The sequence below is a fragment of the Artibeus jamaicensis genome, unplaced genomic scaffold (genome assembly GCF_021234435.1).
Source record: "Artibeus jamaicensis isolate MK-2021 breed Jamaican fruit bat unplaced genomic scaffold, CSHL_Jam_final contig_444, whole genome shotgun sequence".
Taxonomy (NCBI): Eukaryota; Metazoa; Chordata; class Mammalia; order Chiroptera; family Phyllostomidae; genus Artibeus; species Artibeus jamaicensis.
Window position 1 is genome coordinate 11,291,010 of NW_026521831.1, and position 133,164 is coordinate 11,424,173.

At 43.0% G+C, this 133,164-nt stretch overlaps 2 protein-coding genes across 16 annotated transcripts; one reads left to right on the forward strand and one right to left on the reverse strand.

The window, feature by feature from the left end:
* Positions 1-868: 868 nt before the first annotated feature.
* PTPN21 (protein tyrosine phosphatase non-receptor type 21) lies at positions 869-67,202 on the forward strand. 7 transcript variants are annotated; one of them, XM_053666010.1, is made up of 19 exons: positions 870-1,210; positions 5,146-5,529; positions 25,556-25,725; positions 30,130-30,227; positions 31,458-31,525; positions 32,291-32,361; positions 34,341-34,428; positions 34,844-34,932; positions 40,924-41,011; positions 41,710-41,789; positions 48,094-48,154; positions 48,842-48,938; positions 52,405-53,849; positions 57,909-58,046; positions 59,094-59,315; positions 61,239-61,367; positions 61,563-61,797; positions 62,211-62,371; positions 63,510-67,202. In XM_053666010.1, exons 2-19 carry the CDS (start codon positions 5,350-5,352, stop codon positions 63,636-63,638), a joined length of 3,549 nt encoding a protein of 1,182 aa, XP_053521985.1. In that variant the 5' UTR covers positions 870-1,210; positions 5,146-5,349; the 3' UTR covers positions 63,639-67,202. The 7 variants fall into 7 exon arrangements, with proteins under 7 accessions (XP_053521989.1, XP_053521985.1, XP_036986104.2 ...); XM_037130209.2 differs by having other exon boundaries at positions 48,848-48,938; XM_037130213.2 differs by having other exon boundaries at positions 48,854-48,938.
* A 7,605-nt stretch (positions 67,203-74,807) lies between these two features.
* On the reverse strand, positions 74,808-102,314 carry SPATA7 (spermatogenesis associated 7). 9 transcript variants are annotated; one of them, XM_037130357.2, is made up of 12 exons: positions 102,209-102,314; positions 98,276-98,350; positions 96,410-96,505; positions 93,506-93,553; positions 88,828-88,961; positions 83,538-83,998; positions 82,346-82,412; positions 80,432-80,547; positions 79,023-79,076; positions 77,401-77,478; positions 75,741-75,798; positions 74,808-75,504 (listed from the first exon to the last, which is right to left on the reverse strand). In XM_037130357.2, the coding sequence occupies exons 1-12, from the start codon at positions 102,225-102,227 to the stop codon at positions 74,935-74,937; spliced, it is 1,776 nt and encodes a 591-aa protein (XP_036986252.2). In that variant the 5' UTR covers positions 102,228-102,314; the 3' UTR covers positions 74,808-74,934. The 9 variants fall into 9 exon arrangements, with proteins under 9 accessions (XP_036986252.2, XP_036986251.2, XP_053522116.1 ...); XM_037130356.2 differs by having other exon boundaries at positions 88,828-88,979; XM_053666141.1 differs by lacking the exon at positions 96,410-96,505 and adding an exon at positions 92,114-92,217 and having other exon boundaries at positions 98,276-98,346; positions 102,209-102,288.
* Positions 102,315-133,164: the final 30,850 nt, after the last annotated feature.

Here is a 133,164-nt window from a genome sequence, read left to right on the forward strand (position 1 = left end):
AAGCTTTTCAGAAACCACAGTATTTTTAAAAACCACTTACAGAAGAGCTTCTCTGCACACACTCAAACTACCACATGCCAAGTAAAGATCAAACACACTGATGCGATTGTCAGGGCCCCACTTTTATTCCCTGGCTAAGGGTTGCAAGACAGACTAATAGCACCGTGTGATGATACCACGCAATAGTAACCATTGTTACTAGGGTGCAGAATTAAATGAAGCACAACATATATTTTACTCAAGCTACTAGATAGTGATAATTTTTTTCTCACTTTATAAAAAAGGAAGTACGCACAAGGTCACCAGCTAGCAGGTGTTGGCGCTGAGAGTCGAACCGAGACCTCTTGTCCACGGAGTCTGCATCCCTAATAGCTCTCACTTGGTATTGCATATGCATGCAACTTTTCTTTCTTTCTTTTTTTTTGAGACTCATGGGTTATTTGAGGCATATCAACTCTTTTTGGAGAAAGGGGACCTTCCCACCTAATACTAGGGTTTTTCCTTTATTTATTTTTTTTTTGGTGGGGTATATCCTTAGGGTAAGCGTAGGAGGAAGAAAAGAATGTTTAAATTGTGCTCAGAAATGTACGAGAGTAAATGAAACACTCCAGCAAAAACAGCATTTTACGAACCACCTAACAACACTGAATAAAACCCTTCCCCTGGAACAGAACTAATGTCCCCTTCCCCTCATTTGTATTAAAAGCCTTGCTTTATTTGGAAACTCTTAAAATAAGCGGTCATATGATTATAAAAAGAAGCGGCGCGCCCCCTCCCCGGCGGGCGGGCGCAGCTGTCCGCGCCTCGTCCGCGCCTCCCCCGCGCCCCGCCGCCCGCATTCCAACTCTCTGAGGTCACGGACCGCAGCCGCCTCCCCAGATCCGCCCGCCCGCTCGGCCGCTCCGCTGCTCGGGCCGCGCGTCCCCAGCCCGTCGGTCGCTCTTCCTGCCGCCCGACCCCCGCGCGCTTCCTTTGTGAGCCGCTCCCGGCCGCCGGGTCCCACCTCCAGGCGGTGCCCGAGCCTCGGCCGCCGCCGGTCGCGCCCGGGGGCATGGTCTCCGGGCCAGGTTTTCGGGGACAGGAAGTGTGGCCCAAGAGCCCCGTGAGCGCTGCGCGCTGCGGGCGCGGCTGCGGCGGCCGCGCGGCGGGGCCCCGGGAGGCGGGCCGCTGAGCAGGGCGCGCGGCCCGGAGGATGCGGGCGCCAGAGCAGGTGAGGGCGCGGGGCTGCGGGCTGGGGGCGGGCGCTGGGGCCGGGCGGTGGGGGTGCGTCCGCCCGCCCGGACCCCAGATCGCGGCGGCCGGCCCCGGAGGACGGGTCCCGGCTACTGGCCGGTGGCAGGAGCGCAACAAAGAGAAAAGTGTTTCATGTCCAGGTTATCTGTGACCTACCGGAGTAATTTCTAAGGGAGGGCTTGAACGTCTGTTCAGAGCTCCCCTCCGAGGGTCGCGCCTTTTAAAAGTCTTAGGCACATCTTTGCCTCGGGATATTCAGTGCGAAATTGCCCGGTAACGTAGGCGAGCAGGGGAACAGGGAAGGACTGCTTGGCGTTGGCTGGTTTTGTTTTTTGAGTGAAGAGTGTTTACTCTGGAAAAAAGAATTCTTGGGTCTGCAAATTGCGACTTGTGATTTCTGCAAATCCTGATTACAAGTTCTTGGCATGCTCGTCTTATTTCCTTTTTTTTTTTTCGCTGAGAAAGCCTTATAATAATAGCGTATGCTCTCAAACATCCAAAACACGCCGAGTGCTCCCAGTGACAGCCGCCGTACGCCTCGTAGTTGTTGACAGGGTTTTTTTTTTTTTTTTTTGAAGTGTCGGATATGACAGTAATTTTACTCTGAAGGTAGTTGTTTTGTTTCTAGGGCATTTTGTTCTCGAGTATCTACGTATAAATGTTTGGTCCTGGAGAAACATACGTTGGATTTAATGCTGTAGATGTATATATTACTTAAAAAATCGTAATCTCTTTCCCGATTATTTTAAAGCATCATTGGCAAAGTTACAGGTGGTGAAGACCTTATCAGCAAGGGGGGAAACTACAGGATTCAGAGTTAAAGTGCATTTGAGAAACTTTTGAGAGGAGGTGTGAGAAGACATTAAAATGAATTTACAAATATCTCTGGCTGTCTTTTGAAAACTTGAACAGAATTTAACATGTATTTGTTTTCTTATTACTAACAAACAGGTTTTGTAGAGAAACAAAATATCGTAGTTTTTTTCCCCCTCAAAAGCTAATTACAAATTGTTTACTTTAGTAGTTAGGAAGTTTATAACTCAAGACTCAGCTACCTTTCAAATTATTACATACCATTTTACCCGAGACAGATTTTCCAAAAAGCATCCTAAATTTCTATTCCTCTATTCAAAGATGTATAACTTTATGACGTCATTTAGTAGTAAATATTGTACATAAATGAAAGCTAAGGTGTGTACATCATTGATGATTTTGTGATTAAGCAAAACATTGTTTTAACACAGTAGGTTAAATAAATAAGCAAAAAGCAGGCTATTCTTATGGATAGATCTTGGGTGAAGGGAATGCACCTGAGACACTCACAAACCCTCAACTTTTTCAATTACACCATAACATCTACCAAAATAAAAAAGAGAACGAATCGGCTTTTCTTTACCTCTGATGCTGTAAAACATTTCAAAGCTCAGGGATAGTTGAAAGTTTTACTCAGAGTTTGCTTAATCAGAGCTTAAGTTAATAATTAAATTACATTGTGTCCTATTTACCACCTTTAAGGCATAGTTCTATCTTTATAGTGAAGAGTCCACTGTATTTGAACACCCTTAATGCAAATGCTCATCTCTCCTCTGCTTATGTGCAATATCTTGTTTATCTGCCCCGCTTAATCCTGTTTCCAGTTACCATAATTTGTGTACAGTTGAAATCCATCACCTCATTTCATGAAAGGGTATTTAGTACATAGAGGGCCCGGCAGAAGTAACGCCTCCCTGAGTGTGGTTGGTAGGGTAATATGGGTATAATTTATAGTTTTAATTTGAAGATTTCACCTAAAATGTCACGTGTGCTTGAGTGACATTCTTGTTATAGAATTACATGGTTATGATTTTGTAGTAGGTGTTATTTGTGTCAGATCCTGTGTATTGTACGTATATGGCTTTTTAAAATTTCTATAAACACTAGTTTTAAAGTATTGAGGTTCTAATTTCTTGAGGTTTTTTTTCACTTTTGCCTCAACTATCTATTTAGTTTATAAAACCCTGACATAGCGAAGAGCATTATAAACTGCAGTGGAGACCATAATATTTATTTTCTATTTCCCTCCTTAGTATGCTGTTTTTACCTATAGAAGGCACTCAGGAAATGCTTTTAACAGTGCTGTATGTAGTTCCGGTTTTCTTTTTTTCCTCTGGTCTTCCTTCTCCATTCCTTGTTTTTTAACTTTTATTTTATTTGGGCTTTCTAGGAATAGCCAGAACTCACAAACCAAAACCATACCAAAACACAAGGAACAAAAACGAACAAAAAACCAGACAGCGAAAACCGTGGTTGGGTCCGTTTTAGAGATACAGCCCCGAACGTAAATACGGCATGCTTGTAACCTCCTTAGGGGCAGCGACGGTTTAGGATTCCTCTTAGATTTCTCACGGTGCCCACAACGTTGCCTTGCACCCGGAGACGTAAACACACTTTTGAGGAATGCAACTACAAAACGTTGCAAAGGCTAGTGTAATAGCTGAGCTGTATTTTCTGGCTCTGCCAACCCCCCAACCCCGAGTGCGTGCCCGTCTGCTCTGGCGTAGACTCCCGGTCTGCAGGGCGGAAAAGCGGCCTGGGCACGAGCAGACTGCGACCCAGCCCCACCTCTTCCCGTGCTAGTGTGCGGCCGAGGGCTGGGAGCGGACCCCGCCCCTTCGCGCGGTTCCCGACCCGAGTTCAGAGTTGCCAGCCGCTGCCGAGCCTCGCGGAATGATCCTGTTCGGAGGCATCTGTGCTCAAAAGAAATCGGAGGGTCTGGTCTGTCCCGGGATTCTGCCGGCTCGTTCAGTGGGAGAAACATCCGGCTAACGTAAAAATCCCGACTTGCCGCTCAAGGCCAATTTGCTTCAGTTCAGGAGTTACCACCAAGAGGTGTGATTACAGACGCTGTGAATCGGATATGTTGGACTCGTGAGGCTCCGCACCGGGAATCTACAGGACCCCGCGCAGCTCCCAACACCACCTGTGGGGTCTCGAGCTGGGTCCTTTAAAAGTTCCCTCCGGAGCAGCGGGGCCGGACCTTCCCTAGGGCGTCCGTCCGGAAACTCAGCCGCGGGCCGAGGGTTCCGGATGCTGGGAGGCTGCGCGTTGGCCGGGCGATGCCGCCTGCTATTCCGCGAGGAGTCGGAGCCCGAGCTCTCCGCTGTGCTCTTAGCTCGGAGGGCTGGGCTCTTAGCTCTAACGAGGGCTGGCGGAACTCTGTCCGCCCCTCGTTATTGTCTCTGTACTTAGGTGAAGGTGCACCGCCTCTTTCGGCATCACACCCGGAGAGGAGATGGGGCCACGCTTTTCAGAACTTGGTAGTCGGATAGCAAACATTTGTAAGGTCGTCTGTGATTTATTATAAATACATCAATTTGATGGCGTCAGCATTTATAAGCCAGAAACGGCTCTACAAATGCTCGTTAAGCGCTTCACCTTGTTTGAACCTCACAGCTGCCATATGTTAGAGGGGATTATGCCTCTCATTTGGGTCTAGGGTTAATTTGCCTTTTGGGACTGAGGCTTGAATCTTGCACTTCTGGAGGTGTTTTGCCGTTAACTCACCTAAGGATTAAAGATCCTCATATTTGGAGTATTGGGGAGACAAAGAGTTAACTATGAACAAACAAAATCTTACCTAACACAGAAACAGGACCACTAATGCTAGCTACTCAATTTGGGGTTATAATAGTGCCAGTAACTATCGCATTTAATCCTGAAACGTCCACAGGTGGTCGTTGCCACTGTTGGAAGGAATCTGACCGAGGGTCTGCCCAGCTCTGATTAAACTTCCTCGCTGTCTCCCAGACCCTGTTCATGCCTTTTTTCCAGAAGAGAGAGAAAGGTTATTCTTTGGCTGTAGCGTTATTGATGTTTATTTTTTAAAGTCCAGAGTTGCCATGGCCTGTGTAACCAGTGTTCCTCTCTCTCCAGCACTGGCGTGGATGCTCCCTTCACCTGGCCTTTGGAGACTCAGTTGTGTTTTAATGGCGGCGGCAGCTGCTGGGTGAGCAGCCCGAGACTGTGCAGTACCCCTCGGGGCAGGAGGGGATCACCCTCCTCCTCCTCCCGCAACACCTCTGCATTGGTAGCGGTGCTTTTCCCGTGTTACCCCTCCACTCTTGAAGAGAGAAAAAGATGCCACTGCCATTTGGATTAAAACTCAAACGTACCCGGCGCTACACGGTGTCCAGCAAGAGCTGCCTGGTTGCCCGGATCCAGCTGCTCAATAACGAGTTTGTGGAGTTCACACTGTCAGTGGAGAGCACTGGTCAGGAGAGCTTGGAGGCCGTGGCCCAGAGGCTGGAGCTGCGGGAGGTAAGCTGCATAAAGGCTGCCGGCTCTTCTGGCCTGGCTTCTCTCCTTAGCTCCCAGCCACTTGAATGTATGTTGGCTCTGCGTTCTCAAAGTGTGTCCCTGGCCAGGGTATCTTGAGTTGAGCCTGCAAGCCCATATCCCATGAATAAGGAATGGACACAGAACAAGGGGTTTTTCTTTTGGGGTACCCTGTAAGATAGTGAACAGTGTCCAAGTTTTTTAAATGTTTACATGCCCCCCCCAAATGTAATTCAAAATCAAATACGATTGCATTTTGAATGATCAAGTTTCCTTTTTCTACTATTGGGTTGGCCAAAAAGTTCTTTATGTATGCTGGCTGTAGTAGCACTTAGCTGTCTTTCACTTTGTTCGATTGTATTGTGACAGCTGTCACATTAGTGTGCATTAAAAAAAAAACCCCATCAAAATTGGTGAATTTTTTCTGCAGCCATTTTAATATTGAAGATGGAAAAATATGCAACATTTTTGGCATATGCTTTATTATTTCAAGAAAGGTAAAAATGCAAGTGAAATGCAAAAATATTTGTGTAGTATATGGAGAAGGTTCTGTGACTGATTGAATGTGTCAAAAGTGGTTTGTGAAGTTTCTTGGTACTGTTGACATTTTGGCCAAATAATTCTTTGCTGTGGGGCTGTCTTATGCATTGGAAGAGGTTTAGCAGCACCCCTGGCCTCTACCCACTAGAAGCCAATAGTGGGAGATAGCCAACTTACTCAGAATATGCAAATCAATAGTTATTGGTGAAAATGAAAAAATGTGTCTTATTTTATGGGGAGTACCATACAGACTTCCTGGCCAACCCAATATAATCCCCAATGTGTCATCTTGATCTAGTACATTATATAGACTTCATTTATTCATTCAACCTTCATCGTTTTCCATAGGCCAGGCCAAGATTCTAGAGACACATTGTCTGAGTTTGAATTCTGGTTGTTTAGCATTGGGCAAGCTATGTGACCTCTCTGGGCTCCAGTTCCCTCACCGGAACCATGGGGATACCAGGGGTTCCTAGTCCTCAGAGTGGTTGTGTGATTTAATGTGCAGGTGAAGCCAAGCTCTAATAACTAGTCTGTTACAGTAATCATAGAGAGGTTTGTCCTGGAAAACCCCTCATCTAGTCAATAGGAAGTTGTAGAGTCCTCAAGTATCCACATAAATTTAAAATACTGTGTAAAGCCTGTGAGAAGTAGGGCTGTAATTAAACCTAGGACCCTTCATCCTTTGGCCACCTGGTTCTAGGGTAAGAGAAAGATGGAGAAACTGGTTATTCCACATGAATACCTGTCTTCCTAACTGATGGTTGTGGTTCATAAAAAGTCAGCAATAAACTGTGCCCCTGGTGACCATCCAAGCATTTGATGATTCAATACTGAAGACTTTAGTGCCAAGCACATAATGTATTAGGAGCTTACCGTAGTAAGAAAACTGGCCCGACCCATGCTGTGCCAGGGGAGTGGAGAGTGCAAAGACGATAGGGAGGGACAACACAGGGAACGCCTCCCAGGGCAAGTGATGTCTGAACTTGAACCTGAAGGATGGGGCAGGGTGGTCCTACAGGGGCTGGAAAAGACTGTTCCAACAAAGGAACTAACAGGACAGGGCCAAAGGCGTGAGGCAGGTGATCTGCCTGGAGTCTGAAGTGGGAGAGGAAAGGCTGAGAGCAGGGGGCGTGTAATGTTGTAATGTGTGTGTAGGGGGTTGTTAAAGAAAGGTTTGGGCTTGTCCTGAAAGTAATAGGGAAGTTAATGAAGAGCTTTTAAACAGGGCTGTGGTACAATTAGTTTTGGGGAAGAGTGAGCCCTCTGGGGAACGATTAGAAAGGAGTCGTTGTGTAGAAGGTGGGCACTCGAATTTGGGTGGGGATGGAGAGAAGTGGGTGTAATCTAGAGATACGTAATCTAGAGATACTTAGGATCTACTTCCTGAGTTGTTGGGTAAGGGCTAGCCAGAGGTCCGGGTTGAGACTGAGTTTTCCAGTAAATGCTGGGGGCTCTAACAGAGAGAGGAAACATAAAAGGAAGGGTAGTTTTGAGGGGGATAAGGAGAGGTGTGTGGTGAGTTTGGTTCTGAAAGTACTGACTTTGAGATGCCCATTGAGAGGTTCAGTAGGCAGAAGCAGGTGTGTGGGTCTGGAGCTCAGGTGAGAATCCAGGCTGGGGAGAGGAGATTTTGGAAGCATCAGCCCAGGTCAGTTAATTAGTTGAAGCCAGGAGAACATGTGAGGCTTCCCAGGACGGGGAAAGATGTGGCAGACCCCTCAGGGTTGAATAGAGGAAGGGGAGCCTTGGATGGAGCAGTCCTAGGAGAAAAAAGTAAACCAGAAAAGCTGGCCTCAGCCACCACTTCTGTTTGCTAGCATTTATTCCATCATTTTTGCTTCCTTCACCCCTTTTTCCTTTTTCCCGATTTTGGTTGGTTTTTCCTGTAATTTCTTCCTCATGTACCAGGTCTGCCTACAACCACCACAGAGTCAACATCTTGAGAAACCGTGGTTAATTTATTTTTGTACCCAGAGTGCCAGGCCTGGAATGTGCTCAGTAAATACAGGTTGAACTGAACCTACAGGCATGGCCTTCATTCTCTGTGAGCCGAGAAGTCGCTATCCCTTGTTTGATGTTATCAGACTCGGGAATAAGCAGCTTCATACAGCTGTGGGTATACGATGAATTTTAACGCGCCGGTGTAGAGTGAGTTGAGAGGGAACAGATGTCATCTCTGGAAAATGTCTTGCCCCTGAACAGGCTGTTCCACTATTTCCAACACTTAACGACAGCCATGGTTAGGAACTTAGTTTGTATAGCACGTTTTTCATTTCAGAATTTCAGAAGCTGTGTTCTGTAGCATGTAAACAGATGGCTCAAGCCCCAGGCCTAATCTTACTGAAAGACTGTTCAGAAATAATCTGAGCCAGCAACACCTGTTCTGGGTTTGTGTCCATACATCACGGATAAGATTTATACCAAGAGATATTGGTGTGTTGTCTTATAGTATTTTCCTGTCAAGCAAATTTAAGATTATCATAGTGTATAGATTTGGCAGATGAACTTTGCTACTGCTCAAATCTAAGCTGGGGGAGAAACAGCCTTTACTTTTCTTGTTTAATTGAATACCATTTCACTTTTATTACGGCAATCATAAGACTACATGATAATATCATTATAATGCTATTTCCACGGGTTTCCACTATATCGGTAGTATTTTATTTCTTAAGCTGGATGTATGGGTATATAATGTTTGTTTTTTACTCTTCATTTTTTTTTTTGGTCTGAGATAGTTTGTAACACGTTAAAAAACTAAAAACAGAAAGGTCACTATATTTAATTTAGTTGACTTAGATTGTTTAAAATTGACTTTTAAAAAGGGAAAAATTATCCTCATAGGAAAATATGCTTTTTACTATAGCAACAGCCTTTCAGAGAGCTGTTGAAATTCTCTACATATCACACATTCTGAGTTTCACAATAGTTTCAAGAGAGGCTGTGAAAAGCCTTACAGAACTTAAGCAGAATTAGAAAAATTTCTCTCTAGTCCTGAAGGTCTGCATTCTGCAGGTTTGATGGAGGTGGTGAGACCAGAGGGAGTCAGCTGGGCGCAGCCACTCCCATGGGTCAGTATTGCCTTGACCGGAACCAGCACACTCTGGAGTGAGGTGGTCAGGCTTAAAAAGCCAGTGTCGCAGGGAGTGAGACCCATGTTAGCCCAGCTCACTGACAGGGATGTGTAAAACCAGGGTGCTAGCTTAGTAATTGACCACGAGCTACGGAACCGCCCGGGGCCCCCAGAGTATGTGCTGTGATCTCCCTGCAGGCAGGCCACTTGGGAGCCAGGGCCGGGAAGTTGCTTGGTGAGCGTGAAATTGGAGAAGGGAGGGAGCCCTGAAAACCTCACCTATCTTCATAAAGGGGAGCCGTACTGCCTCCCAGACCAGACGGGTTCCTTTGGGGCTGAGCTGTTTTTCTGAGCAGTGATTAGAGGGGCAATGCCTCTGTTTGCCGCTTGAGAAGACTGTTTGACAGTGTGATCGAGAAATTGGCCAGCTGAGTCAGAAACACCCGGATCTGGCCCCCAGTGCTGCCACTGATTGATTAGTTGTCTGACTTAGGGCAAATTACTTAATTTCCCAAGTCCACTGTTTTTATCTCTGAATTGAGAACAATAACATTATCTATTTAAGTGCATGTAGGATTCAATGGCAAATGTAAAACATTTATCGGAGGACCTTGTATTTCAGAAACTCTCAATAAGTGTTCTTCATTACTGTTACTTTTGGTGACTCTTCTGTGTTGGGGTGACTGACCGACTTGGAGTGAATTCTCTTTTGTAAATGTCTGTGTCTCTTCCATTTCCTAAGAGAATACATGCTGTTTATAAAATGTTCTTATAGCACAAACAAGTATAGCAGCCATTGATATTCACACTTCTTAGCTTACTGAAGGGCTAAATGTTTAATATACCAGTGTAACTTAGCATGCGTACTCGAATCTCTGTTTCTTGCTAGCTGGAACTAATTTGTACAATGTTACAGCCTCATTGCCCTCAAAATATACAGCTTTAGTAGGTTTTTACTTCTCCATTAGCTTGTTTCTTCCCTCCTGTCCACAAATCCCTAGGATTTAAAAAAAAAGATTTTATGAAATTGTGGATTAAGGTTTATATTTTTTGTTCAGGGTATGTCTTAAGAATTCTTTTTTTTTTAATATTAAATTTTATTTAGTTACTTTTCAAGTACATTTTTTTAAATCTATTTCTCCTATCCCACCCCACCCCCCTTAAGAATTCTTTTAAAATCTTTAATAATCACACTTTTATCATGCTGCCATGCCTTTTAATCAGAGTCATTGCAATCTTTCACTTACAGGGATCCTTCCTTGGTCTTAAAAGCTTGAATTTACATGTGGTTAAAGTTCTTTCTTTTATTTTTACTTTTTAAAGTTTTAAATCTCTGTTTAGGAAACAGGGAAGTTGTAAAACCCCAAAACCTTTGCAAGACAACTTTTCTCATGTTTTTTTGCTATGATTTTTATGTGTCAGTTGTACAACTTAAATGTCAGAGGTCACTTTTCCATCAGCTGTTTCTGAGTGTTTTGTGTGTGGGGGGGGAGGAAGGGTCCTCCTTGTTGTATACATATAACTACAGTTCTGAAGTTGAGATCGATACTCACTCACTCCTAAAATTACCTCCAAAGTGTTCTGTTGAATAAGGGGAAAAGGCTAACACAATTTAGAGGTTCTTATTACGGCCTCTCACTTAAAGTGATGAGTATAGGCTTTGATATTTGGTTACTGTGTTGTGGTTTATCACAGATCTTCAGAAAATGCTTTTTAAACTGTATGTGAAGTGCATCGCATGTAGGTCAAGTTCTTCTTTAGAACGTGCGCTCCCTCGGAGTAGGGCTGACCTCTCACCACTGCCTGGAGTGGCACCTTGTACCTTACAGTACATAGCTGCTGAATAAATCTCTTCTGGGTTAGAAATGAAGGCTTTTAAAAAAAATGTACATGATAAGCATGGATAATAGTTCAGTTTCATCAGTCTTTATACACTATATGATTTTATTTCCCGGAGAAAGTTGAACATGTACAAAGTTTTGAACACAGGTTGAAAAGTACCTTTTTTCTTTAGGCTGATTTTTTCACTTTGGGGTTTCTTTTGAAACACGCAGCAAATGTTCTAGTTTTAACAACTCCCTGAGATAAGATTGCTGTATCGAAGGAGTGTTAGCTTCCTTGCTGAACTTTGAACAGAGTCTTCTCACAGTGTTTTCTGGTTGATGGGGAAATTTTTTTAGCTAAGGGATTTGTTGGAAGGGAGGAATCAAGTGTATAATGCAAGCCATTACTCTCAAGTGCAACTTTAGAAAGTGTACTTGGCCATCAGAGTGTTTTATTTTAAATTAGTGTCTCAGGTATTTCAAATATCCACTGACCTTATCTTGACTGTTACCTGAGTAGACCTCAAGAATTTCCTACGCATTTCCTTCTGTGCTAAGCTGTTTTCAATTGGGCTCTAAAAATAGCTGAAATATGTGTGATTACCTATAAACTTTTTAACCTTTTGGACTGGTAGTTATTCATTATGTATGTTATAAAACCGATAAGACAGACTTATAGATCAGTAAATATTTTTAGTTAAAGCTATTGAACCATCTGAAGTGAATTTAAATCTTAGATTGGCCTCTTCCCCAAGATAAAGAAAGCTTTCCAAAGTCCAAGGCACATCATAATTACATTAGCCAAGATTAAAATGAAGGAGAGAATCCTAGAAGCAGCAAGAGATAAGGGGACAGTCACCTACAAAGGAGTTCCCATCAGACTGTCTGTGGATTTCTCAAAACAGACCTTACAGGCAAGAAGGGGCTGGAAAGAAGTATTCCAAGTCATGAAATTCAAAGACCTACAACCAAGATTGCTCTACCCAGCAAAGCTTTCATTTAGAATGGAAGGGCGGATAAAGTGTTTCTTCAGATAAGATCGAATTCAAGGAGTTCATCATCACCAAGCCCTTATTATATGAAATGTTAAAGGGACTTACCTAAGAAAAAGAAGATAAAAAAGGTGAACAGTGAAAGGACAGCAAACTCAGTTATTAAGAACCACACCTAAAACAAAAGCAAACTAAGAGGACAGCTAGATCAGGAGCAGAACCATAGAAATGAAGATCACATGGAGGGTTAGCAACAGGGGAGTGGGAGGAGGAGAAGGGGGGAGAAGGTACAGAAAATAAGTAGCATAGATAGTAGGTAGAAAATAGATAGGGGGGAGGGCAAGAATAGTAGGGGAAATATAGAATCTAAAGAACTTGAGACACGTGGTCATAAACTAAAGGGGGGAATGATGGGGGAGGGGTGTGCAGGGTGGAGGGGAATGAAGGGGGAAATAGAACAACTGTAATGGCATAATCAATAAAAAATATATATATATTTAAGATTTTCTTTATTTATCTTTAGACGGGAAGGGAAGGAGATAGGGAGAGAAATATCAATGTATGGTTGCCTCTCGTGTGTCCCCTGCTGGGAACTGGTCTGCAACTTAGGCATGTGCCCTGACTGGGAATCGAACCACGATACTCTGGTTCGCAGGCCCGCACTCAATCCGCTGAGCTACACCAGCCACGGCTGTATATTTAAAAAAAATAATAAAATTTTTTAAAAAGTCCAAAGCTGATTATGAATGAGCAAGTATTTTCCCTGATGTTTAGATGATCTGTTCTTTTCTTGTTTGATCTAGATAATTAAGAACCAGCCACATGAATAAGTAGAGGAATTATACATACACACATGGAGATAGTATGTATTTTAGAATAAATTTACCATCATACAAGTTAATACAGAATTTGGAAACCTGTTTACTTAAAGAAAGGGAGTATTTTTCAACCTTCACCTTTATACTTTCTTTTTTTGTTTGTTCGTTCACCTCATTTCTAATAAATGTAAAGGCTAACAGCCTGAGATGTTATTCTCTCAGTATCGGATTTTTCACCTAAGCGACATTAGAGATGCCCTTGAACCTCTCTCACCAACAACCTGTCACGACATTGCAGTCCCATGACCATGTGGAATTGTGAATTTGCTCATATCGAGAGGTTTGTGAGTTGAGTTACAAAACGGAAGACATCAGGAGGGAACTGATGGTGGTTTGGGGGCCCTAAGTTCTGTCATTGTCCTTGTATGTGGTTTCCGGTTTCATTCCTTATAACACTAGAAGCTTGAACAGCTTTCTGCTGTCCTCCTTCTGGGTGAATGAACTTTGTTATGCTGGAAGCTTAACATGCCTCATCTCGTTTAATCCTCACCATGAATTAGGCATTATCTTTTCCAGTTTAAAATGAAGAAATTGAAGTCCTGAAAAACTGGGTAATTTGCCACACTAATCTGGGTGGCCACATAGCTAATAAGCAAAAGAATCAGAATTAGCATTTATGCCTGTCAGACTTCTGCTTGAACTTTGACTTTTTAAGTTAGAGAGGCCATGGACCTCTTGGAGAATCTGTTGAAAATGCAGAATTTTGCATACAATTTCAGGCGGTTCATGGATACTTCTTCCCACAATCCATCTATAAGCTCAGGCTACAGGCCTTGAGGACCTTGGATGAGTCCATCTTTCCTTCTCTTGGTTTAACAGATTCTTCCCCAATCTTTCTCCAGAGTGAAGGTGCTGATAGGATGGGATATTTGTGAGCAATTGAAGGCCTTCCTGTTTATAAGAAAATAACTTGTTTCTGAAGTATGTTCTCCACCCCCTTCTCCCACAAAGCCCCGTTTTTAATGGCTTTTATCTCCAGATCTCGGAAAAGGCCATTGGGTTATTCATTTCCTCTCTGGGACAACTTTCTGTTAAGGGGGAAAAGACCGCAACTCCCTTCAAGGGAAAGGGGGGCGGTTGTGAGTGGGGCTTCTTCATGCTCCTCTGAGGGTAGATCCGTGTCTGTCTTCCCTACCAGATGGCACCTTCAGGCCCGCCAAGCAGTCCAGTAGCAGGTATGTGACATTCTTCAATGAATGAATGGATGGCTCATGCTTCCTCTGTGCAGTAACCAAATTCCCTGGCCAGTTGTTCAGCTTTGTTCTTCATTCTTCTTGTCAGATTCACACCCTACTCAAACTTGATATAGGGCCTTGGCTTATAGCACTTTTTTAGTAGTGTGCTGGGTTCTTATTTTGAAGGGCAAAATTATACTTCAAGACTGAGTTTGTCTTTGCCAGTGACTTATGTAACACAGGCTCACTGCAAAAATTTTACAAGCTAGTAGCATGCAGGATAATGTTTTTTTTAATAAGATCAAGAAATAAGTACTCCAACCCTGGCTGATTATAGCTCAGTGGATTGAGCATGGGCCTGCAAATCAAAGGGTTGCTGGTTCAATTCTCAGTCAGGGCATATGCCTGGGTTGCAGGCCAGGTCCCCAGGAGGGGGTGTGTGAGAGGCAACCACACATTGAAGTTTCTCCCTCTCTCTTTCTCCTTCTCTTCCCCTCTCTCTAAGGGTAAATAAATAAAAACTAAAAAGAAAAAAGAAAGAAGTACTCCAAAGGATTGATAGATTAATTACACTATTGTTCCAAGCAAGGGGAGGTGAAAGGAATAAAGTCTGAATTTAGCTGGAGTGTACCTTTTACAAGTTGGCACTCAGCTTAGCCCACCGAGAGCTGATGCCCAGCCGCCAGCACCGCAGTAAACATCTCATGTTGCTAGAGCGCGTTGGTGGGGAAGGGAGGCCCAGGCTTGATGGGAAAAAGGTTCTTTGTGGGGCCCCTGTACAGCTTTCGCCACTGCTGGTGGAAGTCGCCTTTGTCAAGGCAGGAGTCAATGCTCCAGAGGGTTTTGGAGAGCTCTTTGCATCAGCAAGGGGCACCCTTGCCCAGGCCAAACGTTCTCAGATAGTCCTCTTAAACGCTTGTCCCTCACCCAGATGTCCCCTGCTGTAGTTGTTTCTTCATGTATTCTCATCGACAAACCCCAGTGGAGTCCTCCAGCAGCTGAGTTCCTGAGTGCTTAGCAACAACAGATGAGATGATGGTGTCCTCGCGTGGCTCACCTCCCTGCTGCCCAAACGGTTTTACTTAAAAAAAAACTTCACTCTTAAGAGCAACTTCAGTTTTTGTCATAAACAAGTGGGTTTGAAATCCTATCAAACTGATACAGCACAGCTGGTTTAGCAGATATTTTCCTGTTTGGCTTTCCAAGCGATTTGTTCATAAATAAATATCACTTAGATTTCTTGTTTAATAAACCATAGGATATCCAGAGTCAATTTAAATTTTCAAGGATTAGCTTAAGATGCTGATTTCATTGGAAGAAACTATGCGTGCCACACATTGTATATGAGAAGTAGCAACCTGTGGTAGGAGTAAGTTTCTGTTGAGGGTTCGTGGTACTTTCTGTAGTACCTTACCCAGATGAGGTCGCTGAAGGCTGCACAGCATTTATATTAATATTTCCAAGTAGGACACAGTAATTGTGCTATTTTGAACAAACTTGACCCGAGCTGGGTAAGAGAATACACAAGTGACTTCATGTGGGGTGGCAGCGACCTGTTCTCTTTGTGAGTATACAGCGACTTGTCTGTCTTTGCTCAGTTCTGTTACAATTATTTAGACGGCTCAGACTCTGACTTGACAAATTCTCTTTAAATGCAAGTGAATGTTCAGCAGATTGAATTCAACTGCAGTTGACAAAACAGGGTTTTGTGGGCAACAAGGTAGAGTTTTAGTGCCAGATGAGCTTTGGTTTCAAATCCCTGCACTAATCATATGATTTTGTTTCTTTCATATGTGATATGGTTACATGTGATAATAAGAACGGTAGCTATTTATTGGGTTCTGACCATATGTCAGGCACTGTGCTAGATACTTTACGTGTGTTTAATTGATTATTTATTTATTTTTAAAAAATCTGTCACCATTTATTTATTTATTTGTAGAGGGGAAGAGAAGGAGAGGAATATCAATGCATGGTTGCCTCTCGTGTGTCCCCTGCTGGGAACTGGCCTGCAACACAGGCATGTGCCCTGACTGGGAATCGAACCTCGATCCTTTGATTCGCAGGCCTGTGCTCAATCCACTGAGCTATGCCAGCCAGGGGTACATGTGTTTAATTTAATCCTGAATGTAACTGACTTCCTTCCTCCTTCCAGGAGCTCAGTGGAAAGGACCAAATGGGCAGTGTCAGACCCAAGGGAGATTGTGATACAACACACTTGTTAACTGTCAACTCTGCTTTTTGGTTTTTTTTTTTTTTACGGCAAAGTTATTTTTCTTTAGCGATTTCCATTTTCTTTTCTTTTTCTTAAGACATATTTATTTTTAGAGAGAGAGGGAGAGAGGGAGAAAGTGAGGGAGAGAAACATCAATGTGTGGTTGCTTCTTGTGCGCCCCACACTGGGGACCTGGCTTGCAACCCAGGTGTGTGCCCTGACTGGGAATCGAACCAGCGACCCCCTGGTTTGCAGGCCAGCACACAATCCACTGAGCCACACCAGCCAGGGCCATTTCCTTTTTTATTACGTCAATTTTTTTTTAGTGGAAGTAATATCCTGAGAAAAACTGGATTGAAGAAAAGTAATGGTGTTATTTTTTAAAATTTTTATTAAGTTTATTGGGGTAACATTGCTTAATATCAAGTAAATTTCCATTGTACAGCATTATAATATGACATCTGTACACTCTAGGTGCATTACCACCTGGAGTCTGGTCTCCTTCCGAGCTATTATTACTAAGTCAGCCAATTCTGAGTTACGCCACTGAGAATAAAGATATTCACTATAACATCCTCTCTCTCTCTGCCAGAGTTTGGTGTAAATTATTTAGAAAATAACCTCTATCCCCCCTATTTCGCACTTAAAGGTAATATTTAGACAAGTGTATAGTTGACTTGTCTATTTTTATTACTGGCACATATTCTGAAGTCAAATTTGTGTTTGAATGGTAAATTCTTATAAATTCTTTATTACTGTAGGACAACAGGAAGAAAACTGAAGCATGTTTAATGAAGAGCATACCTAACATGATATATTATTATGTTTATAATAGTATCTGTCACTCCCCCCCCCCCAGAACACAGACTGTGCTGCTGTGCTCCCCATGCCTGGCTGGGGCGACTGGTCAGGGACAGCCACCAGGGAGAGTTCAGGTCCTCCGGCTGCAGGTCAGCACTCAGCAGCACGCTACTTCTTCATGAGCCTTCGCCATTTCCCTAAAAAAACAAAAAAACATTCTGAGTGTTGGGATTTTCTAATAATTTATTAGAAAAGGATAAGAGAAAGAAAAGAAAAAGTTACCCAAGACAAAACCCTGTAGTGAAGGAAATATTTAGGTGTAGAATTTCCAGTACAGGAAAGGAGATGGAATACGCAATTTTATACTGTTTAAGGGAATTTGAAAAGGATGATAATAAAAGCTAATATTACTCCTGAGTGCTTTTTCTCGTCTCACCCAGTCTGATCCTCCCGTCCCGTGCGCGAGGCCCTGTTCCACTCACCTCTGTTCTACATGTGGGTAAACCGAGATGCAGAGGCGTTACGCAGCTTGCTCGTGGTTACCTGGCAGGAGCCACAACTGGAGTAGTTCTTCTGGCTCCTTGACGGGCATCTTTCTTCCCAGTAGGCAGCTCTGGGCGAGTGACAGGTGTCCTGCCATGGAGCTGGCGCCCTTGAGGTCAGCCTGGCACCTTGCAGCCTCCCAAGTTGTAGTTTTAAGTACTCTTGAGATATTTGTTATCATGTATTTTAAATACTACAATTTATTATCTTGCTTAAAATATGTTTTTAAAGTCACGTCATGCTAAAACAACATAGGCCTGAGGAGGAGCATGAATTTAGCTGGCCCGCAGTGCTGGGGGTGGCGCTGGCTGAGAGGAGGACTTTAGTTTAGTGAGCATGTGTCCTGGTGGAGTCGGGGTGCGGGGCTGATGGCGCCACCCCAGCAGCGCTCCCCTCGGAGAGGCAATACCTGGTTGCGCTGCTGTGAGATGAGGGTGGGGGCTTCTGGAGCCGCGATGTGCGTCAAACAGGAGAACACAGGAGAGCGTGTGAGCCCACTGAAGTTCTCGCTGCCTTCAGTGATGGAGTCGGGCCCTGTGACTTCATTGCTGTGCACACGGGCGTATTTCCACCTGCCACAGCAGTTTGCACCCGCAGGTGGTTCCGTGCTACCCCCTGTGAGTCACTGGCAGGTCCAAGCCACCATAAGTTATTCCATTTTTTTGTTCTTCTGCGGGTCATGGTTCTGTCATTTAAACTTTATTGTCTTTTTTTTTTTCAGTAAGACATTTATTACGATGTTCTTTGAGTACAGGGTAAATGGATATTGGATAATGAATGGTAGATAATTCCTATTATCTGTGGTAGCACATACATATTTGTGGCCTTTTCATCCTATTCTACATTTAAATATAATGAAAATATCTTGTCCTATGTATTTTTAAATAGAACTGCTTGGAATAAAATGTGACTGGCATTACGGGACGTAAACAATGAAAACCCACTGAGTGCATTTTTCTGAGTTCTGTGCCCCCCATGCCTCGGTCCTCGGCGAGGAACGGGGTTTGAAGGCAAATCCATTAGAAGCAAAAGTGTGCCCTTTGCTACATGGAACTTTACATTGTTAATAAAAATGGGAATCATAGCTTTTTTTATATTAAAAAAGGAACAATTTTACATCTTCCTGAAACATTTGTGTGCATGGAAGAAGTATTTGGTGGTAACTAGAAAACCACTTTGTAAATTTGTGGAGGGAAGAACTATTTCATGTGTGATGAAACCATGACTTGCAAGCTTTGACTGATGGAGAAAACAAGTATAGCTTTTACTAACAGAAGTCTAGGAGTTTCTTCACGTGTATCTCTTTAGTATCTTAACCATAAAAGTAAGTTACTTGATTTTATAATTCTCAGATCTTTCATGGCAATACTAATTTAAGAACAGTAAAGCAGCTGTATTTTTTTAGGGCAATGTAAAATATGTTGGGTAATATTCAGGCAATAGAAATTAAATTTGACTAGATTCTTAAAATGAATGAAGGCCCATATCCTTTTAGAGTTCCAAAATCCTCTAATTCTCTTTATGTCTTTATGGCCTCTGCAGTTACCATATCATAACGATTTCTGACTAAAATGAAACAGCTGTAATTTTAACCTGACAGAACTGAATGTCAGAAAAATAAGCAGCTATTCCTAAATATACTCATTTCAGCTCTTTTTTTCTTTTTTCATTGTGTAGTACAAGTTCTAAAAGTACTGTTCACATTACTCAATATCTATGGTAAGACAACATAGAAAGAATAAGACTTGAGTTCAAGTAAACATGGAAACTTTTTTTCTGTGAATTAATTGAAATACAGAAACTGGAGTATGGGCCAAAATAGACTGAGGTTATCTGTCTTTTCACTCTCTTGTAAATGAAAAGAGAACAATTACTATTTATCGGTTGCCCTAAAACATAGGCATCTGTGAATTAATCTAATAAGCACGTTCCAAAAGGCCCAGGGGTAGGAGACTCGAATAAAGAGAATTCTGTCGGATTCATTTGTTGGAATGGGATGTAAGGAAGGGCCCTGCAATGTAACAAACTGCTTAACTGAAGTGACTAAAGAATGGCAGGCTGGGTTCACCCTCAGTTGTGTGGGTTCTAAGCAAAACGACCTTTTATGTGGTAGCACAAAATAGAGCACATTGTCTTCGTATTGCAACTTTGTTATTGAAATGTTTATATACACGAACATTTTCATTTAAGTCTACCTTAGTCTTTAAAAACGTGACAATATCGTTTTAACTTTGTAATTGAGCGTCTTTCTGTGCAGCACTTATTCAGGTCTGGCCTCCCATATATTTTGCTTGTCTTTCTCTCCCTATCGGAATGAAAGCTACAGGAGGGCAGGAACTGTGTTTATTTTTTTTCTTCAATGCTGTGTCCCAGCCAGCGTTTGACACTTGGTAGGTGTTCAGTAAAATTCACTGAGTGAGTAGATGAATCTTTCTAAGACATCAGTCTGTTTTCTTAGAAAGTACAATATAATATATGTTTTTGAAGAACAACCTTACTGTGTTTTGGAATCATTGTATTTTCACAGCATCTTGTTGTCCAGGACAGTACATGGAAATGATATGAGCAGTCATGGATGTAGACAGTGATCTCAGTTCATGCCTTGGACTTTCTTTCTGTAAATCCCTGAGACTGGCTTGTCATTTGACTCTTTTTCCTGAAAGTGAAATGTTAAACAACAGCAACAAACTCTGGTTATTGGAGGATGTTAGTTACTTCAACTTCCGTTTAATAAAAGTTTCTGTATAATTAGAAGATGAAGATGTACTTTTGATTATTATTTTCTTAAGTCCTCATAGGTCCTAGAGTGTAGTGATACTGTGTTTCATCCCCTTGACTGTGAAGCAGATAGTATACTGTCTGACCAAGGATGTAAGAAAATGGATTATAATGAAACAGAAAAGGAAAAAATATTGCCTGCTTTGAGGCAATGTGACCGCTATACTATCTGTCGGAAGAAAGCAGTACAATGTTTCATTATTTATGGCAGACTCGGTGCAGAGGAAGCTCTGGGCTTGAGTTAGGTTAATACTTGTTAACCACCCTTGTTAGATGATCTCTGCCTGGGATAGGCTTCATCTGGTGCTGTCTCCTCTCGTCTGTTTCCTGATGAAACGTCCTCTGACTTCTGCCTGGTCTAAGAAAAGCATCGGGGTAAAATTATAGTTGCAATTTTATATGGGATTAATTTTTATCAAACTCGGTAGCTTAAAAAACCTCCAGCTAATTTCTGTGTCCTCCTGCTCTGCCTTAAAATAGTACAACTGAAAAGACTTAAAATAATTAGACAAGACATGACTTGGGACTTAGGAAAGGGTTTACATTCTGAAAGGATTTGGACCTGCTTATAATAGTTGGTATCCCTTTAGAGGACTGTGATTTGGGACACACACCCAAGCTCGGAGATTTGTAGCCACCTTTTTCTCTGAACTAAAAGCTTCATTGCTAAATCACTTTGTTCTCTGAGTAAATGTTGGTTCATTTAAAGTAAGCCAACCATATTGTGCCTGTAAAGAAGCCAGGTTTCGCAACTTGTAACTTTTGTTTTTCCTGTAGTTTACTTAGCCGGCATAGTTATCTGTACAATTTTAGGAGGGTAGTTGGTAAATTTTTAAACAGCTGTAAAGAAATCATGAAATAACTCCAGTAAAACTACTGCTATGTTTGCTCAAAACAAAACAGGAAAAAAACAGTGAATGTAAAAGTATCTGACCGTGAAGAAGTTTCACAAAAATCTCTTGAATGATAATTGCGAATTGCTCTAGACGATGCTGGAAGTTTCAGTTATTTAGAGGCTTCCGCTGGAGTTCCCAAAGGTCAAGTCAGCTTGCTTTGGTCACCAGTGAGAGTAGACGGAGCTGTGGAGAAATAGAAGCCACATGGATTCTTATTAGGAAAGGCCCTGGGAAGTTAGATGATGAGTAGAGAGAGGCATCATCTGAAAGTCAATAATTAAAGGCTGGTTCGTGGGAAATTTTTTACTACAGTTAAACCAAGCCCATAAATGATATAGGACCTGCATGACCCAGAAGATCTGGATTCAAGGAAGGGGAGACACATGATTGTGGGAAACTATCACACCAAGTAATGACTGGCAGTAGTTGAAATTTAAAGCACACAGGGGCCTGTCTATACCAAGGCTTGTTGTATATAAAAAATAGTTCCTGGTGTGTATTACCTTTAAGTAAGTGAAGACTGAAATATAGATATTAGGAAGCGGGAAATACAATGAACTCATGGCTCATCTGTTTCTAGTTCATTTCCCCCCCTTAAACTGTTTAAAAAAAACTGAATTTGACCTATTTAAGCATTTAAAAGTAAAGCTTTAAAATTTTGTACTTAATTATGAGTGTTTCTGATCCTTAAAAAAAGTCTTTTTGAGATGAAATTCACATAACAGAAAATTAACCACTTTAAACTAAACCATTCAGTGATATATACATTCACAATACCTCCTCTCTCCAGTTCCAAACCATTTTCATTGCCCTAAAAGGAAACCCTTCACCCCTCAAACAGTTATCCCACATTCCCTTCCCCCAACAATCATTAGTCTACTTCTGCTGCTCTGGATTTACCTATTCTGCATATTTTGTTTAAATGGAATCACACAATATGTGACCTTTTGTATCTGTCTTCCTTTGCCCAGGATGATGTTTTTGCAAATCATCCACATTGTAGTATGTATCTGTGCTTCTTTTTCATGGCCGAATAATATTCCATTGCACACGTATTCCAGAATTTGTTGATCCTTTCATCTACTGATGGACATTCGAGTTGTTTCTGTCTTCTGGCTGTTGCAAATAGTCCTGCTACAGGCATGTTGGAGTGCCTGTTTTCAGTTCCTTTGGGTATATGTCTAGGAGCGGAGTTGCTGGGTCATATGATGATGATATGTTTAACTTGTGAGGAGCTGCCAAACTGTTTTCCACTGTGGCTGAACCATTTTACATCTCCACTGGCGATGCGTAAGGGTTTCAGTTTCTTCACATCCTCATGCCTGTGGAGTGGTATCTCACTGTGGTTGTGAGTTCCATTTGCCTGATGACTAATGATATGAAGCATGTTTCATGTGCTTGTTGGCTATTTGTATATGTTCCTTGGATAATATCTATTCAAGTCCTTTGTCCTTGTAAAATTTGAGTTGTCTTTTTGTTGTTGTGTAAGAGTTTATTATATATTCTAGATACTAGATAGATGACTTGCAAATATTTTCTCCTATATAATTTGCCTTTTTACTCTTTTGATTTGGTCCTTGGATGTACATAGTTTTTAATTTTGATGAAGCGAAACATACCTATTTTTTCCTTTGCTGCTCAAGCTTTTGGTTGTCATATCTAAGAATCCATTTCCAAATTCAAGGTTGTGAAGATTTACCTCTGTGTTTTTTCTTCTGAAGTGTTTATAGTTCTTATATTTAGGTTGTTGATCCAGTTTGAGTTACTTAAAATGAAAAACATGTTTATTGATTTTAGAGAGAGGGCGGGGGGAGAGAGTGAGAGCGAGAACGAGAGCGAGAGAGAGAGAGAGAGAGAGAGCAATCAAAACATTGATTGGTTGCCTCCCATACGTGACTCAACTGGGGTGGGAATTGAAGCTGTAACCCAGGCAGGTGCCCCAACTGGGAGTCAGACCCCCAACTCTTTGATGAATGGGATGACACTCCAACCAACTGAGGCAGACTGTGCAGAGGCTGAGCTACTTTTTATGTATGATGTAAAGCCTAGGGCTCTAACTTCAGTTGTTCTAGAACTGTTTGTTGAAGAGGCTCTTCTTTCTCCACTGAATGGTCTTGGCACTTTTGTCTAAAGTTGGTTAACCATAGATGTATGGCCTCATTTCTGGATTCCATTCCATAACATTGGTTTATATGTCTCTCCATATACCAGTACCTTGCTGTTTTGATTACGGTAGCTTTGTAGTAAGTTTTAAAACCAGAAAGCATAAGTCCTCCAACTTTGTTCTTTTTCAATATTCCTTTGGCTCTTCAGGGACCCTTGCAATTCCCAATAGATTTGAGGATTGGCTTTTCCATTCCTTTGACATTAGCTGTTGGAATTTTGATAGGGATTGCATTAGAATCTGTTGATCACTTTGGGTAGTCTTGACATCTTAGCAATATTAAGTGTTTAATCCATGTACATGGTATGTCTTTCCATTTAATTTCTGTCAGCAATGTTTTGTATTGTACAGTGTAGAAGCCTTTTCACCTCCTTGGTTAAATTTATTTCTAGGTGTTTATACTTCTGGATGCTATTATAAATAGATGTGTTCTTAGTTTTCTTTTTGAATTCTTCATTCCTCATGTACAGAATCTATACTGATCTTTGCATGTTGATATTATACCCTGCAATTCTGATGAATTTATTAGCTTTGGTAGTTTTGTTTTGATGAGGGTATCTACAGGATTTTAACATACATGATCGTGTCTTTTGTGTATAGATATAGTTTCTTTCTTTCTTTCCAGGTGCCTTTAATTTTTTTTGTTTTAACCTGGGAGGAATTTCCAGTACATTGTTAAATCACAGTCGTGGATGCAGACATACTTGTTTTTTTTTTCCTTGATCTTAGAGGAAAGCTTTCAGTCTTTCACTGTTGAGTATGATGTTAGCTATGGGTTTTCATAAATGCTCTTGAAAAATAAAATTTTAAAAAGTACCCTCTGCACAGAAAAATGAAGTAACACTAAGAATTCATTTCCTCAGCTCCACTAGCTGCATTGCAAGTGTTCCATAGCTGCTTGTGGCCAGCGGCTGCTGTACTGGAGAGGGCAGCTACAGGGCATTTTCATCGTCATAGAAAGCTCTACTGTGTAGTGTTGTTCTAGAGTCTGTTACAGTTGTGTCCAAACTTTTGGCGTCTCTGGGCCACACTGGAAGAAGAAGACTTGTCTTAGGCTACGCATTAAATACACAAACACTAATGAGAATTGAGGAACAAAAAAGGTTTTAAGTGAATTTGTGATTTTGTGTCGGGTTGCATTAATAGCTGTCCTGGTCTGCATGTGGCCAGTTGGACACCCTTGGCTCTAGAACAAAGCAGTGATTTTTGCAATTACCTTGACTATAAATGGCTTTCAAAGGAGGTAAGTATTAGCAGTGGCCTGGAGCTATCATTTCAATTCTTGAGTGCATTAATGCCCTTTCAGGTTGACCAAGCCCAGGGTCGGTATTGATTTACCTGAACAGTTTCATTACACAGCAAGTGAGATCGAAATGTCTGGGCATTTTTTAAAAACCTCTGAGTAGTACACTTCAGTGATTTTACTGTTTTAGGTATTTGTGTGTGTGTGTGTGTGTGTGTGTGTGTGTGTTTGTGTGTGTATGAGAGAGAGAGAGAAGGAGGGAGAGGAGAATTTACCTCCACAACATTACAGTTGCTTTAATTTTATACCTAATGAACTTTTGGTGGCTAAGAGGAGTTGCAGTTTTGCTATTGCATTAGTATTACTGGAATTTACAATATTTAGATGAATTTTTTTTTTACCTATGGAAGCCAAATTTTGGAGTAGTGAAAGGCTGGGTTCACCCAACTGTCTATTCAGAGTTTTACTAGGTCGAACCCCAGGTTTGTTTATTACAACACATCCATTATAATAAATTTAGTATTTCAATAATTTGAAGCCTAAATGTTTCTTCAGTATATGGTTTTTGTTAAAAACTTCTGTCAAATTTCTTAGCACCCACTGCATTCTGATGTCTAGGCCGTGAAGGCAGTTTTTTTTGTGCAGAGTTTAGGAAATAGCCTACGAGAGCCCCTGACTTTTTGCCTCTTTTCCCTGCACATGGGTAGCATCTAGATATACACAGGTCCTGGCTCTTTTGTCCTTCATGTTTTGCCATCGTCCCTTTCTGCGAAGACAAGCAATGGGAGACCGCCGTCACTTGGTCCCAGGTTATGGATTAGAGCATTTCACATATCGAGACCCTTTTGTACACCTCTGCCTCCTTCAGTGACTTTTCCTCTTTCCAGATCACTTACTTCAGTCTCTGGTACTACAACAAGCAAAATCAGCGCCGCTGGGTAGATTTAGAAAAGCCTCTGAAGAAGCAGCTGGATAAATATGCCTTGGAACCCACGGTCTATTTCGGAGTGGTGTTTTATGTGCCTTCAGTGTCTCAGCTGCAGCAGGAGATTACCAGGTGAGAAATACCAGGAAGTAATCTAGTGAGATTTACAAAGGGAACCTAAGGTTGAAGTCAGGAGATAAGGCTGAACTTTGCCCTCCCGCCCCACACTTTTAGCCACACCATTGCACGAAGGGTCTGGTATGTGGTATGTCTGAATGCTTTATTGCATGTTGCATGTAACTATTTCTGGGTGAGAAGGAATGGTTAAGGGGAAACTGTTTTACCGTGGCTCTGAGTGCTTCTGGTGTTGATTTGTTTCTGAGCTTTTAGCACTGAAACGAGAGAGGAATTTTTAAAAAATGTTAATCACCAAATCTGTGTTCATTCTTCAAGAAAATGTGCCACAGCATTCTTCCAGCTCTATGACCCCAGTAGCTAGACTGTGTCGCCACATGGGAGGGGGAGGAGAGGCGGGAGGTTTTTAAGGTCAGAAAATTTTAGCTAATAAGTACGCTTAAAAGGGACAAAAAGGCAGAACAGGAAGATCATGTTAAGGAGTGGGATAGAGGAATAAATATTCCTTTTTTTTAAAAAAAGATAAACCAAACCAAAAAACATGGAATAAAATTTGGATTCTTGAGCCTACCTGTCAAAGGTCTCTGAAACCCGCCATTAACTTATCTTTTTAACCCTGTTTAACATTACTTTTGAGTCAAGCGGGACACTTGCAGTGCCTTCAACATGCCTCATGCCTTTATATCTTTGCGGCCTAGATATTTCTGACTTCTTTATGAACTGGAGTCCTATTCATTTTCTGAATTTTTGTTCGAAAGGCACCTCCTCCATGAAGCTTTCCAGGCTCACATGAACTTTGCCTTCTCCAGACCATCCCAGGATTTGCTTGTATGTGTGATAAGATGGCAGTGGCCACAGCCTTTCATTAAGCTATTTGTACACATACCTTATCATCGTTAAAAGGTTTTAAACCCAGGTTTTCTTTAGCTTTACCTTTTACACAATATCTAACCCGGTGCCCTGCAGATAGCGAGAACCTGGTACCACCTTAGGTTTGTGGAATGTTCTAAGTTCTGAGTTTGCCGGTGAATCACTGGAAGCATATGGAAAACCAAAGAAGCAAAAATCAGGGATAAATACACACTGACTATAAAACAGATCTGAGAGATAAATGTTAAAGAAAGAAGAGAAGCCAGGAGGGAAAAAGCAGCACCTGACCACGTTGACTCATTTATTTAAACATTTATTGAAGATATAAGGAGGTAATGACGTAGGAACTATGTTGGTTACAGTGGGAGGTAAATACACACGTGAATATGCTTTATTCCTGCCCCAGAGGAGTTGCTCATAGTCTGAAACTGGCCGTCCATGTAAGGAAACACTGATGGTCTGTGATGACAGTAAAGGCTTTCATTGAAGCACTGGATTCCTGGGGGTTGGGTATGGGGAGCGTGAACAGGGAAAGAAAAGAAGTCATCTCATTAACTGACATGAGCAGAAAGTTTCTAGTCAGAGGGAATAGCGTGTGCTAAGTAGGAGGACTGGTGTTTTCAGAGAATTTCAGATAGTACCTAGAGAAAAAAGAGGAGATTGGAAAAATAGGAGTGTTTTAGCCATAAAGTCATGGTACAGTGAGGAAAGACATTTTTGAATTTTAACAGTGGAACGATGATGTTTGCATTTTACAGAGAGCACGCATCATAGACGGTAGATTAGAGGTGGCGAGACCATAGGCAGGAGACCAGTTAGGAGTGTGCATTGCCATAACCTAGGCGTTAGTGTGGAATGTGGACTTGAACACAGGCATTAGCTGCAGGAAGGGCTGAGATGGACGGACACTGGTAGCTTCCACCAGTAGACTGCACATTGGTTTGGTGCAGCAGAACCTGATAGAGAAGTTGTACCAGGTGTATAAGTATGGCTATACATAACAAAAACCCCAAATACCTTTGACTTCTCCCATAAAAGAAGTGAGAGGTTGGCCATGTAGAGCTAATATGCTAGCTCCACAAAGTCTCCAAAGACTTGTCTTTCTCTCTTACTGTTCCACCATCCTCAGCATGTTCTTCCCATTTACTGGGTAACGTCCGAGTTCTGCAGATGTTGTAGCCATTGCACTCACATGCCACACGCACGGTTTCACTCTCTGCCACGGCGTGTTCCTTCCTGGGGCCATTCCCAGTTTCCACAGTCACACTCGCAGCATTGTCAGTGCTCAGTGGCCAACGCAGCTAAAGGCTACTCCGTGGGGCAGCGCAGATTTATACCACGTTCACCACCGCAAGGAGTTCTGTTGCACAGCGCTGCTCTGTGCCTAACAGTTGGCTCACAGGAAAAATTGGAGAACAGATGAGCATATCAGATGACCCCATGAGAATACAAGTGAGAAAACTTGAGAATGTGGAAAATTCTGCATGACAAATCACATCATTTTGTCTGTAAGTAACATGAAAATAAAGAGGAGGCACCTTTTTTAAAATTCAGAGAAATTAAAAAATAACAATCAAATGTCATCTGTGGACCTTGTTTGAATCCTGATTTTAAAAAAAGCTAAAAATACATTTTGATATGATCACGAAAATTTGTATGTGGACTGTGTACAGGTAGTATTAAGGCGTTATTAGGTCCTTTTGCTGGGTATGTTAAACGTGTGTGTGTGTATGGGTGGGTGGGTTTAAGCTTGCCTTTTGGGGACGTGTGCTGAAGTATTTATTTGGAGGGGCTGTGATGTACCTGGGATTTGCTGTAACGCCCTCCGGGTGGGGAAGAAGAGAGAATGGAGGAAACCCGTCAGGCATGAAGTTGATGATCAGTGAGGCTGCCTGGCCAGGCCATCGGGGCTCTTGGTGCTTTGTTTTCTCTGTGTATCTGCTCCAGAATTTCTGTACTGAAGCTTAAAAATATGAAAGTAAACATGCCTACACACCACCCTTCTGTTACTAATCCAAGAAAAACAGGCGAAGACTACCTCATTGCATATTATCTAAAATTTCTGTTGTGTAAAATGGGATACCACATCTATTGTATTATTTATTGTAATATTATTTGTGTAAAAATGTTATGTCAGACAGTTGACTGATAAGTTCATAAAACTTTAAACTATTTTTATTTAGTTTTTAAAAAATATTTTATTTGTTTATTTTTTAGAGAGAGGGGAAGGGAAATAGAAAGAGTGGGAGAGAAACATCAATGTGTGGTTGCTTCTCATCAATGTGTGGTCCTACTGGGGACCCGGCCTACAACCCAGGCATGTGCCCTGAGTGGGAATCGAACCAGTGACCCTTTGCTTCACAGACCCATGCTCAATCCACTGAGCTACACCAGCCAGGGCTATTTTTATTTAGTTTTAATCAGCAAGTTTATGGAATGCTGGCTTTAGAATTAACACGTGCAGGTTCTTTGTCTCTTTTATTCTTCGGTTTAAACAGTTTTGAATTCAGGTGTGTGTGTTATATTTTCTCAAGGCATTATTTCTGTAGACTGTATTGGCAGTCAGTGGATCTTCATTTCACATCATATTCCCAGCATCTAGAGCTCTGCTGGATGCATAGTAGGTCCTAGTAATCACCTGTGCAGTGAATTAGTAAATGGAAGGCAGAATAAGTCTCCTCTGTAGAGATTTACCAAGACAGAGAAGTGGTAACAGATGAAATTCTAGTGACTGGCTTAAAGTAGATGATTACTGATAGTGATGATAATATGGCTTACTGAGTGCCAGCTGTGTTCGAGTATTGTGCTGAAAGCTCTAAATTATATTCCTTGAGTATGTTCAACCTTGGGAAGATGACAGCATCCCCATTTTGCTGGTGACGGTTTAAATCCACAGATTACGACTTGCTCAAATGCATGCAGAATGCCGAGTTGGAGAGCTGGAATTCACCCCAGGCCTGCTTGACTAAGGCCTGTGCCGACAGCCAGTGCCCTGCGTATTGAAAGTGTAAAAAGAAATGTGTTTTACAAGAATATGAAGAAAAACATTTAGCAGCTATTCTTTTTTGGGATTTCATCCAGAAATATTTCAGTGTAATCCTGGTCTGAAATATCAGGAATCACCTTCTTCTGGCTCTGTTTTCCAGGGCTAGGGAACTTCCACCGGAGTAAGGGAAGTCTCCTGTTACCAAGTTCCTAGTCAGAGTTTGTGAAGTGAAGACTGGCCACTGAGTCTCTGCTTCCCCAACTAACAAGAACTGTGTGTAGGGACTGTCACAGTGGGCTTACGACACATGACCAGGTGTCTCCTACATGGTTATAGATTGGAAGTAACTGTAGTTAAGGATAAGTTGATTACATTTTGTAAGTGTAGATAAGGTCAGGAAGGTTCTTGTCATTCTTTGAAACCATCTCCGGTTAAGATTTTGTCTGACTAGTTTATGGTCTTCTACCAAATTACGGTAAAATGCATGGTCTCAATTGAAGGTAATGTTGACATTGACTTATTCAAATTGACATTTTTTTTTATAGGTATCAGTATTATCTGCAGCTGAAGAAAGATATCTTGGAAGGAAACATTCCTTGTACATTAGAACAAGCAATTCAGTTAGCAGGCTTAGCTGTTCAAGGTAAATAATGACAATTGATAATGCATTAGAGCTACCAGGTTAAAACTGTGTTACAAGGAAAAGAGCAAGGGATTCTTAAAGTAACTGACTTTCTATAGTAGTGTTAACATATTAGTGGAGTATTATTCTTTGATCCAAGGAGCTTCCTTGTGGGGAAAATGAATGTGGATTACTTCAATGAATTGAGACTTTTGGGAGGATAAGCATGTTATCATACGTCCACAGGGAAACAGACCAAAAATAGAGGACCCCGCCCCCACCCCCACCCACACAGCAGTTAACACATGATGTATTTTTCTAGTTCAAGGATCTGCCGCTAGCTAATATGTTAGGGAGAAAGCTCAGCCAGACAGTGAGGTTGGCGAGGTTATGATTACTTATACTTCAGGCATACACCATTTGTCTGGCTCCTTAAACGGCTGTCCTGGATTGTAGAGCATCATCAGTATAGTAGATACAGTTTTGCATTCCATGAACATTTTTTTGAATTGTTGAGTTCTGTCACTTTTCACATGTCCAATCTGTATGCATTTATGTGGATATATAAGCACCCAGAGTTTGGGAAGACTCCTCGTGGGGGCATTATTTCAAATGATAACTGGTATTTAATTTGGGGGATTGAAATTTAATCAGAAAGAGTATTTATAAAATTCCTTCAGCTAGTAGCCAGCATGGAGGCACTCACCATTTCTAGACAAACAAATGCCTAATACACATGGAACTACCTTCCTTCTAGGTGCTCTGAATCTTCTTACGTGTCATCTTTGGCTTGAAGACTTAGTTTTTCATGAACTTGGTAGTTGTTGAACTAGCAATTTATTTTAAAGCCACAAATTTCCAAGCAGGTACGTCCTGCAGTAACATACTCAGATCTGATTCCATTTCCTGGTGGTAATCACTACTGTGAACACTTTGGTTTCTTCCTGACATTTTTCTGTGCACAAGTAAGGTAGTTATGTTTGGTTTTTTTAATGGTAAAAATGAGATCATGTTACATATAGTTTGTGCTTTTTTCATTTTATTAACAGACATTTTCCCTAGTCAAGAGACACGTGAATCTACCTAACTTTTCAAAATGATATTTTTTAAACATATACTTTATAGCTGTAAAGCAAATTTGACTTCTGAATTATAAACACACCATCTATATATCACATATTGAATTTAGTTGTGCGTGTTTTGCTACACAAATTAAACATAATTGACGTGAATATTTGTCATTTTGCATAGCTGATTTTGGTGACTTTGATCAGTATGAATCCCAGGACTTTCTTCAGAAATTCGCCTTATTTCCTGTGGTAAGCCTCCCTTTGACATTCAGCCTTTGTGTAAACAGTTAGTTTCCATACCCTGAATAATCCCTGAAATGAAGTCCATATGGTACACCTACTGCAGTGTTAAAACCAGTTCCTTTTTATGAACAACTCAAATATAAATGCTTTTGCTGTTACGCGTTTTTTGGGTCTTGATCAACCCACGGACACTGAAGGGCCCATAGCCAGACAAATTTGTCTCATGTTTTTGGCTGTGGGTCTAAAGGGAGGGGTTCGTGTCCAGCTTCTGAGGAACCACACAGAGGCTTTGCTTTGAACCGAAGGCTTGAAACCCCACAAAATTATGTTGAAGTACATTTGGCTTCTCATCAACAGCTTACAAAGTAGATGACAAAATGACACTGCCTTCTGCTTTTTGGTCGTCGCTGCCGAGTCCAGAGACACTGGGCACTGGCACGGCTCTGCTCTGTCGTCCGCACAGCCCGCCGGGGACACACGGACGCCTTTGCTGTGCTGGGCTCGACACTGGCTGTTGGGCGTTACCATCCTGAAATGACTCCCCTGGAACTTTCTCTGGGACAAACTGAGAAGGCAGGGCAGGCGTTTGGCTCCTGAGCAGAAGCCACTTACTGCCTTAGAAAGAGCATGATTACGCACTTAAGTAAAGTGCCCTCATATTAATACCAGCCCTACTTGGGGTGACACGAGTTGGTTAGTCAGTCGCAATGATTATTCCCAAGAAATTTGGGGTGACTTGTTTACATACTCACTGCAGTTTGTTTTCTTCAGGGGTGGTTACAGGATGAAAAAGTATTGGAAGAAGCAACCCAAAAAGTGGCCCTGCTGCACCAGAAATACAGGTAATGCTACGAAAACGAGGCGTGGAAATAGTATGAAACTAATGCCTGTTTGAACTTGGCAAATCAGCATTGACGCACTTCAGTCTATAGCCACCACTGTGAGTCCCCGACGTTTTCGTGGCACTCGGTCTGGGCCAAGTGCTGGTCCACGCACTTACGCATATTAGCTCGTTTATTGCCCACGTTGTATCAGCGAGGAAGCCGAGAACGTCCAAAGCAGCCAGTCATTGAAGGGCGTCCACCCGCCACCCCGCGTGTTAAAGGTCCTTTGTAGACCCATTCAAGACTGGAGAGATGTGTTTTCTTTGCGATGCAGCGAGTGCAGGCTTCTTCCATCCTCGCACACCTTTGGAAGCTGTGTCTCTATCTTCCAGGGACACTGTCTGTGCTCCGAGCTATAGCACTTATTGCGTGACTTTCTTTGATTGTGAATCTGTATTAGTCTGTAAGAAAAACCCTCTCCTAGAGAATTCTGGGTGTTCCTCTAAACCAAATACCACACAGTTCCAAGTACTTGACGTATCATTAAATTCTTATGACCACTCTTTAAGGTAAATGTTATTATCTCCTTACAGATTGGGGAAGCCAAGCTCAAAAAGACTAAATAGCTTGCCCTAAGTTACATGTGGTAGAGGTGGGATTTGAACTCAGGTCTGTCTAATTATAACTTATTGTTCATCCCCTCCCATTAAAAATAACCTTTAGTCTCTCTCCACGCAAATCCATACACTTGCTCACAAAGGATTAATCTTCTAAAACATCACTTTCCTCTTATCTATCCCTCCACCCCCTTTCTCAGATGCTCATGAATCTTTTCTTGCTTTTCACTAGCCTGAGCTCTCTACCCCTGGGATTCAAGGCCTCCTGTCAATTGTTACATCCTGCCTTTCCAGCTTTACCTTCTGCTGTCCCAGATGAACCAAGTTTTCCCAGCACAATTAATCCCTTGGACTCCCATCACTTGTCTTTTGTTACTTTCATTCATTCATTTGTTCATCCCCTTAGAAGATAGTTTGCGATGATTGTTCTTGTGAGGTGGAGTGTTGGATGGAGTGGCACAAAGATAAATGGAACTGTCCCTTGCCATGGAGAATGTATTTCCTGTGTTGCAGTCTAAGGGGCAGGCAGGACTACCGGCTGTGGTAGTAATTATAATTCTAAGAAAAGAGTATAGGAGCAGTGGGAGAAATGTGGTGGGCCTGCGCAGAGTGGGGGCATCTGACTTAGACTCGGGGGGCTCACAGCGAGGGATAGAGAAGGAGTGAGAGATGCATAGGCAAGGTCTTGAAGGATATTAGGGATTGACCGGGTGCACAGATGAGTGACAGGTAGACCAGGGAGAGGGATTAGTGTGTGCAAAGGCCCAGAGGCATGAGGGAACATGGTGTACTCACAGAAATGCAGACTTTGGGATGGTGGCAGTGTGGGGTGCCCCTTGGGTGTGGGGGAGCAGCAGAAGACGAGGCTGGAGAGGCAGGTGTCCATGCAGTTGAGCACTTTCTTTACCCGCACCACCTTCCCACCCTCCCTTGCAATTCTGTCACCGGAGCTAAAAAGGATTTCCATCCTCCAACTCATTATTTCCTGCACTTTCATCATTTGGCATTTAGCACACGATGCTTAGTATTGCCCGATACTTTGGGGAATAAGCTGTTACTCAGTGGTGTAGAGAGAATTTTAGCTTTTACTGAAGACGTTTCAGGTGGTTGTCTTATTCCCTGCGTTCCCCTTGCCTGCCTAAGGTACAAGGGGCAGAATCTACTGTAACTAAACCTCAGTGGCCCACAGTGCTTTGCATGTAGTCAGTTTTTAGTTGATATTGATGGACTGATACAAGCAATTACAGATGCTTAGAAACTTGAAGTATGTATAGTGTTTTATGCCAAATTTGTCTGTAGTGTCTTAGAAAAGCTTCTTTTTGTTGTTTTCATTTGTTTTTAGTTTTGTGACTAACCTCACCAACATCCTTTGGGTTGCAGAGGGCTTCCAGCTCCTGATGCCGAAATGCTGTTCATGCAGGAGGTGGAAAGAATGGAAGGCTACGGGGAGGAGAGCTACCCTGCAAAGGTGAGTGGGACGTGAAGGTGAGTGGGACGCGAAGGCTGGGCCTTTCCAAAGTCAGCCTGGGCAACTCCGAGGGGGCACCGGGGAGGCCTCCAGGGGCCTGTTGAGCACAGGCCGAAGACATGAGAAAGGCTGGAAATTTAAAAGCTGAGGTCCTTGTGGCCAAGATTTTGAAGTAAAACATATTTGTGTTTTGCAGTGTGTTCTTTTGAGTGCTCTTGAAAGAGAGTTCCTTAAGGAGTCCATCTCTTCCTGTACTCACACATATTTGCAAGGGGGTTCATTTGTAACTTTGACTTTTCCCCTTCAGAATAGTCATCCTGTATGTTGTCTGAACATTTCATGGGCGCAAGTTCAGGGAACGAGGAGTGGCTGTGGTTCTCTGCATCTGCTGCCCGAGTGTTTCCTTTCCTTGTAGGACAGCCAAGGCAGTGACATAGCTGTTGGCGCATGTCTTGAAGGCATCTTCGTGAAACACAAGAATGGAAGGCCTCCTGTGATGTTTCGGTACTTTCCTTTTTTAAAAAATATGTTTTATTGATTATGCCATTACAGTTCTATTCCCCCCTTCATTCCCCTCCACTCTGCACACCCCCTCCCCCACCATTCCTCCCCTTTAGTTTATGACCACGTGTCTCAAGTTCTTTAGATTCTATATTCCCCATACTATTCTTGCCCTCTCCCCTGTCTATTTTCTACCTACCATCTATGCTACTTATTTTCTGTACCTTCTTCTCCTCCCACTCCCCTGTTGCTAACCCTCCATGTGATCTCCATTTCTATGGTTCTGCTCCTGATCTAGCTGTCCTCTTAGTTTGCTTTTGTTTTAGGTGTGGTTCTTAATACCTGCGACTTTCCTGTCCTTTCACTGTTCATCTTTTTTATCTTCTTTTTCTTAGATAAGTCCCTTTAACATTTTATATAATAAGGGCTTGGTGATGATGAACTCCTTGAATTTGATCTTATCTGAGAAGCACTTTATCTGCCCTTCCATTCTAAATGAAAGCTTTGCTGGGTAGAGCAATCTCGGATGTAGGTCTTTGGATTTCATGACTTGGAATACCTCTTTCCAGCCCCTTCTTGCCTGTAAGGTCTCTTTTGAGAAATCCACAGACAGTCTGATGGGAACTCCTTTGTAGGTGACTATCCCCTTAGCTCTTGCTGCTTCTAGGATTCTCTCCTTCATTTTAATCTTGACCAATGTAATTATGATGTGCCTTGGTGTGTTCCTTCTTGGGTCCAACTTCTTTGGGACTCTCTGAGCTTCCTGAATTTCCTGGAAGTCTATTTCCTTTGCCAGATTGGGGAAATTCTCCTTTATTATTTGTTCAAATAAGTTTTCCACTCGTGGCTGTTCCTGTTCCCCTTATGGTACCCCTATAATTCGGATGTTGGAGCGTTTAAAGATGTCCTGGAGGTTCCTGAGCCTCTCCTCATTTTTTTTGAATTCTTGTTTCTTCATCGTTTTCTGTTTAGTCATTTTTTTCCTCTTTCTGGTCCACTCCTTTGATTTGAGTCCCAGTTTCCTTTCCATTACTATTGGTTTCCTGTGCATTTCCATTCATTTCAATTAGTTTAGCCTTCATATGTCCCTCTAATTTGTGACTAAAATCAACCAGTTTTGTGAGCATCCTGATCACCATTGTTTTGAACTGTGTATCTGAGAGTTTGGCTATTTCTTCATCACTTAGATTTATTGGCTCTGGGGCTCTGAGTTGTTCTTGAGCCATGTTTTGATCTGTTCGTGCCTGTTATGTACGAGGAGGTGTTCACCAGGGCGGGGCCACCCAGGTCGCTGGTTTGTGACGCTGTACGTGGGGGCGGGGTCGCTGGTTTGTGACACTGTACGTGGGGGCGGGGTCAGAGAGGGACAACGGCGGTCTTCTCTTCCACTTGCCGCCACTGGGGCCTGCACAGTCTGTCTCACCGCTTCGCTCCTTCACCGGTTTATCTGCGCTCAAGTGTGTGACTGTGGTCAGCCCTCAGTGGGTCCTCCGCCTTGCGCCCTCAGTGGGTCCACCCGCTGCTACTCCACACCTGGGATCCAACTGCGGCTGCCGGCGCGCCTGGGTTGCGGCCCTGGTCGGTCCGGTTGATCTTTCCTGCCCGACCCCGCTCTGCTGCTGGCTCTGCCCCTCTTACAGGTTTGGCTGAAGAGTTCGTTGTCAGACTTCCATATAGTTCAATTTTCTGTGGTTTGGCTGTGTTTTTGTTGCTAAAACTTTGTTGTTTTTAAACTTGGCTGTGTGAGAAGGCGCAGTGCTTCCTCCTACGCTTCCATCTTGGCGGAAGTCCCTGTTTCGGTACTTTTCTCGCATATTCTGTACATTCCCTGGGACTCCTGATGATGGTATTTTTTAGTCCCTGTGCTGGTTATATTGTTTATAAGTCTCTCCCAAGGTCTCCCTGGAAAATGGAAATATGCCCTCCCTGGAATAAACCAGCCCTGGCCGCAGTGGTTCTCTTTGTAAGCCTCCTTCTTCAAAACCAAAAAAGCAGCCCTGCTCATCAAAGGCACATACATTATTTCTCTCCCTCTCTCCTTCCCTTCCCCTCTAAAGACAAATAAAAAAATATAAAAAAAAAAAAAAAAAAAAAAAAAAAAAACCAAAAAAGCAGAAAATGGCGCTTACAATGATGGTCCACTTAGGACATGCTTAAAAGAGCGTGCCCCTTTTCTTACTATTTGGACGTGTTCTTTGTTACGATGTGAACTTTTCATTGGAGCTCTGGTTTCTAGGGCTATTATTTCTTGTGGAAAATCTAGGGCTTTCTCTGACTCCAGTTAATGTATCATAATTCCTAAAATAATAACATCTAAGCAGATTTCAGTGATGTTTTGTAATGTTTTTTTTTTTACTGATTATAAAAAAATGACACTATTCATTTATGGAAATATTAGAAGGTATGGAGTAAGGAAAACGGAAAAGATATGTAGCGATGTGCTCATAGTGGCTGATGCTGAAAATGAAATTGCAGGTGGCTTAAATTTCATTTTCAGTATTCTGTGTTCCAGTTTATATCTTTCTTTTTAAAAGATTTTATTTATTTACTTCTAGAGAGAGGAAAGGAGGGAGAAAAAGGGAGGGAAATTCAATGCATGGTTGCTTCTCACTCGCCCCCTACTGGGGACCAGGCCTGCAACCCAGGCATGTGCCCTCGACTGGGAATCAAACCAGCAACCCTTTGGTTTGTAGGCTGGCGCTCAATCTAGTGAGCCACACCAGCCAGGGCTCCGGTTTATATCTTAAAGATAGTAAATAGGGCCATGTCTTTCAATCTTTTTATTTTTTAAAATTCATTTTTTTAATTGATTATGCCATTACATTTGCTCTATTTCCCCCCCTCCATTCCCCTCCACCCTGCATGCCCCTCCCTCACCATTTCCCCCTTTAGTTCATGAACATGTGTCTCAAATTCTTTAGATTCTGTATTTCCCCTACTAATCTTACCCTCCCCCCTATCTATTTTCTATCTACTGTCTATGCTACTTATTTTCTGTACCTTCTCCTCCCTTCTCCTCCTCCCACTCCCCTGTTGCTAACCCTCCATGAGATCTTCATTTCTATGGTTCTGCTCCTGATCTAGCTATCCTCTTAGTTTGCCTTTGTTTTAGGTGTGGTTGTTAGTAACTGTGAGTTTGCTGTCCTTTCACTGTTCATCTTTTTTATCTTCTTTTTCTTAGGTAAGTCCCTTTAACATTTCATATAATAAGGGCTTGGTGCTGATGAACTCCTTGAATTTGGTCTTATCTGAGAAGCACTATATCTGTCCTTCCATTCTAAATGAAAACTTTGCTGGGTAGAGCAATCTTGGTTGTAGGTCTTTGGTTTTCATGACTTGGAATACCTCTTTCCAGCCCCTTCTTGCCTGTAAGGTCTGTTTTGAGAAATCCACTGACAGTCTGATGGGAACTCCTTTGTAGGTGACTGTTCCCTTAGCTCTTGCTGCTTCTAGGATTCTCTCCTTCATTTTAATCTTGGCTAATGTAATGATGATGTGCCTTGGTGTGTTCCTTCTTGGGTCCAACTTCTTTGGGACTCTCTGAGCTTCCTGGATTTCCTGGAAGTCTATTTCCTTTGCCAGATTGGGGAAATTTTCCTTTATTATTTGTTCAAATAAGTTTCCACTGGTGGCTGTGCCTTTCCCCCTTCTGGTACCCCTATAGTTCAGATGTTGGAACGTTTAAAGATGTCCTGGAGGTTCCTAAGTTTTTCCTCATTTTTCTGAATTCTTATTTCTTCATTCTTTTCTGTTTGATCATTTTTTCCTTCCTTGTGGTCCACTCCCTTGATTTGAGTCCCAATTTTCTTTCCATTACTATTGGTTTCCTTTCTATTACCATTCATTTCAATTAGTTTAGCTTCCATATGTTTCTCTAATTTGTGACTAAAATCAACCAGTTCTGTAAGGATCCTGATAACCAGTGTTTTGAACTGTGCATCTGAAAGACTGGCTATTTCTTCATCGCTTAGATCTATGGGTTCTGAGGCTCTGAGTTGTCGTAGAGCCATTTTTGGTCTATTCGTGCCGTTAAGTAATCGGAGCGAAGCCTTAGTTGTTTACCAGGACGGGGCGACCCAGGTCGCTAGTTTGTGACGCTATATGTGGGGGCGGGGTCAGAGAGGGAGCAATGGCGGTCCTCTCCGCTAGCCCAGCCCATCCAGTCACACTACTCGCCCTGGGCTTGTTTATCAGATCGGAATTGTGCGAGCTTGCTGCCTCGCGCAAGCTTCCCTTCTCACTGGTTTCTCCGCACGCAGATGCGCGCGACCGACCGAGACAGCCCCCCCCCCCCCCCCCCGCCTCTTCCCTGTGCGCTCTGGTAGCCAGCCCGCGATCAGCGCCGGGCACCACCTGTTCGGGGAGTTTTTCTTGCCAACCTGCTCTGCTGCTGGTTTCGCTTCTCTTACCGGTTTAGCTGAGTATTTAGTTGTCTTTGGACTCTGTATTTTCGATTTTCCATGTGGCTTGGTTGTGATTGTTGTGAAAAATAGTTGTTCTTAGATTTGGTTGTGCACAGAGGCAAGGTGGTTCCTCCACCTACGTCTCCATCTTGGCGGAGGTCAAAAGTCATAAGCTAAAATTTAAAGTGTCATTTCATAGAAATATTTGCAGTTTTACTGAGATTCTCCCTATTAGATTCTGTCATCTCTTGATGAAAAATTAAAAGTTTACATTATATCAGTTTTGTTTTTTGGTTTCTTTGTGTTTAACATTTATTTATCCCTTTATTAAACAGATTCTTTTATTCCCCTTACTTTGCTTTAAAAATAAATCCCTCCACTTCCACCCCATTTAAGCTTCCTAAACTATCCCTACTATTTCTTCTTGGGGACTAGTTATTCCTCTCCAGATTTTTTTTCCCTAAGCAGGCATCTCTTCCTTCATTTTCTTTGCTTTACTTTATTTTGGGGTCCTGAGTTCTCATGGTGATTATGACCACAGTGAGTGAACATGGCTTGGGGAGCAGATTCCCCTTCCTAGACTGGACGGCACTGGCTCTCCCTTTGGGCCATTGCTGTCGTGGGCTCGTTAAGTGTTCCCAGTATGCTGAGTTGGGGGGTGGGGACGGGATCTGGACCCCACTGGAAGGGCCAGACCTAACAGGCCCCAAGGGCCACATGGAAACTGGAGACATCGGCTAACTCCCTTCATCTCACGGATGGGAATTTCAAAAGTTGTCTTTAATATGATACTCATAATCTTCAGATTTAACAGTTCCATATTGGATCACTACAAATTAATTTTATTTATTTTAATAAAATTTAAATAATATAATGAAGAGCAGTAAAATTTTTTCTTCCAGACCCATTTTCCCATTTATAAAATTACAGTTATATCATAAAATCAAATATTACTATATAAAGTCTAACCATCATAAAATAGTTACAAAGCTCAGGGTAGGATTTTGAATACTGGTGAACACATCCAGAATAGAATAGTTGACTCTTTGGGTTCCTAGCATTTGAACTTCATCGTCACCCTAAAGCTTGTCAGAGCACCCCTCCTCTACCTTTGGGTTTTATCTTATCCAGCCTACAAAACTTAACAGTACTTGAGTGCTTCTCTCTTTTTCCCCTCACCCTCCAACTGTGCCCCTTCTAGGGAAGTGCTGTGCCTTACTGAGTTTAGTACCCCTGAGACCTAACAGAATTTCTGGCCTTGTTATAACACAAGCCCTTTAAGGTGTTTGTTGAATGAAGAAAGGAGGCACTGGCCACCAGCTAATATAGGGATCTTTGATTCAATTAATGTGGCAAGTGAGGGTAAATACGTTTTACATTTTGACACTCTTTGGCCATATTTGGTATGTATGCATTTACTTTCTGCAGCTAGGTGTTGTCGCTTCAGCTAGAAAACACATGCCAGCTGATTCAAACAGGTTTTCTTTCTGAAATAATGAACACACAGTATCTTATGCATCAGGCTCAAGAAGGAATCTGTCTCCTGGTGCAAACGTGAGCACTCACGTTGCCATCTTCTGTCGCTCTGCAGGTGGCACGACATTGCTAACATGTCCCACAACAAGTCCTTTTTTGCGTTGGAGCTGACGAGCAAAGAGGAGACCGTCCAGTTTCAGACTGTGAGTGGACAGTAGGAATCGCATGGGTGACTTTCTGAGCCTTAACAAGTTAGCATTTGTGTGTGTATGGGGGGGGGAGTGGCATTAAAATTATAATGTTTTACAGTTTTATAAAATGTAAGATTTTATAACATTTTGCATAAGGTCGCTTTCATCATAATAGTACCTTTGGCAAAGGCGGTTGCTCAGATAATATTGTTGAATGAATGAGTCCTTGAATCAATACTGCCTGATCGTGAGGGTCTTTAAATTAAACTTAAGGGACTAAGAAGGGGGGAGGTAAGCACTAATGGCTCAATTTCCATTGACACATGAATGGCTCAATAGAAAGGTTATTCCACAGTTATTTGCTTTTGCTGTCTTGACAAAGGCAGTATTGAGTTGCCGAGTCAAATGTTTTGTTTGAAAATGTCTTTGAGTTATCTATTTGTTAAAATAAAAGTTGATATTTTCATAATTTTTAAATGTCTAAGTCATATTGAGCTTGTTTAAAGCAGGAATCACATTGTTAGAATAGATTTTCTGTCTTCATACCTAATTATAGCACTCTATGAAGACACGGTATTAGAGATGAAAGAATCACAGCGTGTTAAGTGACTTGATATAATACGTCATCCAGTTATGTCTTGTCCTCAGATTTGCTTGGTAGCCAGTTGTAAATGTGCTTTCGCTTATTTTATGCATGTTTTGTTTGCTAGGAAGACATGGAAACAGCGAAGTACGTGTGGAGACTGTGTGTCGCGAGGCACAGGTTTTACAGACTGAACCAGTGCAGCCTGTAAGTGTGACCGGCCCAGGGAACTGTGGGAAACCGCGGGAAACCGCGAGTGTGAAGTTTGGATCTCGAGCCGTACTGTGTCATCTGGAAAGGGAAATTCTATGAAAGATGCCATTTTAGTGGGATTTTTATGGTAAACTCTTTGTGTGTTGAAATGAAATTTCTCAAATTATTTTTTTCATTTTGGCTTTGGACCAACATCTAATAACTACATATATGCCTTTAAGATCTCTTTTACTTATTTACTAGGATCATTCTAATTCTCGAAAGTTAGAAAGGGAATAGCCTTTTTTTAAAATCAGCATTTTGTATAATGCTGATTAAAGAATTAAATTTCTTTAAATTCTTTAATTTAGAATTAAAGAATTTCACTTTTCAAGCCATTTGAAGCATTTATTTTCTTCTCCCTGATGTACGTTTTTCTTAGCCCCCTGGGTCCCCTCCCCAGCCCCTGCTGCATCGTTGGTCCCCTTCGGCACACAGCCATGCTGTTAATACCTCACACCTGAAAACACGTCTCCTTTATTCCCAGTGCCCTGCGGCCGCAGCGGCCACTCTCCGCTCTCCTTCCTAGCAAGTTTCTCCAACAGAGTCGTGCATAACCTGCCTTCTCTCCCACCTCCGTCCTGTTTCCGCTGCCTGTCTCAGAGGCAGTGGCCTTCACCCAGGGGCCATTTCAGGAGTTCTTTCACGTGACCCCTCAGCAGCACTCACCCGCTGACCACCCCTTCCTTCCTGCACCCAGCTGTTCCTCGGCTGTGGGGACCGCGTCCTCTCCTGAGTGTCCTCTTTCCAGGCTGTTTCTTCTTACTCACCTTTGCTGGTTGAACCCTCAGACCTCATCTCACCCACTCGGTCCCTAGGGGATTTGCCTTGCCTCAGGCGTACAAACAGCCTCCCTGTGCTGGAAGTGCGTCTGACCCTATATCTAGTCCCATCTTCTCCCTGGGCACTTGCCTTAGCTGACATCTCTGCTTGGGTACCTAAGAGGCACCTCCAGTTCGGTATGTGCCCTGACTGGGAATTGAACTGGCGACCCTTTGGTTCGCAGCCTGTGCTCAGTTCATTGAGCTACACCAGCCAGGGCTAAAACCAAACTCTTGATTTGCTCCTCTGCTTCCTGCCCCCAAGCCTGCTCTTCCCTTCTCCTTTTTGACAAATGACAGCACTGTATTCACCAGCCCCAAACCTGCCTAATTTCTGCCTGATTCCTGTCTCCCTCTTTCATCCACATCCAGTTCATCAGGAAGCTGCAGCTTCTGTGCCTTCAAAATATATCTGGTTCCATCCCTGGTCAGGACACGTACAGGAAGCAAACAATAAATGCATTAAAATGTGGAACAACAAATTGATGTTTTTTTCTCTCTCTCCTTTCCTTCTCTCTCTCTCCTTTCCTTCTCTCTCTCTAAAAATCAATTTTAAAAAATCAAAAAATTTTTTTGATTTTTTTCTCTATTTTTGGCTAGATGAGCAAAAGGTGGAGCATCACTCTCAGAGGTCCAGCTCAGGACCAGACCTGAGCCTGCTCCTCTCCCCCACCCTTCCTCAGCTACGGGGTCACTGCAGTCTCCTGTGACTCCCGAGTCTGTCTGCCCAGCCGCCCCTTGATCTCTCTCAGTTCCCAGACCCACCGGCCCGTACGGTGGCAGTGCCCCCGCAGCCCCAGGACTTGGCTGGGGTGCCCCTCCTCCTCTCTTCTGGCAGACTTGTCACCCTGTGAGATCCGGTTTAAACCACTCCGGTGCAGCCACTGCGTAGCCACCATGCATTTCGTTTGCTTAGTCCTTGGTACCACTCTCAAAGCCCTGTCTTTTCCTACCACTTTCATGATAATAATTGTGATTCAGGAAATGCTTTTCTGTGTTCCGCATTATGCTGGGAGCTTTTATCTCCTTTAATCTTTACAGTAGCTCTGTCTGGTGCAATTACTATTGCCCCTTTCTGGGTGGAGGTGTGGAGACCTAGAGGTGTGAGATGGTGCTCCCCTGCCCCGTAACCAGTCACTGGGGACAGGGCGACTAGAGCCTGTGCTGTTGGCCACATGCTAGACGTGACAGCTTGTGTCTGCTGTTCCAACCCGAATATGGTTTGTCTGTCTTGTCGGCCAGAGCCCCAGGAGGGCAGGCTCTCCTCTCATTCGTCTTTGTGCCCCGTGGTCAGCAGGGGCCTTGGGGGGAGGTGCCGTGAATGAAAGACACCTGGGTGACACAGTGACGGGATTGCAGGGGAGGAGAGCCCTTCTGCTCCTGGTTGATTTCCTTTCATTACTGATGGCCAGTTGGGGGGCAAAGTCTTAAAAGGACATTTTGTCCCTTTGGGCCAGGAAGGAAGAGGCAAGGCTGGGGAAGTGCTTGTGTTTACGGGGACCCACGTGTAAAGAAAACCTCCAGCCAGGACAAAACGTGCAGAGACTCCTGAGAGAAAAGAGAAGGAAAGGCCCGGGGGGTCCATTTGGCAGAACCATCCACTGAGGGGCACTTGGGCCCCTGTTCCCCTCTCCTCTGTACCCCCTCTTCCCGTGTTTTTATCTGCGTCCCGCTGCTGGCCTGGTGGTGGGGTTTTGGAAAACCCCAACTGACTGGGAGGAGCAGCCCTGTTTTCTGTGGGTGTGGGGACCCACGGCTCGCTGTCGGGCATGGAGTTCTGGGTGCATTTGCGGGCGGAAGCGTTCCTCCTGCGGGCTTGACGCAGTGGTGCCGCCGGGCCAGCAGCGCTGCATTTGCGGCTCCTCTGGGAGGGCCTGGCTCCACCCAGCTGTGGGACACTATTTTTATGCAGGAGTGTGTTCAGAGATTCCAGGAGTAGGCATGCAGTCAGTTGGAACACAGCCTCTTCATAAGTATAAAGCCTTTCATAAGTTTAAGAGTGTTCATAATATTGAGCCATCGTTACCTTAGTTCATTCTTTTCCTGGAAAATAACGGAGAACCAATCATTTTGGATAAAGCAGAAACATAATCCCTTTTCCAGGAGGCATCCGTACTGGTCGGTCGGTGCCACATTGTTTCAGTCTCTGTACATGCAGTGGACTGTGGAAGTCCGTTTCCATGAAGTATTTTTTCCTCTGTAATTATCTGTGACGGTTGATATCCACTTCATTCTGTGGGAAACAAATGTTGCATTGTGAGCACTCGGGCCCCAGGTGAAGTAAACGAATTCTTGGCTTTTAATATTTTGATAGGTAATGAAATGGAAAATAATTCTAATTTTTATGCTCACTTAAGGCTCTCAACCTAGACTGTTAAGTGGTCAATATTATAACAATTCTAAAGTGGCTGTAGACTCGTCCTCATGGTCCAAAAGGGCAAACTCAAGTGTGGTGGGCGTTTCATGAGACAGCGGCAGGCCTGGTGCTGGACAGCGGATGCTGGGTGTCTGGTCCATCTGGGGCCACCGGTGACTCAGGAGATGGATTCCATTTGCATAGAAAGGGAAACTTCGCTCCTTGAGTGTCCCCTTGCTGCACACTCAGAGCTGATACATATTGATGGGATGATGGATCAGGAGACACTGGAGAAGGCCCTGCCTGGGGAGCGGTGGGGGGGGTGCCCCACTTCTTCAAGGCCTGCTGCAGGGTTTGAAGACCCTGTGATAGGTCTGGGGGGAGGTAAAGTAACCGCTGTTCCATTTGAGGAAAGCCACAGAGACTAACATTTTCTAGGTATTTCCACCATCCAGCACATCTTTTTTGTTCATCAGAATCTCATTCCTCTGCACCAGCCATAAATATATAAAAAAAGAAGCTCACAAAGCAAATTCAGACAACTCTGAGAAAAACGAGCTCAACTGTAAGTGCTTAGGAATAAGCCTCACTTTCAGCCTCACTTGCTGTATCATTTGTTCAGCGAACACTGAGGGCTTCCTTGTGTGCCTGGCACCGGCACCAGCAAGGCCATGGTGCCGCTCTGGCCTCCGCTCTGGCCTCCGTGGAGCTCACAGGTCACAGGGCTGGGGCTGGGAGTCAGACGAATAATCAGCTGGCAGGAGCCTGTAGTCGGGAAGCTGACAGACCCGCCTCCTTCAAGTGCTGGTTCTGCTGCTCGTCCATGTGACCAGGCGTGATTTACTTAATCTGAGTATCAGTTTCTTCACGTGTGAAATCAGGGTAATGATCATTCTCCCTTATGGGGCTGGTGTGGGCCCCACATAAAGCACTGTTCCAACAGGTGCTATCATTTATTTGACTTGGGCCAGCAGCCTTTTCTCCTTTCGTCTTCTCCAGCCCACACGTCCCAGCAATTTTTCTCTAAGAGTTCTTCACCTGTCTCATCTTAGCAGCACCTGTCAGCATGGTGAGCTGCCCCCAAAGTCTGGAAAACACAGCCACTGTCCTCTCTTGCATACTAAGTTTAGGATAGCTGACCTCACAGTAAACACCGTTCACAAGAACATCAGCAAGAAGCAAGAGGAGGTTAGAGTATTAGAGTGGACGGTGAGGCTGACCCCATCAAATAGTTTGGCCGGAGGAAGAGGTACTGGTTTGTTGGGGTGAAGCAGAAGCAGCGTCTGCAGTGGGCGGTGTCGCCCACATCAGGGGAGCTGCCAGCCAGGAAGCCAAAACAGGGAGCGTGGGGGGAGTTGCCGCCTGTGTCCTAAGCCCCGTGTCCTTGGACTTTGTGTTAAACACACTTAAGTTTATTTTTGCTGCCGGCTGGGCAGCTCTGGGCATGTCAGAGAATTCTATCAGCATCTTCCTTTCTCCGCACGTCTGGGTTTTGAATTCATAGTACTTGAAAAGTTCAGTCCATTTCCGTGAGTCGCTGGACTAAATATAAACTTCAAAGGGCCAGTTTGCCTGAACCTAGTCCTGATGATGGAGGGAATGAGCAAAGGCCAAGTACATTTCAAGGCTACAGAATGCAATGTCTTCAAATTCTGGACGCAGATTTTAGGAATATATTAAATGCAGTTAAGGAGTGTTTAAAAAAAAAAAAAACAGACACACCCTCCTGACCTGACCTGTTTCACCAGGAAAGGGGCTCCTCCGCCTCTTACCAGCGAGTGTGATACGTCACCAAGTGATAGCAGGAACCTCTGCAGTCTAATAGAATTTGCACTTGTTTTACCGTTGAGCAACACGAATGCTGGCAGAATAGAGCATCCTTTGAGAGACATCTGTTCACCCGACGTTGAGCTAATGTGCAGGGTTTGAACATGAGACACCGGTTGTTGGAGTGCAAGGAGTGTTAGTTTATGAGACACGGGGCTGATGTTATGGAAAATGTGCGGGTTAAATGGAGTATGCGCTCACCTCATAATTACGGATTTTCTAGTACTTAGGCCTTAGAGCGCTCCAACGAAAGGTCACAAAATATTTCTGTGACCAGTAATTACATGTCACGTAAGCTCCTGAGCCAGGAATAGATGGTGAGAAATTGTTTTAAAGTGCTTTGACAAAATCGTGTAAGTCATCCACAAAGCCAAGAGTTCTCAGTATTTAGGTTCCCAGATCTTATTTTCAACAAAACTGACCACACAACAAAAAAATGCCTGCCTGTTTAAAAACGATAGAATTATAAGTGGGCTTTTTTTTCTTGGTCCTTTTTGACTTAATTTTATTCAGAGATGGACCTTGTGAATAGTTTAAACTCTCAGCTTATCTGATAAATGTCAGTTGACTCTCCTTAATATTCTCATTGCTTTTTAAAAAGTGCATTTAAAACCAATCAGAAGCTTTCTGAAAGAGAGGTAAATAAATGGGCTTACCATAGGCCCACTAGAACGATTTTCCTACCTTTTTGTTTTCCCTAACTTAGTTCCTTAGAAAAGATACAGATCCTTCAGTTATCAAAGCCATAGATGTATCCCATCATTAAGGTTTGCAGGCTTTTAATTAAGGGCAGTCCCCGTTGCTTCTGGCTTTAGGGCTCTGGTAATGGGGCGCTCCGTGCTGACCTGGCCCACAGGACAGATGCCTTTGCCCTGAATCTTGCTTCCTCTGGGTTGCGTCTGTGGGTGGCCTAGAGCTCCGCCCCCTTCCTCTCTGCTGGAGGTCATTCCAGTGGCTTCTGGATGGACCAGGGAAAATCACTCCAGTGGACCCCTCTGGTATCCAGGCAACTGACGCTCTGAGAGGAGGCTCAGACCGAGTGGTCAGAGAGATCTGGGCAGCAGGAAGGGGCAGAGGCCCCACGTGAGGACAGAGACTCTCCCTTTGCTCAAATTGGTGATCATATTACTTTGTCTTTTTGTATTAGAGCACTTGTCATTTTACCTTCTTATTCATTCATTTTGGTAGAATTAGAAGGTCGTGTGTGTGTGAGCTTATATGTAAGGTCTTCTCAAAGACATGTCTTGTTTCCCAGGCAAACTCAGACCGTCACAGTGAACCTGATCAGGAGGAGGTCTTCTTCAAGGATGTCTCTGGTAAGAAGGAAGGAAAACTACGGCGGCCATTCTTCTTTCAGCGATGTCAGTCGTCTTTCTCCGTAAAGCAGGCTCGTGGCAGTGCTGGTGTCACTTTGAACCACAAAAGTGTGTCGATATATGATTGTTTTTGACCAAAGAAATGGTGATTTTTCCATAGGTTAAGCTGAATATTTATTTATTTACATGTTTTTTTTTAAAGGTTTTATTTACTTATTTTTAGAGAGAAGGGAAGGGAGAGAGAAAGAGAGGGAGAGAAACATCAGCGTGTGGTTGCCTCTCATGCGCCCCAACTGGGGACCTGGCCTGCAACCCAGGCATGTGCCCAGGCTGGGAATCCAACCGGTGACCTTTGATTTGCAGGTCTGTGCTCAGTCCACTGAGCCACACCAACCAGGGCTACATGTAAGCTTCTTGTATTCAAATGTTTATAGAAGAATCCAGGACATTTGTGTCCGTGATGTTTTCTCGTGCTGATGTCCAAATCTGCACCCGAGGCGTGGCCTTGCCCTTCTGGGAGGCGGTGAAGATGACGGGTGCAGCTATGGGGTCTTCGTGTTTGCTTCTCATGTCTAATGTCTCTGGCTCCTTTAGAAGTTTCTTAGTGGCAAGAAAGAAGCCAGCAGAGAACCACTCCACGGGTGTTGTGCGGACCATGCGTTTTAACCCTGTCTCTGACTTTCTGTTCCTCAGCCTCAGCCTCAGCCTCAGCCCTGTGGGATGCCCGCGCCGCCCCAGCTGCATTACAACGGGCATTACTCAGAACCGTACGCCGCTTCTCAAGGTGAGGTGTGCCGTTTCTCCAGCGCCTCAGAAAATCATGACCATTCGAATACATTGTGAACATGTGGAAATCTTGACGCCAGCATAAATTTTGGCTGAAGTGACATCCAAAGTTGTCGTCGTGATTCTAGCCAGACATGCAGAACAGGCTGCCACTGTGTTCAGCTTCTTGGACGTGTGTGGAAAACATGCAGCACAGCAGTTCTCTCTCCGAGGGGCAGGTGTTCCGGGACCCCCAGTGGGTGCTGGAACTGCGGATGTACCGACCACCATGTGTACTGTGCTTTTTCTCATATGTGCATACCTCGGTAAAGTTTAGTTTATAAATTGGCACAGTAAGAGGTTAGGGTGTTTGGAGAGTAAGGAGGTCCATTCAGCTCACGTAGGGAACTGGTAGGAAACTGGAAGGGACGGGGGGGGGGGTGGACTGGACTGTGGTGTTTGTGCTGGGCCTCGTGGTAAAGATGAGAGTTTCGTGCGTGGACGTGGGCAGTGTTTGGGGTGTGCACTCGGAGACTGTGCATCTCGGGGTGTTTTGCACCTTCGCTGTCCTCTCCTCCTTGCGTCCTGCCCTTGCCTGGGTTGGTGACCCCAGCCCCTCCCACTCCTGGGAAAAGACTCTTCTCTGCCTTGTTAGTGTTGCCTTCCTACGCGTTCCTTGTCCTGGGTCTGCAGACATCCCGACATTTCCCCCTCTTCTCTCTGGGGTGATTGCTTTCCTTTCCTTTTCTACCCCCTTCTTCACTCTCAGAAGAGACACCTGTGCGTTGTGTCTGGTTTCCTGCTTACTCCGTGTGCCTTTGCCGCTCTGTTCGAGCTGCCCTCTCCCGGGTCCTCAGCACCCCACACGTCCTTCTTACCATCACATTCCAGCAACCCCTCCTTCTCGAAAGACCTCAGTGTGCTGGTTCTCCCTCCTCCGCCTGCGCCATCGGTGTTGCTCACGCCTCCAGCGTCCGTCTGTCCCTGGCTGCCTTCCCTCTCTTTGCAGGCTGCCCCGCACTTCTGGTTTCTCCAAGGGTGAGTGTCACACCTATACTTCCCCCTCTTTCCTCAGTCCGGGGTCCCAGCCCCACACTCCCATGTCTGCTAGACGACCATGCTGCTCAGGGAGCTGTGGCACGTGTGTGCCCTCAGCTGAGTGCCTGCCTTATGGTGAGCAGTCAGTAAACAGTGCCAGCTGTTACAAACCTGCGGGACATGGATCGAAACATTAAATTGGGTCTCTTCACTCTGTTGGCCTTTCCCTTTCTCCGTGTTCCTTCATCTTTACGATGGAGTCACTCTCCTGGTTGCTTGGATTACACGCTGCATGCAGTTTTTTTCTTTTCTTTTTTCCCCCTTAACATCCAGTCAGTTACAGATCTGCGGCATCCCATGGCCTCTAACTGCGATAGTATCACTTCCTTCTCCCCATCCCTCTGCTACCGATCCAGCCCAGTTTCTTTACAAACCTCTCACTTGCTGTTGTGCCTCAGGACTGAGTACCTCCCAGGTCCACTCTCCCAGATTTGTTGGACACGCAGCCGCCAAGTGATCGTCTCAGCTGCCTGCTGGTCGTTCCTTCGCCTGGTGTTCAGCTCTGCACGACATTCCCTCACTTGGCTTCCAGCTTTAACCCCACCGTCCTTGCCCTCCTCTCCAGCTGCCCAGTACGCATCCAGGTCGAGCACGGCCTCTGGGAGGGTCTCGTGTTGCCCCTGCAGCTCCGTCCCCCAGAGTGTCCATGTCCCACCGGCCTCCGTCCGGTCAGGATAGTCCAGCAGTCAGGATAGTCCAGGTTGTGCTGTGGGAACAAACAGTGCTAAACTCTCCGTGGCCTCACCGTCAAGGCGACTCCTTGCTCGGGAGGTTTCAGGTTCCCTGGCCTCCGTGCACTGGCAAGAGGCCCCTGCTTCCCACTGGAATGTGGCTGGTCAGATCGGCAGGGACAAGGGAGCCCGGAACCTGGCTGTCCGCCCTCTGTTCACGTTCCCTTGACCATGACCAGTCCCATGGCAGCTCTTGACCTCTGGCGGTGAGGGGGCACCATCCCATGTGCCCTGGGAAGTGGTCCCTGCCACCGATGAGAGCTGGGCGTGCCTGCCCCCCACCTGTCCCTCAAGGCCTCCCCAGTGCCATGGCTTCTCTTTCCGACCCCATCAGCCCAGCCCTTTCATTTGACTGGATTCCAGTTGTTTCTCCCCTTAGGTTCTTCATGTAGTGATTTACAATATGGGCTGAAATGGACCATCCATTTAGAAATGGATGGTCTGTGGGATGCACAGGGGAGCTGAAGGCTGGGTGGCCAGGTGGGCGGGGGTGGGCTAGTCCAGACAGGCTGGAGTGGGGGACCTGAGCTGTGCCAGCATTGAGAAGAGGGGGTGCTCCTGACTCCGAGATCCCGTGTGTCCGAGGTACGGTAGAGCACTGGGACCAGGAGGGTCGTGCATCAGCAGGAAGGATGTGGTGATACCTTAGAGTCTGTTCCTTCGTGGCTCTCGGCTGCCAGAATGAAGTCCCCACACTGTACTGTGCTGCGTTCACGTAGAAAATCAGTTGTTACTTAAATTGTCACGAGGCTTTTGAATCACAAAAAGAATGCTTTTCGAAGTCTGTTCTCTGAAGGGCTTGACTGCTGCTTTTCTTGAAGTGTGAGCGATCACCCTCATTCCAGTTTCAGGTGAACTGCAGCTGGGCTGGAAGAAAATGCCTCTTCCCAGCCCAGGACAAGTGTATGCTCACTCCTGATTCTGAGTGGTGGATCCCAGTCTTGCCAAAGCATGGGGGCAGGAGCAGGGGCAGGGGTGGCTGGCTTAGCATGGTTCTTCTTGGCTTCTGCCCCCTGGTGAGGCGGACAGCTGCGGGTGGCACTGCTGGACCTGGAGAAGCTCGAGTTCTGCTGGACTAGTGCCTTTTCTGTTCATCCTGGAAGAACTCATGCAAACAAATCGCAGTTCCATGTAAGGAAGTGTTCACAGGCAGTTGGTGCGTGAACTAGCTCAGCACCCGCGGGCTACGTCCCCACCAGGGAGCAAGCACAGTCGGTGGCCCTGTGCCTGCAGTGACGGCCCTGCCTCTGGCTCCCTGGAATCTCAGGGAGTCCGTTACATGTTTGGAAGTCTCGTAAAGCACGGTTTTGACTTCAGACAGATACAGGGCTTGTGATACAACCGTATTCTTCAGATGGGACGTAGATTTGGCTAATGGTTGCTGGGGGGCCGCGGGCCGAGCACCACCCTTGGAGCAGGCAGAGCCGCCCCCAGTGTGTGGATGAGGAGGCCGAGGCTCCAGGAAGTGAGTGCCCCGTGTCACTTGGTGTGCGGGGAGGGAAAGCCAGGTCATTTCAGCATGCAGTTCCACAAACGACACTGAAAATGTCATCAACGTTCAAGACCCGTCTCAATATCTGTCTGCAGTATTTAGTCCAATGTAATACATTTTAAAAAATCTCATTTTAAAATACATTCTAAACGTTTTTCCCCCAGATAACCTCTTTGTGACCAACCAGAACGGTTACTATTGTCACTCTCAGACAAGCCTGGACCGAGCCCAGATGGACCTCAGCGGCCGCATCCGGAATGGCAGCGTCTACAGCGCACACAGCACGAACTCCCTGAACAGCCCGCAGCCCTACCTGCAGCCCTCGCCCATGTCCTCGAACCCCAGCATCACCGGCAGCGACGTCATGAGACCCGACTACGTCCCGTCTCATCGACACAGCGCGCTGATCCCCCCTTCTTACCGCCCGACCCCCGATTACGAGACCGTGATGAAGCAGCTCAACCGGGGGCTGGGGCACGCGGAGAGGCAGAGCCACTCGCTGAGAAACCTCAGCATCGGCAGCTCCTACGCGTACAGCCGGCCCGACGCTCTGGTCTACAGCCAGCCCGAGATCCGGGAGCACGCCCACTTCGCCTCGCCCCCGGCGGCCCACTGCCCGTTCAGCCTGAACTACAGTTTCCACAGCCAGTCCCCCTACCCCTACCCCGCGGAGAGGCGGCCCGTGGTGGGTGCCGTGAGCGTGCCCGAGCTGACCAACGTGCAGCTCCAGGCCCAGGACTACCCGGCCCCAAACATCATGAGGACCCAGGTGTACCGCCCGCCCCCGCCCTACCCGCCCCCGAGGCCCGCCAACAGCACCCCGGACCTGTCCCGCCACCTCTACATCAGCAGCAGCAACCCCGATCTCATCACCCGGCGCGTCCACCACTCGGTGCAGACCTTCCAGGAGGACAGCCTGCCGGTGGCTCACTCCCTGCAGGAGGTCAGCGAGCCCCTCACCGCGGCCCGGCACGCGCACCTGCAGAAGAGGAACAGCATCGAGATCGCGGGGCTGACTCACAGCTTCGAGGGCATGAGGCTCAAGGAGAGGACCATGTCGGCCTCGGCCGCGGACGTGGCCCCACGGGCTAGCTCCGCAGGCTCCCAGCCAAACGTTTTCCCCGAAAGAACAAAACGGGGAGAGACGGCCGGGCAGGAAGGCCTGAGATACGGCCACAACAAGTCCCTTTCGGATGCCACCATGCTGATACACAGCAGTGAGGAGGAGGAGGAGGACTTCGAGGAGGAGCACAGAGCGCCGGCTGTGCTCTCCCCACGGGCACGGGAGCCCCGGGGCAGTTACTCCCAAGAGCCGCAGGCGGGCTACTCCTGCGCCTCCGTCACTCCGGGCGTCGGCCCTCTGCACATTCTCGAGCCCAAGTCCCAGGTCACAGAGGCCGAGAGGAGGGCGAGGGAGGGCAGCCCCGTGCGCCTGCTGGCGGAGGCCCAGCGGCCCCGGAGAGATGGGCTGCTCACCCCCTCCATGTCCGAGTCTGACCTCACCACGTCGGGGAGGTACCGGGCCAGGAGGGATTCTCTGAAGAAGAGGCCTGTGTCCGACCTCCTCTCCGGAAAGAAGACCATCGTGGAAGGACTTCCGCCGTTAGGGGTGAGTGTTCCACGTGCTGGGCTGCCGTGGCCAGCCCTGAACGGCCTTTCAACCTGCCTCTTCTCCACACCTGTTGTCCTTCATGGGTCTTGTCTTCAACTCACTACTGACGTTTCCAGCTTTTTTCTTTTAACTGTTTTAATCCCCTCCCTGCTCTCTACTGTATTATTGTCTTATTTGGAACACATTTGAGTTTGATTATCTGTGAAAGTAATAGAGATTGATTAGATTTTAGTGGTTTTTCTAGAGATAATTAGATTTTGGAAGCTGTGTGGAGTGGAGCAGAAAGAATGAATGGAATGTTTCAGCAAAGCAGCATGAGGGAGAAGGAAGCTAAGGCCCGGTGACGTGAGCCCAGATTGCTCTGTTAGCCCCTGTTAACAACCCCCGTGGCTGATGCAAGCAGCCCAGGGCTGCATATGTTCCGTTTGCTGGTTTGCTCGAGTGATGTCTGAGAGCAGCGTTCTCGGGGTGTCCCTAACGTGTCTTTATGTTAGAGTCGTGTGGCTACAGCTGCAGGTGCTGGGCCGTGGTCTCTGAGGGCTAGAGCTCTCCAGTGATCCTAGAGTTGGAAAGGTGCTACATTGTCAAGAAAGCTCAGGTCTCTTTAAAAGAAAGATGAAATGAACCGAGAATCCAAGGAAGGTTTCTTGTAGAAAACACAGCTGAGAAGTTTAATAGTCAGTATAATAAATAACCGTGAGCTAGTTAAGCATATCTTACTGATTGGAAGCAAAGTATAAAAGCACAGCGTCATCTCTAGTGGCCATTGCCAGCGTGTGGTGCCCAGCATGCCATCTGCTCTAACTCGTCCCGATGGAACAGACCTTCTGTTCTTGCGATGAGGGAGTAGACTCTGAGATATTAAGTAGCTTTCCCAAGGTCGCGCAGCTAGTGAGGGACTGGACTGGACTTTTAAACCCACGTTTATCTCTGCAACCCGTTCTCTCATTTGCTACATTTCTGCATCCAGTTGTATTGTATATGATATTTTGTTAAGTAATAATTGCTTATCTCAGCTTTGCTGTTCTCTGTCTATCTACTGAAACCTTTTAACTTTTGAGTCCCCAAGCTTTGGCCAAGCGTTGGTGGCCTTGTCACGTCAGCTTATCCACCGTGAGTCATCTTGCTGCACTCCTCGTGCCCTGCAGCCTGGCCTGCCCGACTCCAGCTGACCTCACCAGTCCGCCTCCCAGTCGCTCCCAGTGTCCTGCAGCAAGGACACCGCGTCCCTACTAGACGGCAAACTCAGACCTTAGGGCCCATCGCCAGTGTGGTTCTCAGAGGTGCTGCGGATGTCTCCATAAGTGGGAAAATAATTCACACACTGTGAATTATTACTGTGAATTATTACTTATGAAATAGCTGAGTATACATAAACTAAAACTTACAACAGTGCTATCTATTTAAATGTGTTTTTTTTAATGAACTTCAGTTTTGAGTTTTCCGTTTACTTTTAATTTTTTTTGAGGGGAGTGCATTCTTACCCACCGAGCTGAACAGTGAAGGGCAGTGTCTCGGATTGGCTGCAGGTGTGGGCTCATAATCGGTGACTGAGGGTGGGAACAGGCTGTGGGCGTGACTTCCAAAGTAACTCTGCTTTCGTGGTTAGTGTTCTTCTCTCATTACATCAGGAACCGTCCATCACTTTAGGTGACCCAGGTCTTCTCCCCAGATGATGCTTATTTGAGGATGGTCCAGTATTCAAGCCTGTTGTCTGCTATATCTGAGGACTTTGGTCAGCTTGGGTCTCTAAAAACACAAGTTTTCCTTCTCATTGACTTTTAAGACCTACGGTATTAATAAAACTAGGTGATTGGATTATGCTTCTGTTCCCCTTTTCCCTTAAGGGAGTCTCCTCACTCAGAGGATGTGCGTGGAAGCTGTGGCGGCAGGGGAAGGTGCAGGACCTGAGTGGAGAACCGGGTCAGAGCCCAGGGCCTGCCTGTCTTATTACTTGTCTGCCCTGTGGGCGGACCCTTCCTGCCGCAGAACCTCAGCTTCTCCATCCGCCACACGGAACTGTCATCTCGGCTCTGCCTGCCGTGGCGGGTTGTGTTTCGCCCTCCATCAGGATGGGCATGAAAAATGCCTTCAGAATTCTGTGGTGCAGCAGAACTGATTTTAATGAAGGTAGTTTTTATTGTCTTGACACAGTTACCATTTATTTGTATTATACATACAAATAAATAAAGAGGCCGCTATATGACCTTGGACAAGCTGTTTAGTTTTCTCTTGTCAAGGAAGGATGACCTCAGGGAGCCGTTGGAGGGACACGGTGAGACCCCAGCGCCCAGCAGGTGCTCCCGCTTAACTGACTACTGTGGCTGCATCCACACGTTCAACCTGCTGGCTTCCCGAGGACCGAAGAGCTCAGCCCTGTCCCATGATACTGTTGTTTTTTTTTTTTTTTTAAAGATTTTATTTACCTTTAGATGGGAAGGAGAGAGGGAGAGAAACATCAGTGTATGGTTGCCTCTTGCAGGGAACTGGCCTGCAACCCAGGCTGGGAACTGACCCGCGATCCTCTGGTTCGCAGACCTGCGCTCAATCCACTGAGCTACACCAGCCAGGGCTTCCATGATACTGTTTTAACTGTTCCAGCAGAGAAACTCAGTCCACACATTGATGTGAATTAAGGTTCAGTATGAAAAACAGTGAAACACATTGCAGACAAGCAGGAGCACTTCAGTGTGCCCCACCCAGCCCCGCCCCCAAGGCCTTGCTTGCTGTCCAAGAAAGTGGACTGGTTCCAGTGCTACAGGAAGGTTTTCTTTTCGTTGCACCCTTAGTTTTGTGTGGTGGTTCTCACCTAAGAGATCGCAGTGCAGGTTGTGCATTTAAAACCTCTGGTGTGTACTTTGCGGGCTGCGCAAGGGGTATCGGAGGCTGACTTTGACTCTCTGCCCCTTTATTCAAATACTGTCATGAGAGCTGACCTTACAGCCAATCAGCTTCCTCCTGCATGTCCATGCTGGGGCATTTTGAACTACCTTGTACTGGCTGGTGGGAACTGACTGTAAAGTTTTCAGGACTCTTGTGATTCAGTTGATGTTCAGTTTGAACTTGGCCGCAGTGGGAGTGTTTGCACCACGGAAGTCGGCAGACTTTACAGATCAGAGTTTCCCCCAACAGACAGCCAGTTGTAGAACAGCTCACTGTGTTTTGCACACACTGGAATCATGGGGTTTTCACCTGTGCAGCAACCTATGTGTCTGTCTCCCCACCACTCCCTCCCTCCCAGGCTGGTAGAGCTGGTTTCATTTACGAGACATAGCTGAGAAAACCATTACTTTTAAAACGGGGCTACTGTTGGTGTAAACTTACGGCTTGCAAGGGGGTGTAGGACATCTAAGGAAACAGCATTCTTGGCTTATTTGCCTTAGAGAAGAAAAGCATTTGCTTTGACAGTGAGTTTAGGACACCTGTGTTCAGGAGGTAGCTCCTGTTCATGTGCTGCCGTCTCACACCTGGTCTTCCAGCTGGTCTCACACCTGTCTTCCTGCTGTCGAGATGGAGCTTTCAGCCTTGTTTACTGTCCTGGTTTAAAAATGTGGGGGTTCTGAGAGGTGAGGTGATCGATCTAGGCCACACCGTCTGAAATGCAACATAGGACAGAACAGAGAACATTTCCTTCTTCGGAGTGGTTTAAAGGACTCATTTATATTTTTTAAAAAATCACCAAAGCGTACTGCAATCAGCTGATTGCATTTAAAACCCTTTCCTAAGGACAGCAGCTGATTTTATTGGCATGCCCTGTTTTGAAATTTGGGGGTTCTGTGTAGGAATGCTGTCTGCCTGGAGCCTCACCTTTCATTACAACAGAACCCCGAAACCAACTGCATTTCAAAACCTTCTTCTATCTGGGAGACTTATCAGGGCCTTGGCCTGGTAAGGAAGGACCTCCTCCCAATGCTTGTCCAGTGACTGTGGGTGTGGCTGGGGAGGAGTATACTTTCTCCTCAGTTTGCTTCCAGGCTTCACTCCGTTTTTGAAGGTTTCTTTTCGAAGGGGTTGTATCTGTGTATATTTCATATATACATACCCATATTTTTCTAGGGAATGAAAAAGAGCCGAGTAGATGCAAAAAAAATGGGTCCTCTCAAACTGGCCGCCCTGAACGGCCTCTCCCTGTCTCGCCTGCCTCTGCCTGATGAAGGGAAGGAAGTGTGTGCCAGAGCCACCAATGACGAGAGGGTACGTACGTGGTGGGGCTGCGTCCGCCCCCCGGGGACAGTGGGTAAAGTGCAGCAAAACTGCTTCCTAGGACCTTAGTGACTTCCCTAACGCATTCAGTGACCACAAATGAGTGTTAAGGAATTTTGTAATCTGGACTTCAAAATTGGGGCTAATTTATAGCTAATGTCGTATAATTTCAGGCTAGTATGTTCAGTGTGTGTGTGAATGTTGTTCTTTACCACCTTCCAGCCACCTGGGCAGTCTTGATTTTTTTATGGCCTTGTTAGAGCAAATCTGCAAAGGCCCACGAGCACACACAGGCAAGAAAACAGACACTGACTGTTTTCATCGTACTGAAAATTTACCTCAGTAGTAAGCGGTTGCTGAATTTTTTTAAAACTTCCTTTGTGACCAAGAGAGGCATGGATTATGCTAAGCAGAAATTAATTTGCTTACCACTGTACCCTGGAGATGGTTTCCAATATTTACTACTATTTTCAGTTTTTTATATAATTACATATTATAAAATTGAAGCATTTGTTCATAGATGTTGGAATTGATTATTCTACGCTAGGATTTACTATTTATTCTTCAGGGGAATTTTTCTTTTTCATAGGGGTCGCAAAACTGACAATGAATTTAGAGAAAATGAATTCAACAGATTGCTTACGGCCATTTTTCATCTTTAAACAGAACTTTGCATTTATTTCTCACCAGTAAGATTATTTCCTATGTGACTGTTGTGGCTTGGTGAAAATTTGACTTCGGTTTCAGCATTAGGTAGTGCTAGACTTGAACCAGAGAGCAAGATTTCAGATGTCCCATAGATGTGCAGCTGCAGCGCGTAGCTGTGCGCATGTTATACCATGTGAGGCCGCAGCGTGCGGCCGTGCACATTTAATTCCACGTGCGGTCTGCTAATGTTATGCCACGTGCGGCCACAGCGTGCGGCCGTGCGCACACTATGCCACGTGAGGCCGCAGCGTGCAGCCGTGCGCATGTCCTGCAACGTGCAGCCGCAGCGTGCGGCTGTGCGCATGTTACGCTGCGCCCTCTATCTTACAGTGTAAAATTCTGGAGCAGCGGTTGGAGCAGGGAATGGTATTCACCGAGTACGAGAGAATTCTTAAAAAACGGCTGGTGAACGGCGAGTGCTCAACGGCACGGCTCCCCGAAAACGCAGAAAGAAACCGATTCCAAGATGTGCTTCCCTATGACGACGCCAGAGTGGAGCTGGTCCCAACCAAAGAAAACAACACTGGTTACATCAACGCCTCCCATATTAAGGTGACAGGCGCGGTTAGAATAATAGACAGGAAAGTGAAGCTTTGAGTTGAGTTGCAAGGCTGTTGGAATTATACCCATGACTGTATTCTAGAAACACCCTAGTCCTGAACCTGTTTTATGCTGTTAGCTGGGAAAGCTATACATCAGGGCTGGATAGAAAGTGGTTATTGACAGAACCCGAGTCCCGCTTGCTCTCTCCACGTGGCGAACCACCGCGCCCCTCACCGTGGTGTTAGGACTTGAAGCGCTTACCTGCCCAGTTTTAGAACTTTGCCTTTGTAATCTCTGAAGATTTCTTTCTGTCGCCTCTGAGAGAATTTATAAACTAGGATTGATTTTTTTCTCATGACACCCCTACATGCGTTTTTATGTAACAGAAGTGTCTGGGGTTTTTGGTGTTTTCCCCAAAGCCTTTACTTGCAATGGTGCCATCTGTTCCCTTTGCACACTCCCTGTGATCTCCTTTAAACATTATTTTGTTCTTTGAAGGGGCAGTGCCACTTTTTTTCCTGGAAATTGTATAACGCCATTTCTGTGGGGTGACGTTGCACCATTAAAAGGGGAAGAGTGATGACGACTCACTATGCGGAGTGAGGGGAGCCCGCGCCCTGTCTTCTCCATCGCTGTGCACCGCTCCTGCAGGCGAGGGGCAGCAGCTTCCTGCGGGAGGAGAGATTTCCCTCTAGTGCGTGAATGGGGTCAATTCCATGGCAGGTGTTGTTCTCTCCGCCCCCCCCCCCCATTTTATTTAGCTTGCGAGTGGTTCTTAATGAGAGTGGTTTCACACACGAGGCCCGGCGGCCTCCTGTGGATGGCAGTGCCTCCTCGGTGGTCCTTGGAACTCTGTGCATGCGCTTTGTGACACGGCCCACTCTACTTAAAAATCGGGCATTTCTCTGGAATAACTCACTCCGTCTCTCCTGTTCAGATGAATCAGAACTGGTCGATGCTGTGTTATTGTTCTGTAGTGGCATTTCCGAATCTTCATCAGAGCTTCAGGATTGCCAGACCTCCACTCCCCCGAGTGGGGTGTCATGGTGTTTGTTTTTGAAGAAAGAAATGCGGGCATGTTCCCCTGAGGCTCGCACCAGACCCTTCCTCCCTAGTTGTTGTTCACCGTCACAGTGCCTGCCACTGAGTGGGCGCTCGGCGAGAGGCCATGGCTTCTGACCTTGGCCTTAAGTGAGAGCAGGGGGGGGACAGTGCCTGGCCCAGGGCCTCATGCTCATTGGGTGCTCAGGAAAGTCACCTCGGTCAGTAAATGAGTGCAGCTGAGAGGTCACCCGGGTCTCCCGACCACATCGGTGATTGTTTCCGACTGTTCTCCAGGGGGGTGGATCGGAAGGGGCAGCTGGTGTCATCGTGGAGGCTGGTCTCCACTCGGCAGGTTGGCGGTGAGGCCTGTGCACAGAGAAGGATCATTTTCTCCTGGACATCTGACATTTCACTTAGGTTTTAGCTCAGTCGCTAGTACCTTTTCCAGTGTGTTTAGTTCCCCACGAGGGGAGATTATGTTTGGGATTCGGTGCTGTGAGGCTGATACTGCTTTTCGGAGAGGAAGAACCGCAGCAGCAGCAGGAACTGCCGCTTCCTGAGTTTCGGTTGTGTTCAGTCTGTGTTGACGGACGCAGTTCCAGCGGCAACCCCATGGGGGGCAGTGTTTCCACTCTGATGTGGGAACCGACACGCGGAGAGGAAAGTGAATTGCTCCGGGTCACACAGACCTACTGGGAATTCACAGTGCATAAGATCACAACGATGTCGGAAACGGAAACTGTACTGACAAGGAAAAAGAGTCAGATGAAAGCCTGTCTTTATTCTGAGTGATGCAGTTCGCCTTTTAGTATTACCACAAACAAATGTGCGTGCGTGCCTGTCTCATACGTATACACATACTGATTTTTCCACCCTTTCTCACATCAGGTCTCTGTCAGTGGCATTGAATGGGACTATATCGCCACACAGGGGCCCTTACAGAACACCTGCCAGGACTTTTGGCAGATGGTGTGGGAACAGGGAATTGCCATCATAGCCATGGTGACAGCAGAAGAGGTAAGAACTCAAATCTGTCATCGGTTTTCTTTAGGCTCAGATGCGAAGTTAATATCAGTTACTCAGGATCCTGACCTTCAGGGAAAGAGGCAGGTGGGGATGGTGATTCTGGATTTGAGACGCGCCGGCTGTGAAAGGCCACGTGTTGCTGGATCTCGTGGGGGTTCTGACTGTCTGTGCGCTTGTCTGTGACAGGAGGGAGGAAGGGAGAAGAGCTTCAGGTACTGGCCACGGCTGGGTTCCAGGCACAACACTGTCACCTACGGAAGGTTTAAGATCACCACCCGGTTCCGCACCGACTCCGGCTGCTATGCCACCACAGGCTTGAAGATGAAGCACCTGCTCACGGGGCAGGAGAGGACAGTCTGGCATCTCCAGTACACAGACTGGCCGGAGCACGGCTGCCCGGGGGACCTCAAGGGCTTTTTATGTAAGTGTCTCGGGCCCCAGCGTGGCCTCTGCTGGGCCTGTCAAGTCAGCCACGGAGGGGAAGGCTTACTTTCCTGAAGTATGTCCTTTATGTTGTCTCATATAAACTTCAGGCTTGTTTTAAAATAAAGATTTCGGGTGTTTAGGGGAGGCTTAGCACAAGGTTTTTAGGTATAACTGGGTAGTGAGCACAAAGCTGTGAGTGAGTCTTTCCTCCAGTGCATTTTGTAGGTGAGAAAATGGAGGCCCAGGCGGGATGGGCAACTTCAAGGTCACACGGGCAGTCAGCGGGGGGCTTGGTTAGCCGGGACCCAGCGCCCCTTGTCTGGAGTCCTCTCCATCAGTGGGGATCATCCGAGAAGGGTCGATACGCCTAAACCCCGAGTATCGTTCTGTCTCACTGGTGCCTCGCAGCGTACCTTGAAGAGATCCAGTCTGTGCGACGCCACACCAACAGCACCAGTGAGCCCAGAAGCCCCAACCCCCCGCTGCTGGTGCACTGCAGTGCGGGCGTGGGCCGCACTGGGGTCATCATTCTGTCGGAGATCATGATCGCCTGCCTGGAGCACAATGAGGTGCTGGTTTCCTTCTCTGCTGGGGGGAGAAGGGGGCAGGGGACGTCGGGGAAGAGAAGGACCTAGTGGCCTCACAGCTCTTTTCGGATGAAATTCCTTGGGATTTTTTCCCCCACAAGTAGGATTTTTTTTTGTCACCAGTAAACTACATCTGACTTTTAAAGAGCTGCTTTGACCGGGGGCTCGCAGCCGTCAGCTCATTCACCTTTAGCGCCTGTCTGGTCCCCAGTAGCTTTTCCAGAACTGCTCCCTTCACCACGAAGCTCCATGTGTTTTCCCAGTGCGAACTTGGGCTTCTTCAGCACCTCGACTTCTCTAACGAAGACGTGATGGAGCCAGTGAAGAGACCGGAGAGCCTTTTCTGTGTCTTTTCCAGTGCTACCTGGTACCTGGTACCAGTGTGTTGACCAGTGTTTTCTAGTCATGTGTCCGCTCCTCTCGGGTCATGATTTCTGTGGTCATGTTCTGGATTTGGTGGACCTACCAATGCTGAGCATAGCTTTCTTCATAGTCCGATTGTTGTGTTTGTAGTAAAACCAACACAGAACAGGTGAAGCAGGTAACCACCAGTGTTGTGACACCTTGAGCTTCAGTATTGGTCTGTGGTTTTTTGAGCACGGAGCACATTTTATCACGGGTGAGATCCATGCCGTTTGAAATTGGTTCGGTGGTTTTTGCCCTGAACATCGTCGGAAATTAGCTTGAACCTTCCAAATCCATCTTAATTGTTCTGCAGACCAGGTAGGCTCACTTCCAGAACATGACCCGTGAGACCATCAGATGCAATTTTTGTTCCTTGAGTTCTGGTTACTGGAATTTTCCCAGTGTTTCTTCCATTGATATAGCTGGTACTTTTACATCAAACAGTTTTTCTTAGAAAGTAAGTAGAGGAACCACTTTCTTCTTGGCTCCCTTTGCTGCCTTTTGTAAGGTGCTTGTTCTTGCCCACAATCATGGGGCTGCTCAGAGAGCCAAGAGGTCCCCGTTTTTCTAAAAATACATAGAAGATGTGAAGGTGGACAGGTTAGGAGACTGTTGTCTCCTACCCAGCTAAGCAGATTTCTGCCCGGACACCCACTCCCCCGCCCCCTTCTCTCTCCGGGAGTGCACCCCCTCATCGCTGTTTCTCTCAATCCAGGTGCTAGACATCCCAAGGGTGCTGGACATGCTGAGGCAGCAGAGGATGATGCTGGTGCAGACCCTCGTCCAGTACACGTTCGTGTACAGAGTTCTCATCCAGTTTCTGAAAAGCTCCAGGCTCATATGAGCTCCCACAGCTTCCGAAGGGGACCCAACCGTGTGAAGCGTTTACAGTAGGAAGAGGGTGTAGTGCTCAACTCACACTTCCCCCTTGACACGCCCGCACAGAGCTCTGCGTGGGGAACAGGCGCAGTGTGGACGGAGTGCACTGAGGAGTGTGCGGAGTGTGGGCCACGGGGACATTCCCCCGGGAAGATGCGGGAGCAGGCGGCCTGGCGTCCAGGGCCCGGCCGGCCCCGCTCTGTCCTGCGGCGGCACTTGCACACCTCTTGGAGGCTGTGTTTTCTGGACGATTCGGTGTTTTACCGGAGCCGTGCTGGCAACTCGGGCAATCATTAACACACGTAGCTCTCTCTCTCGAAGTTTTTGCTAAGGGATTTTTATTTTATGGCTAAACTATGTGGGGTTTTCTTGTTGAGAAACTGAACTTTCCGTGAGGATAATCCACCAACATAGTGGTTCCTTTGTAACTTTGTATTTAAAACCATGTTATTATCTTTTGATATTTTTTAAAAACCTTGGGTACTTAACAATTTAGTTATCAAATCCAAACTACAAGAGTCTAAAAGTGTTATTTTGAAACATTTAGAAAGCATTTTTATATTCAGAAAATTTTTTATCCTAAAAATTCTATATATTTGTACCTTCTGTATTTTCCAAACAAGAGTTCAACTCACTAAGGTACGGAAGTAAGTCAGTTAAGGGCAAGCTGGGAATGAAGGCACATTATTTAAAAATGGGACAGAATCATCAGATTTCCTTTTTTTCAGTGTTATTCATGAACCTCAATGAGTTTGATTTTATTGGTTGAAAATGAGATGAAAAACAATTGCATAGGATGGATTTAAGCACTTAAAAAAAAAAACCAGTAAGCTGAGTTTTAATGTACGTGTTGCTTCACAGATGAAACAGTAACAGTAACAGAAGGGGAACTTTGGACGAGGTCGGGAGTAAGAGCGTGTAGGGTGGCCAGACGGAAGTGCGTGCGGGGGCGTGCAGGGTGTCAGTGCAGGGCGGCTTTGTTTTTACAGGGCTCAGTATTGTCTGTGCTCAGACTGAGATGTGGGGACAGGGCGTGGGGGGCTGAGAGTGTGGGGCTCCCTGCCCCCCAGAGGTAGGTCTCCCCAGGAAATTCCAGGCCTGTCACTGTTAGTGACCCACTGTCTCTTTGGGGCTCTTCCACCTCAACCTCTATTTCTTGACAAAAAAATCAAGTTTATATTATCATCGAATGAAACCTTGAGGAAACTTTATCATTTTTGTTGTTGCTGAAGGAAAAGAAGAATCTCACCCCTTCTCCCCAAACCACAGCCCAGACTTGTGGGGCCCCCAGAGGTTGCTCTGGCACTAGCTCCCCAACGCCTGACTTCACCCTGAGGTCAGTTTTTCAGTTTTAGCATCTCAGCCTCCCCTCCCCCATCACGTGGGGCAGAACAAGGCTGAAGGGGGGAGAGTGTCCCCTCCAGCCCAGGCAGCCCAGGCAGCCCGAGCAAAGATGGCCTTGTCGCAGTGGGAGTCGAGCAGGGAAGGGCTGGCCCAGCGGTCAGCAGGTCAGCAGGTCAGCAGGTCAGCGGAGGAGCCCTCCCGTTCTTCCTTCTGTTGAGGCTGCTTCTGCAGAACACGGAGCTGCCAGAGTGTCGGGTCCAGGGCTCTTCCTCCAATCACAACATCCCAGGGCTGTTTCCAGTTCCCGCGGACACCCCCCACGCGGTCCGTGGTGTCGGCTCTGCAACAGGCTTCCTTTGAACCTGCGGGTCTGCCTTGCCCTGAGCACCCCGAAACCAGCTGCTGAAGTGGGGAACGCAGGAAGTATTAGGGAGAAAGAGTATTGCAAGTGAGCACATCTGTCACTTAGGAACACACTGTTGTTGGAAATCTGAAATCGTTTTTAAGAGTGCTGTTTGAAGAGCAGTAGACCTCAGTGCAGATAGTCAGGGTGAGCCCCTCAGAAGGATGGCGGGAACGTCATTTCATGGTACTGGTTCCCATCTCCACACCGCATGAAGCACGGGGGTGTTTCTGGTGACTTTCCCCTTCCATCGTAGGTGTTTTGAGAATGCTTTTCTGTCAGGCTACAACAGTCAGAGGGCCCGGACAACAAGAAGCCGTTGTGAGACGAAATCTGCAGCAGCACGTGGTGCGCTCGTGTTGGGCCGCGCAGTTGGGTGATGAGAAACGCCCAGGGCTGGGTCGCAGTGCGAACGTCCACCTTGGGGTGTTGCGAGGCCGACCCAGCTTCTCAGACCTTGTACTTTTCTCACCCCTTTTAAGTCTTTAAACTTTTAATTGCCATTAGCGACTCTCAAAGTGTTTCTGAATAAAAATAAATCATGTTAGGGATTTTGAAATAATGTGATTTTCAAGAGCAAACTCTAAAACATTCAGGTTTCATAGTTTCACTCTGTTTGAATTGAGAATGTTACTTTTTGCCAAACTCATGCTTCAGCATCTTAGTGTCTTTTAGTTCCTTGATATTATTAATTTCAAATCAAAATTACCAAAACGTATGTTTTCACCAAAAGCAGGTTATAAACCAGTGCTTTCCAGTGGCAAATTTTGGCATCTCTGGCGTCTGTTCTCCTGATGAGTGGGGATCTTCTGATGAAATAGTTCAGTTGGTGCTGGTGAGCACAGAACGTTCATTTTAGCATATCATTGGAGATGCTACTTGCAATCATTATCATTACTTTTTCCTGGAACATCTACTGTGAAGCATTGAGAAAGCCCTAGAATTTAGCCTTTACAGCCTTTTGGCAGAGTTAAAAACAGAAGGTGTACCTGTGCTTCCTTAGAATCTTCCAGAAAGAGCAAGGTCTAAGGCAGAAACCCAGAGAGGAGTGTTGGGTTGCCAGACTGCGTGGTGACGGCTTGGTGCTGCCAACTTTCCTGGACGCTTTCGTTGTCAGAAGAAAACAGTCACTTCAAATGGGTTGATGCGGTAATGTTCACAACCTTAAGAAAATTTAAATATATATGTTATATATAATATAAAGCTTTATATGTATGAAAATATAGAACTGGAGGTCAGCTGCAACCGATTAAGTGGAGGTTTAATTGAGATTTGCATGAACAGCTGGAAACAAGATTTACTGTTTTCTATAGATTGTTTTTAAAATCAGACTAGAAAGCCTTTTTGTAAAGGAACTCTTTATAAATTGAAGGAATGCTTCTCATCAAGGTTTTATGTGGAACAAGCTAAAACTATCTGTTTCCAGTTTGAAGTTTGTTTTAAAAAAATTCAAATTGGAGGGGGCTCTTTTTTGAGCTGAGGAATAGATGTTTCAAAATAGTGGAATTGGTACATTAGGGTTATGCTTGGGAAAATGTCTCTCAAAAGAACATCAGTTTTTCAGATTCCTGTAGATAAGCGTTCTACTTACCCCCGTGTCTACAGTTAGAGAAAAATGAGGAAAAGTCAGAAAGTCCAGTTGCTTGAAGTTGGTGTGTGTTGGGGGAGGGTGGATGGAGAGAGAACTCGAGAAAGCACGTGAAGAGGTCATTGTGTTGTTAAATTGGCATTGTTTTCTGTACATTACTACAGGCAGTTCTGAAATAAAAACTATGCTCTCAAGGTTCAGATGTATGTGGAATTATTGAGCTATAGTAATATTTGCCTTTAAGAACAATACTGTAACTGGGTGACCACGTTTTCGGTTTGTCCTCTCGAAGCTTATTTTAACCTCGAGGGCTGAATGGGAAGCAGGGGCAGGACCCAGCCCCTGTAATCGCACTCCCGGAAGAAGATACAGCAGTTCTTCTTCCTGCCGCTCCCTGGTGGCGAGATCAGAGGAGGAATTTTCTGTGTCTGCTTAGTAGTGTCTGCAAGCAGTAGAAGGCAGACAGATCAGTGTTTCTTGAGCAACCCAAGATATTCCTATGCGAGTATCCCACTGTTTGTTACAGATACTGAGTGGCACATGAAGGACAGGGAACAGAATGGGACATGTGACGAGGTGAGCGGGATGCTCCCCAGGAAACCGGCTGCGAGGTGGGGCAGGGTGGAGGAGTCTGGACTGGCAATAGAGCCCCTGGGTTTCCTGTTCCCACTTCCCTGTTCTGTGGGTTGTCCGGGGCATGAAATGGGAAGTAGAGGGTGGTCCGGGAAGGGAGCCGAAGGTCCGCAGCACCCAGCGGAGGAAGTGGCAGTTCCGGGGTGCACATTCCCACTTACAGGGCATCTCCTGTGCACGCGTGTGTAACTCCGGGTCTGGCTGCACATCATATTTTCAAAAATGTTTAAATTACTCCAGTATAGTTGAGAAATGAAAATGCTCAGTCTTCAAAAATTAGAGTAAATCTGAACTCCAATATGTTGATGGAAAGAGTAACCACGTGCTGATCCTAAATTATACTTTTTAATGTAAGTACAAATGAATGATAAAAAAGGAATAATGGTGTTTGAACTAACTGTAGAACAGTATGGCTGACTTACTGTTCTGAGTTTTTGAAAATTACTTAATAGGTGAATTTTTTTGTTCATTATCCCTTAACTTCCATTAAATGACTTTGGGGCGTGTCATATAAAAGGACCATTTAAAATCTCTAACACCCTTTGTCTTTGACTCTCTACCATGGTGTACCCATAATGGCTGCAGTTGAACACAATCCCAGTGTAATAATAGATGTGCAGTTTTATCTGAACTGGTAGGTAGTGTTTAAACTGTGTGAAAAGACCACAACTGTATTTCCATTGTCACTATTGATACTTTAAGTGTGCATGGGTATTTTAAATTCACACTCCAAAAACTTGGATTAAAGAAAAAAAAGAGTATTCACTCTTAGGAGCAGGTCTGCACTACCGAAGAAATTCAAAGACTTCGATTATCTGGTTTCGTCCCAACACGGATCGGTCAGTCTTCAGTTTGGGGGGGTACATTGATGAAACTGGTGCAGATTTAATGCTAACTGGCTCTCCATCTCTATCTGCTCATTTATCAACTGAGAAAAAGTGAACAAATGTATGGGAAATAGAAGCACAGTCACTCATTTTTCACAGAAGTGCAAATATTGCAGGCGAGACTGCTGTCATAAATGCAGAGGGACTGCAACCTTTTTATCCTGGTTTACTAGAAATCACTTAAAATTGTCGGGCCGTGGAATGAGACAAGTCTTTGTTGATTATTCTATAGTAATAGTTATTAAAGAGTGGTAATTCAGAGTTAAGTCTCTTGAAAGGATCCAATGGTTTTGAAGTTTTACTAGAAAAATACCTGCTCCATAGTGGTTCGGTCCAAAAGAGCCTGGAAAAGGCGTGTTCTCTAGAGGTGACAAACTTATTTCCAGAACAGATGTAAATAAACACAACGTGAAAAATAGTACAAAACTCTTAAACCCACATGAGTTAAACAAAAAGGTGAAAGGAAGAAAGCAGGTGAAATACTGTAACTTGTAACAACTTGGAGATTGGTAGAGCTTTGATGGGCTTCATTGGCACAGTTTGGTTTTGTGGCATAATAGAGAAAGTAGTCACTATATGGGGATGTTTCTTAATGTTTTTGAAAATTTTCTGTTAGTATCAGAGTATCTCCATATTAGCTTTTTTCCCAGTTATATATTAAAAGTAAGCAACTTAATTTCTTGGTGTAGAATTGAGCTGTTATGTAATTATGAGTATACTCAATTTCTAACACACTGAAAATGAGGTAGAAATATTTATTAATATATTAGAACTTTTAAGGAACCTGGGTACACAGTCAAACCTTTCTCAAAAGATTGAGTATTGAGCCATTGAGATATATTTTTCCTTTTTACTGTGTTCTCCAGTAATTTTTATATCACAATGTAAACATTTTTATCATGCAAATGTTAAATATTTTCCTATAAAAACCCCTCAGTGTTTCACTCTGTTGTGTTTAATAGACGGAGAGATTCTGAATAGAATGATGCTGTTTAGTTCAGATGAAGAATTACTCTAATAAACCAGAAATTTGTTGTATATTTCTGAGTTGCCAACAGCTGAAGCAATCCAAATGCTACACATAATAAATTTAGCAGAGCATTTAGATAGCAAGTCTTTTTAAATAAAAATTCAGAGGTTAATATGATTTAATAGGCCTAACAAACCCCAAATTTGGAGCATATTTATATAAATACATTTTCTTAGAAAGTTTTCCTATAATTCAAGCAATGCACTGGGAATTCTACCTTTTTGAAATGGTACTATAAATAGTTGTCTAGTATTATCTTATAGTTTAAAAAGCATTTTTATGTGCTATTGTCTGATGATCAATAATGTAAAAATGTATAATCGGAAGAGCTTAATTCTTCTAAACTGTCACTGGTTTGTGAAAGTATGTACATTTAATGGGCAAATAAGTTTAAACGACTGAGTATAATATATGTGAAATGAACATATTAGTCTATTTTGCCATAAAAGTAAATATTGGAGCAAGATACGATTTGTGTGTGAGTACAATAGTGCAGTTAAAGCCATTTCACCTCTTTTTTTCATTCTAGATCTTACTGCAAAGAGGCATAGAATTAGTCTTTTTTCCCCACTGGGTTTTTAAAAAATAATGGGCTAATAACAGATGCTTCTGTTAGTAGTCGCCAACCTGTCATCACGCGTCCCCACAGAAGCCAGTCACTCCAGCTTCACTAGGGACTTTGTGGAACAATTAATACGTTTGAAGAGTGAAGTTCACGTACTCACTAGCCAGTCACCGGAGCTCCTCCCGCTCCCATCCCTGCACTGGAACTTGACGTTATTTGTTGAATGTCCACTTTGTTTTTTGATGGGGTCGTTTCTCAACCAGCAATAGCAGCACTGGGAACTTACTAGAAATGCAAACTTTGAGGCCCTTTGCAGATCTGGAAATTTCTAATCAGAAGCTATGGGAATGCGGCCCAGAAAGCAACCTTAACAAGTTCTCCAGGTGGTTCTGGTGAAGTGTGAGGGCCACAGCCTCAGTACTTAATAAGCAGTAGATGTTCAGTGCAGATCTTAACTTGCGACTCCTTAAACAGCCAAGCTACAATAGGCAGCAGGGGTGTCCAACCTTCTGGTGTCTCTGGGCCACACATTAAATACACAAACACTTAACGAAAACTGATGAACAAGAAAAGGGTTTTAAGCAAAGTTAGGATTTTGTGTTGGCCCACATGCATAGCCATCCTTGGCTGCGTGCGAGCTGTGTGTTGGACACCCCTGCACTAGAGTTTATTTAGGGAATTTTTATTCGGTTGATGATTTGTGCGGTTGTGGTAGAGGCTAGATGATGGACCCCCGGAGAAGCCCGTGTCCCTGAAGTTGTGAATGTCATCTTACGTGGCAGAAGGGACTTGGCAGGTGTGACTATGGTTCTTGACATGGGGTGCTTGTCCTGGTGTGTGCAGGTGAGCCCAAAGGCATCACGAGGATCTTCGTAAGAGGGAGGCAGGGGACCACAGTGAGGTGTGATGACGGATGCTACGCAGCTGGCCTGGAAGGCGGAGGGAGGGGCCGCAGCGAGGGAATGCAGTCGGCCCCTTGGCCTCTCCGTGCTGGACAAGGTGAGGAACGTTTTCTCGCCCGGAGCCTCCAAGAAGAATGCAGCCCTGGCAACGTTTTGATTTTTAGGATTTCTGACTTGTGAAACGGTAAGATAACAAACATTTGTTTTCAAGTCACTGTGTTTGTGGTAACTTGTTACAGCAGCCATAGAAAGCAATACAACAGTATATATTTTCTCTCAGAAAATCTGGACGGTAAACCCACCTGCTTCTAACATTGTGGAAGAACCAGGTGAATATGAAATGTGAATCAGTTTAGCAGGTTGCTTCCCAGGATGATACAGTAGCAGCTCGAGGGAAAATGAGAGGGTGTTTCTGCTGCTGGATGTCAGTTATTTCAGTTTCACTTTCTGAAGACCTGGAGAATTAACTAAAACAAATCTTTGCCTCATCTAGTCCAAACTCTTAAACAGGCCCAGGGAAAAGTAATTCATTGGTGACCATACAGCTAATTAACTCACTTGGCAAGTTATCATCTTGCCCCCTAACAGTTGCTCTGATCTTTTCTGATTGGCTTCACTGGGGGGAAAAAGTGAGTTTTTACGTAAGGCTTCTCAGGAACTTTGTCATTTGCTACATTTTCCCTAGCACTTGGAGAATTTGTCTTTTCTGAGTGTAAACAGAAGAGGCAGCTTCCGTCCTGTTTTCCCCACAACTTTGTCTGTAGCTAAGCCTCCCCTCCCCCTCAAACGAGAACAGACACGTTCATTCTCAAGCAGACAAGGACCTGGGGGCCCGAGAAGGAAGTTCTTCCTCCTGAGATGCCCATAGTCTAGGCAGGAGACAAACTGGGCCTGTGAACAATGCTGTCATTCCTTCGTAGATGAAACACCCCAGATCCCAGAGAGGGTGGGACAGCAGGGAGAGTCACTCGAGGTTTCAGTGTTACTATGTGCAGTGTGGGATGGCAGTGGGGACCCAAGAGGGCAGCGGGCAGAGAACAGGGTGTTGGGGGCGGGGTGAGAAAGGTGACGGGATTGGGAAGTAGATTGGTGGTCCCAATACAAGGGGATGTAAAGCACTGCATAGGGAGTACGGTCAATAATATTGTATATAACTGTACGGTGCCAGATGGGTACCGGAAATACCAGGGGCAATGCTTTGTAAAGTATATGATTGTCTAATCATTATGCTGTACCCCTTAAACTAATACAAAAACAATACTGAATGTAAACTGTAATTAAAAAATAAAACACTATTTAAGGAAAGGGAGCAGCAGAGGGGAAATGATACTCCGAGCAGACCAGGCACATGCAGGCAGAAAGGGAGGACCTCTGCCGGTCTAGGCGCCAGCGATGAGATGTGAGAGACACGTGGGGTGCCTGGGAGAGTGACTGAAAAGACGCAAAAGGGCCCGTACTTTACCTTTTCAGCAAGAGGAAACTGAAAGTGTGTTTATGTTTAAAGAAGGGGTTGGCACGGTCTGCTTTAAAATAATGGTAGCGGCTGGCATTCAGTTCTCATGCAGCCGAGCATTAGTTGCTGCAGCCTGTGTGGAAGGCCCTGTAATTACCCCCACTCAGCAAACTGGGAAGCACAGAGGCTCTGCAACCCAGCTTGGCGTCGCGGCTGGTAAGAATCAGACCCAGGCCAACTGGCCCAAAAGGCAGCGCTGAGGATGGGCTGCAGGAGAAGGCAGCAGGAGGGGGGGGGGCGGGGGGGGGAGCTAGTTAGGATGATGCTTGGAGTCGAAGCCAGTGTTTCTCAAACTTACCATTCGCTGTCTGCCTTTACACAACTTTGCCACATCCAAGAACCACTTTTGACACTTCTTTCAACTGACTCATCTTTTTTTTTTTTTTTTTTTTTAAAGATTTTATTTATTTATCTTTAGAGGGGAAGGGAAGGAGAGAGGGAGAGAAACATCAATGTATGGTTGCCTTTCGTGCATCCCCTGCTGGGAATTGGCCTGCAGGGAACCTGCCTGCAACCCTGGCATGTGCCCTGACTGGGAATCGAACCGTGATTGTCTGGTTCGCAGGCCCGCGCTCAATCCACTGAGCTACGCCAGCCAGGGCCCTGACTCATCTTTTTAAACTTAATCCTAAGGGGAGACCTGAGGATGACAACAAAAATACCCTAACAGGTACAGAAGTTGGGAAAGGTCATGACCCTGGAGACAGGGCTGCATCCTGAGCTGGGGGATGGAGAAGGCGAACCTGTCAAAGCAGGGCAGGCAGAAGTAGGTCTCGGGCTTCGCCTGGAGGGCAGGGAGGTGGGAAGAAGGTAGGTACTGGGAATGCCTTAAGCAAGATGGCAGCTCCCTCTATGGTGGGCAGCTCCCAGGGCAGTGAGTGAGGTCCTAGCCTGGACAAGGAGGTGAGGGGTTTGTCAAAGAGGGAGGCTGGGACTGAAGAAAGGAGCCCTGTGGGCTGAGGGAAGGACCAAGGCCAGGAAGCGGATGGAGGGGTGAAGGCTGCTTGATGGGGAGACCCAGGCTGGGAGCCAAGGGTAGGGTTGGAGATACTGGAGGAGGTTCCAGAGCATTGCAAGGTGGGGAAAGGAGGGGTTTCACAGAGGGTTAAGGAGAGCTCCAGGCGTGAGCCCCGAGGGGCCATTGGGGGCCGAGGAATGGCTGCTGCAGGGTGACATGGGGCACAAGACATGGGGGATGTGGGCTGGGTGCACAGCCCCTCCACGCTGTACTTTGCTGTCTGTCCCGGAGCCTGAATCCTGAGCACAGTAGTGATGATCAGCCTCCCACAAGTGACATGGCCCTGTCCTCTGTGTCACCGGCTCTAGTACCTCCGGTGGCATGCACCACCTTCTGGGAAACACTGATGTGGGCAGGGCAGCATAAAAAGCCTGCCTTAGAGAATGGGACACTTGGAAGCCATCACTAAGTTTCTAGGACATTGGGACCATTATTCCGTTTCACCTTTTTTCATTCTCCTCAGTCCCTGAGCACAAAACTGTGTATAACAGGCACTCAAATATTCAATTACAACAATTAAGTGGTTGAAAAGACATAACTAGAGACGAGGCTGCCAAGACACACACAGCATTCATGAGCTGTAAGGGGAAGGCGTCTGCCAGAACGTCCGCCCTCGGAAGAATGGCTACATTTCCAGGTAGCTGACAGGTGGCATTAGCTCGCTGGTATCTAGAAGTGCCTTGAGGTTTGAGATAGCAAAAAATGATACTGTAGACTGGACTCAATGTCTCAAGATCCATGCCGACCAAACCTCTCCTGTCTGGGTAAATTATGTTCTCCTGAAAAAAACACCTTAGAAATCGTGGCCGACAGATCCTGAGGTGACCTGTGATTCTTACCTTCTGGCAGTCACGCCCTTCTACAATATAAGAGCAGGTGACACCGGTGACTTGCTTCTCCCCAAAACAGTGTGTTGGAGGTGATGCAAAGCCATTCCTGCGACTCCGAAGAAGCAAGCAGCTGTGTTGTGAGCTGCCTGTGGAGAAGGCGAAGTGGCCGGGAATGGCGGGCAGCTTCGCGAGCTGAGAGCAAGAAGCTGAAGTTTTCAGCTCTGTTACTCCAAGGAAAGAAATTTGGCCAACAACCTGACAAGGCTTGGAAGCAGGTTCTTCCCGGTCAAGTTAAGGGAGGTGAGGGCCGACGACACCGGGGCAGTAGCCCCGGGAAGCCCGGAGCAGAGGACCCGGTAAGCTGTCCGCAGACCTGATCTACAGAAATGGTGCAATAAAAGTAATACATGTGGGTTTTTTTGGCTGCTAAATTTATGGTAATTTATTATACAGCATGGAAAATGAATACAGAAAAATACTTGTATGTAAAAGGAAAAAAGAGGAAAAGGAACATTGAATTACTGGGCATTTGGGAGATTTATTAACGATCACACATCCAAAGGGTGGTCCTTGGTGCCCATTTCCATGATTTTGAGAGCTGGCCGCCCCGTGTCGTCCTCACTGTTGCTGCTGACGCTGCAGAGCTGGTCGGCCGGGGCGAGTGCTGTGCTCAGGCAACACAGTTCACTTGAAGGCACAGCCTTTTCAGTGTCACTGTCACCCTCGATGACAGTCACTGAGGTTTCCTGGTCTGTTAAGCTATCTGAAATACTTGGATTCTTCTCATCCCAAATTGAGGGTCCCAGATCTGTTTCATCGCCCACCTGCTGAACGATAACCCCTTCCGAATACTTGGATTTGTGGACAGGTAGGAAGAACTCGTTGGACGAGAACACCTCCTTCTCCTCCCTGGGCGAGGACAGCAGCATGTCCAGAGCTTTCCGGTATTCCTGACGTTCCTGCTGGATCGAGGCGTCCTGTTCGTTTTGTTCTGCACGCGCATCCTTTTCCAAACCAAGTAAAGCCAGCGTGTGAGCGTCCTCCAGCTTTCCCGAGTTTTCCTCCGATGTGCAGCCTAAATTCACCTTTAGGACATGCAGCAGGTGGCACATTTTCTCCTAGGATTACGAGAGAAGACAGTAACTGTATTCAATTTAGCTACATGGACTGACTTTTGTCTGTGGTGCTGCTGCCCTCAGCGGGACCCACACTTCTCTCCACCCCACCCTACATGGTGCACAGAGGACCAGGGGGGAGAGCACGGGCTTTTGATGCATTCTTTGAGGGGATGGGGAACCTTCGAAATTCCTTCTCTCTTAGAATTGTTCTAATGAAGTTCTTGGGAAAGACAAACCTCCTCCAAATGGTGTTTATTTTGTCTCACATGTCGGTCAAACAGTCGTTCTAAAGACCTACAAATGGTAAATAAAAATGTTAATGTTTCAACCAGAAAATCAACTAAATGCAAAATATCCATGCAATAATTGAACTACTACAGGCTGGAAAATTTTTTTACATGACTCTTTCTTTCCAAAGTTGAAGACCAATTCTTTCCTGTTCTGTCAGGTTCTCCAATATGGAAGCTAGTGCGGCGTCCACCATGTGTTTAAGTTAACGTGACGGATGCCAGTGTTTCCGAAAGACTGACTGCTACTTATATGTCTGTGATGAGCCTCCCTTCCTTCTCTTACAATCTGCCCCCAAACCAAACTCTAAAGACAACTCTTTTATAAAGAGTTATTTTGCAATGCTTCCTAAAGTATACTTGAAAAATAGTCCACTGGTGGTAAATCCAGATAATAACCTAAAAATGATCACTTCTTAAGCACCACTAAGTGTTAGGCACATAATAATAATAATAATTGTACCTCTAATCATGACCAATATGGGAGAGAAAGGTACTGTAAAAACATTTTAAAGATGAGAAAACTGTACCTCTATGAAAATGATTTCCTCTCCCCTAAGGTCAGAAGCCATTAAGAGAAGTTAACCCAAATGTTTCTGGCTCCGAGTTTCTTCTTTCAGCTACACCACACTTGTCTTCTGTCACATGAATGTATCAATAGGTTTCTTAAAAAACATCCTATTTCCTTTGTTGCCATTTGTTATTACAATAAAGTTATGAGCCAACTTTATAGTTAGTGGTTCTGAATAATGTAACACTTTTTTAAAAGCCCAAGAAATCCATACCTACATTTTACAATGACTGTTGATGTTCGGGAATATTCACTCCCAGGCAATTTCCTATGCATTCAGGGTACATAATGGCATCTTATACTGCATAACAAGAAGTCTGTCTCAGTGCCCAATGAATTTTAGAGAAATAACTGTTCCAGCTGTTTCAGGACACAGTTTCCTTTGATATCCAATACCTAATCTGGTTTTGCAAACTTCCCATTTCACTTATAGCACAGGTGGCAAACGCAAGGCCTGTGGGCCGAATCCGGTCCTCCACCTGGTTTTATCTGGCCTGGCCCCTTGTTTCTGCCCGGTGGCAGCACTGCGCTCCTTGCCCCTAGTTAAGGAGTAGTTACATGTGTACAGTCCTAAAATTACATTCGGCCCTTTGAAGGCAACCAAGAGATTGGCCCCTGGTGAAAATGAGTTTGACACCCCTAATTTATATAGCATGCAAACCTAGCTTTTACTTAGTACTCACTTTATTAGTAATGGTTGTAACCAAAATACTTGCTTTTGATTCTCACCATAGTTTCAAATAGCAAACTGGATTATGGATCTTTGCAGATAAGCAAAAATTTTATTTTCCTAGTCTATTATAAGCAAGAAATATAACAGTATTTAAATGAATAAAAGCTCTATTTTTTCTATAATTACTCCAAACTGTGAGTCTGCCTAGCCTATGAATTAAACAGTCTATACAAATTGATATCAATTATAAACACATGGTCCCCCAAGAAAGCAATATAGTTCTTTATTTCCTAATATGTGGAAATAACTTTAAAGAGTATTTAATGTACTCATCGACTGCCATATATTATTTGAAAAGATCTAACCTGTTGGAAAATAAGCCAAGGTTCAAAATCTCATTTGTTACATCTTCAATGAAACTCAGGTACAATAGTTCTTCTTCACTGGGAAGGCAAAGCAATACACAGCATAAAAATTCCTCGTCACTTACTGTGAGAATATAGGGCACAGGAATACTTAATTAGAACTCTATGATTTATTACAAATGGACATGTCTCACATTATTAAGAGGAATATTATAAAGCATGTCAACTTTCTGAAATTATGCAACGATACATATTAAAGATGAGAAAATACTCCCAGATAGAGTAAAATTTCACAGGCGTCTGAGTTCCACCCAGTAGTGAAAAATTAGCAGGAATTAGAACAAAACAGAGACCAGCCTTGGCTCTGTCTCTCTCCATCTTGCCGACCTGGTAGTGCACTCGCCAGTGCGTTCGTGCGCTCTCCCCCGGGAGCACAGGACCTTGTGGCCCGAGTGGCCACACGGCCCATGACCACGCAGGTTCCAGGGGGGGAGCCTGAAATGAACAGCAGCCAGGAACCAGCTACGCTGCCTGGTTGTGGATATGACCACTCAGCAGCCGCTGTGAGCTCCGAAGGACTATGCTTTACACCGGAGCAGTATCTCTGCTCACACTGGCTTTACCCTGGTCTTGCTGAGGAGATAGATGGGCTTTGGGACAGGGCCTGCCATTCTCCCAGACTGAAACCTCTTTCCTTTTACACCGGCCTCTCCCTCATGAGTTCGGCTTTTGTGAGTTTTGTTCTGTTGAAGTATTTTTAATTACTTGGACATACTTCCTTCTTACATTATCTTATGAGATAACTACAGTTTAGTAGCTACTACAAAAATGTCAGGATACTGTTACAAGTTTGATTTTGATGAGCTGAATGAGAATTGCTAGAAAATGTGAGTAGCTTTTATTAAGTATAAATAATTATTGAATAAGTATTAGGGAGGAATTAATTAGCAAATCAGATAAGAGAAGATTAAAATGTATAAGAAGTTAAAATTTCAAACTGCTTCAGTCCTTGTATTTAAATGACAAGTTTGAGAACAATGAAAATACAGAAGTATAGGGGTTGGCGAAAATAGGTTCACCGTGGTCCGCATGGAAAATAACACAAAATTAATAAATAATAACATGACAACAAACCGTTCGCGTACTCCCAAATGTAAACCTACTTTTGCCCAATGCTATAGAGGAGTTTCCCTAAAAAAAAAAAATTCAGCTTAACTAAAACAGCAAAACCTAAAAAAACAGTATCTGCAAAGAACTGGTGAGGTTAGAAATCTCCTGGAAGGCTGTCCTGAGTAACTAAAAGCCTGAATGTCTTGAAAACTATTATTTTTACTCATAAGAATATATAAGAATTATGGGTACTAACGATTAAAAAACAAGTATTGTTAACTTAGGGACAAATTATGTCTTTATGCCGGACATAAAGACAAAGTGATGGATAATTTCAGAAAATTCTGTTACATGATTGAACCCCAAAGCTGTTTGTAAGAGAGATTAGTGTTCAATCCTAATTGTTTGATAACCATTTGTATGATTCCTAACTCTTTTTTTTTGTTTGTTTGTTTTTTGATTCCTAACTCTTGATTTGCACGAGCAACATAGAAAGCTGCGAAAGATCTTACTCAGAGTAGACTTTTCTCCTTGAAGGAGGCTGCAGAGGACACTGGACCACGGCCCTGAAAGGAGAAAAGTAAATATTCGAACAGTGGTTGCCATATGTAAGTGTTAGTAATACTATGTATTAGTAATAGAATGTTGCATATCCATGATCTAGTATAATCTTCAGAAAGACCCTGTCTGTTTGGTAGGTATCACCTTTCTTGCTTATTAATGAGTTCACCAGTGGACAGGAAGCCCAGTAAGTGTTAACACAGGGTTTTTTTTTTTTTTTTGGTTTTTTTTTTTACCTATTGTTCTAATACAAATTCATGATCCTTTAAACAACTGCACTAGGCATTTACCCAGTGTAAATAATAACACTGTAACATATAAATAGTGCTGAAAAGAGATACTTCCCTGTGAAAAAAATTTTTAAGCTGGTCATGATGAGAAATTTTGTCATTCAGTTATGTCGTCATTGGCTAACTCCAAAGCTTTTTATTAAGGTACACTCAATTATAATAGTACACTATTTCACTTCTTTTAGATGGAAACTACTAGCAAAGATAAATATCCCTTTCTGAAGGTGATTCTTTACATCATTGCAGAGTAGCACATAAATCTTAAGCTAGAAGCGCCATGAAATTCAAGACCGGAAGCCGCAAGCCCTGCCACTTTGCAGCCGTGCTCCCTGGGCGGGGCCTGAGCGGGAGCTGGGCCGGGGTGGGCCCGCCTTCCCACCCGCTCCTCCCTACCACTTCGTTCTTGCCCTCTTTTTACTCTCCAGACCTTTCTTTCGTGCTCCACCTTCATCTCATATCCAGTCTCTGACATCAGAAAGGCATTTGACACCTACCTGAAACTATCCAGGGCATTTTCTGCGTGCTATACTACAAGGCTAATCTTTTTTTAAAAAAATTTAGGCACAGTATTTCATACTCACCAGACATGATGAGTAGTTTTTAAAAACTGCCTCTACACAGCATGGGTAGACCAAGCACCGGCATATGGTGAATATTTAAATCACAAATTATGAATCTTCAAATGGTGAGTTGTTCATGTGCCATGTAAGTTTACATTTGTGCCAAATAAATTAGTTGGCATCGCTGGCAGAGGGTTCGTCTCAGGGAAGGTTCTTTTTCACACGAATCGAGATGGCAAACAACATAAGCCACTGTCCCTTCTTCCTTTATTAATAAGTTACCGACATGAATTCATTTAAACTTTTATTGAGTACCTACCTGGTAAAATTTCCTTAGCAAAGCCAACCCTGCGAGGGGAACTGTGTAACACCGGGGTGTAAGTAAACAGTGCTCCCGAGTTGCACACGCTCCCGAGTTGCACACGCTCCCGAGTTGCACACGCCCCCGTCTGCTCCATGGACCCAGGCAGACTGATGGCTGCAGGGACCGCAGCACCCCCTGCTGCTCACCTTGGGCGGGGACACTGAAGAACGCCATTTCCCAGCTGGTCCCCTGGCAGGCCGCTCCCTTTTAAAGATGAAGGACTTACATTTGCTTTGGTTCTATATGTCATACAGTTAGGTGCCTGGGGATATAATGACAAGGATAAACCTTTATTTTCCTTCAAAAATACTGTAAAAGCAGAAATTAAGCAAAACAGCAAATTGGAAAAAAGTAGAGGTTGGAGAGCAGAGGTCTCCAGTAGACAAAAGTGAGAGACACATTATGAAAGGGATGTTTCAGAATATATTTTCCATCAAATCAGAGCTTTCTTCTTAAACTTATTTAACGTCAGATAAAACAACTTCTTATATTTTAATGAGAGACATTTTAAATGACATTAAGAAATCACCACAAATAAACGTATCAAGAGAAAATAAAACAAATATGTCCATTTTAGGGAAACTTGAGAAAAATACCGTAGACATTCAAAGAGCCACTCTGTCCCCGGTGCCAACATGCCAAGCACACAGAAGCAGGGGTGGCTGTGGCAGTATGAGCAGTGACACTCACCAACACACAGCTGGTGGCTCTAATTCCTTGCTAGGGTCACATACTCCGCCAAGCACTTGCTTGCATTTTAAGATTTTCTCTTTAAATGCACATTTCTGTATAGGGCTTTACAGTTTCAAAAGTGCTGTAAAAATGAGGGTCTACTGCCCATTTAATACTCGACTAGCTTCCTCAGGTAGAGAGGCTGCTGATAATAATTACAGACTAAGGCGACACACCATTTCCATACGGGCTTACAGAAGAACATTTGGAGCAAGTTGTCATAAAGATGGATTTACTCTGCTTTAGTTTATTTAGTTACCTACAGAGCTAACTCTTTTCCTGAATCTCAAGCTAGTCAGAGCCATCACTCTTTGATACCAGATTGGGCTGGGCACTTTCCCTACATCTGTTCCTTCCATTGACCCTGCATGTTAATTAGTTTTCCTTTGATGTGGAAACTCAGCTCTCAGAGGATAAGTGACTGGTCCTTGGGCTTTCAGTGGCAGGGCCCTGTGTCAAGCAGCCATTCATTCACAGCTGACATGGAAACCTTAGATCCTCTCTCTGTTTTCAGAAGGGAAGAGGAGAGTTGAATATGCTTGTATTCTGTCCCTTAATCCTTGTTTGACATTTTAATAGACAAACTTTTCAACAAACAATAAATTTAAATTGGAAGACAAGTTCAAATACCCCCAAATAAAAATAATTGCTAATCATTCAAAATATAAACACTGAAAAAGTAAAAGCAAACATTAAAAGAATGATGTACCCATCCAGTCTTATAAAATATATCATTTTCAATAACATAATCAGTGGCAGTTCTTTAAAGATATATAGGCATAAAAATTAAAATGCTTCTACACAAATTTATTTGTATTTAGAGAAAGAGAAAGGGAGAAAGAGAGGTAGAGAAACATCAGTGTGTGAGACATACATTGATCAGCTGTCTCTCATGCTGACCAGGGTGGCCCTCAACCCAGGCATGAGCCCTGACTGGGAACTGAACTGGCAACCTTTCTGTTCACATGCCTGCACTCAGCCCACTGAGCCACACCAGCCAGGGCTACACTCCTTTTCTGGCTTCTTTAGTAACCCAAGGCTACATCTCTGAAAACAACATTTAAGGTATTTTAGTCATCCATCCATCCATCCATCAACAGCCAGTCAACAAACCACCTGGAAGAGATGCTAATACCACATGGTTTCCCAAACCGGCAGGATCCATGTGGCCATTCACAGGGGGGAACAGGCAAACCTCTTTACTGCCTATGTCATTCGCAAGGAGTGTCACCAAGAGATGACTCTTCCCAAGCCAAACAGCTACCTCTATTCCATTAAGTCAAAGCAGCTATAAATCCAATGGGGAGCAGAGACCTCATTTCTATTACCTGTTTTATGTCCACTTCTGAGTTTGTGAAGTCCTTAGTCTCAACTGTCTCAAACTCGGGTTTAAAGCTGTAACATTAAAGAGATATAGTTAATCTTTCAAAATTCAAATATTATGATAATGAGCTTTAATGTCAAGAAAAAATAAACTCAAACATAGAGATGAAATCCACCTATTCTTAGAAACTGTGTTATTTCTAATTACACAATCAGGAAATAGGTGGTTTGGATTACCGATGCCGCTTTTTCCATTTTGGGATGGCAGCTAAATTTCAGTTGCGCAGAACAGGACTAGTGAAATGGGAACTATTATCTTCAAAAGCTGTCATACGTATAATCAGAAAAGTGTATGATCTACTGGTTTCCTCATTTCTCACTCGCTTGACACGTTCCATTATAGATTCAATTCCTTAATTCTTTGATTAAATGTATGCAGACTCCCCTGATATTTCTGTACCTCTTATATTTGCCCAGAGGAAAACATACTAGTCATAACTTGTTTTTCACTTTCCAGAACAACTGAAACCTAGTGCCTAATAAATACTTGTTTATGCGACCCAGAATAACCAGTCACAAGTCAGCGTACACTCAGCACTTTACGGGCTTGCTTCTCCTGCAGCCACGCCCACTCTCACTGCAGGTTCGTTCTGCGCAGGCGCCAACCACGGAGGAAACCACCATTATGGCAGATCCTACTTCGCTTTCAGCCCTGATCCCAGGTGTCTACATTACCCCTGTGGGCTGTTCCTGCACAGGACTGGGGGTGAATGTCTGCAGGGAGGGGGCACAGGGGCGGTTGCTTCTCCCTCCTCTTTGACCCACTGTTTTGCCACTTTTATCATAAAGCAATAGACATATCACCCAAGTGTTATCTGATGACATATTTTAAGGATTCTCTGGAAGTATATTTAAAAACACAGAGAAGTTCTAGTACCATGTTTAAAATATGCTTAATTCATGGTACATGAATTAAAATATGTCACATTCATGTATATGAGGAGCTCGACAAGTTTAATAGCTATTTGGTTTTTCAACAATTATTCTGACAGTTGTAAGAGGTACATGTAAAAGGAAAAGCTACACTAACAACATTCCATTCAAAAGGCAGATAAACTACATGACATCACGTAAAGAATATTGTTCAATTTCTACAACACCCTGGAGGACTTAACATTGGCTGCTGCTGTGCCGTACCTGCTGAACTCAGTCTGGGTCTCGACGTCTATCCGCAGGTTTGAAAAACCCTTTTTCCTTTTGGCAGGTGTGTAGTATCGATACTGTGACAGGAAAGACTTTGCTTCCGTTTTCAGAGTGCGTGGAGTGAATGGCAACTGTCTGTTAGAAAAGAGATTAGAATGTTTATCCAAAATGTCCCCACTGGGTGCTTTTGAGAAACCTAACTGAAACCGGCTGGCATTTGGGAACGAGCTCCTGGGCCCCCCGCCAGCCGAGGTTCCAGAGCACGTTCTCCTGGGCGCGGAGAGGTGGTCTGCGCTGGATGGTGTCTTCTCAGCGCCGTTTGTGAGGGCTTCGTTGGATTTAGGTGCACTTAGGTTCAGTCTCTCTGAAGAAGTCACTGGTGACTTTGCAAAGGATGAGTATCCATTCACTTTTATGATCAATGCGTCATCTTCATTTTGTGGTTCTTCTGCAAGCTACGAACATTGGGTTTGATAGTCATCAGTTACATTTGCAAATTCATAAACATCCAAAATGCTTGCCTCCGGAGTCTACAAAGTTAACTTACATGTTCCTAAAGATGTTAGCCTTGTATATAAAGTTCTATTCAAGTTTTTGAAGTATTAATATATGAAAGTAGAAATAGAATTCTAAATAGAATAGCAATTATTTCTTTCTGAAGCTAAAAGATGATTAATGACATACACCTATATTTGAGATCTTGACTGGTGTCAAGTTTCCAAAACCAACTGTGAGCCCTTTCCCAACCACAGTTGTCATTAAGGCTGTCCCCTTTTGTCACTAAGGCCCTCCTGCTGCTCTCTGTGCCAGCAGCTGCTCTGTAACTTCAAGGCTTTGAAGAAAGGAAAAGGAACTTCTCCTCACAATGTACACAGACACCCCTGATTTAAGTAACTGGTATTTTAAGTACCATTAAGAAATACTTATTCCATAAAAAGTTCACATACGTTTCCTCAAGTTCAACTCGTGAGAGGGAAAGTCTTTGAAAGGGAAGGTGTTTGCTCCATTTTGGGGAGTGCATTAACCTTGGAAGAACCATTTCTATATGGTATGTATCAAGTCTGAAAACACATATTTTATTCTTTTACAGATTAGATGCCCCAAAAGCCTTGTCTATGATTCCAGACCTTTATGGGCAACTGTGTATCCTTTACAGAACTGAGGCCCTTTATTCAGCAGAGGGAAGTTACAAAAACTGAGGTGAAAATGGGGAGGATGTGTCCAGTTCTGTGTGTCCTATTAGCTCATGGGGTGAAAAACAAATGGAGGGAGGGAGGGAGGAGCCAGGTGCTTCCCTGTACAAGGTGCTGTTCTTACCAGGGAGCAGAGTAAGGGAGGAATGATGAGAACTCCTGCCACTGTAACTATTGAGCACAGAATGGTAACTCTGCACAAGGTACTGTTCTAATTGCTTTACATGTACAACTCATTTAATACATCAACTTCCGGTGGTGGTACAGTTATTACTTCTACTTTATAAAAGAAATTCAGGCACAGGGTCTCCCACATTTGAACCCAGGCTGAGCCTATGCTCTTCACCACTAATTACATCATACTATTTTTTAAAAGATTTTATTTATTTACTTTTAGAGAGAGAGGAAGGAGGAGAGAGAGGGAGAGAAACATCAATGAGTGGTTGCCTCTCAAACGCCTCCTGCTGGGGCACCTGGCCCTGACTGGGAATTGAACTCGTGACCCTTTGGTTTGCAGCCTGGCGCTCCATCCACTGGGCCACACCAGCCAGGGCCATATTATCTTTTTTATTTATTTTTAATGATTTTATTTATTTTTAGAGAGTGGGGAAGGAAAGGAGAAAGAGAGGGAGAGGAATATCAATGTGTGGTTGCCTCTCAAATGCTCCCTCCTGGGGACTAGGCCCACAACCCAGGCACGTGCCCTGACTGGGAACCGAACCAGCAACCTTTTGGTTCTCAGGGCTGTGCCTAATCCACTGAGCTACACCAGCCAGGGCCATATTATCTATTTTAAAGAAGTCATTTGAAAATCCTATATTTTTAGATGTTTCACACCACCAGGAGTTTTAAACTGATTTTAACCCCTTTCCCGGCAGTGAATGAGTCAGATAACCTAAGCACTGATTTGTCTAAGCAAGGAGACTGCAGGACACTGGGTGTGGTGACTACTGCCGCAGAGAGCACATTCCCTTTCCGGTGCTTTCTAACCCTACTCCAAATCCAAGGCAGAACTACTCAGTAAGCAAGTAACTATTTTGGCATTAAAGTCTGAGTCATGAGGGTATTGTTTAATTAATGACTCTAATATGTTAGTTTTAAAAAGTACTCCCAATCTACACTCATTACTGCAGCTCACTTACCAGAAGAGACTGGCTCCCTGGGAAGAAATTTCTGACCATGACATGAAAGCCCTTTAGGGCTATTAAACAATAATCACAGGAATTGTTTACACTTAGAGGTCGAGTGAAAACCAAGATCAGAGCAGGCAGAAATGCATAAGGTATCACAGTGCCTGTAAGAGAACTCTGATCAGCAACGGTTATTGAATGAACAAAATGAAACACTAAAGGGAGCCTCTAAAGGCAAACGTACATTCCCATTCGTCTGGCACGGGCTGTGAAAACTGCCGCTGAGCTGCCAGAAGGCGTGAAACTTTCCTGCACTTTTGTGTCTTGCAGTCCCTACCGCGTATCCTACTTTTCCTTCCTTGGAATCCACCAGAACACAGTATGAAATCAACTGTGTCAAGCTGCCTTTTTGAAGTTATATAATTTCCTTTAGCCATAAATATCAGAAAGCTGGGATACATATGATTTTCACAGAAAAATGTATAACACATTGGTAAATTCACGAAAATCTGAATAGCACTGTCAAGTTCTAAAATCAGAAAAGGGTTAATCAGTTGTATGTCAGTGGAACAAGAAATTTTGGTGGTAGGTAATCTGACCACTTTCATGTCCTCATCCTCACAGTTCAATGCAATTTGCACTGAAAGCAAGTTAGAGGCCCTGCCTGCATTCAGGAGAGGATTGTTACAGATGTCAGTCGAACAGACAGTACAAGATCAGAAGGCAGAAATAAAAACATACTAAATGCTCAAGTTAAGAGACAATAATTATCAGAGTGAATAACCTGACCCACCTAAAACTTTAGGTCCTACCTTAAACATTAGAATTAAAAAATGGAAAAAGAGCCCTGGCTAGTGTGGCTCAGTGGAATGAGTGCTGGTCTGCAAACCAAAGGGTATCCAGTTCAATTCTCAGTCAGGGAACATGCCGGCTGCAGGCCAGGTCTCCGGTCAGGACACATTCCTGGGGAGTATGCAAGAGGCAACCACACATTGATGTTTCTCTCCCTCTCTTTCTCTCCCGCTTCCCCTCTGTCTAAAAATAAATAAAAACCTTAATTAAAAAATGAAAAAATATATATACCAAAGGAATGATAACTGGAAGAAAGATGGTTTAATTACATCAATATCAGAAAAATTATACAAGTAGCATTAAGGTAAAGAAGTTCAAAGCACAGTGATAAAAGGTTTGATTCACCAAGAAAATATGTCATCTCTAAATCTGTATGTAAATAGATTCAAAATATATAAAGCAAAAATTGGTAGTATTACATTTTGGAAGAAAAGCTAAGCATTCAATTATGTGGAAGGTTTCTGTTAATAAATAATAAATTAATCAGACAAAAATCAGTAGGATTTGAACATCTCAATGATACAAAGTTTAATCTAATGAATGTACTATATATTAAATACTGGGCAAAACAACTATAGAATATAATTTACTTTTACACACACAATGACATAGTGAATTAAAAAAAAAACTGTCCACCTACTGGGCCATAAAACAAGTCAACAAGAAGTGGTTGCCACACAGACATTCCCTGATCATACAGTAGACTGGAAAACCGTAACAAAAAGAAAACTAGGAGAAATTAGAGATTAAGAAATACCTCTAAATGATTCCAAGGTTAAAGAATAAATTATAATTGAAATTATATAATATTTTGAATTGAGCTATAATAAAAATGCCACAAAGGAAAACATATGGGGTGCAGGTAAAGTAGAACTTGGAGGAAAAATTATAGCCTTGAAAACGGTTACACTATAAAAGTGAGGTTAAAAATAAGTCAAAATAAACTAAAAAAAAAAAGCTAAAGAAGACAATAATGATAACTGTGGACATTAACAAAACAGTAGACAAATATAATAGAGATGATTAATGAAGTAAAAAGTGTGCCCTTTAAAAAGATAAAATTGACAAATCTTTGGCGAAAATACCCAAGAATGAAGACAGAAATTTAAAATAGCATTAGGAATAAAAAGGGGCAACAACACATATTCAAGAGGGAGTAGAGAATACTATGATTAAGTCTATGCCCAAACTTTGAACATTTAGATGATAAAGACAGTGTCATATGTGTATTGATTATATATATAATAAGTAACAAAAATAGTTACATAAGGATTTCAAAAATTGAGTCAGTAGTCAAAAATTTTCTCTCAAAGAAAACTCTAGGCCTTAATAATAATTTTAATGTTGGGTTCCACCAAATTCAAGGAATCATTATTCCAAACTTATAGAAATTATAGCTTAGAAAAAGAGGAAACAGTGCCCAATTTATTTTGTGTGCTCGCATATCCTGACACAGTAGAAAAAAAAATGACAGGTTAACATCAATAATAAATACAGATGGTAGAACCCTAAGCAAAGTGTCAGCAACTATGCCCAGTGATGTATAAAAAAGGTAATGACAGAGTTGTGTTCACAGCAAGGATGCAAAGGTAAATATTAGAAACTCGGTTGTAATTCACTACATTAACAGATTAGAAAGAGAAATCATACCCTTATTTCAAAAAATGCAAAAAAACCATTTGATAAAATTAACATGAATATTATATTCAAGGGAAAGGAAAGATATCCTCTTAGCAAACTAGCAATAGGAGAGAACTTACTTGATCAGATGTTAAAGGATCTCACTGAAGACCCACAGCAAGGGGTCAGCAAACTACAGCTTACAGGCTAAATCTGGCCTACTGTCTTTTGTTAATAAAAGTTTTACTGAAACACAGCTAGGCCAATTCATTTTTCTATTATCCATTTATCCATGGCTGCTTTCCAATGGCAAACAGTTGTGACAGAGACTTTGTGGCTTGAGATGCCAAAAAGAGTTACTATCTGGTTCTTTACAGGAAAAGTTTATCGAGGCTCTGACCTATAGGAAATGAGTTACCAAAGTCGGGTGATACCACTGATAAGGGAGCTGAGAAATATCTGCTTTCAAAGGTAAAAATACCACCTTACCTTTTGTAGAGTGTTAAATAATGCCTTGGAATTATTTTTAGAATGGGTCTGCCCTGTAGTTTTAGTTAATTTCAACTCCCTTTCACATTGTGCTAATTCCTTTTTGAGTTTCTCTCTTCGTTGTTGGTCTGCATCTGATGGGGAAAACAAATCTTTTGAAATGTAGAATAAAAGAGAAAAATTAATTTTTTGGTCTTGGAAGACAAATGGAGCACACCTTTTTTTCCTTTACTAAAACTGTTTACACTACCAATATGTAAGTAAAAACCCACGTACTTTTCTGCATAAAGCAAAGCTAAAATACTGAGTTTATAAAAACTTTAGATTGATTACCTAGAGAGCACAACAAGAAGTGACACATGGGCCAAACCTAAGAGGTTGAGAAGCAACTCCTAGCAGATGAAGAGAGAGACACGGAGGTTAGAGCTGTCGGCCCGTGTTGTCTGCGACTCTGTGGTCACCAACTGCAGAGTCTGAATTCGGGCTTTAGACTTTCACCAGACGAAATATTATTGTCAACACCATCATATGCTATGATAAAACAATTTTAAGTTTTATATGACTTTAAAAATGATATTAAATTAAAAATGTTTCCTTTTTGTTAAGTTTTTTAAAAATGTATTGATTTGAGAGAGAAAGACACGCCAGCCGATTTGTTATTCCACTTATTTATGCATTCAGTGGTTGATTTTTGTATGTGTCCTGGCTGGGGATCAAACCTGCAACTGAGGTGTGTGGGGACGATGCTTTAATCACCTGAGTTACCAGGCCAGGGGCTCAAAACATTTTCAATCAGGACATCTGATTTCTGTTTTTCTTAACTGCTACTCCTTTGAAAATACAAATGAAGAAAGTGTTTTCACACTTTAGTTTGCTTTAAATTCAGCTGCTGAGTCAATATTAAAGATTCAGTGTACAGAATGAAAATGGTGAGATAAAAGACAAGTCATTTCAGAGTTAAATAAAAGTAGAATGACTTGTATTTTCCTATAAAATTAAAACTTTAACATATATTTTTTTAAAAGGAACTATCTCAACTTAAATTTCAAGTTTCAAATCACCCCAATTTGAATCAGAATTTATAATAATTTTTACAGGCTGAAAAAACAAACTAAAGTAATTTATATGGATATCTAAAGTCTGCATTATAATTATTAAAACACTTAGAAACATACTAAAATAAAAGTATTTATCTATCATTTTCAGCTTTTTCTATCCAGAAATACTTGCTTCAGGAATGTGTTAACTAAATTGTAGCAGATGATGTTTGTGGAGGGAATGAATAGAACTTTCTCAGTTCTCTTATCTTACCAGTAAGTAAAACAAGAGAGAAAAAATATGATAAAATAAAAGTTCTCAGATATTGAATACCTGCATGTCACTAAATATGTCCAACCAATGCATTTGTGTAAAGCCTCCTCATACCAACACCACACAAAAACAGCTCCAAATGGATTGCAGACCTAAATGTAAGGCTTACACTGTAAAACTCTTAGAGAAAACATAGGGGTAAATCTTCAAGACTCTGGGTTAGGCAAAGATTTCTTAAATACCATATCAAAAGCATTTTAAAAAAAGGTGAATTAGACTTAATCAAAATGAAAAAAGACACATACTGAAGAAAGTAAAAAGTGAAGTCACAGATAGGGGAAAATATTAACAAACCACACATCTAATAAAGGACTTGTATACAAAATATATAAATAATATACAATTCAATGAGACAAATAACCCAATTAAAATAAGAGCAAAAGATTTGAATATTCTCCCAAAGGTATACAAATGAACAATGAACATATGAAAAAAATGCTCTCCATCATGAATTACAAGGGAAATGCAAATCAGAACCACAGTGAGATGCCACTTTATACCCACTAGAATGGCTATAACCAAATGGGAGCTATAACTCAGCATCAAGTGCTAGCAAGGACATGGAATCATTGAAATCCTAACATGTTGGAGGTGGGAATGTCAAATGGCACAGCCACCTTGAAAACAGTCTGGCAGTTTCTTAAAAAGTTAAACATAGCCCTGGTCCGGTGGCCACATTGGTTGAAGCGTCACCCATACACCAAAAGGTTGCGGGTTTGATTCCCAGTCGGGGCAGGTATAAGAGGCAATGACTGATCTTTGTCTTTCACATCTCTCCCTTCCTCTCCTTCTAAAATCAGTAAAACATGTCCTTGAGTGAGGATTAAGAAAAAAGTTAAATATAATTTTACCTTCTGACCTAGCAATTGCATTCTTAGGTATATACCTAATACCCAAGAGAAATGCAAACATTATCTCCATAAAAGACTTGTATCTGAATTTTCCTATGACCAGTGTTCATAATAACCAAAAATCAGAAACAATGCAAGTGTTGAGCAACTGATGAACATAACTTTTACAAAATGTGGTATTATCCTTATATTTAGTAATTAAAAGGGGATAAAATACTGACAGATAGGCTAGGACATAAATAAGTGTGATATTGTTTTGTTCACCTGTTTAGTTCAATCCCTTAGAACAGTGTCTAGCACATAGTAGGCCCAATAAATGTTTGGTGAATTAATCAATGAATAAACTAGTTACCTAAGTATTATACAAAATGCCTGAATAAATTGGTAGATTTGGATTTTAAATCCAAGAGTTTGGTTAAGAGGATTAATACATGCAGGCTTTTTACTACACAACCTAAAGGAGAAGAAATAATCTTATTTCTAAATAGTAAGAAATAAGTTAATTTCCTGTTGTTCAGGTAACTTCAGTATGAAAATTTAGAAAAAGCTTTCCATTTAGCAGTAATCCTAGTTGAAGGAGATTATCTGATCTAATGACAATTGGGTGAAATCATACGAATTCCAATGACTCAGATTTTTTAAGTATGTAAATATTGAACCAGTTTTGTGTGCAATAAAAAGTTACTAATATGATAGAGAAGAAAAACCTGTAAGGCACAAAAATAAAAATCTGGAAGGGTCCCTAGAGATTACGTAATTACCTTTCATTTTACAAAAGAGGACATAAGAGTAAAATGACTTGCCCCCCTAACTTGTGTGCTGGGCTCAAATGGACTTTAAAAATACACATTCAAGTCCCAACTCTAAGGCTTGTCGCAAACATAAAAGGAACACAAGCAGAGAACTCCCAGTGCCAGGCACGTGGCTGAGAGACACCGTGCTCTGAATGGCAGCTCCTGGTGACTGGCTGAGCCTGAGTCCTCTCTCCCCCACTAAGCAGACAGACAAGAAGAGATGTGTCCAGCCGCACCTGCTGCCTGGGACCCCTCCTAGACTGTACTTACCTGATGGGCATTTCCCTGGCTGGGCTCTGATTCCTTCACCATTTAGCATGCACTTCCTTGGGTTGATAATTATCTTTTATTGTGGAAAGTCTTTCTCAATTAAACTATAAACAATTAAATTAAAATAGAAACTTAAGAAAACACTAAATTTAAAGTTTATAATATTATGACTTGTATAAGATAAGCAGGCTGTGATACTCACGTTCTTTGCTACTTTCAAGTTTCTTGAACTCGAACAAGGGCCTTAAGTGGTATCTTTGAGAATATTTTTAAATAGGAATTGCAAATTTCATGGAATCGATTGCAAATTGATTCTTTCCTTGGTACAGATTTCTAAAAATTGGAATATTTAGTCAAAGGGTATATATAATACGATTCCATAATATCATATGTCAATATGGCTTTTTAAATACATGTAACTTCCGGGTTTATTATTAGTTAGGCTTTTAGGATATACCTGGGCAAGCCTTTTAGTATTACCCAAATTTTTATATGTAGGAAACATGAAATCCAGAGACGTTAAAAATTTATCCAAAGTCACATGGCAATTTAGTGGCAAAGTCTGGGTTCATTTCTAAGTTCATAATCTTAGAAATGCAATACAAGCCACTTTTATTTATGGGTAATATTTATAGGTTAGAATATGCTTCTTCAAAGGGCTAATATGTTAACACCCATTAGCCCAGCCACTATAAAAAAAAACAAGTGTTGGGGAGGATGTGGAGAAATTGGACTGCTTGAACACCATTATAAATGGGAATATAAACTGAGCTACTATAGATAACACTATGGTGGTTTCTCAGAAAGTTAAAAATAAAATCACAACATGATACAGCAATCTCACTTCTTGTATATCCAGAAGAAATGAAAGCAGGGTCTCAAAGAGATATCTGTACATCCGTGTCTGCAAAAGGTTATTTAAGACAACCAAAAGGTGGAAACAACCCAAATGTCCACTGACTTATGACTATATAAAGAAAATATGGTATATACATACAATGGAATATTATTCAACTGTAAAAATGAAGGAAATTCTGACCTATGTTACGACACGGATGAACCTTGAGGATGTGACGCTAAGCACGTAAGCCAGGCAGAGGAAGAAAAGCACTGGATGGTGCCACTCACACAGACACCTATGCAGAGACACTCAGAGACAGAAATGGTGGCACTTCTGGACGGGGCGCAGGGGGCATTATGGTTAACAGGTGGCTCTGCAGTTCGGCAGGAGAGCGGGAGAACTACCGACACGGGTGGTGGTGATGGTTGTCCCACAATATGGATGTTCCTAATGCCACTGCACTGTAGACTCACAGTGGTTAAGATGGTCCATTTATGTCATGTGTAGTTCACCACAAATTTTTAAAGGGCAGTGTGTCAGAAATTACTTACATTTGATGCTGGCACTCACGCTGAGTGGAACCGAGCAGTCTACCACAGCTGAAAGAAGATGAAGAAAATCAGTTGTTTAATGATATTCTTAATATTTATAAATGACAACAAATACTGCATATGGAAATCATAAAAAGCTCCAGAACCTGCAGTTCCTTGTTTTCACTTTTATGGTACTCCTAAAGATGAAAAATATAATATGCTTGATAGAAAAGTACACTGGTTGGGATTAACAGCTCACTAGATACTACAAAAGAAAATATCAGTGAACTTAAAAACAGCAATATAATCTATTCAAAACAAAACACAGTGAAGAAAGGCTGGAAAATAAACGCATAGAGAGCATCACTGACCTAACCCACCTGTATCAGGCTCTCAACATACTTGTACTTGGAATCCCAAAACAAGCTTGGGGAGAAAAGGCAAAATTGCAGAACCCACACAATCTGATTTGAAGACTTCCTGTAATGCTATTGTAATTAAGGCCGTGTAGTATTATAATAAAGATATACATGTAAAACAATAAAACTGGAGAGTAAGTCCAGAAATAGGCCCACACATATGGAAAATTGTCTTTCAAGAAGTACTAAGGTAATTCAATAGGGAAAGAACATCTCTTCAACAAACAGTACTGGTTATATTTGGTTACTCAGAGGCAAAAAAAATTGATCATTATATCATATCATATGCAAAAATTAGCTCAAAATGAATCACAACCTTAAATTTAGGAGCTAAAGCTTATAGTGATAGAAGAAAACACATAAGAAGATCTTAGTGATCTAAGAGAAGGGTCAGGTTACTTAAAGAGGATATAAAAAGCATAAACTATTTTAAACTTGAAAAGCTGATTTTGACTTATGTCTCTAAATACTTCTCTTTAGATTTTCAAACACTTAAAATGTCCTAAAATATGAACTAAAATTTAAAACCTTTAGCCTTTCAAATGGGAAAAAGAAAAAATATATTAGTGAAAAACTGGCGAAATTCAAATAAGGTCTGTAGTTAATAGCATTATGCCGATATTAATTTCCTGGTTTTAATCATTGTTATAGGATTATATAAGATTTTTAACATTGGGGAAAGCTGGGTGAAGAGTTTTTGTGACTTTCTACTACTTTGACAACTTTTCTATAAGTCTGAAATTATTTCAAATAAAAACTTAAAAAAGAAAATGAAAAGACAAGTTACAGACCCGGAGAAAATATTTGCAAAACAGGTATCTGTTGTAGGACTTATATTTCAGAAACACTCTCACAACTTCATACTATGAAGACAAACCACCGATTTTTAAAAATGGGTGAAAGATTTAAGCAGCTATTTTACCAAACAAAATATACACATGGCAGATAAGCACAAGAAAAGTTGTTTAACATCATTAGGCACTGGGGAAATACAAAGTAAAACCCTATCAAATGCTGGTGAGGATATGGAAGCAATAGAAATTTAAAACGGTATACTCTAGAAAACAGTTCAGCAGTTTCTTATTTAATTAAAATACACTTACCATATTAGCCCACAATTCCACTCCTAGTAAATAAGTTTATCCAGGGAAATAGAAGTGTATGTTCAAAGACTGTATGTGAATGTTTATAGCAGCTTTATTCCTAATGGTCAAAAGTGAGTCAAAATAAACCAAACGTCCACCTACTGGTAAATCAATAAATTGTGGTGTATTTCTTTATATGGAATGCTACCTTAGCAATAAAAAGGAATAAACACTCTTACAGAGACACGGATTAGTCTCAAAAGTGTTAGCTAACTGAAAGAAGCCAGGCCCCAAATGACACATACTGTGTGACCCCATTTATATGACATTCTGGACAAGGTACAACTATAGTCAGACCGCAGATCAGTGGTTGCCAGGGATGGCGGTGAAGAAGCTGACAGCAAAAGCCTTGGGGGAGCTTTCAGGGTGACGGGATGCTCTGCAGCAGGGATCAGCACCGTTTTCTGCAAAGGAACTGCTCCAGGCTTTGTGCAGGTGCGGGGGGGATGCGGTCTGTGCAGCAGCGAGCCAACTCTGTGAGTGCAAAACCCACTCCAGACAGCGCGGAAAAGAAGGGACACGACTGTGTTTGTGGATGGACAGTGAAATTTGCATTTCATGTAACTTTCACGATACAAATATTCTTCTTTGGACTTTTTCCAACCGTCGAAAAATACAAGTACCATTCTTAGTTCACAAGCTGCACAAAAACAGGTGGCGGGAGGACTGGGCCCGGGAACTATAGCTGGCCAGCCTCTGCTTCACAGCACGACTGTGGCGGCAGTCATACAAATGTGCGTATTTCTAAAAATAACTATATTCTTAAAGTTAGTTTATTTTCTGTGGGTAGCTTTAGCTCAGTAAAGCTGACCAAAAAAAGAAAAAGATTAGTTAGCATCTTCTCTGTGCAACTTCTTTAATATATTTTAAAATAATAAAGTAGATTATAAACTTGATTATATTAAAATCAATATCTAACCACAAAATAACATTAGGGATAATGCTGGTAAAAAGAAACAACACAGGCACTATACAAATTTCAGTTAACAGAAATGGCATTCTTTACATACATTTGCTAGGTATATAAAGTTAGAGACAGTAGCTGGTGCCTCTACCAGGGGTGTTCAACCCTGTGGCGTCTCTGGGCCACTCTGGAAGAGGAAGAGTTGTCTTGGGCCACACATTTAATACACAAACACTAGCGAAAACCAATGAGCAAAAAAAAGATTTTAAGTAAATTTACGCTTTTGTGTTGGGTCACATGCAGCCTGCGAGCCGTGGGTTGGACAGCCCACGTGCCTATACTAAACACCAACCCAGATATATAATGTATTCATTTTTGCTATGGATTTACTCTAAGTAGAAGTGAAGTCAAGGGTTTAAACTGGGACAGAAAGTTCACATGTGCACATTTTTACCTTTGGCTGAAAGGATTTTATTATAGTGAACAGCCATGTGGTTCTTGACCGTGTGGAGAGTGCTTAGTCTGAGAGAGGAGGAGTCAGTGCAAAAAGCTAAAAATTAAAACATAGTCAATCATTATATATTTAAAATTAATATGAAATCCTCATGAGATAAACAATTTACTGGTTATTAAGTTCATTTCTATAAAATATTCTGAAGTTCAACCCCAGAGATACTGACAAACTGTGCTGCTGAATGCGTCCCAGCCTCGATCTCACACTGGTAACTGGTGAGCTATTGAACTTTCTAGGTGTTACAAGCCTGAGACTTTTGAGAAGAGATCCAGAATATAATCTATGATTATATTTATAAAACTATTCTTATCAACAGCTCTCAAGCTTCTAACTAGAAAAGCTTAGCTGCTTCCCAGACTGTAAAATAACGTTGCCACTGTTAGCACTCGAATATGTGGAGTCTGGGAACTTGAAAAAATCCCAAACTCCAAAACCCTGTGCAAAAATTCTCTTCTGAGAGGCAAACTTCTAACCTCAACAAGATCTACAAATCAGCCGACGCATGCTTTTTGAAGTATTCCATGACATTAAACATCTTGACATCATTTAAACTATTTAAAAGAAATCTTAGAAATAATCAAGCACATATATATAATTATAAAATGTAAATGCAGGCATAACTTTCTTAAACATTAGAAGTAGTTTTTGAGAAATAATACATGCATGTGGTTAAAAAAATAATCAAAAACTAAAACAGTATATAGAGATTGAATATAAGTGGCTTTATGACCCCTGCCCTCTTCCTAGAAAGAATACTGTTACTTTTTTTATTCACCCTTCCAGGGAAATTCTGTGCATAATATAAGAATACACAATAATGATAAGCTTGGTACTACTCTACTACATTTACTGAATAGGTACCATGCATGCATTGCCCTCAGCTCTCTCCATGTAAAAACTCATTTAATTATCACTATCACCATGTAATAGATAGGGCAACCGAGGCACAGAGATGTAAGGTCTTCAAGATCACACAGCTTGATAAAAGATGCAGTTTAGATGCTGACTAAGGCAGCCTCATACTTACAACCACTACATATAACTGCATATATATTCTCTAAAAAAAGTTAGCAAACTATACATAGTTCTTCATCCCGGTCTTCTATGTAAGTATCTTTTAAATCTAGTTTTAAATTTTTAGTTAAAAGCTATTTTTCAAAGTTTGATTCTGGTTCTATGTATAATAAAGAAATAAGTCAGGTAACTGAAAATGTGATCTTTCCTTCACATCTGGAGGAATGAGGACCAAAGATTTTTCACAGAAATAAAGAAAAAACAACATTAAATTGTGTGCCTAATAACCCACATTTAAAACTTTTAAACCATAATTATACAAATGTATTTTAGGTTTACATTAAAATTTTACTTTAAAGGCTTTAAAATTTGTCCTTTCACGAGACCTAGAAATCCAGTTGAATAAAGAGGCCTGTGTTGGCTGGCTCCTGACACAAAGTGCATTTTCTCTGCACAGCTGTTCCTGGTCAGGCCTTGCGCCTTTATTAACCTGCAAACGGCCATGTTGACTCGGAAGGCCTAACTCAGACCAGGGTCGTCCACCAGCAAGGAGCAGAGCTGGGCTGGAGCCGCACCAGGGAGGAGGAGGCAGCCAAGTCCACATCCAAGGCCCAGTAACAGTTTGAAATAATGGACTTCTAAATTAATCGTAAGAATTCCTGTAATATTTAATTATAATTAATAATATGAAGTTTGAGTATTGATTGAATTTTTTCATGTCATAATTTACAAATAAGGGAAACAGTCAATCTTTACCAAACAACCTTTTGCCACTTTAAGTACCTCACTTACCATTACTTTTGGTGCTCAAGTGTCCTTTAAATAGGCATGACGGACCAGATCTGGGAAGGACAGAGGGTGCTCTGACTTTTAACAAAAAAATTAATTAGTATAAATGAAACACAATTTTCACAAAGACAACAATATTAAGCACTTTCTTCCCTCACCTGAGAATATGTTTTTACTGATTTTTAGAGAGAGAAAGGAAGGGGGTGGAGAGAGAAAAAGAAACATTCATGTGAGAAACACGGATAGGTTGCCTCTTGGACACGTCTGGACCAGGGATCGAACCCTCAACTTTTTGGTGTAGGGATGGCGCTCCAACCAATTGATCCACCTGGTCAGAGCAACAGTATTGAACATTTAAAGAATAACGAATTTATCTTTAATATTAGAGTTGTTTAAAATTTTAGTCCATCATATTACTAACCAGAAATGATTTATCAGACAAAAATTCTGCAGCCATTGATAAAAAGTTTTCTCCTTTAAGCGAACAACTTACTTTCTTTTTCTAAAAATGATTTTATTTATGTATTTTTAGAGAGAAAGAAGAGAGGGAGAAAGAGAGGGAGAGAAACATGGATGTATGAGAGATACATCAATTGGTTGCCCCTTGCACACCCCCCAACTGGGGACCTGGCCCGCCACCCAGGCATGTGCCTAGACTGGGAATCATACTGGTGACCCTTTGGTTCACAGGCCAGTGCTCAATCCACTGAGCCACGCCAGCCAGGCCTGTAAACAAGTTATTTTCACAAGAGCTGTACCTTGAGATGTTAGTTTCACTGGGTAAAATGATAAATACATCAATTATGTTATTTCATATATTCTGACTTCATTCTGTACACCACTGACCTTCTGGGTATTTAAATGATTTTGAGATACAACAGAACTGAGGTGCTAAGCTAATACATGTGTATTAACTATTTCAGTTAATTATAGGCTAGTTTGTCCTAAAAATAATTTTTAGAAGGTTTTATTTAATTATTTTTAGAGAGGCAAAGGGAGGGAGAAAGAGAGGGAGAGAAACATCGATGTGTGGTTGCTTCTCCCACGCCCCCTACTGGGGACCTGGCCAACAACTCAGACGTGTGCCCTAGACTGGGAATTGAATCTGCGACTCTTTGGTTTGCAGGCCGGCACTCAATCCACTGAGCCACACCAGCCAGAGCCTAAAAATAATTCTAAGAAAATTATAATCCTCCCACAAGGTAATCAAATAAATTAGAAATTATATGATATCTTACTATGTATAAAATAAATACATATACAAATATAGAAATGTCAGAATCAGAACTTAATGTTTAAAAGATGTCTTAAGGCTCACCCTCCTCTTGCTTGGATCCTATCTAAACAGTGTCCATTTGGAAGTCCTCCTTCCAAATTTATCCTTCCTTGTCAATTCTCCCTTGGCTCTTGGGTACCATACAGAAATTTCTTATGTTTTATAGTTACTCTTTTATGATATTTTAACAGTTCTTTAAGCTTCCCTTGTTTAAATCACTTTATGGTTCCTATCTTCTCATTGGACCCAAATTGATACAAAGGGGATGAAAAAGTAGCCTCACACCAAAGGCCAGGAAAAAAATATCATCCTCTAACTAGATTAGGACTAAAATCCTATCCATGAGCTCACAGGTCTCACTAGGGGAGTGAAATTCATCAGTACATGCAAGCAGTCCAGTTCCCTAAACAATGTGACGTCATTACGATAGCCAGAAGGGACTCTAATGAGGAAAGGTGAAGGTGTTTCTTGTGGTACAATTTCCCAGGAATGAAGAAGTTTGGGAATCCGATGTTATTGATATGTGTCTCTATTGGGCCAACAGATTAAAAAAATTTTTTTTACCAAGCTTCTTTCAGTTATCTGTAAGAAAGGTTGTCTTCTCTCTCTGCATCTCCCTAAGTTACTGATAATAGAGTAAATGCAGTTTGCCATTCTCCCTTGAGAAGCTGGAAAGACTATAGATTATCTTGTCTACCATTGTACAAATAACTAAGACCCAGGGAGTTAAGGCAATTTGCTGAAGACTACCTAGTAAATAGCACAGAGATTACAAAGAAGATATATTGTTTTTTTTTTTGTAGGCTGGTGCTCTTTGTATAAAACCACCATCTAGAAAGTTTGCCTTATAAAAGAATGTCTAAAAATTGTGATATCAAAAAGAAAATGACAAAAGAGAACAATAATAATTTTTTTGACTTGGGTGTGTTAATATTTTGTGCTCTGAAATCATCAAAGGTAATCTCTTAATAAAATTTAAGAAATTTAGAAAGTGCAGTCTTTTCCATTAAAGTGCAGTATTTTGGCCCTAGCTAAAGTTATTTATGCTTCCCTACCAATCATAATAATTAAGACCTAAGAGAACTGACTACCCCATGCATTTGTTGAATATTATACTTGTTCTAAAAATTCAAAATCAATAACTATGTCAGATAATATATATTATATATCCTAAAAATGAAGCTAATTAAATTGGGTAAGTTATAAAAATGTAAACCATTTTACATTTGACAGGATCCCAATTTCTAAAATAATTCAATAAACTTTGAGGACTTACTCAGTCTGTTACACTCTAAATTTTACATCTATCCTTTGCCAGGCCCCCATCTCTAGCACAAGGTGGTAAGAACACTGGTGGGAGGGTTTCAGATTCCCCATCTGAGTTGTGACCGTGGCAAGTTATTTATGATCTCTTAGTTTATTAGTCTCCAGTGTTTATTTACAGTGCAGTGAGGATAATACCTAACAGAATGTTTTTGTGGATCAAATATAAGATAATTTGGAAATAGGGCTGAATGGTAGTTTTTGTTATAAAATTTCTGAGAACCACAAAAGCATGTTGGTTTGTGATTTCAGGAACTTGGGCTGGTAAAGAGTCAGGATACGCAGTCTGCTAAGCAGTGGATAGTTTTTTCCTCTATTCAGATTAGCACTTATTTTGACTAATGATGAAAAATTAAAGGCACACTCATATTCAAAGCAAGACTTATTACATGAACATATAACAGCTTGGTTTAAAGGCACTTTTTAAAATACATGACAACACTGAATTGGGAGGAGAGGGTCTCCCTGAAGATTGCCTACTTGGGATTGAAGAAAGAGTGCCACTTTGTTCAGAGAGAGGGAAGAGGCAAATAATTTTGATTGGGCCAACGATTTGTAGAGATTTAGCTACATGGTCCCGACTGTTCCAGTGATGTGCACTCGACCCACAGGTATTCATGCGATCAAGGCCAGGGGTCCAGAGCGATTATGGATTAGTTCTTTGCTACTAAAAGTGTAGCCAGAAACACTGCATCACTTGAAAACTTATTATAAAAGCCAAATATCAGTCCCCCTTATCAGACCTGCTGAACCATAATCTGCATTTTAACATGCTTTCCATGCACTTTAAAGTTAGAGAATCCCTGATTTCCACAGAGTTTTGAGAGGTGGGAACTACTTACAGAATGGAAATTTCATGTTTACTGAGTGCTTATAATGTTCCAGCTTTATATGTATTATCTGCATTTAATCCTCAAGAGCTCTATGGCATGGGTGTTTTACTCTCACGTACAAGAGATGAGGAAACACAGGGTCACTTCTGTGGAGTGCAGCAGGGGCCCAGGGAGGTGTGACTCCAAACACCAAATTTGGCTCCTGTGCCCCGGAGCCATGGAGGTAATTAATAAAGGCTTCACGGCCTCGAGTTCAGGGGACAGGGCCTCCTGGAGTCAGGGCGACAAATTCTGAGCAAGAGGGGTGCCCACGAACCCGCAAAGGAGAGCAATCTCCATCCGGGCAACACTCAGGTCCACAATGGAGACTAAGCAGGGGACGGAGAGCGACCGGGAGCGGCGTGGACGCGCACAGCCGGGACTCGGATTCGGACACGGACCCCAGACCCCGGGCCAGAGGCCCAGGGCCAAGCCCAGCGCGAGGGGCGAGAAGGCGCCCTTTACCTCTTCGGCTGCCATTCATGCTTGGATCCTCCTGCAGCCACCCTGGAGACACGCTGCGTCCCCTTCCCCGGGCGGGGCCAGCCCCAGCAGCAGACGATTGTCAAGCTGTAGCGGGCGGAAAGCTGTGGCGGCTGGGGACCGTCGCTAGGCCGGTTGCTAAGGGCGGGTTCGAGGGTGTCGGGATTGTGACGTCATGGCGCAGGACGTGTCCTCCTGCAGCTCCGCCCCCAAAGGGGTACTGGGAATAAGGACAGCAACCCAGGATGGATGGACAGTGGTGGGGAAGTGCCACAGCGGCCGGTCTGTGGTTCTGGGATCCGGCCCGCCATCCACAGAGCCGCCACCTGGCGGGAGCTAAGCCACCAGCATCAGAAGAACTTGTCCCTGCGGGAGGGGCGGGGAGAGACGGTGGTCTCCTCTGGCATGCCCATCCCCTGGGCGCTGGGAAAAAGTCAGACGCAAATGGTGGTTGAAGTTAGGGTACTGTTTAACCAGTTCCAAATCATTAAATTTCAAAACAGTCCACGAACACTTGAATTAGTGAAAATCCTGGGGATGAAAATCATCTACATGTTTGAGTCTTAACTCTTAATCACATTAATTAGTTCGTGTTTCCTTTCTGCTTCCTGAACTTTCCCTCTCCCCGCCCGACCCCTCCCTTTTGAGTTTAGGGCACCAATCTGTTTTCCTTTATGAGGGAAGACAGTTCCAACATCAACAATGTTTCTAACTTACAATTTGTTTAATTTTGGAAATCAAATTAGGGCAGGGAGCAGGGCTCACAAAAGAGGCTCTACTGACATTTGGGGCTGGATGCTTTTTTTTTTTTTGCTTTTGCGGGGGGAGTGGGGCGGGGCGGCGGGCTGTGCATTGCAGGATGCAATCCCAGGCCTCTACCCACTAGATGCCAGTAGCAACCCACCCACATCGCCCCTGGTTGTGACAAATATGTCTCCCTAAGGTCCCAAATGTCCGCTGGGGGAAGGAGAGAGCACCCTCCTCCCCTGTTTAAGAATCTGCTGTGATGGGAAGAGTATTGGCTTTGGAACCAGATATGTGGAATTTAATTGCGAGTTTTCTACTACTTGCCCACTAGATCTTGAATTAGTTTCTAAACACCTCGGAACCTCAGGTGCCTCTTTTCAAAATGCAAAGATGCTACAACTTTGTAGTTGCAAGAATTAATATGTACAGTGCCTGGCAAATAAAGCAAGTTATTCAACAAATAACAGTTTTCTCGCTTCTAAGACTGTTGCCTCTAAAGAACTGGGGTATCCGAGGATTCCAAGCATAAGCTAGTAAGCCAGGACCCTGTGTCAAGGAAAGGGAATATGCCAGAAATTTTGGTAAAGTAAAACCTGAACTTCTGGTTCTCTGAACTCTAGGGAAGGGAGAAAATTCGGTCCAAAACTGAGGAATGTGGAAGTGTGCGTGATGCTTCTTGGGCCCCAACAGCAAAAGTCATTTAAAAGGGTATGGGTACAGAAACTCACATATTAGGGAACAAAAATTCTCTTGCCTACTGACTCACTAATACTTCATATCCTTATTTAAAAACATGAAGCCTTTTATTCTACTACTAGCATCGGAAAGAACCTCGCATATAATAGGCCTCCCTGCAAGCAACTGTTAAATTGAGTTAGAGGTAAAGCTTAAAAGACAAAGCACCCCTGGGAGAGACAACACATCGACTGGATTCACGCAAAAGCGACGTCAGCTCCTCTTCTGACCGCAGGTTTTTCTTTGAAATAGGAAATGAGTGGGAGAGGACAGTGAATGGGAAAGGGTTCTGAAGGCAACATTATCCAACTGCAATGGAAGTCATCTGCATTTCATGATTTCTAAGTATTTTGTTCCAATTCTTTCATGAAGTGCATAATGGATTTTTTTTCTCTCCAATTTCGGCAGTGAATTACTCTCCTAAGTGCAATTTAATTTGTCCTTGGCCTTCACTCCATGTGTATGAACAAAGGAGAGAAGCTCTTTTCTGGTCGCTATTCCCAAGAGGTGATCCATGGGCAGATGCATGCAGCTAGGATGGGCCTGTGGCAGAGTTAACTCTCAGGAACACTCTTCCTTTGGGAGAGTCACCACTACTACTGGCTCAATGGTCTTAAAGGGGAAGCGTTCCTGAAGACCTTTTGTTCGATATTTAAGTATGAATTTCTCATCGTTAAGAAATTATTCTAGTAGCATATTTTTATTATCGATATCTAACACTTGATATCTGTATTTTAGAAAGAAAACCTTTTACTCCCTAATAGATGCGATGCTTTTTAAAAAATCCTCACCGGAGGATACATTCATTGATTTTAGGGAGGAAGGGAGAGAGAAAAAGAGGAGAAAAACATTGATGCCAGAAAGAAACATTGATCAGCTGCTTTCCACACATGCCCCAGCCGGGGACTGAACTGGCAACATAAGTATTATGTGCTTTGACCGACATCAAACCCACAACTTTTCAGTGTACAGAATGACACTCCCACCTACGGGGCCACCGGCCTGGGCTGGAATGCTTACTTTTATAATTGGGTTTCTTTTTTTGTCTTGGTGACAGAAGGCTCAAAACTAAGATTTGTGCTCAGGTGCAATAACAATTCATAGCCAATTTTTCTATTTACCTCTTTAATTCCCTATATTAGGCAGGTGGCTTTTATTCTTTTACTCTTATTTTAATGGCTCAATTACACCTATATTTTACTAGATGAGCTCTAAGCCCTTTGGAAATGGAGATATAAATTTAAAAAACTATATTTTTATGTACCATAATACATAGCCTAACACATAAAACATATATTTTATTATATATTATTTTAAATTGTATTATCATGTATACATTTAATCTATATCATTATAGATGACCCTTAGTTTCACAATTCAGAGAATTTCTGAAAGTGATATTTGCTTAGACATGCTTAGCCCCATCAATGAAAATTATCCTATAAGTGCAATAAAAACAATGAGAGGCAAAGGCCAAGATGATCTTTTTCCATTCATTGGGTTAATTAGGAGCATACTTTGATCTTTAAAGCCTCAGAAGGACAAAAACAAAGGGCATTTAGGAAACATTTTTCAAGGAGTACCTGCCACAGCAGAGTAAAAGAAGTACAATGAAATAGTGTGTGTGCACTCCGTGTTGGCTTCAGGGTCAGGACAAAATCCCTTAGGTCTCAGCGACTGAAGGATGCTTGGAAATTCAGCCACTGACTATCTTATTCTCCCATCAAAAGACTCTAGCTGTTGATTCACTGCATAACTAAATGGTGGTGTGGGACTTCAGAGCTTTGAGGAATGTTATGAAGTAATGGATTAATTTGCTGTTTGTCACTAGAGGGGGCTTTAGGAAAGTTTAAAGCTGTATCCCTGTGAGAAAAGCTGTGAAGCCAAGGCGACAGAAACCTGAGAATCTCACTCACTCATGTACGGAGTGAGAAATACTCTGAAAAGTGACTCCCGGGCGGAGCTTCTCCAGTTATAGCTGGTGACATGCACACTGAGTTCTTTTTTGAGCATGGGAAGAAATTACTGTATTATCCAAAAGCCCTTCATGGATAAAAATTACTTTATTATTGTCAACCTATAACTTGATTTTTCTCAGCTTTATTGTTAAAGCAGGAAAGGACAGGAAATGGTCATAATTCTCTAGAAAGCATTATGTGTCTAAGAGGTAGACAATAAGTGCAGGTACACAAAAGAGAGTGAGAAAAGGATAAACTGACCCCAAACAACCATGTTGAGTTCTCTTAAGGGATAAAATTCTGATACTGAACATAGAATCTTAGAAAATGGTCATAGGAAAGAATCCACAAAAAAATGATCATCCTCAGAACTCTGACACCACACGGAGTTTGCACTGCACTTTTTAATATGCTCCATTCCACATCTTATTTTCATTTTTCTATGGTTGAAAAGAGTACAAAATTTTGACATCATAGGTAGCTTAGTTGGCTGCTTCTTGCAGATGAAAGGTTCACTCATATTGTGACCCTTTAGTGGCCCACTAGCAACTGTCATGGTCTTCCATTGCTTCCATCTCTGCCCAGCTGTGTTCTTTAAATCTTTTTGTCCAATTAAGAGAGCAAGTCTCTGCGAACAGAATTTAATCATTCAGCGGTTACTAGGTAACCTGTCCCTGCAGCTTAAGACAAGCGTTTTCTTGTTCTTTCACTGCCAGTCAGCTGCCAGAACACATCAGGGGTGATGCTCAGGCTCAAGGTTTGATCATCTCCCCGCAATGTGTTCTCTGCTTACAAGTGGCTTCACCATTGAAAATAAAGCAAAGCAACAAGCCTGGCCAAGCTGTTCGTCTGTTTTGGTAATATTTTTATTTTACTTGATAACTAGAGTTTGGAGTTTTCACAGTGAATAGATTTCTGGGAAGTTGTAATAAAGCTCTTGTAAGTTCATCCATGATTCACAAACTGCCACATTCAAATCAATTTTTGAAAACCTAACATGTTTTTTAAGCCCCCAACACCAACCATCCTTTTCTGGAGCCCCACCTAGTTTTCCTGTGGGATTGTTTCTACTCTTTGAATGCTTCTAGTTCTTTGCCCTTTAGGATGCTTGCCTGTAACAGACTCCTTAAATGTTTTAAATTGTTAGGCTGAGTGACACAAAAGTGCTATTTTATAAATCAGAGTGGTCCAATACATTACCGTTTGGTTTGACCTAATAACGTGAAGAGTTTGGAGAGCACTGCTGGAAACTTAGCTTTAAGTGTAGGCTGCATTAACTCTTTCTTTAGATTATTTGAGCAAGGAGGTTGTCGGGGGGGCTCTCCTGACTCCAGCAGACATGCTCCATCTCTGATTTGACTCAGCTCAAATAAAAGATTTACCTTACCTTCTTTGAGTCCTTGCATTTCCTTTTCTGCAAACAACTATTCCATGTTCGTGTTTTTAAACAAAATCTGAATTGCCCAACAGCGGGGAAAATCTGTTACGAAAACATTAACCGTCCACTGAAGTTTACAACCACCGTGATTCGAGACATGAATACAGGAGGCATTTCCCACGGTGAGGGCACCGTCTCGAAACTGGGTGGTGGGCTGGGCACAGAGAGACTTCCTCTGTGTCATCTCTACACAGAATGGACGCTTTCCAAGATAAACAGACACATGATGTGGGAAGAAGAGTGATACTCTGAGCCTCCTGAATTTACTTTTTAAAACGAGGCTAGCAGTAACATATTTTTCTTTGAATGTCAGAGAATGTGGGGGCTGGAAGGATGCTGGCGATCGCTAAGCCAAAGCCTTCAGCTTGCGGAAAAGACATCTGGAGCTCAGAGAAGATAAAGAGCCCGCCCACACGAGTCAGTTGTCTCTGGTTGTGCTCATCTCTCTAAGTCAGGAAATAGGCAGCGAGACAGTGATCCCGTGACATCTCCTGATGCATGTGGCTCTTTTATGTGTGTGCTGCCTAAAATAAAGGAAACGGTGTTTTCATGCGCAATGGTGAAATGTACAATGGAAAGGGTAAACGAGACTTTGCTTAAGTCCTTTGCCTTCAGAAAACCTATCTCTGAGCCATCTGAGATGAATGCGGGTATGTATATTTTAAAGTCACATATTTTTTTCTGAAAGACCAACATCTATTATTCTTCTAAAATGAACTACAACCTAGCTGAGCCCAGTTCTTCTCCCACCCGGGAAGACTGTCATTCACACTGAGTTTAGAAACATTTTACACTGGAGAGTCATTCCTCAGATGGGGCAGCTTCCCTTTTTCGGTGATGGCAGAGAAGAACAACATTAATGACTTCCTGCTAACGAAAAACTGCCACATGCTATTTCAGCCACTATTAATGAGCACCTACTACGTGTAAGACCTGTGACTATTCAGCTCACATTTCCTTCTCAGCTTTCGCAGGGCACAACTATATCTCCCCTGGTTCACCTGCAAACACTTCAGTGATTCTCGGGCTTTTACCTGCTTAAAACTGAATTACCAGAAACCAAACCTCTACAGGGATATTATAAGGTGCCAGGTAACACAGAATAGCCATGAAGTGTGTGTTAGAGTCCATTTACTTTTGAATGTCAGCTCTGCTGTTTCCCAGCTGTGTGACCTTGACCAAGGATTGCATTTCTTCATCTGTAAAATAGCATAATATTAGTGTCTACTCCATCTGATCATCATGAGAAGACTAAGAGGTGATACCAATGAATAGCTGACCTCAGTGCTTGACCGCCGTCGTTTGGATTCTCCCAGAAACAAACCCTGCGACAGGGATTCGAGTGCAAGTAGAATGCACAAGTTGGAGGGGTCTATAAGTAGGAAAGAGAAAGAAAGAAAGAAAGTAGACAACAGGAGCTCGATCTCTCCAGGGAACTCTGGGAAACAGTACAGGACACCCCAGGGTTATCCCACCCAGGGACGGGAGCTGGGGTATTTATCTACCACCTCCCATCAGTCCTTGTTTAAGGGCTGCTGGGGATGGGTAGTGAATTCCCCATGGGCGTGGAAAGGGGGCCTCAGTATTCGAGAAAGCCCTAGGCAATGAGGTGCACACTCGAATGGTTGAAGTTGGGATTCACACGCAGGTCGGTGGCAAAGGCTACGTATGAATGGGGTCTGCTTCCCTGGACGTAGTACCCATTCAACGTATTACTTCTTTGTATTTTTAAATGTTATTGTTATTAGGTGACCTTTTAGGTTCTTTTCAAGTTTAATATGCCTGGCACACAGAAGGCATTTGTTGTGAACACCCATTGTTTTTGTGGGCCCAGCATCTTCTCCCTTTTCTTCCTGTGGGAAAGGCATCCCTTGGCCCTTGGGTGAAATTGTCTTGATCTCCCCTTCTTCCCACCCGCCTTGTTCTTCTGTCCCTCCACTAGCACAGGAGTGGAGGCTGAGACTACTGCCAGAGTTGGTCCAGCCAGGTGGCTCTGGGGATTGAGTCAAAGGTGGGGGCAGGACACTTGTCGGCTTCCCACCCTATCAGCGAGGGTCCGCTAAACTGGGTATAGCAGCTCCGGGCAGCCAACAGCTCTCTCGCTTTCTGTGGAGAGCACGGGTACAACAAATGAGAAAGTGAGCGAGAGGGGGATGCTATTTGAGCCCACAAATACAGCTCTAGTTCCACTATTTGAACCGGATCTCCCAGTTACATGAGCCAATAACTTCTTCACTTTTACTTACAACATAAGGGTCCTAACTGATATATTTGTAGCATTTCATGCTCTAAGATTCTAAAATGTATGTCGCCTTCCAATATACATTCCCAAGTAGTTGGAAAAGCTGCAAGTCCGATGCCGGAGACAGCTGTGTACTGATGGTATCTGTCTATTCCAGGGTCTCCTTCCTCTCATTTGAAGTTTGGGCGTCTTGTATGTTATTGCTCAGTCACAGCAGTAAATAACTGAATTACCCTGTGAGAAAGTTTTTCCCTCTGCAGGTCTTACAATCTGAATCACACACCAGTTTGTTACTGGTATGGCTTTGGCACTCTCCTCTTTGCTAATCTCCACTTCTAACAAGCACTGAAGCTCAGGCCATAGTATTTGGGGGTATATTTTTGTCTTTTGTGCTTATTTATTGCAATTACTATTGTTTTTCCCTAGTTGTCATTGAAGTAGAGTTGTCCTTTAAAAACGTTTAATTTTAAGGGTGACAAATTGAAAGGAAAAGCATAAAATAATAACAGTAGTCATGGTTTAGCAATACGGCAAATGTCATGCAGGTGACATTTAAAAGACTGAAGTTAGGGAACCGTTTGTTTGTTGTAATGGTATTTTCTGCTTCCATAGAGAAAAAAGAGGGACTAGGTAGACAAGCACCCACTCAGATTTGACGTATGATAGAATGGAAACACTACAGAGTGGAGACATTGAATGGGAATCCTTGGGCTGCGTGGTGTTCAACTATTCGTGTGAACTTGAGTGAGATGCTTTCCTGAGTCTCAGTTTCCTACTCCTTTTTTAAAAAATGTTAAAATGCAATAAATGTTGCATCCAGTTCTTATTCTATGAAAACTGGGTATTTTTTAAAGGTAGCCTTTTCCTCATGTTCTGACAAAGGCCAGGTTTCTACTAACTTTGGAATTATTTTACGATCCATACCATTCAGCTGCTTATGAAAGATGGCAGATTTAGTGTGAGTGAGTTCACTGATATTTTATTCTTAGAAAATTACTCATGGCCTTAAATCACATTTAAACACCCTGGTTGTTGACACTATCACTTATAAAAATTGAAAAGGGTCAGAATGGAGAAGTATTCTACCTGGTACCTCCTTGACCAATTTGGAGTAAGGCATCTTAAACTAATCCTGTAAAAAGTGATTTCCTTCACCTGTTCTCATTAAACACGTTTTTACACATTTCTCATATCATAATTCAGTGTCCTCTAAGGGTCATAGTCTAAACAAGAAATCACAAAAGCAGGGCATGGGCAATGAACAGACGTCTGAGGTCAGCAGGTGCTGCTGCCAGGTGTGAGCACTGCCCAGGTACTTTGCCTTTTCAACCGCAGACGTAATCAAGTATATCCCCAGGCTGTGCATGACACCTAAGCACCAATTGGTAGCCCATGAGTTTTAGAAATTGTGGCCAAACCTGGCTGTTTATTAAAAATCTCCTGGGGAGTTTTTAAAAAAGACTGATGATTGGGCCCCTCTCCTGAAGATTCTGATTTAACTCACGTTAGGTTGGGTTGGGGCATTGCTATTTTATTCCTCATCTCCTCCGGTGATTCTCTTATGCAGCAGTATTGAAAAACACTGAGGATAGGCTGCTATGAATTTCTTACAGTACAAATAATATGGTTTAATCCATTTGTGGGTACTTAAAGATGCATATTACAAACCTGGGGAATCCACTAATATTTTAAAAAACTGATATAATGTCTATAGAGGTGATTAAATGGAATCCTAAGAAATACTCAATGGACCTGAGAGTAGGCATAAAATAAAATAAGGACAAAGAAATAATGGAACAAAGAAAACAGCAGGCAGGAAGGTAAATTTTCATGTATATTATGTAAATATATTTTATATAAAACACTAATTGAAAAATAGAGATTGTTAGATTATACAAAAAAACAAGACTCAACTGTGTGCTTCTTTGCTGATCTCAACAAACTGATTCCGAAATTTGTATGGAAAAATAAAAGAACTAGAATAGACAAAAAAATTTTGTAAAACTAGAATTGAAGTAGAAAACTCATAATACCTGATTTTACCACTTACTATAAAGCTACAGTAATCAAGACATGGTGGTATTGGTGAAAAGATAGAACATAGATCAATACAACATAAAAGAGTCCAGAAATAGACTCACAGTCAATGTGTTTTGGATAAAGTTGCAAAGGCAGTTCAATGTGGAGAGGACTGGCTTTTCAATAAATGACACTGGAACAACTGGATGTCCTTAGTAAAAAAAAAAAAATTAACCTAGACACATATCTCATACTGTGTGCAAAAGTTAATTCAAAAGTAAATTGTGTACCTAAATCCTAAATGTAAAACCAGAAACTATAAAACTGCTAGAAGAAAACATAGGAAAAAATTGACCTCATGTTAGATTTGACAAAGCGTAACACCCAAAGCAGGTGTATAAAATGTTTTTTCTTGATAAATTGGAATTTATCAAAATGAAAACACTTGGAACATTTGGTCTGCAAAAGATAGTCTTAAGAGAATGCAAAGATAAGTCATAGACTTGGAAAAATATCTTCAAATCACATATCTGATTAAGGTCTGATGTATAGAGTATACACGTCTCTCTTAAAACTAAGTAATTAGAAAACGAATAACCTGATTTTTTAAAACGGCTAAAGGATATGAATGTACACTTCACTAAACAACGTAGAAGGATGACTCCTCAATGGAGTGGGAAAAACAGTAACTTCACTGCGGAGAGACCTTGCAGACTCCGCCTCAACCAAGGGAATCGAGGCCCACCTCTCCGGGGAGGCCATGCTGACATCAGGGATCTCCTGACACGCGGTGACGTGAAGCACAATTCGCCTTTCTGGTATTCTCTACCCGAGTCTAACCTCGGGGAGCCTCGGTCTAACCTGTAGAAAATATTAGATGAACTTAAACTTGCGAGACCTTCCACGATATTCACGACAGGTATGCTTCCAAACCGGTGAAGTCCCGACACAAGAGAAACACAAGGAGGCTGTCTCGGAATGATGGAGACTGCAGGGGCGAGATCAAGAATCAGGAGCTGGAGCTCTGGGTTTGGGCCCTGGGGCAGAAGAAGAGCATTTGTGGAAAAATAGGAGAAACCCCAATAAAGCCTGTTGTGAGGTTATTTGTCCATACTAATGTTCATTTCCTAGTTTTGATAGTTATATGACAGTTGTATAAATTGTTGACACTAGGGGAACCTGGGAAAAGGGTAGATGAGAACTCTTTTCTAACTCTTTTGTAACTTTAAAATTATTCTGGGATAAAAGTTAAGAAACCTTCACCGGGTGTATCAGGCATCATTTTAGTTTAAAGATGTGGATAGTGAGGCACAGACCAGTTCATTCCCCGTAAATCTAGTGGCATATCTGGTATTTCAACTCGGCTCTGTCTGATAAAGCTTGTCTTCTTTGTTGAGGCAACTATCTTTTAAGTCATGTTTTCTCAGTTTGTCAGCTTGTTGAGGGTTAGGCAGGACCGTATCTTTTTGTGTTTCATTCCAAGGTAGAGATGAGGTTTAATATCTTTGTGTCCTAGCAGTTAGCAAAATGACTCCTTTAGGGAACGAGTCCAACAAACACTTGATTGGGATAACATTTCTCTTTTCAAGAATGCACGTTCATTGCCATCTTCACAGTGTCTTTTCCAGTCATATCAACATGCTCATGTCTAACAGCTCAGCGTGTTTCTCCCAATGCTCCAGCTCGGCTATTGGACAGCAAGCAGAGTAGGTGGTCAGAGGAAAGGGGATCAGACCAGCTGCCAGGCTGGGCCTGTTGAGAGTGAGCATTGCTCACTCTGTCCCTGGACTCTCCAAGTCAGAGTAGGCTAACTGCTGTAAAAACGCCCCCCACTGTCCCACCCACATTTCAGCGGCCTGATGGTATAGATGTTTATATTTCCTTCTCATAAATTTCAGTCAACAGAGGTATTGGGGCTGCTGAGTTGAGCTTCACACACATTTTAGGATCTGGTTCGCAGGGGCTCCACTACTCTTTGAACATGACTTCTTGGTTGTCCGGGCACCCAGCTGGCAGATGTGGGGAGAGAGCAGAGGATTACCCACGAATATTTTTACGGGCCAGGCCTGGAAGGGGCCCATATCACTTCTGCTCACATTCCATGAGCTCTGTTCTCAAGGGAGTTTGAGAAATAAAGACCAGCTATGAGCACAGGAACAAGAGGCCATGGGTTTGGTTGTGTACATGCATATTGATGCCCAAAGATGAAGTCATTTGCAGGGACAGGCTGGACCCGGTACTCTAGAAATCATCATAGCAACATCTACCAAAAATAGAACTGGTGACAGCCGATGCCTCCTCCTCAGCATTAGTCAGAGAGCGTCTCCCACTTTGCTGTTGCTCCGTGTCATCTCCGGGCTTTGCCCTCTGCATGAGCAGTCACTGACGACAAACGCAGCACAAATGGACATCAAAGTGAACAAAGCCACCCTTGTTCCAAGAAGCCTCAGCTGCCTGGACACATCTCTAATACCTCGAGGACTGCTCCCAAGTGTTTCTTGCAAGTGATCTCTTTAAACCAAATCAGGCCACACTTAACATTCATCATCTCCTGCTTTTATGGTGCCCTACAGTCTGAGCTCTGTGGCCTCTGGTCAGACCCTTTGTTGTTGTTGAATAATAACACGTTCATCTGGGGGGAAAAGACGGTAAATTAGAAAGGCGAGCATGAGTCCATTGCAGCAAATAGAATAGGCTCACTCTTCTGCCCGGGGATGGGCTATCATTATGGCCCAAATGTTCTCACCACAAGCGTTCTTTCTCGTATAGAGAGGCTAGTCTTACAGCGAGGTAGATCACAGCCTGCCATACTCAAGATTCTGGAAAAACCACAGGCATTGATCAAAACCAACATTTTCTCAGCTTAACCAAAGCACATGAATGCTAAGTCATTGTATCGACACGTGGCCCCACTTTATCCACTAGGTGAATAAACTTTACAGGGAGTTTACAATGTGAATGTACATGTCTTTCCAGCTGTTTTTTGAGGATAGTTCATCTGCAGGCACCATTGAATTGCAGCTTGTAATATTTACACAAACCAAATTGAAAAGATATTGCATAATATGTGAAATATAAAATGCACATTATACAATTTCTTTGCAAGAGTGGTATGTAGAGTCTAGATCCTTCACCATCGCACATGCTCATCAGCCCTAACTCTGGACCTGTTGACCACAAGCGATGGTCACCAACTAGAATTCAGTAACTTTTGGGGCCTGAGCTATCGCTCACACTATATTTTGATTAGTGATAGTTGAGATGTGCCATCTTAAACCAACATTGAACCATAAAAAATGCAAATTATACATGGTTAGTGATGGATAGCAACAAGGATAACTATGATAATGATCTTGGTAAAGTCTAAAGACACTCCAGAAGTGTCAAAGGGCTCGAGAGAAAACGTCAAAGGTGTAAGATAGAATAATAATTTAATTAGGTAAAAGCAGAAGTTGAAAAGAATACACGTTGCCTCACTTGTGCCCTGGAGCAGAGTATCTTTCTATCTGTGGAGCTTACTCTCCTTCCTTGGGCTCATGGCTCCGGGGAGCTACCCATTAGGTGGTGTGGTCAACCAGCCCAAGGCTGATTGCTTTCTGGCTGCCAGGTTCTACAGTGAGTAGAACCATCTTGTCAAAAATGGGACAAGCTAACTACTTGCAAACTACTCAGGCAGATAAGAAGAAGCACGAACAATTTTACTGAGCATCTACTATATGTAAAACACCATATTGAATGCTGAGAAAATGGCACCAAGTGGTGGCAGGGGTAGGTGGGTGAAGACAAGGGCCTGACCTCAGGAATCAACAGATGTGGCTTGAGTTATTTTCTGTGTGTATGGTCTCTGCTGCACCTTCTCCCCTTGCCTCAGTAGACTGTGTTTTGCTGAAGGATGGGAATCCCAATGAGACACAGCAGGGCGTGAGGAAAAAACTCAGAGCCCAGGGCAAACAACTCGTCTTCCTGGTCGGATCAGCCTGCTCTGATTCTGCTGCGCGTGATCCCTTCTGAGCCCTAGATTTCCCCCTACATAATAAGCATAAAAGCAATAATCTCGGGGGGTTGTTTTCACACACATTAGATGCTTAGGCTTAGTTTGTCTTCTTCTATAATCTTGCTTATAATAGATATTTGATAGAGAAATTAATTAAGGACGTTTTGTAGAATTGTAGGATGCTAACATTGCAAAACCATTCAAAATCATCTAGTTCCACTCTCTCATTAAATTTAATTATATTTCTTCTCTTTTCTGAATTGATGGGAAAAGAGCAGCTACCATCAAAATGTAATGACATCTTGCCTATTAGATGGAAAAAGATTTAAAAAATGAGATACTCAAATTGGTGAGGGTGTAGAGAAACTTTATTCACATGCCTAACAAGCATATGTATATAGAGATTGGCTCAACTTTCCCAGGGTGCAATCTGGCTGATAAGAACCAAAAATTTCAATATATGTATCCTTTGACTTCTCCATCTCACATCCAGGAATTTATCTGGTGGAGACAATTGACCAATTGCACAAACACTTGCATGTAAAAATACCTTCATTGTAAGGTTGTTCACGATAGCCAAGTGCTAGAAGCACCACTCAATATTTTTGAGGAGGGGATTTTAAAAATAACTTATGGCACATCTATGTAGTGGAGCGTCTGGCAAATCTGTAGTAATCAGCACGGAAAGGCCTCCACGATGAATCGAGTGGGAAAGCAGGTCACCAACCACCGTGCAGGGCACCGCGCCCTGCCCCCGCGATTCTGCGCCTGCGTCCCTGCACGGAGGGAGCAGGGAAGGCGGCCAATTTAACAGTCGCTTCTGAATAATTCGGGCTGATTTTTACTTTCCTTTTTTACTCTTCTAAAATGCTTGGATTGGCTACTTGAGCATGTATGCACTTTATAATCAGAAAAAAATCGCAAAGCTATTTGCTGTTCGAAAGAAGTCAGAAAAGTGAAAATCCCTTTGTGTTTCCCAATGTAATACTGACACGTGAGCAGTGTCACTGACAGAATCCAATCTTACCCTGATCATTTAACCCGACTGCCAAGCCGGTGGGTCACACGGTCATCGCTGGAGAAAACCACACTCTGACCGTTCTTCTCCGTCTCCCCTCCGGGAGGGTCCGGACGTACTAAGTAGCGCGGGGAGTAAGTAGATACATAAATAAATAATGAAAATTATTCCTGTCTCTCCCCAATTATAAAGCTTACACTGTCATATATCTATTTTTCCCTAAATAAAAGCAGATGGTTGACCACCCTAGAGTGTAAATCTCTCCTTAAATGACAACCAAACCAAACAGATTTCCTGCCTTGCGGTGAAAGAGTTTTTAGGACTACCGGGCAAGATGCGGGATGTGTACTGTGTAGTGGTTGCCATGGTTTTGCCCGAGGATGTGCTATTTAAGCTCATCCTTAATTTGGATCGGCATGAGCCTCAGCTTTGCAGGGTTAGAAACGGTGCGAAAGGCAGGGCTGTTTTTAGATTAAATGGGAGTCGGGCTATAGTAACAGTTAAAAATAGAGGTCCCGAACTTCAGTTAACTGTTTGGCTACCAAAGTGGATAAAGAACATAATTGCGGTAGATTCTTTTTAGAAATAAAGCTAGTATGGCAGAGAGAAAGCTGGTGCCTAATCATATAATATTTTTAAAGCAACATCCTGATATATTTTTTAAAAATCTGAAATGTGTGTGTGTGTGTGTGTGTATATATATATATATATATATATGCCAGTTTTAAGGTTTAAAATCAGATAGTTCCCATGGCAGCTTTACTCTGTTGAAAAATCCAGATTGTAAAGAACTTAACATTTTTAGCAGCTAATTTCTTTAGCATTTGCAAATAGCACTTAGGAGCAAACAGGCAGTACACTCTGTATAGTTTGTCCTTAGTTCTGTTACCTGTATTATTATATGTCGTGTGCCATGTATTGTTTAAAAAAATAAGGGCTTTAATACCGAAGGAAGGGGATCTATAAAGACCGTATAAATAAGAGCACAACAGTTTCAACTCAAGATTTCCACGCCCTCTTTTTGGAAACGGCCGAGGGTCTGTGATGAGCATCTGGTGGTCTGAAAATCCCATTCAAGTCAGAATCAGAAAACAGAAGTTCCAGTTCCAATCCCTCCCCCGGATAGCTCTGGGATGTGGAGCAAATCACCTAATGTCTTGGACTTTTATTTCCCTGATTGTCAACTCTTCAGTTTCGAGGATACTTGGGTCAGATGAGTTTGTCTACTTTAAAATTTTTAGCATTTCTTATTTTTTAAGCACTTGAATGCTTTCTTCAAACAAAACATGTGGAAGACCCTTATGAAAAAAGAAAGTGGACTTCTAAGACTTGTTAATGTCGGTTTGGGTAGGGGGAGGGTCCCGGGCGTTTCTCCCTTGGTCCTCTCATCAATCCCTGGCCTCCCTTGACAGACCCAGCAGGAAATTCCAGGGTTCCCTGGGACTCAGTTTTAGGACCGTTGGTTTAAAAAAACTTTGACGTCTCATTTAATTTTAATAGTCAGGCTATGGTTCTGAGAAATCTCAATATATAATACCACAAGGAAATTTTAGAAGCCTGGAGCTGCCATATTAGAAAATAAAATATAACAACTTCCAAAAGGTAGGAGTTATCACTGTTAACACTGGGGGTTAGAAACACTGTTGTTTTGATGTTCCTGGTCTTTGACACTAGGGGACGCTGTTGTGAGTTGTCTCCCCCCTGCCTGTTTGTTATAAGTCCTTGGACTATAATGATTTACTGCTTGATGCATCCCCCTTTGCTGTTTTGTCTGTTTACAGATGCTTGCGCATTAACTCATTGTTTCATAATTCAAAAATTTTTATATTCCTTTGAATTTTTAAAAAGATTTTATTTCCTTTTAAACAGAGGGAAAGAGAGGGAGAAACATCAATGTGTGGTTACCTGTCATGTGCCCCACACAAGGGAACCTGGCCTGCAACCCAGGCATGTACCCTGACTGGGAATTAAACCAGCGACCCTTTGGTTCATAGGCTGGTGCTCTATCCACTGAGCAACACCACCCAGGGCTCCTTTGGATTTTTTATGGCCCATGAACTCTATTTCTCTGAACAAGACTGCTGCTTATAAGGATAACTTGTTGATTCTCAATGTTAATCCATCTTGTGCCTGTATTTATTTATCTCTTTCACTTCTACTTACCGAAGATGTTGCAACACTTAGAGAAGCTGTGGTTGCATCAAAAACTTTGGGGGGTGGGGCTCATGTTGGAGGAAGCTGAATGGGATCTGAAACAAAGATTTTGATTAAAACCCGGCCGTTAGGTTATTCTGTATCTGCTAGAAACAAGCTACAAATGGGAAATAGTAATAATATGGAAAAGGACAGCAAATCTTCTCAGACTTTCTTCATTATTTCATATGAGATTTCAGGATCAGCAGTGCAGGCTTTGCCTGATTCCTGCTGTAATTTAATGTCTCTAAATAGCTACGGTCTCCATAGGAATCCATTGTCACACAGTCCGCACCTGGAAATCTTGAGTGCTTCTGGGTGCAGTCCTATATGGGTAAAACATAAAGCTGAGAAAAAGTACTATGACTTCATAATGTGATCTCCGTGAGAAAAAATAACTATGCACACATTCTAATGCTTCAAACTAGCATTTATAGTGTGCTCCCCAAACTATTAATAGAGCAATCACATCAACCACCCACAACCTGTTAAAACTGAGCAAGTTATCTCAACACTGAGAGGCAACTTCATAAAACAGCGAGGGAATCGGTAGTGGTTGGAAACGATAGGCTGGAAATGACAGGTTGATTTCTTCCTTTTTTATTTTTAACTTTTAAAGTGTAATATGTATTCGGCAAAATGCACCTAAGTGTCAGCTAGCGGAATTTTCACAAACCGTATTCACTGGTGTGGGCAGTCATACCAAGAGACAGACTGGTACCAACCCCCACTGACTTCCAGTCCCTGTCCTTCCGGGATTCCCTGGAACCTTGTCTTCTAATTTCATAGGTTAATTTAGTCTGCTCTTCCCTTTCATGTTAAGTGGAATGATACAATATGTATTCTTTTTTGGTTGGTTTCTTTCGTTTGACTCTATTTTTGTGAGACACATCCATGCTGTTTTTTGTAACTGCTGTTTGTTCGTTCTGCTGCAGAGTGTTACGCCGTGCAACTATACCATGCGTTGTCGATCCGTCCCGCTGTTGATGGACGTTTTGGTAGTTTTCAGTTTTTGACTGCTACAAACTGTACTTCTAGTGAACACTCTTGGTCATTTCTTTTGGGTATATGCTTAAGAGTGAAATTACTGTGTCATATACTACACACGTAGTATATAGATACTGGCAAGTAGTTTTCCCATTAGTAGATACTGACAAGTAGTTTTCCAAATGGTTGTACCAATGTACACTATCAATGGTAATGGACAAGAATCAAGGTCATTGTGTATATCTGTCAACACTTATTTCTTCTGGTGGGTGGATAAGTGACATCACATTATGCTTTTAATTTGCATTTCCTAGCTAATAAAGTTGAGCACCTTTTCGTATGCGTACTAGTCATCTGCATAGTTTCTTTCATGAAGTGTCTTTTTAGGAATTTTACCCACTTTTGTCTTGAATGTTTATCTTTGTCTTATTGATTTGTAGGCGTTCGTTATATATATGCTGAATATTTTCTTTACTTTCTTATGCTTAATGTGATTTGAAGTGTTCAGATCTGTGCAAGGCATGTTTTATGTTTTCAGGTACTGTTTTCTGTGCACTTTACACTACTGTCATTTCAGATCTGAAAATCTTCTAACAACACCTAGGCAGAAAAAGGGGCCGTATTATAAAATTTCAGTACTGCCTGCAATCAGCTACCATCCCATGCATCATCATTATTCAATGACATTTCACATTCACAATCTATGTTTTATTTTTAGCTTTTTCATATTGTTTGATTCAATGCTTAAAGTTGAATGGGAAGATAAGGAGAAAAACTTCAGTGGGAGGGGATCATGATTCTGCTTTGAAGTTGTAAAAATAGACCATGAAGTCTCTCCTTTTGGGAAGTATCTATCATGAAACTCATAAAAAAATGAAAAATACTGGGTTGGGCATCAGTTTTGCTGCTCACTAGTATTTCTTGGTCAAAATACACTTGAGATCATGCGGTTTTTGCCTGTCCGATCTGCTCCTTTTTGGTAATAGTGCCCTGGATCTCTCTTTTTTTTTTTTTAATCAGAATTTTTTTTTAATTTAATTATTTTTCAAGTACATTTTTTGAATGGATCAAAAAATTGTGGTACATATACACCATGGAATTCTATGCAGCAGAGAGAAAGAAGGAGCTACTATCCTTTGCAACAATATGGATGGAACTGGAAAGCATTATGCTGAGTGAAATAGGCCAGGCATTGAAGGACAAATACCATATGATCTCACCTTTGACAGGAAGCTAACCAATAAAACAAACAAGCAAACAGAACAAAAAGACACTGAAATAGAGAACAAGTGGGCAGTGGCCAGAGGGGAGAGGGAAGGGAATTTAAGGGGAAAAATGGGGAGGGATTTTGAGGAACAAGTATAAAAGACACAGGGATGAGGACTGGGGTGGGGGAAATGGGAGGGAGGTGGGGCGATGGGGCGGGGGGGCTGGGATGGGCATTCCACTGTGTATATGTACCACAATTTTTTGATCCATTCATTTACTGTCGGGCACCTAGGTTGCTTCCAACTCTTGGCTATTGTAAATCGTGCTGCTATGAACATTGTGGTGCATAGGTTCTTTGAAATTGATGTTTTAGGATTCTTGGGATATAATCCTAGCAGTGGAATTGCTGGGTCAAAAGGCAGGTCGATTTTTATTTTTCTGAGAAAATTCCATACTGTTTTCCATAATGGTTGTACCAGTCTGCAATCCCACCAACAGTGAACTAAGGTCCCTTTTTCCCCACACCCTCTCCAACATTTGTTGTTTGTTGCTTTGTTTATTATAGCCATCCTGACTGGTGTAAAGTGGTATCTCATTGTGGTTTTAATTTGCATCTCTCTGATAGCTAACGATATTGAGCATCTCTTCATGTGTCTCTGGATATTCTGTATGTCCTCTTTGGAGAAGTGTCTGTTCAAGTCCTTTTCCCATTTTTTAATTGGGTAAGATGTCTTCCTAGAGTGGAGTCGTGTAAGTTCTTTGTATATTTTGGAGATTAAACCTTTGTCTGAGGTATCATTGGCAAATATGTTTTCCCATACAGTTGGTTGTCTTTTTAGTTTAATACTGTTTTCTTTAGCCATGCAGAAGCTTTTTTGAGAGCTGCCCCGATTGCAGCTGGTCCGTATGCATTGAATTCACCATCAGCGCCAGCAGAGAGCAGGTGCCACTGATTCAGACCTGGCCAATTAAGCATGGCATTCTTAAGGATGACAATTAAGCAAGGACACAGTCATTGGTTCAAGGATGGCCATGTGACCGGCGAGAACCAATGATATGTAGCAACACTGGTACTGGCACTCCTGAGGGGGAGGAAGCCTCTTCCCTCTGGACCTGCCTTTAGGGGGATACAGTGTGGGACTCCGGGAGCACTTTGCAAACCTGAGAGGAGGTTCTGTTGTAAACAGAGCCAGCCCAGAAGAAGTGAAGCTGAGATGCAGATGAAGCTGAGAAGCTGAAAAAGAGAAGCTGAGAAGAAATGGAGTTGGAATGACATTCCGAGCCTTGTGGATCAAGCCACGACTGAAGCCAGTGATATTGGGACTTTTCACTGACGTGAGCCCATAAATCCCTTGTCTGCTTAAGATGGGTTGGATTGATTTTTCTGACACTTGAGACCGAAAGTGCCTTAGCTGATGTGAATACCTGGCCCAGTGGGGGTTTTCAACATCACACGTGATAAGTAAAGTAAAGTAATGATAGGATTTTAGGCAAAGCCTCCTCTCTGAAAGGAAAATACTGTTTCGAATAATAGTTTTAAAATTTAGGTACCAAGATTTTAAGTTTCTTAGGGTTTGTGTATGGAATTAAAAGTTTATGATAATGATAATGTGTGATTAGGGTTCATTTGGCGGGGGTAGATGGGAAGAGAGAAATGTGTGTCCCTGTCTGCGGTCATGAAAAATCACTGTACTCCCTCAGAGTGGTCCCCAGACACCTGCCCTCAGACCCGTTCTATCAGAATTCCTTGGGAAGTTTGTTATGCACACACATTTTGTGGCTCCACCCTCGAGATCCAAATCACTGAATGGGGGATGGTATCTAGAATCCGCAGTATTCAACAGGCTCCAAGATTGGGGAACCTCTGCTTTCTTACAAGGCCCCCTCCCCCAGCCCCGAGTCACTGACCCATCCTGCGTACCTTCCTCCAGGACTTCTGAACCAGGCAAGGAAAGAAACCGGGCAGGAGGGAAAACCCAGAGGAGGAAGAAAGTTGCAGACAGGCCTCTAGAGAAATAGAGCCGCTAAAAGATTGAAGATTGCTGGGGTGAAGGGGGCAGGGAAGAGGGACTTAATTCTATTTTTAAGGAACCAAATCTTTCTCTTTTTTAAATTTTTTATTAAATACTTTTGAATTTTATTGTTGTTCAAGTACAGTTTTCTGCCTTCCTCCCCTGCCACCCACCACCAAAGCTTTCTGTAGATAACACTACACTGATTGGGGAATGGGGAGGTCTGTATACATGCCTCGTCCCTACCCTGGGTGCTTTGTTATGAGAAAGAAAATGGAAAGAAGGTGGTCCCGGAGCTCTCGTCCTGTGACATTGCTGAGTCTGCATATGTGTTATTGTCTCTCTGGCTTGTATGGAGACACAAAGGACACACTGGTTCCATTTTATAGTTGGCTATGGGTACAACAGATGACCCCCACTCCAGCAATTACTGGTCTCCAAGTTAAAATGTTCTAGTTCCTTCAACTCTATTACCATACACGCTGTATATACTAAAATCTACTAAGGGATTAATTTAAGGACACAGACTGACTTTCATATAGCTTTGTATGTGAAAAGACTCCAGGCCCAGTTATTAAATGAGAAAACAAATACCCAAAAATAATTATTAAAATCTGGTACGAGGAAGAAGAGCTGACCCATCCCTCGTAGCCCCGGGAGTATTACATTGCACTTGACCACCATCAGTTCTGTTTTAGGAGGGGGGGGCACACGATTTGAATATGTTTTGTTGGAATCCACATACTACAGAGCTGTGAATCTGGAACTTCAGACTTGCACATCATGTTGTATTTAATATTGAGATATTATTTTTAAAAATTAAAATAAAGCTAGGTGGAACGGTCCAGTTTTACTGTTTCATGTTCTGCTTTAAAGTACTAGCAAAACAGATTCTTTTCAGTATCAAAATAGAAAAAAGTTTCTCTCTTAACCAGAGTCAAGCCCTTTAATTTCACAATCAACTCAAATCCCTTTTTCTGGTGGACAAATTGCTACTTAGTGACCTTCTTGACAAACCACAGTAACAAGTGTTACCACAGGAAGTTCAAACTTTATCCGTTATTTGCCGCATGCGTGTGTTTACTATGGTAATTACTGTGGTTACTCTGCATCTTTCTGCACAATGTTTACAACCTGAACATCTCAGCTGCCTTATTTGCCTTACAGTGGAAAAAGCATGGACTTGGGATCTCCCCTGGATCCTGCTACGAACCAGGTAAGATGCTTTGGCAAACTGCCAGGACACCTGGCCCTCTGTTGAACCAAAGATGCCTGTGTAGAAAGGGGTGAGTCAGTCTGAGATTCACTTATAATCAGTGGCTCCCGGGAGACACAGCCAAGGAAAGAGTACACTTGCAGCTTCTGGCCAGAACCCCCAAAATAAGAAATAAAATAATAACAAAAGTAAAATTTATGATTTCCCAATAACAGAAAAGAAAGGAAACAAAAACCCTATTTACTTGTTGTCTTTGGGGGACACTAAGGAACCAACTCCTTATGTTGAAAACTGGCACATGTGGAGAAAGAATGGGGCATTTGTCTTTCCTGCATGCACTGTACCTCACAGCAGTCAAATTATTTACGAGGGATATTTTTTCCTTTGTATAACAGTTCTAGCTAATAAATGCAAAAAGAGTAGTAGAATTAGAATATTATCATTTTGCACCCCTGCAAATAACTCTGGCTAATGATCACAGACGCGTGTAAAACAATTAGGGGGGAAGCTAACATGGAACTTTGTAATGTATGGATTAGGTTGACGACACCTAAAACCACTGATCAATCTTAGCATCACACAAAAAGAGACCCAGGTGTTAATGTGATGTGATGCCAAGCACGGACCCCACCTACGAAGTGTTCTTGCCTGAACTATTGAAGCTGAATCTGCTAAAGATCCAACTTGTGGTTTACTGGGAACAGGGTAGACACCCGCGGATGGGTTAAAATCCAGGGAACTGTCCTGTGCCAGCAAACTGACTTGGTTTCTTCGAAGAATACGTTAGAAAGAAAAGGAAAAGAAGGAGACAGGACTCATAGATTAATAGAGTTGGAGGCAGATGAGCCAAACACAGAATGCTGCTCTTGTTTGGATTCTGTTTCAAACAAACCAGCCGGAAAAAGAATACATATTTGGCATGACTGGGGGAATTCGAATAGTGATTAGACAGATCTCATATTACTAACACTTTGATAATTTTTAGATAATCTATGGCATTTTGGTTATGCTAGAAAAAGGAGTTATGATCTTTTAGAGATATACCCTCAAGTATTTTTAGATGGAATAATAATATAGTTAGGGTTTGCTTTAAGATACCCCAGTGGCAGGGATGTTTGGAAGCGCAGAGGAAACTGGATGGGCCATGTGTTGACCGCTGCTGAAGCCGGGTTAGGGAACATGGCGGCTCACCATGCTGTTCTTGCTGCCTTTGCCATGTTTGAAAATGTCCACCATTGACTGTTTTATTTTGTTTATTTATTTTTTATTAATTTTATTTAGTTATTTTTCAAGTACAGTTTTTTGTCTATTTCTCCCATCCCAGCCCACCCCACCCCGTGCTCCCCACCTCCCTCTCATTTCCACCCCCCTTAGTTCTCATCAGTCCCTGTATCCTTCCTATTTGTTCCTCCAAATCCCTCCCCTTTTTTCCCCTTAAATTCCCTCCCCTCTCCCCTCTGGTCACTGTCCCCTTGTTCTCTATTTCAGTGTCTTTGATTTTATTCTGCTTGCTTGTTTGTTTTGTTGTTTAGGTTCCTGTTAAAGGTGAGATCGTATGGTATTTGTCTTTCAACCCCTGGCCTATTTCACTCAGCATAATGCTTTCCAGTTCCATCCATGTTGTTGCAAAGGGTAGCAGCTCCTGTTTTATTTATTTTTAATGGGAAAGAGTAGCAACCTCTTTGTGATAATTAAACCACACACTTGTGCTTTGTGCAGGTTGTTTTTTGTTTCAGATCTATGTTATTATTGGTTTCTTGTGGCTGCCACGACAAATGACCACCAGCTGGGTCAGTAAACGGCAGACACACATTTGCTCACAGTCCTGGAGTCTGGAAGCCCCAAACCCAGCAGGGCTGCGCTCCCTCCAGGGGTCCTAGGGCAGAGTCGCTTCTGCCTCTTCTGGCTTCTGATGGCTGCTGCCATTGCTTGGGCTGTAGCTGCCTCACTCCTCTCTCTCGTCTCTGGGGTCACATTAACTTCTCTTCTGTCTACAGTCTCTCTCTGCCTCTCTATTGTAAGGACATTTGTCATTGCATTTAGGGCCCACCAGCTGATCTTGGCTAATCTCATCTCAAGATCCTTGATTTAAATTATTTCTGAAATACCCCTTTTCCAAACCAGGTAACAGTCACAAGTTCCTGGGATTAGGATGCGGGCATCTCATTTGGGGGGGGGCGCACCATTCAAGCCACTGCCATGACATACTTCAATAAAAAGATTTGAAAACTAATATAAAGATGTAGTTTAACCTTTCTAAATTTGATAGTAAAGGGTAACTTAGCGTTACCCCTGGTTTCAAATGTATAAGATACCCTTGCTTTCTGCTTTTCTATCTTAGCACATAGGCAAGTTCTACCATTTTTACTTCCAAAATTTAAATAAAATCTTTCTATTTCCTTCTGTCTGCACACTCAAGGCCTTCATCTCATCTACCTATTCCACAGCGGTTGTCCTTCTCATCTTCCTGGCTTTGATCTTGCTCCACTCTGTACCATTCTCCACACAGAAGCCCGAGTGGCAAAAAAACAAAAGAAAACAATATCACAAGTCTAATCGTTGCTTTTTCTCGTTTGTTTTTTCCTGAAACAGTGGCCCATTGCTTTCAGAGTGAAACCCAAACTCTATACTATGACATCAAGGCTGGGAGTAGCTCATTCCTCAGCTCTTTGCCTATGATTTGGGGCCAGGTCCTTGCTTGCCCATAACTGTCCAGCCTCACTGATTCCCTTTAGCATCTTAAACATGCACAACCAATTCCACCAAATGTAGACCTTCCCCTGTCCCCCCCCCCCAAAAGAAACCAGGCAGTCATTACCACTAGAATTCTGTTGACAATTGGGTAATTTTTTTCAATTGTTAAAATTCTCACCCGAGGACATTTTTTCATTGCTTTTAGAGAGAGAGGAAGGGAACCATCAATGTGGGGCAGAAGCACTGATTGGTTGCCTCCTGTATATGTCCAGACCAGGGAATGTACGTACCCAGACCAGGGATGGAACTCACAACCTGGGTATGTACCTTGACTGGGAACCAAACCCATGACCTTTCTGTTATGGGATGGTGCTCAGACCATCTGAGCCACTCCAACCAGGGCTGTATAAATTGTTTGTAAAATGGAAACAGTAATTCGTGTTGAATACAGATACATTTGAAAACATGTAAACAAAATGAAATACTCTCCATTGCTTCCCAACCATCCTGTCCTCTAGGAGAATGACATTTTAGTCCATGTCCCTTCAGAATGTAAGTTTAAATATCATACATACATGATCAAGATCTTGGTAACCTGCTTTTTCTACTTAACAATGAATTGAGGACCTGCTTTCATGTTATTACATGTATATAGTAGCATCCTCATTATTTCTTAGGCTTTCGACCCATATTTCCAAACTGCCCCACCACAGACTGGTGCCAGTGTGCACTTCCACCAGCAGTACATGACCATGCTCATTTCCATCCATCCCTGGGAATCTTTTTTGTCTTTGCCAATCTGAGAGATGGAAAATGGCATCCCATTGTCATTTCGATTTGCATTTCTTGGATGGTAGTGAGGTAGTACTTTTTTTTTTCCTGCATCTGATACTGCTCACCTGTAGTTCTTCATGACTGTGTATTCAAAAGTGTTAGCTCACATTTTAAGAAGAAATAGCAAACCAGCTAAGGGAGAGTCGTGCACACCACTCGGCACAGCATTGCAGCAACCCTTCCACCTCGCCCCTCTGCAGGATTCCATCCACGCCTTGAAGCTCTTTACTTTCCTGGGTCTGAGCACACAGTCTGGGCTTCATGTCCTCATTGGAAGTCTTCGTTATTTTCTTGTAGAAAATTGTCCATAATCAGTTGAAAAGCTTGTTGGTTGTATTTTCTGGAAATACATGTGGGGAAACAAACACAAAATTATTGATTTAGAAGTTGAGCTTCAGTCTGTGGCCCAATAACTTGGACGTGCCACTGTCTGGTGTTTTGATCCCCTTCAGGTTTCAATGTGGAGTTCTAGTAATGGTACGTATCAGAATATTAAGTAATAATTTTTCCTATTCTATTAATTTTAGAAAGAAACTCAGAGAAAAGTGTTGGGAAGCTACCTAATACTGGTATCCATTCATTTATACTGCTTCTTCTTAAAAAAAAAAAAAATACCAGCAAGAGGTTTCAAAGTACCAAATCTGATATGACTATAGATTTTCAAATGCACCACAGGCTTGCTTATGTGGTTTTACTAGGGATTACAGCCAAGAGTAAGTTTTGTTTTTTAACTGTCCAAGGTCCTGAAAGCTTACGTACTTGTATTCTATAATCTTTAGTCTTTTTTTTAATAAATTTATTTATTTTTTTTGAATTGATTATGCTGTTACAGTTGTTCTATTCCCCCCTTCATTCCCCTCCACCCTCCCCCCCCCCAACCCCACCATTACCCCCCCTTTAGTTTATGTCCATGTGTCTCAAGTCCTTTAGGTTCTATATTTCCCATACTATTCTTGCCCCCCCCATCTATTTTCTATCTACTGTCTATGCTACTTGTTTTCTGTACCTTCTCCCCCCGTCTCCTCCTCCCACTCCCCTGTTGCTAATCCTCCTTGAGATCTTCATTTCTATGTTTCCACTCCTGATCTAGCTGTTCTCTTAGTTTGCTTTCGTTTTAGGTGTGGTTGTTAATAACTGTGAGTTTGTTGTCCTTTCACTGTTCATGTTTCTTTAACTTCTTTTTCTTAGATAAGTCCCTTTAACATTTCATATAATAAGGGCTTGGTGATGATGAACTCCTTGAATTTGGTCTTATCTGAGAAGCACCTTATCTGTCCTTCCGTTCTAAATGAAAGTTTTGCTGGGTAGAGCAATCTTGGTTGTAGGTCTTTAGATTTCATGACTTGGAATATTTCTTTCCAGCCCCTTCTTGCCTGTAAGGTCTCTTTTGAGAAATCTGCTGACAGCCTGATGGGGACTCCTTTGTAGGTGATTGTCCCCTTACCTCCTGCTGCTTCCAGGATTCTTTCCTTCATTTTAATTTTGGCTAATGTAATTATGATATGCCTTGGTGTGTTTCTTCTTGAGTCCAACTTTTTTGTACTCTCTGGGCTTCTTGGATTTCTTGGAAGTCTATTTCCTTTGCCAGATTGGGGAAATTTTCTTTTATTATTTGTTCAAATAGTTTTTCCACTGGTGGTTGTGTCTTTCCCCCCTTCTGGTACCCCTATAATTCGGATATTGGAGCGTTTATAGATGTCCTGGAGGTTCCTAAGCTTCTCCTCATTTTTCTGAATTCTTATTTCTTCATTCCTTTCTGTTTGGTGATTTTTTTCTTCTTCCTTCTGGTCCACTCCATTGATTTGAGTCCCAGTTTTTTTTCATCTCTATGGGTTTCCTGTGGAATTCCATTCATTTCCCTTAATTTAGCCTTCATATGTTTCTCTAATTTGTGGCTATAGTCCACCAGATCTGTGAGGAAGCTGATGACCAGTGTTTTAAACTGTGCGTCTGAGAGATTTGCTATTTCTTCGTCACTTAGATTTATCTCTGGGACTTTGAGGTCTCCCTGCGACATTTTTGGTCTGTTCTGGCCCTTTAAGTGGGAGGCGCGGCACCTTGGGCGCCTTGGATTCCCAGGTCGCTGGGTTGTGACGCTGTATGTGGGGGCATGGTCAGAGCGGGGAAATAGCGTCGCCGCCACCGCCGGTCCAACCACTCACTCCCTTACCCGCGTGCAACCAGTCAACCACAGTCAACTCGCTGCCACCGCCTCCCCACTGACTCCTTCGTAGTCGCTCACCCGGTGGGCCGCTGGGTTGCTCACTAGGTCCAATCCTGGGTTTGGAACCCGTGTGACTGGATTCGCGCGGCTGGATTCCGCGCCCGGGTCGATCGAGCCCTCCTTTGTAACTCCTCACCCGACGCCGGTTTCGCCCCTTACCGGTCGGGCAGAAGAATTTGTTGTTAGCGGACTTCCAAAAAGTTCAGTTTTCCGTGTTCTGGTTGTGTTTTCTGATGCTAATATTTAGTTGTCCCTAAACTTGGTTGTGTGAGGAGGCACGGCATATCCACCTAAACCTCCATCTTGGCGGAAGTCTATAATCTTTAGTCTTATTTCAAACTCTGAGTGACTTTCTATCATCCCATACTTCTTTTTTTTTCAAATATTTTATTTATTTATTTTTCGAGAGAGGGCAAGGGAAGGAGAAAGAGTGGGAGAGAAATATCAATGTATGGTTGCCTCTCGTGTGTCCCCTGCTGGGAACTGGCCTGCAACCCAGGCATGTGCCCTGACTGGGAATCGAACCATGATACTCTGGTTCACAGGCCCGCGCTCAATCCACTGAGCTATGCCAGCCAGGGCTCATCCCATACTTATTATATTCTCTTCCTTGTATGTTTATCTAAAGTTATTATATATAAATGTGGATCAATTGACTGAATAGAGCAATTTTATATGTGATAGAGGACCATATGCTTTAGGAGCTACTTTAAAAAACAAAGCAAAGGAGAAACAAATAAATGTGCTATGGTTGTGATTGGGAGGTCAAGTATCTTCTTTTTTTAATCTTTGCCCAAGGATACATTTATTAATTTTAGAGAGAGAAGAAGGGGGAAAGAGCGAGAGAGAGAGAGAGAGAGAGAGAGAGAAACATCAAGCGGTTGTCTCTTGTATGTGCCCTGACTGAGGAGGCTAGGTATGTACTCTGATGGGGAAAGAAACCCACAATGTTTTGGTGAACTGAATGATACTTCAACCAACTGTACCACCTCGAGGGCCCAAGTATTTTCTAAACAAATGCAAAAATATAAACCAATATAAACTAACTCAGAGACCTAACTGCAAATAGAAATTCTAAAGAATGAGGTAAGCAGACCAGATCATCAGGAATATGAATAAATACTATGATATACCCCTAAATTAAGAGTGTTATAATGATAATTACAAAGCACTTGTAAGATAAAAGGGACATGAGGAAATAACCTTTATTCGAATGGCAAATATGGAGGGCTAAGGGGCAGGAGATGCAGTTTCATGGGAAGAGAGGATGTCACTGGCAAGACACACAGCTTGTACTGTTTTAGTCTTTACCAAAACAGAGGTCAGCTCTAATCAGATATGTGTGGCCATGCACCATCTATGACAGGAAAAGGAAAGTCAGACTAGACCAGTTAAGGAAGTGTCAGCATTTACAAGTCAGTAATCTAGGTAGCTTTGTGAAATAGGCTTCATGTGAAAGAAAAACAAATGAGAAAAGATGGTCCCTCCTTCCGTCTCTTTCTCCCTCTCTCCCCTGCTTGCTTCCTTCCTTGAAGAACTGAGGCAGACATATAGAAAGAAAGGACCCAGGATCTCAGAGTTTAAACCTCTCATTGACTAACAGAAGGTTAGAAAAGCTAAGTGACTTGCTCAGAGTCACACAGCTTATTAGTGGCAGAGCTGGGAGTAAAACTGGGAGTTCTCATCCCTGTCACAGTGGTCTTTCCACTCTATGACACCTGTCTCATGTGCAAACACTGAACATTCATATAAACAAGAATAAATTAAAGTTCTACACAGAGGGTTAGAGAAATAGAGCAATAACATGAAAGGATGATAAATTGAATGGTGTGGGAAGTAACTTTGCAATGCAAGTCAACAAGGGAGACATGTTTGGTTTGACAAAAGTTTTAAGGAGAAGGAAAGTACTGATCGGGGACATGAAGGAGACAGAGGTAATGATTGGCCCAAAGTTACCAAGGGGAGTGTCATAAACCATAATCAAGCTCATGGGAACAATCAGAGAACAAGTTGGAGGAATGTACTTGGCAAATAATAGACAAGGGTACCATAAACACTCAATTAACCAAAATGCATCTCAAACAAGGAGTTACAGATAACTAAAATTTCTGGTTATGTAACTTTCTTTTTCATAACTCTCAGTATGTGTCATGGTTGAAAATCTTTCTTGGGTGGGGGAAAAAGGCAGAAAACTGTACTTGAACAATAATAAAAAATGCTAAAAAATGAAATACCCACTAATATTAAAAATATTCCTCAAATATGTTAGTCCAGTTTATGAAGACTTGAGGCCAGTGAAGATATTTTTGTTCCATTTGTCAACTCCGTCACTGACCTGCTGTTTGGTCTCAGAAAAGCCATCTTACCTCTCAGGACCCCCCTGTCCTATCTGTAAAACAGAGGGCTGTCTGACTTTGCATGGAAGAATCCTCTGGGGTTCTTGTTGAAGAAATAAATCTCCAGACTGTACCTAAGACCTACTGAAACAGAATCTCCTGAAGAAGCAACTGGACCATGGAATCTGCTTCTTGTCTCCAGAAAAATTTGGAAAGTTCTTATATATGGTCTCTAAAGTCCCTTCTATTGATGACATACAAGGATTCAGCTTTCTCACTGGGGTAAGATTAGACTTTCTAAACCTACAAATCTCTGTTTGACGGACTGGGAATCACTGCAAATATTATATACTTTTTAAGGGTCTGTAGCTTTCCATGGAGAAAGGGGAGAAGAATGGATACACGGATAACCCTTCTTATCCCCTTTTGAATATGAAGTTTAATAGATGAGCTCTCTGATGTCAGCTTTAAAAATTGTATTTGCCAGAAAAAATACGCTACATAGCCAACGTACCTGTATGACCAATAAAAGTTTTAGCATCAAAGACAGAAAATAATAGATGATACTGTTTCCTAGGGATAGAGGAAAGCAAAAAACATCACTATAAATGTAGGGGCTTCCCATCTCTGGGTAGCTTTCCTAGCCAAATAACAGTTTACCTAGCTGCTCAGAGGCAAAGCATGGATCTCCCCCTAATTGTTTAGAATTCGATTTATTATTTCCAGCATGCATGGCTCAAAAACAATGGAGGTATATCACCATACTATTAAGTTTAAATTTAATGTTATGAGTTTCCTGAAAGAGCCGGATTATGTCTTGCATATCTATGATAGTTTGAGCCTTTAGTGACTGAGGAAGAGAAGAAAAACAAGAGAAGGTGAAAATGTCCAGAAGTGAAATACAGGAGTATAGTTTTTCTTTTGCAACAAAGCTAAAATTAATTTGAATTCATGTATGACATAAGATACTTAAATATTTTCCCCCCAAATAACTTCGAATAATTGGTATTCCCGCTCACTGTGTCCATCCGTGTATCTTATATAAAGGGCCAGAGCATCCAGATGTGAAGTTCGTCCTCTGC

What these genes read in the sequence shown, in the direction of transcription:
- SPATA7 (XM_037130356.2), bottom strand. An exon ending in TATTTAACACTCTACAAAAG is followed by an intron (nt 83,999 to 88,827) that starts GTAAGGTGGTAT and finishes CAATGTTCGTAG; the next exon opens with CTTGCAGAAGAACCACAAAA. An exon ending in CTTGGCTTATTTTCCAACAG is followed by an intron (nt 75,799 to 77,400) that starts GTTAGATCTTTT and finishes TACCATTTGTAG; the next exon opens with GTCTTTAGAACGACTGTTTG.
- PTPN21 (XM_053666010.1), top strand. Translation starts at nt 5,350, where the DNA reads ATGCCACTGCCATTTGGATTAAAACTCAAACGTACCCGGCGCTACACG. An exon ending in AGACTGAACCAGTGCAGCCT is followed by an intron (nt 41,790 to 48,093) that starts GTAAGTGTGACC and finishes CTTGTTTCCCAG; the next exon opens with GCAAACTCAGACCGTCACAG. An exon ending in CCATGGTGACAGCAGAAGAG is followed by an intron (nt 61,368 to 61,562) that starts GTAAGAACTCAA and finishes TGTCTGTGACAG; the next exon opens with GAGGGAGGAAGGGAGAAGAG.